Source organism: Rhipicephalus microplus, chromosome 5 (genome assembly GCF_043290135.1).
Source record: "Rhipicephalus microplus isolate Deutch F79 chromosome 5, USDA_Rmic, whole genome shotgun sequence".
Lineage (NCBI taxonomy): Eukaryota > Metazoa > Arthropoda > Arachnida > Ixodida > Ixodidae > Rhipicephalus > Rhipicephalus microplus.
In genome coordinates this window covers 123,754,147-123,898,325 of record NC_134704.1, presented here as the reverse complement: position 1 = coordinate 123,898,325, position 144,179 = coordinate 123,754,147, and the positions used below count along the sequence as shown (strand labels likewise).

The following is a 144,179-nucleotide window of genomic DNA, read 5'->3' as shown; positions in this document are numbered from 1 at the left end:
CTACATGTGTCTCGAATGAGATGGGAAGAAAAAGGTAGAACAAGACTGGCATGGCGAATGCCGGGGGGTCAGCCACAAAAACGTTGTTTGTGCCACAATACATTTGTTGTGGGGAAATATACAGGTAAATAGACGATGAGAGTGAGGGTTTTAAGCGCACAACTAGCCATGCTGAAAAACTACAATCAGTCAAAGGCCGGAGTTTCTCTGAAGTACGCAACTTTAGCTCGTTGAGATTACGCTGAAAAAATCACGTCCGTTTCGACTTCAGTATGAAAGGTGGGTAGTGGGTGAGCCATGGTTAACACTGAAGAACACGAAAGGTATTACTGTGTAGATTAAAAATGTGCAGTGATCGCAGAGCCCTTCGGCATGTTGAACAATGGACAGTTCACTTGTGAGCGTGCGTATGCCATTTTTTGCTAACAGACCGAAGCCTCTTAACAGTGTCTTATCTTCCTAAGAAATAGGGCTTGAAACCAGTGTCGAGTTTGAGTCTGTCAAATTATGTTGCTCTTCTTGAAAGCTTTCGGTGCACCGTTAATTGTTCTTCTGGCTGTTGTAGCTTCTGAGCACAACTGGGTACAAATATGTCTGTGTTTTCTTGGACAGTGTATTTGTTGTATGTAAACACAAGCAGTAATTATATATGGCTTCAATAATGCGATATGTCTCCAAATACCCGACCTTAATGAATGTTTCACATTTTTTCATGGATACTTAACAACAGCCGATCTGCTTGATTGATCAAGAACGATGTCAGAAGATGGGACGAGTATGCGGGTAACTTTCTTTGCATTTTTACTATCATTCATGCTTAGTTTAAGCCAATGAGATTGGTATATTGGCCATATACTGACAATTTTGGGCTCAAGTCCAACAATTTTTTAGTTGTGTGTGCTTTCGTGTGTCGCTTCAAGACTGCCTTTACTAAACCGGAGAGCAACGTAAAGAAGATGAGTCACTGATGCCCTCGCTTGCACGTTTGAAGGGATCACTGTTTCAAGAGAGTTCATACCTTCCTACTCATTCTGCGAATAATTGTGCATTAGAGGGGGAAAAACACTGTCCTCGGTACTCGCTACATTAAACAGTTGATGTGAATGTGCTATCAATACGCTAGCATTCCAGCTTTAAAATAAACCATTAACATAAAGTTAACGTAAAAAATCAAAACAGGCAAGAAACTGATTATGAATAAACTTTATTTTCGTATCCGGCATGTTTGTGGTCCGGCCTAGACCGCACAAGGAGGTGCCGGGAGACCTTGTCTCTGTACAGCCTCCCTGGCCTGCTTGTTAGCACATTTTTGGTCCTGAACCTCTGAGCTGAGCAGCACAAGTTGGCACTGCTCCCGGAGGACCTCAGGAGAACTTGTTGATAAGCTGGGGCATTCCCATAATATATGTTTGTAAGACGCCTTTTCTGATACGCATAGTTTACACTTATTGTCCGGGTATAAGTTTGGGTAGCTCCTGTGGAGGTGCACAGGGTTCGGGTAGCAGTTCGTCTGTATCTGTCGTTATTTTGGTGCTCCTTGCCTGTTTAGACTCGGATGAGGTGCGGGAATGACGCGCCTTGCTTCTCTGCGGTGTTGCATGTATTCTGTGTAGCTTGTAAATCGGTCTTTGTGTGGTACGATGGTGGCGCCAGGGATGATCATCGAGCGGTGTGGTTGGGTTGCACGGCGGGTTAATTCTCGCGACAACTCATGAGCCAGCTCGTTAGGATTGGGTGTATCAGTCTCTGTGTGCGCCGGAAACCATACGAGGTATTTGGGTTCATCTACTTTGTGTAGTTCTTGGCTATTAACGAGGATCCTGAAGGCTTGCTTTGAAATCTGTCCTTGCGTAAAATTTCTGATTGCTACTTGCGAATCGCTCAGTATGAATGAGTGTCCGAGGTGATAGCCATGGCTATGGCTACCTCCTCAGCCTCCTCTATATTGTTTGTTATGACAGAGCACGCATTAATACAAATGCCGGACGTGTCAATCACGACAGCAGTGTGAGCTTTCCGTTCAGGGTATGGGCTAGCATCTACAAAAAGAGATTTACTGTTCCTGCCGTGTGCTTTGAGCAGTGCTTTTGCTCGGTGTTTTCTGTGGTCCGTGTTGATAATGGTGTTCATGTTTTCGGTATCTTGTTAGAAACGATCTGAGCTCTGATTGTATTGGGGATTTTATGTTTGACACCATGTTGCGCATGGTACATGATCCCTAATCTACTCATTATATTTCTTCCCGTTTTAGTTTAAGTGAGCCTTTCATGCTGGGATATCCGCTGAGCTTCTATGATCTCTTCAAGCGTATTGTGTAGTCTTAGCTGAAGAATAAGGTCTGTGCTAGCATACTCAGGTATTCCTATCGCTTGTTTGTAGACCTTCCGGATGAGTGCATTTATTTTGTTAGTTTCAGCTTTTTGCCAGTTGTGGTATGCTGCTACATACGTTATGTGACATAAGACGAAGGTCAGGATTAGACGAATTACGTGGGCTTCTTTCATACCTCGGTGTTTATTCGTGACCCTGCGAATCAGTCTCATCGAATTCGTGACTTTGGTGTTTAGTCTGCGTATAGTCTCGCCGTTGGCACCGTTAGCCTCGATGACTAATCCCAGTACCCATATTTTTGGAACTGTTGGTATAGCTGTGCCCTCCTGTGTATAAATCCTACTTTACTCATATTGCCGCTTGTTTTCCTCGAACTCGGGTGGTCTGCCTCTGATTCCTGACCTGTAGAGAAGAAGTTCTGATTTCTCCAGGGAGCATGTGAGTCCTGTGCTTTCAAAGTATCGCTCAACTGTTCCTATTGCTTCTTGGAGTCTCTGTTCTATGTAGCCGTCGCTGCCATCACTGACCCATATTGCGATGTCATCCGCGTAGATAGAGTGATATATTCCCGGGATTTTATTTAACTCTTTCGGTAGTCCAATCATGATTAGATTAAAGAGCAGTGGCGATATTACGGAGCCCTGTGGAGTGCCTCTGCAGCCCAATTTTTGGAGATCAAATGTAAGGCCTCCTAAGCTGAGCCTTGTTTTCCTGTTGGTCAAGAAGTTTGTGACGTAATTACACGCTCGCTCACCCATGTTTAAGTTCGAAATGCGGCTGAGAATTGTTTCATGAGCTGCATTGTCAAATGCTTTCTTGAGATCCAGACCGAGTATGGCTCGTGTGGATCTTGTGGGGTAGTCTATGATTTGGTGTTTAATCTGTAGCATGGCGTCTTGGGTGGCTAGGTGACGACGAAAGCCTATCGTCGTATGTGGGTAGTACTCACCGTCCTCAAGATAGTTGTTGGCTCTATTTAGAAACGCATGTTCTATTCCTTTTGCTACGCATGACGTTAATGAGATGGGTCGGAGATTTACTTTGTTGATTGGCTTTCCAGGTTTTGGTATAAGGATTGTTCTAGCCTCTTTCCATGCGCCGGGTATTGCCCCTTCTGTCCAACATTTGTTTATATATCCAGATAAAAATTCTATGGATTCACTGTCCAGGTTACGTAATGCTCGGTTGGTGACTCCATCGGGTCCCGGTGCTGATTTTACATTTAATTTGTGGAGCACTGCTCTAATCTCTGCTACCTCAAAGTTTTTGTCCATGTTGGGGTTGGCTTCGCCTGTATAGTTTTTATGTTGTAGTGGCGGCGATTTTGGCATGTAGATGTTTTGTAGATCTGTCATTAGCTGTTCTTCGTTTCCTTCGTATTCGCGTTTGAGACGACGCATAGTGTGTCTCTGTACAGTTTTGGTATTGGTGGTATCTAAAAGAAACCTTAGCAACTTCCACGTTTGTGATGTTTCAATATGGATGACTATGTCCTTACATATCTCCACCCATTGTTGCTCACACAGCTCCTCGCAGTGATTTTCAATGTCTTTGTTGAGCTGTGCTATCTTTTTCTGGATTGTTCTGTTGTGTCTTTGCCTCCGCCATTTGTGTTGTAACGCTTCTTTAGTTCGCCACATGTGGAATAATCTGTTATCAATGCGCTCAACTGGGATATTTGTTTCTACTTCCTGTGGGGCTATCCTGACGGTGTCTATTATGCTCTCGCACCATTGCTTGATATCGTCAGGATGTTCAGTAATCGTTTTTCTGATATCCCGAAATTTTTCCCAGTCAACTGGACGTCTCGTGTTACACATGGTCGTAATCGTGTCGTTATCGGTGAGTGGTACGTATGTTTCGAGTATGCGATGGCCACTTCCTAAATCATCGAATGTGTTGTGCCATGTAGCCCCCGGGGCATTTTTGGTTATTGTAAGACCCGATGTTGTGTAATGCTGGGTGCTTGTACCTATGCGTGTGTGTGCATGCAAGTCTGTTATCAGAGTAAGCTGTTCATCTTGTATGCTCTGCCATAACCGTTTCCCTTGGGGGGTGGTGTAACCAAACCCCCATGCCTCGTGTGCGGCGTTGAAGTCCCCTGCTATGATGAGCGGGGCGCTGCCAGCTAATATCAGGGCCTGCCTAAATAGAGAGTGAAATTGCTGTCTGTGATTTGACGAACTGCAATATACGTTAAGAATAAATGTGCTGCTCCCTTTTGTTTTCCTAGATAGAAGTTCTGTCATTATATGGTTGTATCCATATTCTAGATTATGGGTTCTGACCGTAATCTCTTTCCTTACTAGTGTAGTGAGAGCTTTATTTCCTTCTTCACGCTCGGGACTTACTGACTGGTATCCTGGTAGTGTGGCGAGGCCATGCGTTTCTTGAAGTAAAATAACATCTGGCTTGTTACCTTGTCGGATGTACTGCTGGATGATAGATTTCTTAGCCTCTACAGTTACATTGCCATATGCGGAGTTTTCCTTTACCACGCCTCACCATCGCTGTTCGTTATTTGTGTGGGAGGCGTGAAAATAGGTGGGTGGATGAGAGGTGTTGGTGGTTTTGTGGGAGTTGCCTGCAGGGGATATAGTGCCTGCGGTTGTTGGTGAACATTCGCGACTACACCCTGAAGATCTGCGGATGTTTGTGGGTTGCATTCTCGTTCCAGCATTTCTACCCTGGCTGCTAGGGCCGTCAGACCAACAGACGTCTTAATGGTGGTTTCCAGGATAGATTGGAACGCGGTTATTAGCTGGTCTACATTTTTCTCAATGTTATCCATCCTTGTTTGTTGCGATATGCTTTCTTGTTTAGTGCTTGGGGGATCTGTAGTTTTCTGCGTTTTGGCCTTTCGTTTTAACAGAAGGGTATACTTATCTCCATGCGATCGTCGGCTACAGGTGTTTCCTCCTGTATTACAGTATTAGTTATATTAGGGCTTCTGGGTTTGCCGCATTCGCGTTCCATAGTGAGTTCCATTTGAGCTTGCATCTTTTCTATCATTTCTTTCATTCGTCTGTTTTCATCTTTAAGCCACTCCAACTCTTGACTGTTGTTGTTATTGCTACCGTTATTATTTTTAACCTCCTGAGGTCCCTCCGGTCGCAAGCCGCGTACTCTATCTACTCAGCTCACCTTGTTTGTTGGTTCCTTAGACGCAGATCCCGACCTGGAACTGGGGTGGGAGCTTGTAGGGCTGCGGTTCCTTGAACCGGAGCGGGATCTTGTTTGCTGTCGTTTTCCGGCTCTTGATGTCGAGCGCTCTCGTGGACGTCCTCTTGGTGGAGATGAGCTTTGCCTTTGATGTTCTTGTAGTCTGGCCCATTGTCTCGGTTTTACAATGTAAGGTTTCTTGGACCTGGCCTTGCAGCTTTTATCGGCTGTAACGTGGTCTTTTCCACAGGTTTGACAACTAGGGTCGCATCGGTGGTCGTCTTTGGGGTTGTGAATGCCACAACCAGCACAAAGTTTATCTCGGGGGTTGGGTCACACGTCACTTCTATGTCCTAGTATGTTGCACTGCTTGCAGTAGTCAATTTTCTTGCGGTATAGCGTGCATGGTATTATTACTCCGTCATAGCACACACTGGAGGGTACCTTGTTTCCATTGAAGAGCACAATGACCGTTGTAGTATTCCCCAGTCGTTTCGCCGTGATGATGCTATGGTTTCTTTCAGTGACAAGGGCCACCCTAATGCTACCAGGAGTTTCTTCCAGTGGGGTTCCTTTAATCATACCCTTGGCTGTATCTTCTGGTGCTGTTTCATATGGTGCCACTTCATATTCTTTGCCTCGTATGAGTATTTTCTTAATTTTTCTGTACTGGTCAGCTTGGTCGGGGTCTGGTGTGCTCACTAACATGATGCTCTGTGTCTTGTTGGGGCATATTACGTCGAAGTGCCGGACTTCTGGCGGTGTAGCCGTGGCTTCATGTATGTCTCTGGTTATATCGGTTGGGCCGAGCGCGGCTACGTGTAGGCCTCCTCTCGGTCGGATGACAATTTTGTAGTCTCCCGCCGGCAGCTTGGCCATTCTGCTCGCTTTTTCGATGCGGCTCATCCGTCTTTCCTGCGTTTTGGCTTGCGTGTTACCAGAGCCGGGTTCTACCCTGTTGTTAGCACCATGGACGCCATTAGCGTCCCTGACCGATTCATGCCCGGGCTTTCGACGACGTCCGTAGTAGACGGTGTGCCAGCCTTCTTCACTCTCGGTAGTGGCTGGCGATTCATCATCATCGTGTTGTAAGTCCATCGTCCTCGAATCAGCATCAGTGTCTTGCGCGTCGCCTGCCGACGCGGTGGATTCCATTGGGTTTACAACGCCGGCTCCCTGAGGAAACCGGCCTGTTTCGCGAGGCTTAACAGCGTCTCGTGTGGTGTGCACCGAGAAAAGGCCGTAAAACGACGAAAAACCTTGTCTTTGGTATCCTGAGAATATGAATGACGAGGCGAATCTTCTGATATCACTCTGAGAAACGCACGTGGTGATTTTCACTGCGAAGTTGTTCATGAAAGCAGGAGCCGACGTGAAGCGCGTCTGCACTCGTCGGCGCTCGCAGCGTCTTAGCAAGAAACTGACGAAAAATTAGTTTAGAAGACATGGATGTCTTATCGAAGTGTTTAGAAATAGTGCCTGCTGGAAGGAGTTTGTTGATGTAAATCTAGGTTTTTTTAAGAGGGTAGGTAAATGTTATTAGAGAATTTTCGAATAGGGGCCCAAAAGTTTGATGTCCCAAAGCCCTCAGCGTATGAGCGTTATGGGTCAAGCAAGAGCGAAGATATTTCGAGGGTCTGCGGCACCTTGGATACTCACCCAATTCTTGGTCATGCCACTTCAGTGGGTGCCGTTACGTTAGTCTGACCCAATACCTTAGGGGAAGGCCTCAGGGCTTCCGCTGAACTTCAGAAGTAGCGTCCCCAACCCAAAACCCAAACATGGTCTGGGGTTTGCGCATGCGCAGTGGCCTTGATGCTATTTATTTGGGGCCCCGAACTTTTGGGGCCCCTATTCGAAAACTCCCTGTTATTTTATGCTTATGTTCCGTGTAATGACCTGCATGACTGAATTTTTTTTTCACATGCCATAAACATTAAAACATTAAAAAGACTTTGTACATCTTAGAACCTGCACCCTTGCTTATATACTCATGTTTTAAAGTATGCTTGGCTCGATTTCAAAGCATTGTGTTCCACTAACTGTTTGTGGTGTCACATAATGTGCCATGTTTTACGAGAAGGTATGTTTTTTCTAAATCTTTTTCCTTCAATCTGCATACGCTCCTCTACAATTGGAAGACCACAAAGTGTCACTTAATGAGGCGAATCAGCTATTTCATGATGTCAGTAAAAGTAATCGCCGCAAAGGGAATGTAACAGTCAGTCATGACTCATACACTCACCGCGAACTCGACAGATTGAATGAGGAGAGACAGGTAATCACCAATATACATAGAGAATGGGCTGTTTATAGAAGTTAGGCTGCAATTATACAGCTCCACGTTTTCAGATAAATATAAAAATTTATTAAACACTCACCAATAAATTTACTGGTATTTCGGGTTTATCATTTGAACTCCGATTGAAAAAAATGACATCGTTGACGTTCAGGGGGCTTTTTTAAAGCTGAAAATTACGAAGAAAAAAGAGCGCACCTCCATCGTGGACACTAACTTCGTTGAGCGTAGATAAGTATACATATACGTTAAGAATACGTTAGGTATAGGTTAAGCATTGAAATATTTGTGCTTGTGTGTATACATGTTAGTGCAGTCAAGCCTTCCAGACAACTGATATACGCTTACTCGGAAGGCATATTTTTGTGAATGGTCAGATATAATTTCCGCTATAATTTCGGAGTATTGAGGATAATAATAATAATAATAATAATAATAATAATAATAATAATAATAATAATAGTAATAATAATAATAATAATAATAATAATAATAATAATAATAATAATAATAATAATAATAATAATAATAATAATAATAATAATAATAATAATAATAATAATAAGAATAATAATAATAATAATTAATGAAGTACTATATTTTTGAAAATTAGGGAGGCTGGGGAAAAGCTGAGCAGCAGCTTGAGTAACTCAAAAGTACGCGTTAGGATTAAATAGCAGTGCACACAAATAGCCCTATTAGCCCGGGAAGTGAGAAAAAAAAGAAAGACTGAAGAAGCATAATTATTAGTAACTATTCAATGCAATTCTATTAGAAATATCTTTTCATAAGATGAAATTGCAGCAGCTTATAATGCAAAAATTAAAACTGAATTACGAAGAATTGGGGATTCATAAACTGCAAAAAACGCCTGCATTTTCAAACAATAAAAATAAACGAGTAAATAACATAATAAACTCCGGTCACGCGAAGACCTGAATACAATAAAGGAAACTACATCACAAGGATGTCAACGTCAGGCAGAAGTCAACCGTCATCTTGCTTTCGTTCGATTGTTGTGAACTTGTGAATGAAAGGTTTCCCAGAAGAAATGACAGCTTTCAATACCTTTCACATCATATTTATAACACTTCCACTGAGTTTTCAGAAGTCAAATATGAAGTATTGCTGAGCTGAACGTTGTTTACGACAGAGGAAAGTAAGCTTTCAAAGTTGTTTTTTAGCTTGTCTGGACACGTGGCTCATCATTTTGAGGAGCATTACCGGGTGACAGCGTAATGTTGGCATATCCGCGAGAGGTAGGGATGAGATGTGAGAGCATCCTTTTTCTCACGACAACAGTTTAGGCGCGAATCCTGTACGTAGCAGCGTTGCGCCAATATGCGGGCTCACTTGCGTTGTTGCAATGATGTTTGGTTGGGAGAGCTGAATAGTGCGGCCCTTAACCACTTCCGCCGATGAATTGCAGTATTTACGAAGGAGGGAAGCCAACGCTGATGGTGACGGATCCAGACCTGCTGAAGCAGGTTCTGGTCAAGGAATTTCCATCACTGCCAAATAGACGGGTAAGATTAGCCTGTTTTTGTTTGCTCGCAGTGTATTAGTCTTTTTTTTCTACATGACGCATTCAACTGGAGTAGGCCGAAGTCCAAAATAAAATAAAAACATAGGTTCTTTGGTGCAATTAGGAGTTACGGTAGCACACCACTTTTACGTTTCCGGGTTCTGCATTTTGCATGCTGTTCAACCGTTTTCGGCTGACACTGCCATAGCTCCCATAAAACCCTATGCATTCAGAACCCCATAGTTCTGTCGCAAATGTGGTCCCATTCCTGCATTGTACGTAAACAACCACCCCTTCTAGACGACCAAGACGGCTATGTTGACTTTTAACATGGCTTGGCTTGGTCCGATTCATGTCCTGATTGTTAAATAGGCCATTGGAACCGATGAAGGTGACGTATATAATTCACTTTGAAGCCAGTTAATGTGTAAGCAATTTTTAAGCGGATTTCATCAAGCAAAATGGTCGTGTTGAAATTGCAACGAAAATTTTCATTTTTTCCTGTTTCTCGGCGTCTAAGTTTTACTTTCGCGGTTGCTTGAAGAACGCATCACTACTCTACTGTACATATAGGTTTCTAATGATATTTCCGAACGACAGGACATCGATAAAAGATAGCACAGTATTACGATGCTGAGCAAACAGTGCAACAAAGTGCGACATGTTGCAGCACCGAGACTGCTAGTAGAAACAGAGGAACTTATAACGCTTAAAGTTGTGCGCAGATGAACACACTCAACTGTAACATGCATAAAATACTATTTACTATTGAAAACCAAGTTGCAACGAAATTATGTTAGCGATTAGATCCTAAATTAATTTTCAAATAACAGTGTATACGAGCTCGTACCTTCACCCACATTTATACGCTCGTACAGCAATCGGTGTGCTATCACGCATAAATCAAGCAGTTATTCTTCGGTTTCTCAATTTTCTATTTAATGTTGAAGGGAGCTGCAATCATTTTTCCTCTCCTCAAAGCTTACAGCAGAATATATTACTGGAATGAATGCAGGTTGACAATATAGAATGCCAACCGCACTCGTTTCCGGCACTGAATTTTTCTGACGTGCAATGCCGGTCGCACTTTCTTCCATCATCTAAATTGTTTCAGGTGTATTGCACCTGAAGTAAATACACTGCTGAAAACTTGTACGGTAGGCGTTCTTCTATTTCATCCACCTACCATCACCCCATTACACCTATATTCACCCAACTCTTGACGAGAGAACTCACCCAACCTCCCTGATTTATCACAGGCAGAGCCCATATCCTGGCGTAAAAGTTGGACCCGAGTTTGAAGGCAGTAATAAAAATGAGGGGCAACTTTCCATTAGGTGCGAGTTTTGAGAAACTAAAGAAAAATTAAAGCAAGAACCCAAATGAGGTTTAACTGATATTTGACGTTTTGAAAGCGAAATTGTCGCTATTATGACAGTAATCGGTTTATTTTTGGAAGACAGAATAGAATTTGCTGTCTCTCAATCAATGCTTCAGTATAATGCCAGAAAGTATCGATGTGGCTCACAGGAGCGACAGATATATAAAGATAATTCGCTGATTCTTGAGCCATCTTGTCTTTCTAAAAGCTCCAATATACGTGTTGTTAAATTAAAGGCTTTTTACTCTTTCACTGTTCGTACTAGACGGTAAACCTGTATCAATAAAGAACTTATAAATAAAAGAAAAGAAAAATAATAAAATAAATACTAAGTAAATAAATAAATAAAATGGCAGATCCCATCCACGTACTGTGGGAATCGATGGTATGCGAAGCACAAATAAGAAATGTTGATATGTCATTTTAAAATCAACACAACGTTATGAGGTAGAGGGCAATGATGCCGTACATGCCTTCTGTGTCATGATTATCATGTTTGAATGTGTCGCCTACCTTCGTCATCAATTCACGTCACGTGATACCAAATTTAGTATATGTGGAGCTAGCGAAATGGCCGCGAGCACGCTATGAGCGTGGTATGTTGTCATGTTCTGGCATGACACGCAGGTCGGGATTATCATATTTGCACCAGTCGTATACTTTCGTCATTCATTGACGTCACTTAACACGGTATATGTGGAGCTAGCGACATGGCCACGAGCGCATCATGAAGTGCCCAAGATACTCGAATCTGGTTTTGACGCCCGCGCATGCTGGGAACAGCAACGCCACGTTAGCAAAACGCGAGCACTCTATAGTATGACGCCAGGCGCGACCACGCGACAGCGTCCGTCACCGCGGCCCGACGCCAACGGGTCTAAAATGCGATATGGTGCGTTTCGCGCCGATGCGTTACCCAGACAACACTGCGTCTCCCTGTTTTCGTGATGGAGGTACGCCGGACGCGCTAAAGCATGCATGCGTCAAAGGAACACAGCGCGGCGCGGGCCTGCAAGTCTAATGCAGGACCAGCACCTGGCGTCGCAACGCCTGCTTGACGCGACGAAATGAACGCCGGCGAGCTCGCGCACCGCGTCACGTCGAAATGTATTGCTGCCTTGACGGCGGCATGTAGTCATGTTCTCACATGACAGACACCTCATGATTATTAAGTCTGAAAGTCTGAGTCAGTCACATGCATTCGTCATCCATCGACGTCACGTAATACCAAATTTGACATGTGTGAAGCTAGCGAAACGGCCGCGAGTGCATCATGAGTGTGGCATGTAGTCATGATGTTACATGACACATATGTCTCGATTATCATGTTTGTATATGTCGTTTACCTACGTCGTCCGTTTGCATCGCGTAATACCGAGTTTGGTACATGTGAAGCTAGCGAAACGGCCGTGAGCGCATCATGAGCGTCGCGTGTAGCCATGTTGTTACATGACACGCATGTCGTTATTATCATGTTTGCACCAGTATCGTACCTCCGTCATCCATTGACGTCCCGTAATACCACATTTGGTGTATGTGACGCTAGTGAGACGACCGCGAGCGCATTATGAGCGCGGCATGTAGTCATGTTGTTACACGACACGAATATAAGGTTCTCATGTTAGGGTTTGTCGATTGTGTTGGGCATGCAATCGTATCATACCTTACAGGTTTTGCAACATGCCATGTGAACGAAACCACTGCAGGAGCTGCAGGACCATGAAATGTAAATCATTACATATATGACATACACGTCATAATTTTCATGTTATGACTTGTCAAGTATGTTCTTCATACAGTCATGTTTTGTCATACCAAATTTGGTACTGATACCATAACCGAAACGGCCCGGAGAGCTAAAAGTCGTAGGCGGCTAAATAGATAGATAGATAGATAGATAGATAGATAGATAGATAGATAGATAGATAGATAGATAGATAGATAGATAGATAGATAGATAGATAGATAGATAGATAGATAGATAGATAGATAGATAGATACGCTCAAAGTCACCGAAGTTCGCTAAGAAATGCTTCGTATTTGATTGATATGTGGGGTTTAACGTCCCAAAACCACCATATTATTATGAGAGACGCCGTAGGGGAGGGCTCCGGAAATTTCGGCCAAATGCTTCGTATTCAATAAATTGGTAAACAGCGTCCAATTTCATTGCGGCACGGTGAGCTAGCGCATGAGCCTAGAGGTGGCACACCACTTCTCTTTTTTTTTTTCTTGACCCTACACGGGACCTATCCTTAGCGAGCTCCTAATAAAAAAACAATATCTGGTGCTTTTCATCCCAAAAACACGATATGAGCGATGCCGTGGTGGAGGGCTCCGGAAACTTTGACCACCTGGTGCTCTTTAATGTGCAAATACATCGCACAGTGTACGGGCCTCTACCATTTCGCTACCACTGAAATGCGCACGCCGCGGCCGGGGTCGATCATCGGGCAAGCAGCCAAGCTCGTTAGCCACTGATGCACCATGACTTACTCAGCATGCTGGTATTCAGCACGATGTTCTTACTGGATAAAAGAGAGAGATAGAAACGGAGAGGAAAGGCAGGGAGGTTAACCAAGCTTTGACTCGGTTGGCTACTCTACTCTTGGGGTGGGGGAAAGGGGTAATAATATAAGGGGAAAAATAGAGAGAAAAGAAGAACAGTAAGAAAGAGATGGATAACTAGTCAGATTGCAACTGCACAGGACGCTCTCTTTGCGCGTGTGCGAGACCATCAGCCAAGATCCCAGAATCTTCTCTGCGAGTGCTCTTGAATCCAGGTGATGGAGCTTGGCTTCCATCCTACGTCATGAGTCCGGTATAATGGGCACTGGTAGAGAATGTCCTCAAGCACTTCCTCACAGGCGCGGATGCTGCATGCCGCACTGCTGGCCGTTCCAATGAGACACGAACGCTCATTCGTAAAGCCCACGCCCAACCACATGCGACACATTAAAGCTTCACCGCGTCGTCAGAGCCCGGATGGTAAACGAATTTAGAAATTTGGGTCAATTGAATACAGACGCGCGTTGGAGAAATCCTGCGCATTTCATTGTAAACATTGTAAAAGTGGGATACGGAGAGCAAGTGATTGCAGTCGCCGCGCAGCGTCCATTCTGAAGAGCGGTAAGGGCGTCCGCAGATCTTGGTCACGAGCCGATCGAGCAGCTTCATCGGTGCGGTCGTTGCCGACAATTCCAAAATAACGTGGCAAGCATTGAAATACAATATCACGTCCGTCCTCAAGCGCTTGCTAGTAGTCCTGCCTTATCCCATACACTGACCATTCTTGTAATCCGTGCCGTCAAGCAAACCGTAGTGATTGTACGGCTGACCTCGAGTCGCAAAAAAAAAATGGCCCATTGATTAAGTGGCTGCTGAAGAATGTAATGATGATGATTGATATGAGGGGTTTTAACGCCGCAAAACCACCATATGATTATTAGAGACGCCATAGTGGTGGGCTCCGGAAATTTCGACCACCTGGGGTTCTTTAACGTGCACTCAAATCAGAACACATGGGCCTACAGCATTTCCGCCTCCATCAGAAGTGCAGCCGCCACAGCCGAGACTCGATCCCGTGACCTGCGGCAGCAGCCTAGTACCTTAGCTACTAGACCACCGCGGTGGGGCAATGCTGAAGAATGTACTTGACCGCACCTTGAAGCGCTGCGAGTTCCACTTCTGTCGACGTCGTGATGTGAGAGAACATGTATTGTAGCAGTACGTTGCCAGATGGAACAAACGCTGCTCCTGTAGAAACGTTGCTGGAATTGTTGGGGCCATCGGTTTAATATGCGTGCGGTCAAAGTAAGTTTCGTCCAACAAACAGACACAAAGGTAACTAACTGCTTCCGGGCTAGTGGTGACATGCGTGCCTTGTTGAGGATCCCAGGAACCGATAGGCGCATGTCAGGTTGACGGAGACTCTACGATGCAGATACCGGACGCATTGCAGGTTTAGAGCCAGGCGGTAATATGTCACGGTGTTTCGTCACAATATCGTAGATAACACAGATCGTGTACCAAGAATATGGCACTGAAAGTTCCGGGTGTGTCATGTGTTTTTCTAAACAAACATGCAACAGTGTACCAAAGAGTTAAGCTATAAAATTCATATCAAATAAGAGGTTGTTTTCATGAAGCTTTTGCCTTCAATGAATAATACACTTCACCAGTTATTTATCGAAAAGAATCGAAACTCACTCAAGCAGGTTCTAAAAGGCGAATTGAAAAGTCACTTGTTGCGCTTTCACTTAGCCGACTATACAAAAAAGGACCGGGCATTTTGTTTTTCTACAAATATTTTTGACAAGCACTAGTTTTAAAAAAGTATAGTTATTCAAAACTCACGATTTCAATCAGGGCCAACTTGCAGTACTTTTCACGTACTATTTCGATCTGATTGTTATCACAAATGTCAAAGGTACTGATTATACAAGTACCTATATAGGCATAACCTCATCGGTTGTTGCCGTATTAGAAGCTAATGCGTCGGAATGTCTGACAGAAATGTCTGAAGATGCTTGAAGCTAGCCAAATATTTAGGTAGCGCCTTATCGTGTTGAATTTCTAGTCCATTGTAATTTTACAATGTAATCTTGCATGAACAGTGACATATGTTTTGTGCAAAACATTTTGCAGGATCACCAAATTGAAGATCCGTTTCTCACTAACATAATGACCCTTGCACCTGTTGAACGCTGGAGGAAGATACGCCAGCTTTCTACGCCTGCATTTTCAACTGCTAAGTTGAAAAAGGTCAGTTCAGCGCTGAAGTGATGTAACTTTGTTTCATTAATTAACAAGTGCACTGCTTCTCTTGTTCTCGGGCACGGTTGTTTAACATACTACTCAGGAGGGTTTTGAGTCGTTTCCTTGGTTCACTTACTAAATTTCTCATCTGTTCTCAACAGTTGCAGTTCAGAAACACACACAATTACGCACACACATACACACACGAACGCACCAGCATTCGCAGGCTTGTAGAATCAAACAAGTTATAACGTCAAAAACTATCCACATATACTAAAAAAATATTACAAATAAACTATAACAAAGGTAAACAGAATACAATGATCAAAGTGAATACAATAACAAAGTAACACATGTCATCGGGTGAATAGCTTGATACCATGTCATTACGTCATACAGTTATGTGAAGTTACGAAAATGAGTACAAGATAGAATTACGTGAATGTTATGAGCTTAGGAATGAAATTCTTGCACAAAAAATATCTCCTCGCAGACACAAAATTTACACAATTTACGAACATTTATTTCATAATAATTGATATGTGGGGTTTAACGTCCCAAAACCACGATATGATTATGAGAGACGCCCTAGTGGGAAGCTCCGGAAATTTCGACCACCTGGGGTTCTTTAACGTGCACCCAAATCTGAGCACACGGGCCTACAACATTTCCGCCTCCATCGGAAATGCAGCCGCCGCATCCGGGATTCAAACCCGCGACCGGCGGGTCAGCAGCCGAGTACCTTAGATACTAGACCACCGTGACGGGGCATTTATTTTATAATATTACACTTAATAAAGTACGTGTGGTTTCACTACACCGTTGATCAGCATAGAGGGGTCACATAAGATCACCTGCTATTACATGCGGCAAATATAATCTCGTATGTCCACCCACAAATATATTCTCTGAGACATCTGACAACTCATCACGAACATGAAGCCGCGTAAAACACGGGAGTTTAAAGAAGTGTACCTTCGCTCTATAAAACGCTGTGCTCACGATGTCTGGCATTTCCAGATGAACGACCTAATTCAAGACTGCGCAAGAGTTAGTGCTAAGCACCTCGCAAACGTAGCAGAAGAAGAAAAGGAACTAGACGTCAAACAGTGAGTGATGCGCAATATTTTTTTTTCTTTCCTAGTCGTATATAGCATTTCTTTCCCGTGCTGGCAGTTCTCAGTACGAATTAAGCAAAACATTAAACATAAAGATGTTCATTAAGGAGGTGAACAAATGCTACATTTGATTGTTAGTGTTAAAATGTTTCTCGAGCACACTCCCTGCGCGGAGTACATTCGGCTGGCGAAGATGGAAAGCTATAAACACACCCGAGTGCCTCATTCAGAGTGCCACACTCTCACCACAAAGTATTTGGAGGTTATCTCACCTACTAAGGGACGTAAAAGGCCAATAATAACTTTGTTTTTATAAAAGCGAAGGTTAAATGTTTTAGAACCCCTGAAACGTCATATTTCATTCAGAAGCGCTACAGTAATCGACAAAGATAGCAAACACCAATAGAGGAGGTAGGGAGGTTAACCTGAAAGACTCTTCGTTGGCTGCCCTGCAATGAAGGATTGTGGAAATTGAATAGAAAGATGAGAAAGGTAGAGGTCGCAAGGAAAAAAAAAAGGTCGGAGGCAGTGAATTATCTGCAACGTGAGGAAAAGCACCACGAGTAACAGGCGTCCACACAAGCTTGTGTCCCTTAAAAAGCAGAGATTAGTTTTTAATGCGGGCTATCCAGAGGTGTGAACCGTGTTGTTGTAGCAAATGCGCAGAAAGTGGCCCATCATCTAGTGGCCGCAACGCGCCTGCAAGTATTTGTCTGTCCGAAGCAAAACGATGGCACCAGCACAGCAGATTTTCGACGTCTTCGTTGGTTCCGCAAACATCACACGCCACACTGTCAGTCACTTTGATTAACGTTGCATATTCTTTTGTGAAAGCACTCCCAACCAAAGGCGGCTGAAAAGCGAACCTTCACGTCGATGAAGGCCGGATGGAGGTTGGAGTCGCGGTAAAGGGCCAAGTTGATGCTGGCTGGGGTTATGTTTGTCGCGTTCCACTCAGTCAAGAATCGATGAGTTCCAGCGCATGGTGCAGAGGGACGAGTTCTGCCGCCGTAGATGACGTCGAATGTCAAGTCTTAATTAAAGGAGAGTGACCTCTTTTGATGATATAACCACCGTTGCACCAGAACTGAATGATGTAGTCGAGACATATGTATACATAAATATGCGAGAGGTTACTGTAGTTGTTGTACAGTACGAGTGTTCGTTTAGGGTATGCGTCAGAGGATCGGATATTCTTCATGTTCCTGAGCTTGTGCGTTTCAGGTTAATTAACGGAAAAGAAGAGCTACCTGATGTAAACCTTGCGAGGGCGCAATTTCCTATTTCTGTGGCCCGTGCTTCGCTAAGCCAGCTGCCGAGCAGAAAGGCGAATGCCGCGCCTGAAAGCCGTTCTTGTAGGCGGACTCTTTGAAGTGCTGCCGATGTTTAGTGTGCCTAAAGCATGATTTTGTTCAAAAAGAAGCGTTCTTTTGGCCCGAAATGAGCCCTACAAGGATTCTGCAACGCAATCTCTGCCATTCAAGCCATCTTAATATTTGCCTGTGGTGTTTCTTTCCCCTAGAAGCACGGCACGTCAATGGCCAAGTACAGTCATGGTCAAAGTAGTCATGACTGCTCCAATTTTCCTGGAGAGCGGCTGAATGTACAGCTACGATGGGGGATTTTCGGACTCCAACCGTGAGCGCGCTGCGCGTTGTCACAATGTGAGTTCGAGTTCGGTAAAGAACCAGTCGAACGTATCAGCACGAAAACACAGGATGTTACAATAAAGGCTTTCAGACGAGGTGATAGACGATGAAAGTATGCAGAATTACATCAATGTTTTCTAAAAATGTGGGGAGCCATAAAATATCCGCGTTCCCATTTCACCTGACCGGATTCTTAATGTAATAAATCTCCAAGATATGTATTACATTAAGAGATAAGTTTATTAGTGGTTTAGGCAAAGAGTGATAAAAGGCCTCTATAAGTAGCGTGGTGCGGCTGAGAAAGGAGAGGAATTGCTGAAGCTACGTGTAAAATTACATTTTATTTTTATTTTATTCATGTGTTTTGTACATGACACACCCAGACTACTGCACGCGATCATTGATTTGATTACTGATATGTGGGGTTTAACGTCCCCAAACCCCCATATGAAGATGAGAGACGACGTAATCCACCAGTGTAGGGTAGCTAACCGGATGTCTTTCTGGATAACCTCCCTGCCTTCTCCCTTTTGTTGCTTTCTCCTCCTCCTCCTTCTCCTCCGTATAGTGGAGGGCTCCTGAAACTTGGACCACCTGGGGATCTTTAACATGCACCCAAATCTGAGCACACGGGCCTACAACATTCCTGCCTTTATCAGAAATGCAGCCACCGCAGCCGGGATTCGATCCCGCGACCTGCGGGACGTCAGCCGAATACCTTAACCACTAGACCACCGCGTCAATGCACGCGAGCATGCCTACGCTGTTACGATTGAAAAATTTCTCTCGCCTTTCAATGCATACTGCAGTGAATGATTTTCATAATACGCGAATTTTTTAAAAAAATAACCGTTGTCTGCACATTGTTGCATTCTTCATAGAGAGATTACATTGCGCCCTGTTTTCCAGTACAACCTGCGTTATAACGCCTTTTGACAAAGCAATAAGAAAAGCGAGAAAAGCTAGTAGAAATATTATTTGTGCCATTTTTTTGTAGGTGGAAGGAAATTATGATAACGACCAGTGTGAAGATAGCGCTTGTTTAGGACACTCACTCGCAAACATTCTGTAAAATTACATTTCTTGGTAAGTCGGCCCGAGGTTACACAACCCGAAAACAAGATCTGGACTCCACTCAGTGACTTCCGGCCTTGATAATTGAAGTGAACGTTCTCGTACGCTTCCTAACAGGTTTTACGGACACTTCGCCCTGGACATGATCGCGAGATGCGCGTTCGGCACGACGCTCGACTCCTACACGGACGCCACGAACGAGTTTGTTACGCAAGCGAGGATAGCCTTCGCCGCCAACATCACTCCACTGCACATGATCAATGGTGAGAGCATTCGCTCAGTTCTTGCAAGTTCTGCACGTACATCAAAAAGCAAACATTTCATAGGCGCGAAATATTCGAGAAAGCTGTATTCTTGCAGTGCTGTCGCGGAACAGAACCTGAGAAGAAACGTTCCTGTCTGTAGTTGGTAGTGCAACGTTTACAGTGCATGAAGGAAAGAAGTGAGAATATCAGGCCTTGTTTCCTTCGATTGGCGCACTTTTTAATGAGAACTAACAGACAACTATGCCAAGGAAAGTATAGGTGATGTTTTAAGTAGTTATAAGTAAAAATTTACAATGACTGGTCACATACAAAACTTTATGGGAGGCTTCACATAAAGTTTCAGAGCATAATAACATTTTCTACACTTTCTTCGGAATCATTGTCTTTTAGTTGTCATCTTTATAGTGCATGCAACGTATACACCAGTGTGAGGAGGAAAAAGAGCACATTCTATGCCCCTACCCTTCCTACCAGACTCAACGATGTGTTCTAGGAGCCAAACTGGATCGTCTTAAAGTAAGACTTAGAAAGAATGAGCTCGGATCTTGGCCCATGGTTTCACGCACGCTTAAGGCCACGAAAGCCCATACGGAGCCGTTTGAAGGCGAACGAAACGGCTAACGTCTGTGAAGGCTAATGTCTGTGAACCACAAGCGCACTATTGTGATGATGACGATGATGATGATGATGGTGATGATATCTCACATATGGCTCATACCGACTCAGAAGGATCGGCCAAGAAAGTATTACTTGAGTTATAGATATTTTTATTATCAATACTTATGAAAAGTAATTATGACATTGTGTTGTGTGCATTCTGACCAATTTCCGGTTTCTTCTTTATCTTTCTGTTATTATTTCTCCTCTATTATATATCATTCCCCCTTACTTCACCCCACGTGTAAGGTAGCCTAATGAGCCAAGGCTTAGTTAACAACCCAGCGTTTCCCCTTCATCTCTTTCTCTCTCTCTCTCTCTCTCTCTCTCGATTTGCAGATACCAGGAACATTGCAAACATTACGCCTTAATAGAAAAAAAATTCACACATTTTTTTTGAGACAGCGTCTCGTTAATGTTTGGTGTTTTGTGCGCTCTTATTTTCTGTGAGGACGAGTTTTCTATGACCAAACTTCTGACGGCAAACTTCCAGGCACATAAAGCACTTCTCCGGTAATAAGAAAACGATCCTTGCAATGTGAATCGTCAAAACAAAATGACGTGTATTGAGCAGTTTTATCCACCATTGATAAGTTTCCGCTACCACCGTACACATGTTGACTTTTCATTGCACTAAATGGCTGCCATACAACATTGTCTATTATTTTCTGTATGCGTGTTATTCATTTAAAAATGTCGAGCTGCACCGATTCCCTAATTAAAGGTTAAAATTATTTAGGAAAGGATTCTAGATGGTTCCCAGTTTTTTTAGGTGACAAACAACCATCACCAACAAGAGAAAAACACGGCTGACATCAACCTCAAATTCGCCACTAGCCTACATCGTTTTTTTTTTGTGCTGAAGGGAATGCTACTGGGGCGGAGCTTATGCCCATGTAGCACTACGCGAAGCAGTAAGATTTGGCGCACGTCTCGTGAAGCTGTAGAAAGTGACAGGGGCGCACCACCAGCGTTTATTGTAGACGCAGACACCGCATAGCGTTTGAGATACTCGTAAAAAGGCGCCACTTTCTCGCGTGTTCCAAGACGCAAAGCGACGAAGAGTAAGTTACATGAAATACGAATATCTTAATGGTTTGAACAGCGTCATGTCTCAAAGAGCCCCAATTTGAAAATGAAAAAAAAAGAAATGTTTATATTTCACGTTGAAAACACGGGAGCTGTTGTGGAACTACATTCACTGGCGGTAGGATGCACGTGATTTGGCTCCGTAACCTTCGCTCGATTGCCAGAAGAAGTTGTCGCCGAGTATAGAGAGTTTTTCTAGCTGTGCGTAGCGGAATTCTCTTAGTCGGACTCATATTTCTTTTTTTTTTTCAGTGCTGCTAGCCAACTTTTTCAAGAGTAGAAAACCGAAAACTTTCAACGAAGGGGCTTTTCTCTACTTCAAGAGCATCTGCCAACGCATCATGAAACAAAGAGCAGAAACAAATGAGGTTGGTTTCTGCCCAGCATTAAAACCACAGCGAAATAAAACTGCGGGCAATCGCTCGCAAAAGTTTGCGGTCTGCGCTCCACCCGTGTCACCTGACAGTAACTGCACCGTATTGCTGAGCATAGATTTTTCTATAAGCGCACTAGAGAGAACTACGGCGCTAGTGTCTATGGGTGTGGCGACGCGCGGCGCTTCAGCCAATATAGGAGGGATAGTAGTACACAAATTTGTCCACTCTTGCCTATGGGCAAGTTTGTTTACTAGGCGAATTTGTGTACTACGATTGACTCTTAAACTGCTTTGCCATAATACACACTTCAGCACTTCAGCAAAGGTTTAGCAGTTACACTTCATCACCTTTTTCAGGCTCACGAATTCCAATCGGCTCGCAAAGATCACAATGGTTCATTCTTTCATACGAAACATAACGAAAACACAACAACAAACAGAGCCAGAAGTGCGTTCTACAAATCGTTCCCACGATGACTGAATGATCACTGTGGCGGAGTCTGTTCTGGTTCAGTTTAGAAACCTCGAAATTGCTAAGAACCAAAAAGTGGCTCACCATGAAAGGCATATGAGACACCTCTGTTTTATGAGGGAAGACTGCGAGCTTGTGCTCACCCCACTGTATGTATGCTTGTTCACTACTGAAATCAACATGTGCGTTATTGCGCAGATATGTAATCCACAGTTATTCAATCATACTAATAGCCAAACGCAGATTTTATGCTTTAAAAACCGCATACGACGATGATTCAAATTGTGGAGGTCTGCTTATTCTGGCGTCAGCTTGCGTCAAATTATGTCCAATAATTTTCTGCCTGTCACTGTATCCATGTTCACAATCTGGCTATCATTCACATTAACAAATATAAAATGGCCTCGATTCGAATGAAAATGAGCTGGTACTCGACTATCTTACAAAGGTGACCATAATGCACCCCGGGGTTGTGGTATTGGGGATGGCTTGTATTTTAACACAAACGCCTTTAATGGGGCCCTGCAAACCTTTTTGAGCATGGTCAGAAAACGGTGCAGATCAGTCATAGAAGCTCCCGACAACACGCGAGCCAAATATTATAGCGCAGCCTGCCGTCTGGAATGCACAATAAATTATCAATGTCAGTTAAAAAATTGCCTTCTATCCTCTTGACAAATGACAGAAAACGCTGTAAAATAACTCGTAGAAAGCCCATATGTCAGTCATTGGCCAATTTGAACATGGCGTGCTCGGTCGTTTCAAAGATCGCCACGGGAGGCCGTGACTTGTCCATGAGTGTACAAGCGATCACACTGAAAAAGCCACACATTCGAAGAACAAAAAAGTCTCAAGGTCACGAGGCGCGCGAAACGTAATCTCTTTGCCCCTGCTTTCCCTCACTACTTACCTTCGAGCGCTTTTGTTCGGACGAGAGGACAGAAATTTGCTAAGGCACGTGCTAGTTGGTGGGGGGTTCATCATTTATATGGGTATAGTGCACCACGACAGACACAAAAAGATGTAGACACACACATAGTGCTGTGTGTGTGTGTGTGTGTGTGTGTGTGTGTCTTTTAAAGACGATAGTCTTTCTTGGGGACCTTCCACTAAAAAAAAATTGGTCTGTCTGTCTGTCTGTCTGTACATTTGTCTCTTTGTCTACCCTAACGATACCTCAAACGGCCCCAAACGGCCAACCCCATCCGCAGCGCCCACCAATATTGCTCAAGGTTTAGCGTTCATAGCTGGGCGATTGTCAAATAAAAAGCAGTTATCGGGCATTTCTGAGGTGCCACAACAACGCTTTGATGTTTTGCATGTCTGCCTTTATACTAGAAGAGGCACACACAAGTAACTCAAATGAATGTAGCGTTTATCGCGCTGCGCTGACAGTGCAAAGCGATGCGCAAAAAGGTGTTTCCAACACTTTGCTATGACGTCACGGTGGTGGCACATGCCCGTCGCTTTGCGTTCTATACTTTATCACCTCCGAAACGGGTGTGCATATTTCTCCGCGGGCTGCACGCGTTCGTTTTCGAAGATAACTGCCGGATGGCGCTTGTGTCTAACGTGCCTCGATGCGCTCGTTCGCCTCCGCTACACGCTCGAGGCACTCTAACGCAGCGCCTCCAGAATACCATTCACCGATTTTCTTGCGCAGAACATCAAATAAACGTTTTGTTCACTCTCTCCAGACGCAAGACTACCGTCTTTCGACAAAATTTGCGGTGTAACATGAAGATTTGGAACCAATTTTTTTTTTGTGTCCTTGTCGTGGTGCGCTATACCCATGTAAGAAAAGAGAGACTGCAATTGTACTTTGCGACAAATCTTCATAACACTACCTGCACTGGAGTGATTCTAAAAATGTTTGTGGCGTTGAACTCATGAGGCAATAATCTTTCCAGTGAATTAATTTCATGGTTACTTCAAAAAGTGTTTCAGGGCTCCTTTAATGTCTCGTACTCACGTCCAACCGTCTGTGCCCTGCAACGGTGACAGCTGCGGAATCTCCCCCTCACACTCTGTCAACAACCTTGTGATGACACATTGTCTTACAGCAATAGTCTCGCCGCCGTGGCTGAAACGGGCAAGAGGAATTTATTCTTCAAGTGGCGAAGGTGGCAGTGGTGACGGCACGCACAGCAGTCAGATCAAATGTGGGCGTGTTCTAAACCCTCGAAACGGTTTCCTGGTGGTTGTGGTGCTGTCGCTGCACTTTTCCTTCTAAAGTGTGACTTTTAGATAGCTATGTTAATCAAGAGAGCTAAGCAAAACGAAAAATGTTTCACTATTGCTTGATTCATTTCGCAGAGAAAAGAAGACTTCCTCCAACTAATGATTGAAGCACGCGAGGGCCGCCTATCTCAATGCGGTGACTGCACAGATGAACCTGGGAACGGCTTGAATGACGATGGTGCAGAAATCATGTTGAAGGGCATGACGAATGACAAAGGTCAGTCGGATAGTGTGCCTCGCTTCATATTGTAATACGTGGACTACCGTTTAACTGAGTGGGAAGTTTTCAAAAAGATGACGTTTCAGTAGGCTGTCCGAATTTCGTTACCTTGTGGTTATACAGGTGGAGGACTGGGGCCTGTATTGTTAAAACAAAAGTTATCCTTCCTTCGCGTCTTCCTTATCGTTCTTGCGCCGTTCGTGTCTTTCTTAAAAAAAGTAGGCTACTATAAAGAAACCAATGCTGCAGTTATATAAAAACCTGTTACCATTTCTGTGTCCTTATAACATATGCAGATTGTGCAGGAGCATAAAGAGAACGAAGTAAGGTTAAGGTTGGTTTGTGAATACGGCTCTTAGTCTTCCATAATAACTGATGCATTTACTGTATCTATGAACTACAAACACTCGCAACTTAGTGATCCATTGCGTTCTATAATGAGGTAGAAAAGAAGCCAGGATCAAACTCTTTCTTCAACGACAACAAAAGAAAGCGTTAAATTTGGCCAAGGCTGGAAGAGAAAAATGTCATAATTTGGTTGATACTTCGCAATACCTTTTAAAATAATTTAGTTTGACCATAGTGTTATGGAATACATCCTGCTTACGTGTATTTTGTTCATATCGAAGTTTCAGACCGCTTACATATTCGGGCATCTGCATTAGAGCGCCGCGGGGAAAAAAAGAAGCCAACAGCCCTTTATAATCGCTGTGTCTCCAAATTCTTTGGTATTCCATGCTGTTATCGACATTTCGACAATACAAAAGTTGTTGCAACAGCTTGATAGAATTTGTAATTTCGTCATTTTTGACAACCTTGTATGTCGCAGTTGAGTAAAACACTTAGATCATTAGTCAAGGCGTGTGTGTTTTTCGTACGCATCGTGCCTCGCTTTAAAAGAAATTGGTTTTCGTTCTACACTCGGAAGAAACAATTCGTATAAGCAGTTTTGAGAATACATTCCGAGAGAGTTTTGTGTGAACTAAAACCGTGGTTTAAGCGCTTCCCTGGCTGGTTCTTATCTCCGTGAAGTGATGGCCCCCAGTTTACTGGAAATACACGTAATTAAGTGTATTAATTTTTTTCATCCAGGTAGACATAAGAATGATATAGTGAGCATGTGCATTGTACAGTGAATAAAACAAGCAGAATATAATAACTCCCCCCCCCCTTCTCCCTCTATATGAACTGCTGTTCTGAAGGTAAACTCTTATAAATAGCCATTGCCGCATGTACATTCACCTGCAGACAAGCTGTGCTGTTATAGCTTTGCTCTTTCGACGAGAAACGTCATACAATGCCAACATTAAAATATTGATAATCTTTATGGTAACATCGCAGTTATTGCCTAACAGTTTGTGAAGTGCGTTCCAAGAGCAGCAGCGAATTAAGGTTGCACGGCGGGCTTGTTGCTTATACATAGCGCTGGCTGTGTGTGTGTGTGTGTGTGTGTGTGTGTGTGTGTGTGTGTGTGCGTGCGTGCGCGCGCGCCTGCGTGTGTGTGCGTGTGCGTGTGTGTGTATGTGTGTGTGCGTGTGCGTGTGTGTGCGTGTGCGTGTGTGTGTATGTGTGTGTGCGTGTGTGTGTATGTGTGTGTGCGTGTGTGTGTGTGTAAGTGCGTGCGTGTGTGTGTGTGTGTGTGTGTGTGTGCGTGTGTGTGTGTGTGTGTGTGTGTGTGTGTGTGTGTGTGTGTGTGTGTGTGTGTGTGTGTGTGTGTGTGTGTGTGTGTGTGTGTGTTTCTTGCTCTGTCCAGTCCTAGTGTCCCTTTACACCCGTAGCAGTGAACTTTAAATATCCTCCTGTTGACACGGTGATTTTAAACTTATGTTCTCTAGTGGCAGCTCCTCCCTGTACACAATGACTACTAATCGCACACCGATATAATAAAACTAGATATTACAAATTATTTTGCAGACACTGAAATTATGCGGACGACACTGAACGATGTTCATTTGAAATTACAGAGATTAATTGTTTACTGGTACATGTGAAATAACCGTATAAGAGCAGTCTGTAGCATTCGCACTAATGCATTGCCGATGCAACAGTGGCCGTGAAGTGAACAGCGTAGAGAGGGTATACCACTCGCGATTATATGCAGCCACGTTAAATAACCGCAGGTGGGCAAAACTTCCGAAGCTATCCCCATCGGCGTCTCTTCCAATCTTATTCTGGTTTTTAGACGTTGAACCCGAGATATCGTTTTTATTACTACTTATGCAGGGCGGCCCAAATATATCCATTTAGAGTCGAAAACCATAACGACGCACTTTAAGTCGACTTGATGAAATACATGCTGCCATCTATCCCATGAAATAAGTCACGGTATTTGTTGCGTTCTGCTTAAATGGCACATCAGTCAATAATAGTAAAATGAGTTACGAAGCAAGGCCACTTGGCCCAAAGTTTCACTTGGAAAGTCGTAGAGCGGCTTGCAAAACATGTGATTAGAAAGTTTGTATCTTTCTATCGAATGGATGACGGCGAAGTGGGTGCCTAACGGTACGCTGTTCGAGTGTCTCTTGACTTTTTCCGCAATAACACGTACACCTCGTGAATTCATCAGCGATGTACAAGAATCAGTTCGAATATCTGCCAGGTCTTGCGGCCTCCACGGCAGCCCCATCCAGGAAGCGCGCAGGCCCTTACTGTGACAGGGAGGGCAATGATGTCTACTCACAGACAGTGGCAGGTGAGGTGTCATCTGACGATGACTTCAGACTTGTAACGAGCCGAAAGGCGAAGAGACGTGACGCTAAGGCCTCGTCCCCGAACACGAAGAATGAACGTGCGCTGAAGCCAACACCATCATTTTCGTTCCTGCTGAGTCCAACGGCAACATGAAGCGCCTCAGCAGGCAATCTGTCTCGGCACTGCTCGAGGGATTGTTGCAGCACAAAATAATTGCGTAAGGATGTCATGGCGATTGATGTTTCGCATGCTGCCGCAATGAACATCATACGCAACGTCACAGAGCTGCAGATGGAATTGACATCCGCTCCTATGGGCTCTAACGTCGTCACTTGAATCCTTTACGACGTTGCCATTCTCTGCTCGGACTTAAGTGACCTCGTCAGGCCAGCTAATAAAGCTAGTGTCGCCATCAAGGTTGCTCGTTTGGGTACCTCACGCTGCGTGAAGATATATTTTAGAGGCAGCTCTCTACCTTCGCACGTAAAGTTGCCCACGGTCTTACAGAGTGTCAGAAGTAGCCCACGTAAAGTTGGGTCACTTACAACACCCTGTGAGACGTTTTGAACCACAGCCACTGCAATTTCACAACTGCATGAAGCTTGGTCGCGTGAGCGACGTGTGAGATTACAAGCCAGTATGTTATCGCTGCGTTGGAACCCAGTCCGCGGACCAACGTTCCCGAGTGTGCAAATTGCATTGGACCCTACGAAGCATCCTCGAAAAATTGCCCAAAAATGAAAAGAGAGATATATGTACGGAGACAAATGGCAAGAGACCTTACGTCGCATCGCGAGGCTGCAGCAACCGTCAGGAAGTGGCGACTGCGTTCGTCAAAAAGCTCATCAAAAAAAGCGAATGCCTCCCCATCCGCAGCGCCCATTCGGCTCCCTGCTTCAGCGTCTCCCTTTCCACCCGGATTGTAATCAGCTAGTATGAATCAGAATACAATAAAATGCAAATTCCAATTTTTCTGAAAATTGCAATTGGCCTATATTGGCAAAGCCGCAGCCACATGGATCAGCGACAGTCGGTACTGAAAACAACACTATGGACCCTACTGACGCTGTTTGTATTCCGTGGCCGAAGTCACGGCGACATGCGTACTCACAGCTCCCCCGGCCACAGTAAACCCCTAGTGTCCGACTGACGAACTTCTACAAGATGACAAATGAACCCTAATAGTTCATCAATTATTGGTAGACACACTTCGAGTGTTCATTGGCAGGCTGAAGTCACCACGCACTTAGGCCGTGTAACAGGTACTGGGTGTTCTACGTCCAGTGCTTGCAAGCCTTCAGTAGGCATCACGAACCACAATCTACAGTGGGACGTGATAAGCCTGGAGTCCTGCGTTCCCTACTACCGAACGGGGCTGTCTAGTTTAAGCTCACGTATTTTAGGGGCGAAGCTCCTTATGGCGTGGCTTGTGCGTTCCTCGTAGTACGTAACCACCAGTGGCACATACCCGAAATAGGTATAACATTTGACCTCCAAGCTGGTGCCGGTGAGAGATTTCTTCTGTCCGTTGTTTAACAATAAAAAATAGTGCTCAATGTACATGCCAATGGCTGCTAATGGGGAATGAGAGACAGGAGCATTCGGCTTTTAGTCAACGCGCACGCTGCGATCCCCATTAGCAGCCATTGGCATGTACATTGAGCACTATCGGACAAGAAAGGGTTGCTACATTATACTCGCTGGGTGTAACCTCCTTAGTTTTAGAAAGGTTTAGCGAGCGTTGAGCCGCAGGGCCATGAATACAATGAACTAGTATATACCATGAATGAATTCGAGGTGGTTAAAGGGGGGAAGCAGATACGAAGCGCAAGCCGTAAGAAATTAAAAGCTGAATCCTCCTGTCTCTCATTTCGTATTAGCAGCCACTGGCATGTACATTGAGCACTATCTGACAGAAAAAGGTTGCTACGTTATACTCGCTGGGTGTAGCCTCCTCGGTTTTAAAAAGGTTTAGCGAGCATTGGGCCGCAGTGCCATGAATGCAGTGAACTAATATACACCATGAACTCAAGGTGGTTGAAGGTGGGAAGTAGACCCGAAGCGCAAGCCGTAAGAAAGTGTGCGTGTTCCACCTCTCGTTTAGTCCTTGGAATGTCCACTGAATGGCGGTGCTTCTATATGGGGAATATATGATAAAAAGATGCGAGATGGTGGAACTTGGAGTGTTGAATAGATGGACGAACGGACACACAGATGCATGAATGGACGCATGAACGGACGCAGGGGCGGATGCATGAACGAACGCAGGGACGGGCGCACGAACAGACGCATGGACGGTCACACAGACGGACGCATGGACGGATGAATTTTTCGCCCCACTCTCCATCATTCACTCCGTGGATATGCTGCCATTTTTTTATGTTTTCTTCCTTCTATCTCTTTTCATCCTTTAATCTGCTTCCCCCAGTGTAGGTTAGCAAACCGAACACTCATATGTATAGCTTTACTGCCTTTCCTTCCTCTACCTCCTCCTCCATCTATTGAATGGGTACTGGTATTTTTTTATGCCTACTGGTACAGCTCCGCGTGACATGCCCGCGTATCATGCTCATTTGCCCGTCTACGCGCGCATTGACTGCAGGGCTTCCTAACGTTCCACGTCCAAACAACCTAACATTGGGTTGGGCGAGCCGTCATTTAAACAGTTTACTGACATGCTTTGGCCGCAAATAACCCACACACACAAAGTAAAGAAACCGCTTGTGCTTGTCGATGAGTGTTTCTTTACTTTGTGCTTGTGTTATTTGCGGCCAAAGCATGTCAGTAAGCAAGAACCAAGTAGGCCAACAATCAGTATTGTCACTTAAAGAGTGCAGTGACAATGATGGTGGTCGCGCCATGACACACGCATTGCTTGCGGCAGCACAAGAAATAACGTCTTCGCATGCTTAACGCTTCCATAAATCGAGGTGAGGGAAGAATACAGTTTGTATGTGGAACGTAATGAGCACTGCAATCACATCGCATTGGAGGGTTTGTCACGTGGTGTAATTTTCTGCGTCGCGGGTACCTGCAGTAAGTAGAAAAAATACTGATACTTGAAGGAAATAACAAACTGCCTAGTCGGACGCTTTTCGAGCCAACCTAAAGTTGCGTCATTTTTTTTTTGCGTCAGTTCTTTTGCACAGCTTTGCTGCTTCCAGAGCTGGTTAAGTAACCTTGCCTAATTAACCGCGGAAACTTCTGCAACGCCTTTGTCGCCTTCTGGTTGGAAGCTCGAACGTCTCAGCCCTCAAACATTGATATGTGGAAACATCCCAAAACCACCATTTGTTCATGAGGGACGACATTGTGGAGGGCTCCGGAAATTTCGACTACCTGAGGTTTTTTAACTTGTACCCAAATCTGAGCAAACGGGCCTACAGCATTTTCGCCTCCTTCGAAAACGCAGCTGCCGCAGCCGGCGTTAGAGTTCGCGACCTGCGAGTCAGCAGCCGAGTACCCCAGCCACTAGGCCAGCGTGGCGGGGCGATTGTTCCGTAAGCGGCTGACCGTCGAGGCGTACTAAGGTTGCTTAGAGCTCTTCTCTCTAGCAGTCCTGGGCTTAAGTGTGTGGCGATGCGTGTTTCTTAAAAAAATCTTCTCCTGTAGATTTTTTATGCACTTTCTCATTTTCTTTCTTTCCTTACCTTTCTGTTCCCCCTAACCCCTTCCCTATTGCAGCGTATCACACCAAATATTTTCTTCAGGTTAACCTTCCTGCCTTTTACTTAACCTTTCTCTCTCTCTTGAGTAAATAAGCAATCAGGCAGAAATAAAAATTCAGTGAGTTACTACGTGCAATAGTCAGTAACACGCAGCTCTTATAATAGTCACAAAGTCCGTTAACTTGTCTTTCAATTATGGCTAGCATTACAGCTGTGATAACGTGCACATAGATACTCAACGACAACAACCACACTAAAGGTGCAGCTTATTTTGGCGTCATATAACAGGAGCAACCAATTGCACTGGTTACTTCATTACGACAAGCGTTGAATACACGGAGCTGTTTCCATAGAAAAGAGCTAAAAAATAATCCGTGGCAAAGTCCAAAGACGTTAGCCGAAAACGGTAATAGAGGCGTATCACTGAAAAGCCTAAATAAGTAAAAGAAAAACGTTTCAGGGCCTGGGCGTAAAAACATTCCAAGAAAACGAAGGCAGAGTTCTGCACTTCGAGCTATTATACGTCCCTCAGTTGCATTAACTGACCCTGTTTCTGCTTGGCAGTTTGAGAACTGGGACTCTGACATTTTTTTTTTTTGTGTGAATGAATCACCTTAAATTACTCCTACATTAACTCGATCCTTAAAGAGCCAGTCGAGAAATATCCCTTGCTGTTGGGTAAAGTATAGCGAGCGCTGCAAATCTTACCCACAAATGCCTTTTATTGTCTTTTGGAAGGAAGCTCACGCGTTTGATTCGAGCCTATCATTCAGCCATGTTTCCCACGTTAGTTTCGTTATAGACGTGCATTAGGGCACATCTCCCTGGCTCTGTCAGAAGCGAAATTGCACGTTTGGTTCAAGCTCATTCTTCGTTTTCTTTATATGCAACCTCGTTATGTGAAAGCCCATTAGGGCTTTACGACAGCCCTTTGCGACAGAGCATTGCGACAGGCTGTTATTGAACATCGGATCGCATTAAGGCTCTATTGCATTACGTCCATTAGGTTACAACCAGCAGTGCCTCCCCTGACGTGCTGTGACAAGGCCTGGTTTTCTTCGAGCGGTATTAGAGCTGTCTGGAGCAGATGCATGCACAGAGCCAGAGTGTTGCTCCTGCTCTTACTCGATCGCTTGCACGATGCCGTGTTTATGGAGCGAGGAGTTCAATGTTAGGGCCCTTTTCATGTAGAGAGCAGTGGCGTAGCCAGGAACGGCACCGCCAACACTTGACCCCCCCTCCCCCTTTTTATTTTTTTTCTGCCATACCAAAAAAATGGCGGAACAGGGTAAATAAACAATAGCCATTCAAGCACTCCGCGTGGAGGAGGACAAAACGTGCCGTTCCTCGTTTAATTCCAAGCCAGGATCTCTCTAATTGCGTTGTGTTGTATCTTGGTGGGGTACGTTTGCGTTGTACGGGTGCCATTCTTTCACGATCAAGGTAGAGTCCATTATAATAAGGGTTGCAGCATAGTTTGCGACATGGTTCCCCCGGAACTGTGTCACGTTTCTCGCGTTTTCTTGTTAAACGATTTTGCTTGCTTGTATATATTAACATGTGTGCCACGAAAAATAATGTCAATTGGTAGTCAGCGCTCGTGTCGCCCCTCTTTGCCTTCCGTTCGCTTTTCTTCCAGCACTTTCGTGCTTACGCTGCAAACCTTATTATATTGGAATTTAACCAACTAGCCCAAATAGCCGTTCTTCATCAAGGTAGAGCCGGGTCTAACTTCTTGATATTGGTCAACAATAATCACTGCTATACCAAACTAATTCGTATCGAGTTTGTCGCAAACATCTATAAAATCGTTATCTGGAAGCAGGATTGTGGTGCGCTGATCACGATCGCCTTGATACTTATGGGGCCTGGTCAGGAATAAAACGTAAAAATAAAGCAGCACCTGATATAGACCGAACCTAATTAGGATCGTCCCTGATTGCGTCAACACTGACCGTGTAACACCAGTATTAGAAATGCACGTTTAATACTTTGCATTTGGTGAAGTTAGCTTTAAATAACTGCTAAAAGGTTTTAAGGGTAACAATTCATGATGCAGTTTATACTGTATGTAGACGTGAAGAGTAACTAGTCTGAGTGTGCGTGTACTCAGAGTTGGCGATTGCTTCGTCAGTTTTAGTTTCTGAACACTCGTGTGTTCATAGACCACCATATTATTTTCACATTACCTCGCCTTATGCAGCTTCACTGCAAGAACTTCAACTTAAGAACGAGATATATGCACGTATAGCGTAAAGGGGACGCTACATGAGCTTTCACAGAGGTGAGAACGCGACGTCTATTGCATGACAACGTTGGAAGTGCATTTCGACACATTAACAGATCGGCCTAGTGAGTGGTATCCCATCAGTTTTGTTAGAAATCAACCGCGACTTGGAGGACGTGACCCGCAGCAAGTGTTGTGACATGTACAGCTTCTGTAGTTCTCGTTTTGTGTCTTTTAATAACGTTACAAGATTTGTTGATCTGCTCATATAAACATTTGCCATCGAAGGTTTCAAGTATGTCGCCATAAGCTCCCCTGGGCTGTAGCAGATGTGCGTGACTTGCCAAAATGCACTGCCGAGGTGGTGAGCGTGCGTCAGCCTCTGCGCCACCGTCCAGAAAGGAAGTAGTTACCATGACTATGCGAAAAGTTTATAAAGAAGCACTGAAATGTCGTAGTCATAGTTATATTTGCTTGAAAGTGTTTTCACTAGTTTTTCGTCGATATATTACAAACTGTACAGGCCTTAGAGGAATATAGTTTACGTTTGGCGTCTGGTCACTTTATCCCGCTTAGTGCAACATATAAGCGTGTTCATCACTTCCCATGTATTTTGTACTCCATGAATAGAAGCAGGCCGAATGCGTGTTTAGCGCGTGCCCCGTTCGGCCAAGAAGTCTCGGTAGATCGACTTGTTCTGTCACATAAAGCTTGCGCATAAAAAAAGACACACGTGTCGTACCAGAGGTTGAAGTTTCGTACTCTGGTCATAAAATGAGTAATCAGCGGAAAAGAAATATGGAGGCTTTACAAGGACAAAACATTTTCTGCAAGAACTTGTATTGTGGAGTTTTCAGACGATGGCTAAATGTTACTTAGAATTTGATTATGCAACTAATATATTGCACCACTAGATGGCATTCGTCACAACAGCCGCCATTAACCAAAATTAGCTATTATTTGGTCCACTCTAATCAACATTAGCTACCGCTAAGCCACCACTGACCGTCATTTGATCTAGTTTCACCAGTATTAGCCAGTATAGCCAGTGGTAACCGACATTAGTCGCGACTTAGCCAACGTTAGACAACACGTGCCTCTATTGTACGATTCCTCGTCGCGGCAACTGCACACACTGCCCTGATTTTTTCTACTGCAACAGGGCATTGCCTCGTTTATACGTATACGTAGGTTGGAATTTATTCCTGCGTACCAAAACGCACTCCGTCGGGGACGCACGGTTATTCAAGGTGAGAATTATGACGCGTCGGAAGGGTCTACAAGTGTTACAGCCTATCTAACATGACAACTTCGGCGATGCGTGCAGCTTTGACCGAGGACGAAGCCCTTGCCCAGTGCGTGCTGTTCTTCGTGGGCGGCCAGGAGACCACCGCGTCGATGGTGGCATTCGCTGCGCACCTGCTCGCCGTGCACCCAGAGGTGCAAGACAAACTGAGGCGAGAAGTGGACGCATGCATTGCGGCGAACGTAAGTGGAAGTTCGCGTGCGAGCACCGCAGTTGTTCTCCTTGGAACCTGGCTAAATATTGAATGCTCCTATTACAGCTTTGAATAGTTCTTTATCGTTACTGTCTTGCGGAAAATGCAGGCATAAGATGCTTATTCTCGGGGGCCCCATAGCACGGGGCTGAAGTGCGACCACCTGTTCGAAATAGGACGCGCATAAATTGCTTAACAGGAATAACGTGTAAAAAAAAAAAAAAGCTCTGCGAGAAACAGTTTTACGCAGATGGTTCTAGCAGAAGTCTGCGTCACGAAAAATCAACGCCAATTTATCCAAACCGAATGTTGTACGAACTGTGAAGCATTGATTGATTCACCCGTGTATCTCATGTGTTTGTATAGAGTTTGTTTGCTCTTTTGTGTCTCTTTTTGTTTCACCTGTATTTTCTTCTCCTTTCAGTTTATTTCTTGCGAGTTTCCTATTTATTTACGAATATTTTCTGTTTTACAGCTTCCTTTTTCACTGTTTCTCCACTGATCGCTGCTCCGAGCGCGATGCGTGGAACTCCCGGCGCCAGCGCTGCGATGTGTAGTTTGTGTGTCATCTTAAAACAAGGCTACACCACTGTAGCAATGAGTTGCAGTGTTTGTATTTCTCAAATCTCAAGTTCCCGCAGTACATAGAAGCTGCATACTGCAGTGCCCGTGTGACTTAGGAAGGAAAATGCGGCTTTTAACCGAGATATAGCTTGTCTAGTCTACTCTTTATGAGATACTCGCGAAAAGTGGGCAGCGCTGGAATCGCCAAGACAAAACAGCTGAATATATTTTAAGAGGACACTAACGTCAAATATAAACTTACGTCAGAGTGAAAGCTCAATGTACAAAACGTGTAAAACCACACTTTTATCGACAGCAGTGCCCTACTTACTGAGAAATCAAGGTAAATGCACGAAAACACATGCCCTAATGATCTATTATGAGGTACAGTGTGGCCAATCCCACATGTGGGTATGAGCCAAGATCTCCTAGGAGACAAGACAAGACAAGACAAGACATTCCCTACGCGTAGGACGTTTGCAAAATGATTCCAATAACATGAGAGGTACCCCCTACAATTAATCTAGTAATCGAACTAGCTGCATTAAGTAAAGGAGCTTCCGTGCATCAACAGACGTAATAAAATGCTGCTGGTTCGTTTTTGCTTGATTCATAAAAAAAACTGTACATTATTAGGGGGAATGGTACGAGTGGTTAAAAAGTTCAATTTTCGCCTGGTTAAACTGGACAGGTCGTTCCATCTAGCGGGAACCTGTTGAACCAAGCACGTCTCCCATCTCGCAGCCCATGGCAGTAAATAGTTCAATGGTTGTTGTTGCTAGTGTGGCTCCCTATACTTTCATTCTACTGTTACTAGTGTCGTCGGCAGCGCAGTGAATCCGGGCAACATTGTGCACGCCGATGGTGACGTGAGACGTTCCGCTTGAGGTGGGTAATTCGAAGTGCGCTTCTCGATGTGGACCCCTGAAATGTGTTTTTATTTCAAAATAAGCATTTCCTCAGCACAAAAATAACACTAAAAGCTTTCTGGGCCCCTATTTCAAAAAAATCAACGTTGACCTAATAGTTGCCTTTGGTGTATCTTAAAGTGTATCCCACTTGTGAGAATGCTGTGCGTAATGCGACCTGACTTCTTGCAGGGAAGTGAGCCCAGCATGGACGCGGTGGCGAAGCTCAAGTACCTACATTGCGTCGTCTCCGAGACGCTGCGACTCTACCCAACAGCCCCAAGGTATATTGCAGCTTTTACGACCACAAGGACGTTTGAAAACTAATAACTATACCCCATTTTTCGACCATTACCAAATGTCTCCATCTCAGATTCGCGTAATGCCCGATCCCTTACGCTGGTTATTGGAGTACCTGACTTTTTCACCTTAGTTGACTTTCTTTGGATGTAACTAAAAGCGTGCTCATATTGAGGCATCTGTCGGCATGTTATACCGCCAAGTCACATGAGCTGCCACAAAGTTGTCACTAGCTGTTAAAAAAATACAAGTATCATCACACAGATTATTCTGAAACTCTAGGATGATCACTGCATGTCTTGGTGAGCTACTTGTATCATTCGTGATGAACGTTAATGGATTTGTGAGTGGACGTTGCTTGGGGACGTTAAACCTCGTCAAATAATATTATTAGTGGTGTGTTACGGCTTTTGTTAACAACGACAGGATCATATCTCGTAAATAAAGGGGTGTATTTGTTGTGTACGCAGGCCTTCCTTCAAAACCCCTCTGGAGATAGACCAGACAATTACTATTCTTGTTTTGTTTGTTTTTAATTTTTAAGGTATCTTCGGTATTACCAATACCTAATCCATCTCTTCTTACTTCTTGTTTGTACTATACGTTGTATTACAGCGAAAGATGTGACATCGCTTTCCGGGTCACGCGCAGTTGTTGTGGTCCACCACCGCCGCCACTGTCGGTGTCCATAACTACATCACGCGAATTTGGAAAAAGAAAACCTTGCATCAATGACACAGTGGCGCTTGAACCCGCATCCGATTAGTGCCAGCCCGGTATTTTACCACTGAGCTACGTTGGTGCATGTGACTTGTTCGCAAACTTACTTTAGGCAGGCTTGACGTCAGGAAGACAATAGCGTTATTACGACTTATAAAGCGTTTTACAACAGCGAAAGAACAACGAGTCGTCGCGAAATGCAAATAGCGTAACGAGTGGCCCGTCCAATGCTTCAAACCATCACAAAAGCTTGCTCTTGTTGACCTAATAACTCTGGCGCATGCCCATTTCAGCCATAATTCCTCATCGTCGTCAGCCACTGCAATTGGCACAAAATTTCTAGCGAGTGTTTAGCGGATACCACGCTTCTCAGAAGGATGACTAAAAATAGCATACCAAATGCCGTCCTACTACCCAAAGTTTATTATTAATGCCCTAGTGAATGCCAAACAAGTGTGCTTGCAGTAGTTACCCGATTAGTGTTTTGGAAATGCTCTGAAATCCCGCTCTTCTAGCTTTTGCTGTGACTGTGCTGCGCCTATACTGCGTAGGCCCGGTGTTGTTGTTTTTTTACGATCTGGAACTAATGCCAAGCTACACACCGTATAATTTGCTCACTGTCTGTTATCCCTTCACATACAGAACACACACACACACACAGACACACACACACACACACACACACACACACATATATATATATATATATATATATATATATATATATATATATATATTTATTTATTTATTTATTTATATATATATATATAGGGTAGAATGCTATTCTAACTATATATGAAAAAGAAACCTCTGCTTGAACATGATATTGCCAATAATTGTGTTATTAGTAAATTCAGGAGATACCTTTTAATTTTTATCAGTCTAGTCGTCAACGTGATTCTGGCTGCTCGGAACAAAATGTGATTACACTCAGACAGCGCCTATAACGAAGTGAAATTCATTACTGCGGCTGACACAGAAATTACATTCTTCTTGCATCGAGATAAAAACACAAAAAACAAAAAGATGCGGCTGCTACGCACTGCACGTATACGAACACCAGGGAAACGGTAGAGCTTGTGTCCCTCCTCTCCCCCGGCTTTCTCTACTCCTTGACATCAATTTCCTGTCCCACCCACTTGACATGCATTATTGGAATTTCGGACATTTTGGTTACAACGCAGTTATGCAATGTTGTGATTATCGATGTGCTAACACTATTGATTGCGCGCAGCGTAGGAAACTGTGCTTTGAAAAATTAAGTCTCACAAGCAGTGGACATCAATAAAATTCGAACGGAACCTTTCAGAAAACAGAACATGAACAAACACAAAAATTCGTTACAAAAAAAAAATCACAGCGTATCACTCCGTGGATACGCTGTGATTTTTTTTAATAATGATGAGTGGGGCGAAGCTTCGAAGGTTTTATCGGCAAACCGTGAATAATCTGCTGGCCGCGTCTGTTCGTGCGTCCGTGCGTACCTGCATCTATCCGTCCATCTGTCCGTATGTATGTATGTATGTATGTATGTATGTATGTATGTATGTATGTATGTATGTATGTATGTATGTATGTATGTATGTATGTATGTATGTATGTATGTATGTATGTATGTATGTATGTATGTATGTATGTATGTATGTATGTCCATCCATCCATCCATCTGTCTGTCTGTCGTCCATTTGTCCACATGTCTGTCTGTCTGTAGTTTTTCGTACATCCGTCCATCTAGTAAACACTCCAGCTACCGCCGTCTCGCATATTTTCATCATATAATCATCATGCACGAGTAACGGCATCCAGCGCACATTCTAAGCACTATAACGAGAGGCGGCTACTACATGCAGCAGACGCATGAACCACGCCGTAAAGGGGCCCTGCAACACCTTTAGAGCATGGTCAGAAAGCGCTGCCGATCGGTAGTAGAGGCTTGCGACAACATGCAAGCCAAATAATATAGTGAAGCACGCGGCCTGGAATTCACAATAAATTATCAACTGAAAATAGCTTTCTCTTCTCTCGACAAATCACGGAAAGTGAGCCCAGTAAGCCCATCTATCGACCATTGGCTGATTTTAACATGGCGTGCTCGGTTGTTACACAGGTCACCGCAAAAGGTCATCACTTGTCCACGCACGCGCGTGCGATGGCACTGAGAAAGCCGCGCATTCGAAGAAAAAAAAATACTCAAGGTCACAAGGCGCGAGTGACGTTTTTGTTTGCTCCTCCTACCCCTCCCTGCTCAGCTTCCAGCGCTTTTATCGGGACGAGAAAAGAGAAAATGTGATTGCAGCGTGTGACATATCTTTGTAACTCCTCTCGTACTGAAAGAATTCTTAACATTTTTGTGGCGTTAAACTTGAGGTAGTACGCTTTTCCAGTGAATTAACTCCATGGTTACTCAAAAAAGTGTTTCAGGGCCCCTTCAAGAGAACTGCGATGTTTTTCGATTTTTCGGTATTCAGTGATATCAATAAAGCTTTAAACATGTGCTCTCATCGGTACTCTGCTAAGTTGTGTCAAATTATACAACCGTAAGTCATTTAGTTTGTTTAGAAAACAAGTTTTAAAATTGGTAGCTGATTTTGGAATCACACCTATAAACGCGGGCCACCCTGTGCAGGTGACGCAAAGGACTGCTTTTTTTTTTTTTCAAAAACCCCGCCTCTACCAGCAGACGGATGCAGTACATGCTTTCTTCTACGACGCGATGACAACGCGAAAACAGTTCAGCTTTGTAAGCTGCATGGATGCAGCGTGTTAGTCTTCGTTAACGTCCAGTCTTACAATTGGCCGTGAGCAGCGCTGTGATTATATTGACGTCACAGATAGGGCAGCAGTTCTGGAATACGGTAGCATTGCTTTCGCGAGATAGCAGCTGCAATCATCGTTAAACTTGTCATTCATAAGTTCAGACGAGCTATCAATGCTTCATTGCGCGTCGGATTACATCGCCGACTTGCTTTTCGCGCTATGTTTACACCCTGGCCAGCCGTGGCGGGCTGTAGCAGATCTCGTGAAGTCATCCGCGACGGATTCTCGTGACATCATCTCATACCCCCCACGGAGGTCGGAGCAGCTCCCAGTTTCGATTTTAGATCTGACTTGCTGTTTATTGCCTCATTAAAGTGTTTGATGAGCGCCTTGACAAAGCGAACCACCCTAGCTTTTAGAGAGAACTGTCAATACTAGTTGAAAGCAGCATTATCTCAGCATGATCGAAAATGCACTGGTGTTCCCATTTAAAGAGCGTCGCCCCTAAACTATTCGTATGCGCTTCGGATAAATTGTGAATGCTTTCGAGCGCTATACATGACTACTATGGGAGAACCAGAAGCTGTCCCGTTAACGTGAAGTATGAACTGTATTTATAAAAAAAATTGTACACGACTCACAGCACTCCATACTATACAATGAGAGGGCTGTAAGCAGCTCTCTCTCAGACACGGTAAAGACGCACGCCAGCACAACTTATGACTCGATGTTCAGAAAAAAATGTTTAATGATTGAGAGTGCTTCGTACTCCGCTATGGGAGAGCACAAATTCGTCGCATGGGCCTCACATGATGAGGACAACAAAGATGGACCAGCAGGGAATCCTAGTGGATTGGTGATGTGTTAAGAAAAAAATGTTTGATGACTCAAAGTGCGAGGTACTCTAATATGGGAGAGCATTGAGATGTCTCAGTAAAATGGTATACGCACAAAATATCTGTGTATTTCAAAAAAGTGTGTATATTATAGAAAAATGTGTAGTAATATAGACGTATTTAAGGGCTTTACCATTTCAAGCAACGCTGCATGCTCCCTCTCGTCAGTGTGAGGCGCCTATACGCAATAAACTTAAGCAGCTGTGTTCCCTCCTTAATGTGTAGGAGAAATCTGTGATGCGATTTACTGCTGAAAGTAAGGTGGTCTGGTGTGATGACGTCCCGCAAGCTGCGCAAATGGCGTCAATGAACCACTTGTAGCCCAGAGCATGCCCGTAAAATGTGCTTTAGGTATGCTTACACTACGCCGCCTGTGTTGCCATTGACCACATGTTGTGCCTCTCGAAAAAAAAAAATGTTTGACACCAGTACCGCCAGTCCCGTCTGAGTAGCTCCTCTGCGCACAGCCTTAATAATTGAAATGGGCAAGAAAATAATGTAAATGCCAATTTAGGAAAGTCACGAAAGTTTATTCCATCTAAATGCACAGGCCACGCGTTCAAGATCTCGGGTCCACAAGAACCTCCCAATGAATTAAATGAAATAATGGAAAACCCGCTTAACTAATCGAAATCAACAGAGCACTAAGCATCCTGTTTACCTCATCGACAACATCGAGGGAATCCTAAAGAAATTAATCGGACTTTCCCCTAGTCCGCCTCTTGACACATTTTTCTTTCGAGGCAGGCATTGCATGAAAGCTTATTCTTTAGAAGCACAGAGCAACATATACACGTACACCATTTATAGAATAAGAGTGTGTTAAACGTTGATTGTTGACCTCTCTTGCGCCACTGTCTTCAGGCTAGAGCGGTCGGCGGTGGAAGACTGCGTGCTCGGCGAGACGGGAATCAAGATTCGCAAGGGCGGAATGGTCACCGTGCCTCTCTACGCACTGCATCGAGACCCAGAGTTCTTCCCGGAGCCGGACTCTTTTAAGCCCGAGAGGTAATCACGCATCATTTTACTGGCTGTTTCAAATACATAGAGCAACGTTCTGTGTCGGCAAGGACAAAGACGAGTAGCAAAAGGTTACATTATGATACATTTTGGGAAGAATTTACTGCCACGCAACAGACGGGGACTTATGAAAAAGACAAACGGGCGCAGCCTTGCAGTGGCAGTTTATTGGTGAACCTTCTATGAGCTGTCACTTTCTGCTGGATGTTGTAGATATCTCGCTGGCAAATTACTGTCGTGAAGTGTGTGAAAGTTCTGGTTGATCTCGCCCATGCGCTCCTCAACTGGCCTGGGTTTGTATTTGTAGTTCCTTTTCCCCAAGAAACTGATTTGTGAGGTCACGTTTGCTTTTCTTCTTTCCTGAAATCATCGAGCGTTGTTTGCGTTCTGAATTCTTGCCAAAATTTACTCAGATAAACTCGCTGAACTCTCTATACTCTTATGCGACATTAAGGATGTACGTGGCCTCATTAAGGAAACACTAACCACTTCCCTTATGCTTCGCCTAAGTCGACTTGAAGGCGATGGCCTCCTTTTTCTTCTTTTTTTGTTTTTTTCTGATTATTCTGGGGTGATTGAATTAAGGCAAGCTTAAAGTTTCCTAAATATACCGTGGATGGAACTCTGGCGCTACTGTCCATGGTGGCTGCAATGCAAGGCGCTTCAGCGTGCATGGGAGTGATGATTAGTACATGGATTTGCCTATATAGTCTTCGTACTTCACGATCCTTATTGCTTCGCGTGGCTTCAAGCTGCTTTGTTACGGAACAACATTCAGGAGTTCAGCCTCACCACCTTAATCACTTAGTTTTACCATTTCAAATCGGGTCACGAAGTGCAAAAGGGCAAACCAGCAATCAACGAAGTCACAAGTGTGATTCGCCGATGTGATTACTAATACCAGGCAAATCCGTGTACTACAAATCATTGCCATGGTCGCTGAATAATAGCAGCGTCAGAGTCCCCTCTGGTTCATTTTAGAAAACTCTATGGATGCAACCACCATTTTCTCTCCACCCAACATGCTTCTGCGTAGCCTCCGGGATCAGTTGCACCAGAAGCTTCCCGCATCTCATTAAGCTTTGCATTGCCTCCGGGATGGCCCACCAATAACAAAATGGCGGTGCCCTGCGAACAAGCCATTTCCCGGTGACGTCACAAACTTTGGAAGCCTAACACATCACAAACCGTCTTGGGGGTGGCGTCATCACACGATATACAGATTGCTTTCATTATTCGTGTATGCTGACCGACAGGCAAGGATTGGTGGTGCTGCCGACGATACTTACACGTTTGATGAGGCATCTAAAGCATTCGCATTGACAAACACAATAGCTAAACCTTATTCAAAATGAAATGTCGTTCGTTCGGCTTACATCTGCCGTGCTTACGTCTCTTTTGTATACGAAATGTTCGATGAGAGATGTTCTCATGTTCGTATTGTAATAGAGGAACACTAAAGGGAAAAGACGTTTTTCTCGTAGTAGTAAATTACCTTTTCCCAGTGCTCAAAGTACCCCTCACCACCTAAATGTCTGGTAGGCAAGTAATACCGCGAAAAAAATAACGGTGGCTATACGCCGCCCTGTAGTTCTCACGCCGAAATGCCAGGATGTTGCAAACTTTGACGGCGCCTAGTAGGGTGTACTTAGCTCGTACTCTTTAAAAATTAACTACAATGTCCTAGGAGAGGGCTAGATGCCTTAGATGCCAAGTTTCAAGCAGTATCAATTCCCAACTTGCAAAAATAATTAAAGAAAGACCACTCCGACCTTTGTAATGTGAAGGTGATGTTCATGAGCTATTTCCGAGCGTAATTTACACAAGAACAAGGTAACCAGTTACTTTAGCATTGTCACCAACACTATAATAGTTACATTGATGACAGTAGAGCTTTCAAAGAATAATTTATCTGTTATAAACTGATGTACTGTTTCTATTTTGTGTCTCTCACGTAAAAACCCCAGGTGGTTGAAATATCTGGAGCACTCCACTGCGGCGCCTCCCGTAACAATAATGTGGTTTTTGGACTGTCTGTACGCGAGATAAACTATAAATCCGAGCTATTGTTATATCTTGTGTCTCATTGGAGAGAAAGTGGTGCTGTGTGAGGAAAATAAAGGCGGAGTTTACCGTACTGCACTAGGTTTGAATACCCGACACGAAGGGGGAGGAGAGAAGTAATAGAAAAATGATGAATGAAGGAAGTATAAAGGACGGCAAGCTAATACACACGCAAACGCAGCAGAGTTGACCACGCATACCCACGAGCTCACCCACTTCGAACTGTTGCAAAGCGTGGTTTGAATGGGAGTTTGTTTTTATGATTATTTGTTATAGACACGCAAAAAAACACGAAAACACATGATGAAAAATAAGAAAAAGAAACGAAATAGGACATTGCTGGTATTTCGTCATGCATTTCGATTTCTTGGTGTGGTAATTGTTTCAGCACCATGATAATATGACCCTCGAACACTTACCATCTCTTGGAATCCATTCTGCCACTCTTATTTACCAACGGTTATTTTGCCTTCCCACTACTTGCCTTCGCCATTCCCAGTTCTTCTGTCGTTGCTTTAGCACGCATTGGTCTCCAGACCTTGTTTTCTTCTTGTGCCATAAGGTTACGTGTACAATTTTTTTCTTTCAATGTCTCACAGCGTCGGCCTAAAATCGTTTAACGGAAACCTCCAGGTCGCCACTCTGGAGGAGAAGCTGGATATAGGAAGCTAGGTGGGCAGATGAGATTAAGAAGTAGGCAGATATAACGGGGTCACATTGCAAGCACAACACTTGAATGATTGACAAAACTCGGAGGAGGTATTTGCCCTGAACTGGGCGTATTCAGGCTGCAGATCATTTTGGCCATTTGATTACTAATTTATACTGACTTTTTGTTTTGACAGGTTCAGCGAAGAAAACGTAGCCTCCATCATGCCTTACACGTACCTTCCTTTCGGAGCTGGACCCAGAAACTGCATCGGGATGCGACTCGGGCTCCACGCGATCAAGGTCGCCTTGCTGCACTCCGTTCACAAAGTGCGGTTTGTTCGGGCGGAGAAAACACAGGTGAAAATATCGACAGTGCGAGTAACTTGCTTATTATGTGCAATGCCCCAATAATGAACCGCGACTGTTTGTTGTTCGTGTTGTCGTTTTGGTTGTGTACGATTGAGTATATGAAGCTTGGTGACCAAATGAGCAAGGAGTGTTAATACGGGGCAGGGGGGTGGCAGGGAATAGGCCACTTTTTTTCCAGCCAACAAAAACGTGGTGGTAGATACTAGGGAGTGGGGATTGCAAAAGTCAGCCCCTCAGATTGACATAATACAAAGGGAGGGTGCTGCGACTAAACGTGGTCTCTGCTATAGGGGAACACCTATGCCATGAGTGTCACCGAGCCGCCACATAAGGGGGCCTTTACACAATGTTTCGCGTAAAGTTTTTAGCACTGTACACATTCGAATGGCTAAGCGATCAGGTCTGCTGATATGAAACAGTTACTCTCAGCTATCTCGACCACCATCATAATCGCAATGTGCAAACTATGAGAGCTACTTCGACACTTGTACGAAGTGTTTTGGTTTATGCTTTGACGGGGAGAAATACGTAATGCGGCACCGTACGTTGGGTTAAATTATTTCAATCGGGCCGAGATTCGGTACGAATGCCGCGAAGACTTTAAAGCCTATATAATTCAGAAGAATTAGTGACTCGTATGCCAGTCATGCATGTGTTTACGATCAGAGGAAGAATGCGTACAGGGGTCTCCATTGTCTCTATCTAGGCCCTGAACATGTATTTTATTGTTTGTTTAATTCTGCGATAGCGAATATATGAACAATTTTGACTAGTTTTGCCCATCACCGTGACACTCCGCATAAAGGTAAAATTGATAAAATTCTTCAGAACATCGTACGTTCTACCTGCGGGTAATGGCGTGCCAACGGGGGCGACGAGCCCGAACGAAGAAGACATCAAACGAGCCGGCCCATCTCATTTGCTCGCAGGACGCATGCGATCAGATCGTCTGCCTGTTTGAACAGTCGTTGAATGCTCAAGCAGACAGGAAACGCCGCGGCCGTCTTTGAAGGGCCAGTAAAGAACCGTGAGGTCCAAAAATTGTTATCAAAAGCTATATGTGCACTTTTGCTTTGTGAACATACTGCCGCAATAATTTTTCAAATACGTGCTATATTAACCTTTTCGGCCCTGGCGATGTGAATCGATACCACCGCACAACATTTCCCGTAATATCTCGGAAACGTAACCAATACTACTCATTTTTGGGGGTACAGTTCTTCAATAATCCCAACTGCGATTGACACCAATATTGCGGTACGTTCGTGGAGGTAGCAGCCACAATGAAGAAGAAGCGCGACCGAGGTCTTCCGTGAAGCCGAGGCGTGTAAGTTAAGGCGGGTAAGCGTCATTTTCGGGACGACGTACCGAGGCTGTTTCAGTGAGTATTAGGCTGAAAAGTAAGACGTTGGTTTCCATTTTGCGTGCACCATTGATTGGCAGGAAAGAAGAAGCCATTTTTTTATTTTCCAATCACTGTGCCTTAATTATTTAATTTCTTGCCACATTAATTAATCCAAAAATGCTTGTACCAGTGGCTCAATTTTTCGTTTTTGGTCTTCTGAGGTCATAACTGCAAGAAAAACGCGCACAAAAAGTGTATCCGACCAAGATAAAAAATCCAGGGCTGAAAGGGTTAAGAAAGTTACCGAGCTTAGAACATTGGTTTCAGCTGGTTTTAAACTTTCGCGTGGCCTTGCCACCCTTTTCCCTCGCAGGGAAGGGAAGGCGTGGCCCGTCGTCGGGACTGGTTTAGGCCAATCGACAAGCTGCGTGCAACGTCAAGTCGCCGATCGGCGAATTTCCATCACTGCGCGTGAAAGGAGGATCGGTCAGGCGTCGAGAAGGAGTCCGGGAATGGTTTTTCGAAATGGAAGGTCTGCGCCGCACGCAGCGCTGTATTATTCGGAAAACGTGATCGCCGCGGTGCGCTATACGAATTGCCAATGTTCTTTGGGGGGAGTGAAAACAAAATGGCCCCATATCTCCATGTTCTACTGCAAATGTCGTTGTATTTTTTTTTTCTGGAGAGAATGAACAAAACGTTTATTTGATGTTCTGCGCGAGAAAAACGGTGAATGGGATTCTGGAGGCATGCGCGCAGCGGAGGCGAACGAGTCCATCGAGGCACTCTACGGTGTGATACATGAGCGCCATCTGGCAGAAACCTTGAAAAACTGAGAGATGGCCTCCGATATGGCAAGCGCACGGCGTGAGTGCTCATCTCGAAAGCCCTAATTTTTAGAATACAAGGCGACGGGTAGGTGCCACCACCGTGTCGTCTTCGCAAGGCGTAGGAAACACTTCCTTTGCATGCATAGAGTTGCATTGCAAGCGCAGCATGATAACCGTTACGGTCGTTAGAATTACTTATGCATGCTTTCTCTGGTATGAAGGAAAATACCCCATAGTATTGGCGTATTGATATTGTGCCTCAGATATTATGTTTCAGATCGATTTATTCGACAATCGCACAACTATGAAGACAGAAACCAGAGCAATATTGGTGGGCGCTGTGGGTGCATGGTTGCATTTTAGCCATTGCGGGTATTGTTTCCGCGAACAAGCAGACAGACAAGAATTCTTCCGTAGAAGTACCCCAAGAAAGACTATAGTCTTTAAAAACAGTCATTAAAAGACGCGAGGGGGCGGCTCGCACAACAACTGAGACCTTTGACTTTATCGGCGTGGCCGCCACCACCGGCGCGCGCGCTATCACGTTATCTCAGCAGCCATTTGCGGGCGGCTGTTATACCCTTCAACGTTCTGCGCTCTCAGCGCAAAGAGACAGTGAAACGTCCCTGGAGGGGTCATATTCTCTTGCCTCACAGTCTTGTAGAGTTTTGTGAGATCGGATCTAAATGAGTTAGATACCAGCCTCATTTCGTACGATATTAGAATTTGTTGCTATCGCATTCATTGATTCACCGTTGCAGTAAAATTGAGACTATTTATTTATTTATTTATTTATTTATTTATTTATTTATTTATTTATTTATTTATTTATTTATTTATTTATTCATTTCTTTATTTCCTATTTATTTATTTGTTCGTTTATTTATCTCAAAAACTTCTATTTTCATCTGAGAGCATAGCAGGTAAAGGGCAATAAACGCGTTCCATGCTCTAGCAGAGTGTTACTTGGCTACTGATCTTACAAAAAAAAAAAATCAGAAACTTTTGAAACAAAGATCAAAGACCCAAAAAGAAAAGAACTCCACACAATCCAAAAGGCAATACTGTGCACCCACCAGCGAATAACATAGAATTAAATCATACTACTAGCTACAATGATTCGCAGCTTGACAGAGGTTTCGAAGCATATAATATGGATCCTTATACAAGGTTGACTTCAATTCATCAACATACTCTGGTGTTACTAGTCTAGAATTAGGTTCCACTTTCGAGAAGTTACTCTGTTGTGCAAAACGCTGTCAGTTGACATAAAGACAAGGTGCGGCAGCGAACATTTTTTGTTAAGCGTTTCAATGCTTTCGCAAACAACGTAACACTTTCTTGTTTTTTCGTAAGCTTCCTAACTTTCTTTGTGCTTTTATGCAGGTCCCACTGAAAATGGCAACCGTGTTCGGAGCCGTCACTGCCGAAGACATGACTGTAGCAATACGAAAGAGGACGCCATCAATTGCATACTGACGAGAAAGCGAAAATCGTGAAGCCATGATGTCAGAAAAGATCTGTGTCCCGCTCTATTTTCTGTGTGCTCGAAGACCACTAAAACTATGTTATCGCGCTTTCTATTTTGCCGTACAGATGCGCGGGGCTTGTACGACACACTTGTTCCTTTAAAAGAGAAAGTGTGGTGCACATGCGCTTTTCCGAATTTGAATGAAAAGTTTATTCAAACTTCCAATGGTATTCTTTGCATAGAAATACACATGATCATTTAGTGTAGATTACCTTTAGTAACCAAAGAGTTATTATTCCGAAATTGCCGCGGCACTTGTACAATACCGAAGGAGGAGCGAGGCGTTCAAAGCCGCAAACATTGAAAAAGTCGAAGTAGTCAATAAGCGCAAATATGGTATAGTTCTCCCTTGGTCAACCAGCTGTACCCAGTGCAGGCAGCAGTTGTTCCTGCATTTATTTGCCTGGGGCACTTCGGTGGAACAAGCACGTTCACAATAAAATACTCTATACATGAAAATTGAAAATAAACGCGGTCGCCGCACGATTGACGCTTGCTTGCCGTGTTTTCACGCAGGCGTCTACAATGCACGCACTTCTGGTAAGCTTTTCTGCTTCTACATCGCCCTTACTATGGCTACGCCCTGCCCGCAGAACCATATTTCACATGCTTCATCTTTTTCGTCGCATCGACTGGCGAAGTGACAGAGCCCGAACTCGTATCACGTCCTGCTTCTAGTTCACTGCCGCTTACTAATAGGCGAACGGAATAGGCACTGCAGAAAGGCGGCGACGTCGATAAGCGAATGCCGTGCAAATGAATCCTTCGGTGCCGAGACACGCCAGTGGGAAGAGGAAAGCGTTCACGCGTTCGCGGCTCAAGCTAGAAACCCTGCCTCTTGGTTTCCAGAAGTGCTCTGCTGTGGTGTAAGAATGACCACGGGCGTATAGGTTACCGTAATACAAAGGCACTGTTTCTGCCCTTAAATGATCACGCTTGAAAAGAGTGAATAAAGAGTACCAGTGTTTATTATGGACATGTTGATGCTGTTGTAGTTCTGCGCTCCTCTTGTGCAGCTGCCCGCACAAGGGTAAAGCGGAGCCTCGCGGCTCGGCCAGTCTGACAGAACACTCTGGCCTTTGGCCTCGCTGGACACATCAGCCGCAATCCTCTCAGCCTCTCAACTCGCCAGCCGCCGTCACTCTATACTTCCTTTGCCTACAACATTTTAAACACGAAGCATTTCTTAGCGAACTTCGGTGACTTTGAGCGTATCTATCTATCTATCTATCTATCTATCTATCTATCTATCTATCTATCTATCTATCTATCTATCTATCTATCTATCTATCTATCTATCTATCTATCTATCTATCTATCTATCTATCTATCTATCTATCTATCTATCTATCTATCTATCTATCTATCTATCTATCTATCTATCTATCTATCTATCTATCTATCTATCTATCTATCTAGCCGCCTATGACTTATAGCTCTCCTGGCCGTTTCGATAATGGTATCGATATCAAACTTGCTATGTTATAACATGACTTCATGAAGAATATATTTGACTAGTCATAACATGAAAATCATGGCATGTATGTCATCAGTGTCATGATTTACATTTCATGGTCCTGCCGGTCTTGCGGTGGTTTCGTTCAAATGGCATGTTGCAAAACTGGTATGGTATGAAATGATTCCATGGCGAACACAAGCGACATACTCTAAAATGAAAATCTTGACATGCGTGTCATGTAACAACATGATTACATGGCAAGCTTGTGATGCGCTAGCAACCGTTTCGATAGATAGCGTCACTTGTATCAAACTCGGTATTACGCGAAGCGAACGGACGACATGGGTAAATGGCACATAAAACATGATAATCATGACATGCGTGTCATGTAACAACAAGACTACATGCAACACTCATGATGTGCTCGCGGCCGTTTGGCTAGCTTCACTTATACCAAATTTGGTATTACGGGACGTGCATGGATGACGAAGGTATGATACTGGTGCAAATATGATAAACATAAGACGCGTGTTATGTGAGAACATGACTACATGCCACAGTCAAGGCGCCAATAAATTTCGACGTCACGTGGTGCGCGTGCTCAGCGGCGTTCATTTCGTCGAGTCACGCCGGCGTTGCCACGCCAGGCACCGGTCCTGCCATATACTCACAGGCGCTGTCTGCAATGACGCAGGCGCGTTTCAGGGCGTCCGGCGTCCCTCCGTCACGAAAAGAGGGAGACGCAGTGTTGTCTGGGTAACGTATCGGTGCGAATTGCAGCATGTTGCACTTCGCGGCGGTTGCCGTCGGTTGCGCCGACGGACGGTGGTCGCGCCTGTCGCGCCTGGCGTAAGACTATAGAGTGCTCGTGTTTTGTTAACGTAGCATCGCTGTGCACATTGTGCGCGCGCCTCAACGTTACATTGGAGTATATTGGGCCCTTCATGATGCGCTCGCGGCTGTTTCGCAAGCTCCACATATACCAAATTTAGTGTTACGTGATGTCAATGGATGACGAAAGTATATGACTGGTGCAAACATGATAATCCTGACACGCGTGCCATGTTAAGAACATGACAACATACGACGTTCATAGCGTGCTCGCGGTCGTTTCGCTACCTTCACATATACTTAATATGGTATCACGGGATATGAATAGATGACGAAGGTAAACGACACATCCAAACATGATAATCATGGCACGGAAGTCATGCACAACATCACTTACCTCCACCTCGTAACGTCGTACTGATTTTAAAGTGACATTTCAACATTTCTCATTGGTGCTTCGCATATCATCGATTCCTACTGTATGTGGGATCTGCCAACTTTTTGTAAAGATTACCCATATGCTTTGTCAACGTGTATGTTAACTAATAGAGCTACAACCACAGGTGTGCGCGAAGGGGGAGAGGGGGGCGAACGAGGGGCGCAAACCCGCTCCATACATTTACATTACAGGGAGGGGGGCACGAGGTCAGCCCCATACACATGATATGATAGGGAGAGAATGGGGTTGCGACAAACCGGGTAGTCTGAACGAGAATGATCGATTGAATGTGTCGGATAATATACCAATGCCGGATGTTTCTTCAGACTGTGGGACATCTGTAGCTATGCTATTTGTTAGATTTATCTCTTCTGAATGCCCCTATAGAAGTCCGTTTAGGTTTAATATGTGGTAAGACACATGTTTTGCATAAGTCGAATATATGTGGTCAAAAACGATTTCAAGGTTCTGTTTTTCATTATACCAATAGAAGGGACTTCACTTAGTTTAACATTTAATGGTCCAACAAGTTGATTGGTCTTTATTTGTTTCTCAGTGCCTTGGCGCAACCCACCACGGGGGCCGGCCATGAAACAGACAGTGCCTTATCTTTGAAATGAAATTGTTTTACCAGCCGAATACGTTTAGATAGGGGTGTTTTAACAAAAAACAGATGGGTAAAACCTGGAATAAAAATAGAATAAATGAACGAAAGGAAAAAAAAAAAACCAAGAATCTAATGTGGTTGGAAATGAAGTGAATTCGTGAGTTTAATATTCTGTTCTTTCTGCTTCCCTTAGAACATCGCATGCAGCTTTTGCAACAGTTCCAGTGGCTAAAGCCCCTTTCAGTTGCTCCAAAGGCAAGAACCACCGGAAGGGATAAACCTAAAGCCTGAGGGGTTCTTCTAACAGTCTTTTCTTTTGATTCTTAAGTAACCTACATGTTACCCAGAATTATGCAGGAATTCATTCTCGTTGCAGAGGAGGCATAGGGAAGACTGTGCCAGACCAGACCTGTGTATAGGTAAAATTACAGTGGAGGGACATGGCATCGTAGTCTTGTAAATGATATATCTGCCCTTCTATAGGAGTGGCATCAATTTTCTAAGCGTACTTAAGATTACAAAACTCAGCTGTTGACAAGCGAAACTTTTCAAAATTATCTGATGTGAGAATTTTTTCAAATCGCGCGATTGCGATAAATTCTACGCCGACAATATAGAAATTGTGAGGCCATTATGTGAAGCCACTGCAAGCGCATCTGCATATTTGTTGAGGGTTAAGCCTTTATGTCCTGGTACCCATACTTAGTGACAGAGGTGTAAATGTCTTGGGGAAAGGGCATAAAACAATAAAAGCGTTTGACAGATTAGGTGCCGTTAATGAAGTACACACAGGCATGCACTCTGTAAGTTAATGGAGTACACACAGGCAAACATCTGTTGTGGATAGAGACAATTTCCTTAATGCTAAGATAACTGCAAGTAATTCCCCGTGATAAATAGGTGCGAAATCAGGTAAACGAATAAAAAACACAAGTGCAACACAGAACATGCAACTCCAACTCCTGCATTTGCACCTCAAACTAAACAAGTGCTCATACGCTATGCCATTCTTCGTCATTCTTTGAAGCGTGGTACTCGCTACACATTTGCAAAGAACTTGGGCATTTTTTCAATGTTGTGGCTGATGACGATGAAGAATTACGCCTGAGGTTTTTGTAATGAGTTGGCGCATTCTATCACCCACTTGTTACGAAATTCGCGTTGTGTCACGTCTGCTAGTTGTTTTGTTGTTAGAAAACACATTATTGCTCAACTTATAACGCGATTCCCCGACATGAAGCCTGCCTATAGGGTCCGTTTGCAACTAAGTTTTAAAAACAGGCGTGGCTCAGTGGTGGAATACTGAACTGACACAAAGAAGACTGAGGCTCAGGTCCTATTGCTTCCTCGTTGTTGTTTATTTACGCAGTTTTTTATTTTGCTCGACAATGGTAACAGACAACAGTGGCGGCCATGGACAACTACGACGCTAGAAATTACCCTTGTTGTGATCTCATAACAGCTTTCGCAGTAAAAAGTTTGTACTCGTTTGCAACCACTCATGCCTCGTATTTTACGGCGCTATATCAAAATGTGCCGAGAAGAAAACTAATTACGTCAGACATTGGTGTTAAAAAGAATTGATGCAATGATTGAACAATGTAATACTAAAGCTAACACACTCATGACTCGACTAACTCGGACAGACTCAGTGTGGGCCATGAGTTTGAGTGTGAGTGAGTCCGGGCGGGCAATATTTTGGTGAGTGCGAGTCCAAGTCAGCATTAAGCACAAAATATTTTTCATGAGTGAGTCTGTGTGTGTGAAGTCAACAAATTTTGCTGACCTATGCTCCAGGCATATTATTAAAATGAAGTTCCTGAGCCTCAGTTCATTTTTTTAGCGTTTGTTGAGTGACACGTGTGGAAGACGTGAAGTACGTTGTATAGCTTTTGGTAATCTTCAGCTGCTCCACTAACCTCGTTCCAGTGGCACGCAATAAAGCGTCTCCGAAGTCGCGAGGAAAGATGACGCAGCTGCTGCAGGGTTCACGCAAAAGAACCTTTATTTCGATTGCTACCGAAGTGTATACGCGCACGCCATTCCCTCGTGTTCGCATCACCAGACCATGTCCAGTCACTGTTTGAACGTCGCTTCCCTTCGCGACGCTGCTGGCACTGTTTTCAGAGAGCGGCAGCGTTAGCAACGGGACTTGTATTATCGAAAGAACAACTGACTGACGTGAAGTCCCTTTTAATCTGGCTCCGCACTGACAGGAGTCGCACGCACGCCGTAAGAACCGTAAATGTTGCCACTCAAGACGTCGATGGTGCCTGCGACAGTAGCCCTCTCGATCACGCTATTTATTTCGCAAGTTTTCGTAGCAGGTCAAGCGAAGTCACCGCCAAAGTCAATCAAAGATGCGTGCGCTCAGGAGAAGCCTATAGTCTGGAAAAATGGACTACGATATGTGGAACGTAAGTATGGGTTCTGAACATTGTATTTGCGAATGGGTTTCGTCAATAGGCAGACAAAAAAAAACAGATCATTTTTTTACGTTTCTGGATAAAGGAAAGCTGCTGCGTAGTGCTCATTCCCACAGTAAAATAACTTTCAAAATGGAAGTTCACAGGAACAGCTCGGAAAACGTCACTACAGTTTGTTTTATAATACTTTATGTACGGCCTTTTTTAAGTTATTGCGAGCGTTGAAACCCCTTTAAAAACCAATTGTACTAGCTTACGCCGCTGAATACACCTCATACGTTGCTTCTTCATTGAGTTTGCCTCTGTAGCTTCTAGTGATGCGCGTATGCTGCATTCATAAATTTACCGGGTGCTGAAGCTATGCATTGTCTCCCAGTGAGATTTTCGGATTAGATATTCATGACGAGTAGATTTGTTTTCTTTAAGCAGCTGATGTGTGGTGATTCCGCGACAAAGCTATATTTAGCTAAATTATTATCAATAAAGTTTCATTAGTTTACTTATTATACTAATATCTTTCAACAGCAAGAAAATATCACAAGTCTGGTTTTTCGTAAGCGTAGGTTTAACGAGAAAAAATACCGAATATATTCAGAGCACAGGCGTTTGTTTTCAACACACGGTGGAGTGAACATGAAAATCACTTTATGATAGAGCAGGGGCTTTCCGCTATTAATGTTTCGGGGACGCCTTGTGGGCTGGTGTGAGTGAAGAGGGATTTTTCGCAGTGATAAAAACAAGGGGGGGGGGGGGGGGGCATACCTTAAGACATCATAAGGCGTGAAATAGATATCTTTTATTTCTCCCTGGCAAATAATGGTCAAACCAATGTGCCATGCCAATTAGATCTCACCAGCTTGTCAATATGTTGTGCAGTCTGGAGCCCCATTGAACCTGTTTCTAGGTACGCTTGCCCTTCAAATGTACAAGCCCATGAAACGTATGCTGGCGTGCATGTGTAGTAGAAAACAGCGACAAAATCTTTACAGCCATATCACGGCGAAGTGGTACGTAAGTCAGCTCCACCGCAAGGTTGAGAATGTTATGCGAGAAAGCGCAACAAAAATAAAAATGACATAAAGTAGAGAAAACATAAATGAGCTGCGCCGCAATGCAGGAATATTATGCGACGGGTGTGTGCCTACAAAAAAGGTGTCTTTCGTAGTGTTAGCTACACCGGCTGCGAAAACGACAGCGAAATTGCTGCTCAGCGGCGCAGAAGAGGGTAGAAGCTTAACTCATCGGATCCCGAAATAGTCACCTGGCGATTAGTGGTTGAGCGCAGGAAAAATGAACAGAAGACTGCTGAACGTGCTGTGGAGACACCGGAACAAAGGGAGGAACATATAGCAAAGCGGCGTCACCAGGAGGCAGACTGACCGACTACATGGTCAAACTTGTGCGATTCGGACCTTCGAGACCGACTTTGTGTGTGTGTGACGTGCGTGGCAGACGTGTCCCGTGAAACACTTGACGCCGGTGATTAGTGCCACGCGTGAAACGCTGAGTTTAGCGGGGCCACCTTAGCTCACGCTACGTATATTTTGGCAATACTGACATGTTACATGTGACAAGACTCACCTGTTACACGTTGCTGCACTTGGCGCCCGCACCGAAGAGGATGCGGTGCTCGCTGTTCTTGGAACAATGTGCTCAAGGGTTGATTGCCGGCTGAGAGTCATTCAAGCACGCGCATTGCTTGTTCGAGCCGAGCTGTGAGGTGCCCATCGTTCGACTCGACAAGGTGATACCGGGTGACCACGATGGCTTGCGGTAGCCACATGATTGTTCTGGAGCCAATGGTGTCAGTACAGATGACAACGCGCTCCCACTAGCCGAATGGTACTTCGGGACGGAGAGGCGTTTTCGAAAAAGAACCCTCATTGTGCCACAAGAAAGAGTGTGTGGCTACGACACCTTTGGGTACGTTGACCTTGATAGGGGTGGGTGGCACTTTTGAAGCGGGTGTATGTGATTGGACTGACAATTTCGGAGCAATAACCATGTCTAGAGGTCTGGGGTAAAGTGACCCTTCAGTATGAGCCAGAATACTGACTCGGAACTAAATATTCATCATGTAAATTATGTAAGTAAACCACCATTAGGTTTCCGTTTTGCCCCCTCATCGGCCTCTGTATCTTTTTGCTGGGTTCCGCTGATTGCATAGGTTGGTCAAAACAACGCATAAAAAATAGTGGCTCTGGTCAAGCCTGTCGTAGACAATGGCGACCAGCCACCCGCGGCGTGTACAGGTGCGAGAAGTGTCAGCCGAGGCCACGGTCGAGATATATATGAATGTATAGGTTACACCGTGGTCGAGCCCGGGCTTTCATGAAGCAAAAGCTTTCTTTTCTTTATCGTTTGCCTGCTCGTCCTCAATGAGGGCTCCAGTCGACTTCTGATCCCGTGCCTACGACGTGTAGGAAGGCCAACATATGTATCTAAGCCTCGAGAGTTATCCAAGTTCTGCATTACTGTGTACCGTATTACCCAAAACAATGTAGTCAGATAGTAATCTAGTCATAAAGCTGTTGACGTCATCTTATTTTCAAACTTTACAGAGTTTCCGAGCACTGCACGAGAAAACATACTCAAGTGCCTATTGACGACTGCGGCAGCAGCGAAGCAGGTGAGTCTACAAGGAGAATTGTACCGTAATCGACTTGGAAATATTGCAACAAAGAACGGCCGTATGCAAAATGGTGTCGCTTTCTCGAAGAACGAAGTCATATATACCACAAAAACAATTTAGAATGTTGTACAAACTAAGGCTAACAGCTAACTTGCTTACGATATGATGTGGCTTAACTCCACGTAAAGCTGGACACAAAAGAATAAGGCTGCTTCATGGAGCAAAAGCATTTTCGTGTAGTCTACAACTTTAACGCGAAGAAGTGGCAAGAGCACAACACCAACAAGGGTAGGAGGGCTGCGTGGAGCGATCGTCAGCGTGCGCGAACACGCCCTTTTGGTCAAAGCCCACCGCTGATGCTCAAGCAGCGCAGCTCCTGTTCCCTTTACTACACAACTAGTCGCACTCTGTTCTGAAAACAGCGAAAGATCGCACAAAGTATGCATTATATAGACACAAACAAAAAAACTGAAATAGTTCATCCTCTCGCCATACGATTTGGTATACACTAAAGTAAAACGTGCCCTTACAGAGGTAATTGAATTGGCCGCGACGCATGGATAGCGTTCTCGGCATATGTTACTACGGAGTGAGAGGTAGGTGGTTCGACCGTTTGTTTGATGCCCATTGAAGGAAATTTTATTCTTTGACTTCTGATCGTTTACATTTTTTGACGTCATTTCCATCACGGAGACACAACACTGAGTTCGTGGTGCAAGGAGGCAGAAAACACTTTGGTGTTAAAAATAAAACAACGCTTTATTACTGGTGATGTTTCCGTGCGTGTGTAATGATCGTTGGGCGATGCAATGAACCCTTCTTTTTGTTGTTTAACAACTCAAAGATGTGCAGCAGAAGTTGTACGTTATCTTTAATCGTCGCTCAGTTATGTCATTGTAATCGGATGTATTAACGTTTTCTGATATTTTACAACACCATCGGTTATTTCGCAAAACAACTATGAGGAAGCTTTTATATGTAGCATGTTCGCCTTTATGAACAAGTTCAACTTTTACTTGAAATAAGACGAGAGGCTGTATAATTTTGTACTTTTGAATTGATACATCATGATGCGCAATTACTTGTACAAAAATCAGTTTTCTCTGCCCATTTGAAGCTGGCAAATTACCCAAAACAACGTTTAAAAAGCATCGTGCTCTAATATGCTTCTACCAAACAAGGGCCAAAGGTAAGCCACTCTTACACAGTAGCATTGAATAATTACTATTCCATCAGAACTTCCCTGAAACAATAGCAGCTTGGTTGAGTTTTGAATACGGGACCAAGGCTTTTGAATCTCATAGTTGCTATGAATGCAACTTTGCATTTATCACTCAATCACTAATAAGAACACGTTCAAGGTTTACTGTGTTTTAAAGGGACGTGAGCCCGAAGCAAAATGCAAGACCAAGCATGCTTTTATTATTGCCAGAAGTTTGTGAGCACTTGCTTAAGAATGTGCTTTGCAATATAAGTCATTTATTGAATTATTAAGGCGAAAGCTTTTGATGTCTCATGCTCGCGTTCATTCGTCCTAGCTCTGAAACAGTGTTACGAGTGGCATCTTCTCCTCACACTCTTTCTGCTGTCCCATTACGGTACAGCGGCGCATAGCAACACTCGCGCTGTCACAGCTGTGATCTAGATCTCCCCCTTACACTCTCTCACCGATCACGAGATTGCTAAGGGTGGATGCTGAATAAAGGAGAAAAAGACATCGCATCTCCAGTCGAATGACGACAGGCTTACGCCAAAAACATTTCGGAATTTACAAAGTGTCCCACAAATTTGTTTCTTTGTAGTGTTCTACAGGTGCTAAAAGGCGAGTTCTACGCAAAATTTTAAACAGAAGAGTCTGTTGAGTTAGTTCATCTCGCACAGTAACTACTACATTAAGCGCGAATTGTTTAACGTGGACACAAGGACAAAACACGGTGGTTGAGTACGAGCGCTAGATATTGAAGGGACCCTGCGACACTTTTTAAGCATGGTCAGCAAGTTCTGCCAAGCGGTGATCGGGGCTCCTGAGAACACGTTAGCCAAACGTTGTAGTGGGGCGCACGGCCTACAGCTTACAGCTAGGAATGGTCCCACTCCTTTGGCAAGTGATGCCATACGTCAAAGTGACCCCGCCTTGAACCCAAACTCCATGGTAGTTGCTTGACTTGACCACCGTGAGCCGCAGAGTCACGGATGCCAAATGACGAATGCCGCCAAGTGTGCACACGTTCTCTCGGCATCACACTGAAAGTAAGCTGAGTGTTGGAAGAAAACGAAAAAATGACAGCGTATCCAAGAGGTGAATGATGGAGAGTGGAGCGAAGCTGGGTCGGCACGCCGCGGCCGCACCGCTTCAGCCTCCCGTTCTCGTACGCCGGGATATTGTTGGTGACGCCGCTCGCGCAGCTTTACCGCACACTTCTGCTTTGCGCCAGACCACTAGGGGGCGTCGAGAAGAGCGGACGTCTACGCATCGGCTCCGCCTTCTGCTATACTTCTTGCTGGCCTGCTGAGTTCAATCTTCCCTAATTTTTCACCAACGTTTTCGCTAAATTTAGGGAAACATCCGGATGCCAATTTTGGCCCGGGCCACCCCACTTTTCTCCCTTTCCAACCAACGTTTCGCCTTCACTCGCTAAGCCTCGAGTAGGCCCAACATCGACTACGGACCCCTGTGCCGGCGCGTCCCGCCCCTGCGCCGTCATCATGTCCGAAGCCATGGTGGATGGAGAAACGGTCACTGAAGAGGAAGCCAATGCGCCTGGCTGGATCGACGCAATCCGACGTCGAACAAAGTCTTCAACTACTACCATCGGCAAGCCAGCCGGCGCCCGCATTGGCACCCGCCGAACTGGAGCTGTGACGAGGGTTGCAGCCGCCAGCCGACTCCCCCCGCTCCCAACGGATCACCACCGTGTCATAGTCCGCCCCGGAGGTGGCCTGGATGTACGTAGGTGCAACAAGTTTAAGTTCTTGCAAGCTCTACTACTCGCTGCACGACTCCTGCCAATGGCGGCAGAGGAAGATATTGTTTGCACTAACGACACACAGAATATCTTTGTGATCAGCACGCTGAACCTACAAACGGCCGAAGCATACGCCAAAGTGCGAGGAATTGTTCTCATGGAGCGAGAACACCCAGTATCCGCTTACGTAGCGGCGTCTGGCACCACCAGCCGAGGCGTAGTCCGAGGGGTCGACGCTGACCTCCCAGACTCGGAGCTACAACGCCTGTTCGTCTCATCACATAACCCCACGTTAATGGGGGTACGACGAATAAAGGATACAACCACCATCATCCTTCTCTTCGATGGACTTAAGTCCTCAACTATGTGCGCTGCGGCATGCTCCTGCTGCGTTGCACGCTCTACAAGCGACAGATCGACACCTGTGGCAACTGCGGCCGCGTCGGGCATCGACAAGACGTCTGCCCTAGCCCATCTGAGAAAGTCTGTGAGCACTGTGGTATCAAACCCACCGGACCTGACCATCAGTGTGTGACACCCGAGTGCGGGTTGTGCGGTCAGGCCCACATTACGGGCGACCACACATGCCCAAATCGCTATCAAGTCCCCTACGTCGGTGACGTTGACGCCGTCGCAGACGCCGGCGTAACAACAACCAACAGACCCAAGGAGACTCGGCGACGCAACAGCCGACGCCCAAGCAACTATCCCCGGCTCCACCGACGAAGCACCTGCCTACCACCACTAAGAACCCGACTGCAACGCCTACTTGGGCTGATCGAGTCACCGGTAAAGGTGAGACTCGCGGTTACGCGTGGTCGGGTAACTTGCCACAGCATGAAAACGATGAGATTCGTGAGCTCAAACGCGAGCTAGCGTTGCTGCGCAAAGAAAACGAAGAATTCAAAGCACTCATTAGAAACATGCAGCAGCCGAGTGAACGCGCTGTCGAGACGCCGACGCCCGCCGCTCCGGCCGTTGAATGCGCTTCCACTAACTCGTCGAATGCTAATCGCGCTACGAAGCGTCGCGTGGCCGAGGATCCCTAGGACGAGCCCGTTACTATGTCCAATTTCATGGAGGCACTTGCCCGCCTACGCGCAGACATTGCAGCAGACCGCGTTGCCGATATGACCCCACACACCCTCTAGCTCACCGAACATCACGTGCGTTTACAAATACTAGAACAGCACGCGGTGGTTCGTGCGACAACCCCGATGCAGTAATCATGGCTAACACAAGCAATCTTGTAATTTGGCAGTGGAATTGCTATAGCTTTCCCAAGCGGAAGGCAGCCTTGCAACAATTCATTCAATCTAGTGCCAATCGGCCTGCCGTAATTCTATTACAAGAAACACTGACTGCCGATCCCGTTTTGCGTACCTATCACACCGAAGCGGACCATCGAGCGGGGACGCGTGGGATAGCGACGCTCATCTCCAAAAAGTACGCATATGTTCGCCATGAGCTCCGCCCTGCTCTCAAAGACGAACACATTATGATAGAGTTAATTCCAAACTCAATGCTTAAACAGTCAATCTTTATTCTCAACGTATATAGTACACCCAAAAACAAACAAACTACATTTCAGGGCCTCTTTCAGCGAACGAGCAAAATTACAGGAGACCATATGTTGATAATCGCTGGAGACTTTAATGCCACGCATCCCGACTATGGGTACCCCAGCTCTTCCCGTAAGGGAAATGCCCTGATAGCGCAAATGCACGCATATAGACTCACTCTCTTAACCGATCCCATTTCCGCTACACGGGTAGGTAACTCGGTTACGCGTGATAGCACCCCGGACCTCACTATGGTTAGGTGCGCGGGACAACCCACGTGGACTAACCTGGTAGAGAATCTGGGAAGTGACCATTATATTATACAGACGATCATAAACGTATCTATACACAAACTGCGGCAGTTTCGCATAACAGACCGGGATCGCTTTCGAGAGCTTAGGAAACGCGACGACACTCAGTACGAAACCCTATCAGAACTCCTTGTACAAATAAAAGAGGACGTTGTAAGTTCGACTAAAGACGTTGAAACCGAACTGGAGGTCGAGTGCATGGATGGCCGGCTAGCTCACCTACTCGAAGCTAAAAAATCACTATACGCAAAATGGCGCACGCAAAACCTCAATCGCAACCTTCGGAAAAAGATGGCGGAGCTTAATCGTCCAATCGAGAAACATTGCCGTAACCTAGAGCGTCAGCAATGGGACGAAGTGTGTAACTCGGTTGATAATCAAATACGAAACGGGACCAAATGGAACCTGTTCAAACACCTACTAGCTGACAAACCGTCGAAAGCGTCTCAACAATTCACGATAGACAGACTAATACACAGACTCAAAGTCTCGGGTAAGACCGACACTCAAATCACCGACGAGCTAGCTACGCGTTACCTATGTACCGAACCCAGCTCTCCATCCGATTACCCGCCTGCCCCGCATAATACGGAGGAGGATCCCTTTGCATTCCCCTTCACTTGCGCCGAGGTTCGGGCTGTCATCTCCGAACTCAACTGCTGCTCAGCCCCTGGCCCGGATGGCATAAAGAATAAGCTTCTCAAAAATTTTGCCGAGGAGGACATAAAAGTTCTCACAGAGCACATTAACATAATGTGGGAGACTGGCAACGTTCCGCCTGAATGGCGCGAGGCAACCGTCATACTTATCCCTAAGCCGGGTAAACCTTTAGCGCTAGGTTCACTTCGTCTTATCTCGCTCACGTCCTGCGTGGGTAAGCTGGCCGAACACGTAATACTCAATAGAGACAGAAAATTTGTTGAGGAGCGCCAGATTCTACCGATCAACCAAATTGGCTTTCGTTCGTCCTTCTCCACGCAAGATGTTATGCTGCTGATGCTCAACTATGAGCTCATAAATAAGATCACCAAAGACACTAGAGCCATTCTAGCGCTCGACCTCAAGAAGGCATTCGACCGCGTCAAGCACTCTCATATCCTCGACTCGATTCGCGAAGCAGGATTAGGTACGCGTTTCTACAACTATGTTAGATCGTTCTTGTGCGACCGGACGGCTAGAATCCAACTCGGCTCGATGGGCTTGAAAAAATTCAACCTGGGACCGAGGGGCACACCCCAAGGGGCCGTGATCTCTCCGCTCCTGTTCAACCTCTCCATGCGCGCTCTGTCGCAACAACTCTCACAGATCGACGGCATCAGTCACGCCTTCTACGCAGACGAAATCACCGTCTGGTGTACGAGCGGCAGTGACGGCCATATCGAGGAGCGACTGCAAGACGCGGTAAACACGATACAAATATTCTTATGGCAGGCCAGTCTTTCGCCATCAGCAGAGAAATCAGAATTACTTCTATACCGCCGGAAATACAAGGCGCACAGAGACGCATACGCGGGGATCAATGTCCTGACGGCGGATGGTACACCCATCCCCACGGTGGACCAAGTTCGCATACTAGGCATGGTAATTCAGGCCAACGGCCATAATGACTTCATTATTTCTCATATTTCCAGGAAGGCCGAAGCAATGGCTGAATTAATTAACAGAGTAGCTAACAGGCGTGGTGGACTATCTGAGGAGAATCTCCGCAGACTGTTTCAAGCTTTCCTCACGAGCCCCATCAACTATGTGGCTCCCGCCCACCTGTGGCAAAAAGGAGACATACGCCGTCTCGACGTGATCATCCACTGACCGGTCCGTTAAACAGGTACTCGGGTTACCTGGCAGCACCCGTACGGTCAAGCTCAATGAGCTAGGCATTCATAACCCATTCAACGAAATCGTAGAAGCTCAAAAAGTATCTCAAATCTTAAGGCTGTCTTCCACTGCATCTGGGCGACGGTTACTAGCGCACCTCGGGCTCAAATCTCCCGTATCCCAAGAATGTCCGCAGCAGCTCCCCGAAGACCTGCGCGCAAAATAACAGTGTCCCCGATACCCCGTAACATGCATCCCACACATAACCTTGGGAGACGTTAGGGACGGGCGCGAGCCCTACTCAGTACCACAGCCGCTATAGAGGGTAACGTGGCCTTCGTAGACGCAGCGAAGTACAGCTCTATGGACAACTTTGTCTCGGTGGTTACAACACTCAAAGGCGAACACTTGTCGTCTATGACTTTAATAAATTCAAACGCTGATCGCACCGAGCAGGTCGCTGTGGCACTAGCTCTCACTGGCACCGATAGCTCCGCCATTTACATGGATTTGCGCGCAGCCGGACGGGCCTTCATGACGGGCTCAATTTGTCGAGAAGCCGCGCGCGTTCTCTTTGCTGCCAATTGGTCAGGCAAAAAACACATAATTTGGTTCCCGGCACTCGTTGGCCGACACGCACACGGAACCATCCTTAATGCCAACGAGTTGGCTTACTCCCGGGTTCGAGGTCTCACATTCCACGCCGGGGAGAACCTCTCGAAGGCTGAGGGCGTCACTTGTTTCTTCAGAGACCCGTTGCTAACTTTTAATGAAATTTGCAAGCACTACCAGTTGCAGCGGCGGAAATACCCACTCCTGTACCCACACTTAACAAGACCTCAGTCCATTAACTCTACGACTCTTACAGACGGAGGCGTATGCATCGCCTCTAACTTGCTCTAAATACATAGATGGCATAGATCCGGGGTTCCCGCGCTGTGGTCATCCCAAATGTACTCTCCTACACATGCTGTGTCAATGCCCTGCGTTGCGCGAGAGCAGCGAGTCTCCTTCTACGGAGGCGGACTGGACCTGTCTCCTCCCAAGCCACGACAAAGGAGACCAGCTTAGGGCCATCCAGATGGGCCACGACATAGCCGTGGAGTTTAACCTCAACGTCCCGTCGTGGGAGTGGCCCACCGGTGTTGCCCCCTAAGGGGGATTGAGCGCCGCCTCCGGATATTAATAAAGTTCTTTGCCTGCCTGCCTGTCTGCCTTGCGCACACGGACATCGGGGTTCCATCTTCGAGTGCGAACCGCCGCCGCCTTGCGTGCACGCCGCTCTGCAGCCTTGTTCATCCGCCGACCTACTGAACGTGCGCGCGCGCGCCAAAACAGCTTTCAATTTATTCCACCGCACCCCCAAGCGTACGGCGCTTCCGCCGAACACGTGAGCGCTAACGTCTTCGTGTGACGTCATTCCTATTTTCTCGAGCGTTCGCACATCGGGGTTCCGTCTTCGAGCGCGAGCCGCCGCCGCCTTGCGCATATCATACTTTTTATTGGCAAACCGGGAATCATCCGCTGGCCGCGTAAGTCTGTCGGCTGTTGTCTGACGCATGGATGGCCGGACGCTGGGACAGTCGGACAGACGTGCACATGGACGGATGCACGAACGTACGGATGGACGCACGAATGAATGGATGAACGCACTGACGGATGGACGGATGAACGCATGGACGAACGCATGGACGGACGGATGGACCCAGAGATGGACGCACGAGAGGACGAATGGACGCATGGGCGGATGCACGAACGGACGGACGGACAGATGAACACACGGATGGGCGCACGAGAGGACGGACGAACGGACGCACGGATGAACAATGGAAGCACGGACGGACGGGCGGACGCACGAATCAACGGAAGCAAGAACAAACGGACGGAATGACAGACGCTTTGCCCCTCTCATGATCATTCAATCAATAGATATGCTGTTATTTTTATTATTTATCATACTTCAAGTAACGTCATCTAGCATCGTACCATTTGCATTGCAGCGTATATGCATTTCGTTATATGTACAATTACCACCCGAAGTAACGCTCGGCTCACGCCTTAAGGAGCTTTCTCAAAACTAACAGCATATCCACGGAGTACATGATGAGTGGGCGAAGCATCCGTCAGCCCGTCCGTCCGTCTGTGCGACTGTCCGTCCGTCCACATGTCCGTGCGTCCGTACGTCTGCCCATCCTTCCGTGCACCCGTCCGTATGTCCGTATATCCACGCATTCATCCATGCGTCCATCCGTGCATCTGTCACTACATGCGTCGTCTGTGCGTCCATCCATTCATCTGTTCGTGCATCTGTCTGTCTGGCCATCCGTGCGTCTGTCCATTCATCCATCAATCAAGTGTACACTCCAAGTACCGCCATCTCGCATATTTTCATCATATATTCATCATATAGAAGTACCATCATCCAGCGAACATTCCAAGGACTAAACGAGAGGTGGCACGGCCGGACTAGAGGAGCGGCACGCGCATACTTTCTTATGGCTTGCTTGATTGATTGATTTGTGGGGTTTAACGTCCCAAAACCACCATATGGTTATGAGAGACGCCGTAGTGGAGGGCTCCGGAAATTTAGACCACCTGGGGTTCTTTAACGTGCACCGCTTCGTGTCTAGTTCCCACCTTATACCGCCTCTCATACATGGTCCTGCAGCCAAACCCTCGCTAAACCTTGCTAAGAGAAAGGAGCCTATGCCCAGCGAGTTTAACGTGGCAACTGTTTCTGGTCACATAGTGCTCAAAGTCCGTCCTTGCCATACTAGTTTTTTTAGTAATCATCAAGTTCAAGTCAAATTTTATTGGAGATTAAGTCACGGATACTCGTCTCTGTAGGTTATTTCAACAGAAACAACCATCTTTTTATATATGATTAATGTGCGCGGTTTCCTCCTCATGACGTAGCGTCACCTACGTCATGCACCAAAACTTGTGAAGTTGCTGGCATATCAGTCCCTCATCAGATCGAAACTCGAATGTTTGGGGCGGGTTCCAAATGCCTCCCCCATTTGGAACCCGCCCCAAACATACCTCATTAACGACCTCGAATCTGTCCAAAATCGCGCCGTTCGATTCATTCACTCCCAGTACTCTTACGACATCAGCATTTCATCCTTGAAAGCACAATCCGGTTTATCACCTCTCTTTGTTCACCGCCGTATCACCACCCTTTCTCTCTTTCATAATTTTTTTCAATCTTCTCTTAATGCACCTCCTTACATCCTCCCCCCGACATACATTTCACACCGCACGAGCCATCCACTTCAAGTGTCCCGTTATCGCAACAGAACTGCCACTTTTTTCGCTTCTTTTTTTCCCCGCGCCGTCAAGGATTGGAACGACCTTCCCTGCTCCATTGCTTCAACCACCTGCCCATCATCCTTCGCGACAAATGTTACAAATCACCTGTGCTGCGAAAACTAACGTGTTCAAATATTCTCTTTTCCTGTATATCCACCCCTTATGTAATACCCCCCAGTGGGGTCCTTAAGGAAATAAAAATGAATGAATGAATGAATGAATGAAATTCAAATAAGTGCGCGCGTGCCGCTCTTCTAGTCTGGTCATGGAGGTGGCTACCTACTACTATGACGACGACGACTACTACTACCACATACATCGTGGACGCAAAATCCAAGGCATAAGGAGATTCGCCCCAAAAATGAATGTCATCAAGGTCATGCTGCGAGCTGACGAACGGACACATCCTTTGGAACCCATTTCTTCACATCCCTGCGTAGATTTTTTTTTATTAAGGTGCTTGACGGTATACGAAAGCAGAGCGAAAGCGCTTGAAGCGTGTATGACAAATCCATGCAACTTTAGCCGTACTTCGTAGATTCCCAATGTTCTAGGGCAGTTTATTCGTGATGCAATGAGCTCTCCTGATGGAGCCACTTGATTACTTAGATAGGTATTGTATGGCCTTTAACTGTTTTACAGCGAAGTACTTTGCCTCTATTTTATGACGGCCATGCTGAAGGTGCCACCACTTTGTAAGTCAACAAGAAACCAGGTAGGCAACTGGAAAGTCGTGTAAATTGTATAAATTTACTTAATTTCTGGCTTTTTGTTATGAGCCGGGTGATGGCAACCAATTTTTTATCAACTAAAAAGCTTTCATTCAGGGAAGGTTTTATCGATTTTCTTTATAGCTTCTTGCTTTAACGGGTGCGTTTTTCTACCTCTAACTTTTAAAACCTGTAACAAAAAAATGTACAGCCTTATAGGCACTTCTGTGGCTGCCTTCCGAACAAGGTTTCGATAAAACTAGCAACTAGCTTTCTCTGTCAAATAAATTAGTCGCTGCCAATAATTGATAAGTTATGCCTTCCAGGCACAGCCTATGAATAAAATTCTGTAAATGCGTCAAACTAACGTAACAGCATTTGAAGACACTCGGGATTCTATTTTATTACAACCAAAAATATTGTCTCATGTGTTAATGTGTGTGTGTTATAGTAGCTAATCCTTGTTAAGTTTTAATTAAACACCTCTTCGTCCGGAAGTCAGTAATGCTTTAGTTCGGCGTAAGAAGAATGAAATCTTGGGCTAGAAGTATAGTGGCAATTCATTTTTCTTTATGTTCATTTTGAGCAGAAGAAAATAACTCTTTTCACGTGGATTCGCAGGAACCGGCAGATTGAACGGTTCGTCGAACGTGGTAGTGCCTTCACCGGAGTGTTCATACAAAAAGAAGTTAAATGAACACAAATTTATTATGCAGGAGGTTCAATCCATCCGTGGTTTGATATATATATTGATGTTCATTCGCCCCCAGTGGACACAAACAGCAAAACAAGTAGTGTACACAATTCGTGTACACGGTGTCACTCAATAAGTACATTTCAATTCGCAGCAAGACACCCAGATGGACGCCTACCGACTGGAAGCCCTGGCGGCGATTCTGCCAAAAGGAACGCCTCCAAACAAGCTCGGCCCAAGTGCTTGCGAAATCACCATGCTGCCTCTGGACGGCACCAACGACGTCGTCAAGAGAAAAGCGATCGTAAGTACAGCGCGGCATGTGCGACATGCGCGGCTGTTGTGGTCGCACTTGTATTGGCGTGGCCGTAAATCTCCCGAAAAACATCCTCAACAAGTGCGCGATAACAAAATCATAATATGGAATTATGTATATGACATTTTTTGTCGCCTATCTATCGCGTGAAATTTTTTGTAGCCCACCTACCAACTAGCCCAAACCGCCACAATTCTAAGCTACCTATCGCGTCAAAGTGCTTCTTTCGTTGTCTTGGCACTCCGGTGTCATGCAAAAAAATTGGCAGCATATCCACGGAGCGAATGATGGAGAGTGGGGCGAAGCATTCGTCGGTCCATTCGTTCTTGCTTCCGACCGTCCATGCGTCCGTCTGTGGGACCGTCCATGAGTCCATCCGCCCGTCCGTGCGTGCGTCTGTTTGTGCGTCCGTCCCTGCATTCGTCCATGCATCCGCCCCTGCGTCCGTCCATACGTCCATCCATGCATCTGTCTATGTGTCCGTTCGTCCATCCATTCAACACTCCAAGTACCACCATCTCGCATCATTTCATCATATATTCCCCATATAGAAGCACCGCCATCCAGCGGACATTCCAAGGACTAAATGAGAGGTGGCGCATGAACACTTTCTTACGGCGTGCGCTTCGGGTCTACTTCCCATCTTTAACCACCTCGAGTTCATGGTATATACTAATTCACTGTATTCATGGCACTGCGGCCCAACGCTCGCTAAACCTTTCTACAACCAAAGAGGTTACACCCTGCGAGTATAACGTATAGCAACCTTTTCCTGTCAGATAGGGCTCAATGTACATGCCAATGGCTGCTAAGGGGAAATGAAAGACAGGAGAATTCGGCTTTTACTTTCTTACGGCTTGCGCTTCGCATCTACTTCCCACCTTTAACCACATCGAGTTCATTCATGGTATACACTAGTTCATTGTATTCATGGCACTGCGGCTCAACGCTCGCTAACCCTTTCTAAAACTAAGGAGGTTACAACCAGCGAGTATAACGTAGCAACCCTTTCTTGTCAGATAGTGCTCAATGTACATGGCAATGGCTGCTAATGGAGATTGCAGCGTGCGCGTTAACTAAAAGCCGAATTCTCTTGTGTCACATTCCCCATTAACAGCCATTGGCACGAACATTGAGCACTATTTTTTTATTGTTCAACAACGCACAGAAGAAATTTCTCACCGGCACCACCTTGGAGGTCAAAATGTTATACTTGTTACACACTACAACGGCTACGAGGGACGAATGGGTGTCGCTATAAAGAGTTTCGCTCCTAAAAATATATACTAAAATTTGCAAAGGATTACTGCTGTCGTGGGTCACAACACACCGGGTTCATTATTAAACACATGCGTACGGGCAGTATGTTTGTGATCGCTGATATGATTGCCAGGATCGAAAAACTCCACTGACAGTTATCCAGAGTTTTGTGACGTAGCTATGGCCCCGAAAAACAATAAATGAAGTTGTACGCCAGCTTTCATTTGTTGCATGCTGAACGTTTCCATACTTTCTGGTGGCACGAATTTCGAATTATGCCAACATTTTTTTTTGATGGTCTCGTAAGATTCGTATCACCAAGGTTTCATTGTAGTTATCTCTCAATATCTTTTTTTTTCATTTGTCATCACAAGCAAACCACATTTACCAGCAACACCATATTACAATCATATTGGGAAGCATTCATGTGTTGTTTTATTATTGTGTTTATGTCCACTCCTTCAGTTAAATCTTTTGTTACCTCGCAAAATTTGTTCATTTTTCATATAGAATAGTTTTTGGAAGTTGGAAAATCACCCCAGCACGGATAAATAACAGCGTAGCAAGTTTTGCAGAGAGAAATGCTCTTTTCAAAAATATATATAAATCTTGTCGAGCAACAATATTCAAAAATGAATAAAAAGTTAAAAGAGGGCAATTTCTTGTTACCAGCTGGTAAACAGTCTAATCAAAACACAGTATATGGAAAAATATTAAAAAAAGAAATTTAGAATAGACACTTTGAAGATGAATGACCCAGGAGGACTATAAAAATAATAAATGTTTAAGCAAATGTTTTAAATGCAAAGCATTTCTTAGCAAACTTCGGCGACGTTGCGCGTATCTATCTATCTATCTATCTATCTATCTATCTATCTATCTATCTATCTATCTATCTATCTATCTATCTATCTATCTATCTATCTATCTATCTATCTATCTATCTATCTATCTATCTATCTATCTGCGTACGACTTTTAGCTCTCGTGGCCGTTTCGTTAATGGTGATAGTGGTATCGACACTGAAATTGGTATGGCGCAACATGACTGTATGACGAAGAAAAGTGACTAGTGATAACATGAAAAGTATGACACGTGTGTCATGAATGCAGTGATTTACGCTTCATGATATTGCAGCTCTTGCGGTGGTTTCGTTCACATGACATGTTGCTAAACTGGTATGGCATGACACGACTGCAGTTCGAACACAAGTGACAAACCCTAACGTGGAAATAATGACATGCGTGTCATGTAATAACATGACTACGCGCTACGGTCACGGTGCGCTCGTGAACGTTTCGCTGGCATCGCATATAACAAATTCGGTGTTACGGAACATGAATGGATGACGAAGGTATATGACTGGTGAAAACATGATAATCATGAGATGCGTGTCATGCAAGAAAATGACAACATACCACGCTCATGATGCCCTCGCAGCCGTATCGCTAGATTTTCATATTCCAAATTTGGTGTCATGGTACGTAAATGGATGACGAAGGTATTTGACTGGTGCAAACGTTATAATGATGAGATGCGTGCCTTGTAACAACTTGACTACATGCCACACTCATGATGCGCGCACGGCCATATCGGTAGCTTTACATATAGCAAAGTTGGTATCCCGAGACGTGTATGCACGACAAAGGTAAATGACATGTCCAAACATGACAATCATGACATGCGTGTCGTGTAAAACATGACTACATGCTACGCTCATAGTTTGCTCGCGGTCGTTTCGCTAACTCCACGTATACCAAATTTGGTATCACATGACATAAATAGACGACAGTGCTAAATGGCACGTCCAAACATGATAATCATGGTATGCGTGCCATGTAAAACATGACTACATGCTATGCTCATAGCATCTCGTGGTCGGTTCAGTAGTTTCACATATATCAAATTTGGTATTACGTGACGTGAATGGACGACGAAAGCAAATGATACGTCCAAACATGCTAATTTTAAATATGCGTGCCTTGTAAAACATGACTACATGCTGCACTCATAGCACACTCACGGCCGTTTCGCTAGCTCAACATAAACCAAATTTGGTATCTCGGGATGGTAATAGACGACGAAGGTAAATCCACGTCCAAACGTGATAGTCATGACAAGGAAGTAATGTATGGCATGAAGTACGTCGGCCTCATACCGTGTTGCTCATTTTAATGTGACATATCAACCTTCTCCATTTGTGCTTCGCCTATCACTTATTCACACTGTACGTGGTATCTGCCGAATATCTTTAATATAGACAAAAAAAATTGGAACTGAGGTGCGGCTTCATTGCTCGTATCATGCGGTGCGCATTACTTGGTTTTTGTGAAGCACTTTGTACACTGTCCTCGGTAATTTCTTTTTGGGATAAAAGACTCCAGGTGTTCCAATGGAGATGTATGCCCATGATGTAACTGAACTCTCTATAAAGCAGATGTCCAATGAGCTTCGCTATTTCGTCTAGCGTCCCCTTTTTGTATCGTGCCACCTCGCTCCGCATACAGGTTTGACTTCCGATCATATGCATGCAAGCATATTTCTGTGAATTTCTTCATACCATGACAAATAAAAAAGAACAATATGGCGTGTGCTTCCAGAACGTTTCACGCGGCTCCATAGTCAGGGCCAAGATCTGCACCGGTGACCTGCTTGTCGCAAGGACAAGCTCTGCAGCTAGTGCCAGGACACCGCACCTCAGCAATGTGTGGACTTCGCACGTAACCAGATTAGCTATACGATTGTGCACAATGGTCAGCAGCTACGCACTTGATAGAAGGAGACACCAAAACAAACCTATGAGTGGCTGCAGATATCTCCGGCCGTCACAATACATAATCGCCATAAAACTTAAAGCGGAGGTGCTGTCCTCCTTGCACTTTAAGCTGATCCTCACTCAATTCAGGTACGGTCGCAAGACAGTAGCTGAGCGTGTTTCTTGCAGTGCAGGTGTGCACCCATGTGCGCTGATGACGACGCCATAGGAGTGACGAGTGACACTAAATGCGGCTCTGTGTCTGATATAACGATACGAGCTAAACGAATGCTGCTGTAAACTGGCTGAGAAGACAACCTCCACACTTTATACATGCGGGGAACGTTCGGAAATATATTTTCGTAGAATAAATCTTTCCTGACTCCCTGCAGCAGCTCCGTAGTGAAAGGCTGGCATAAATTTCCAAAAATTATTACTCCTCAACACTGTCAGATTGAGAAGCTTATACCGTTATTTGCTATTTGACTTGCAGAGGCTCCTTACATTACAGAACTGTCATGGTGCTATGGTATAAGCATGAAGGGCACGCACTTCTGTCAAGTTTGCCAGCCAAGTGTATTTATAGAACAATACATGCACATTAGTGCGCACAAAATTCTGTAAGAAGTCACAGTAAAATTCAGGTTCTTTTCGACGTTGGGAATCTAACTCTCTCTACTCTGCGCCCGAGACGCATCAGCCGAAGTGCAAAGCAGGAGAACGTAACGGGCTTCTGCTATGGAAATAGCGGCGAGCTGACTTGCTGGTCACTTGAAAATGAAGTAAAAATGCTTAACAAGTTCTGGTAAGGCTTAGAAAAGCTTATATTTACAGACTGTACAGAATTTACATAAGTACAAAAATAAATGTTTACAAAAAATCTTTCGAAATGCACAGTCTTTTGTAGGGCGACGCTACGGAATTCGGCAGAGCCGATGGTGCCTAACACGTTAAGCCCGATTCAGAAACGCCTAACGAAACTCCGGGGCTTCTTCCTATTCTCTCGGTACTCGGTACTCCGCCCTTACAGAACTCTTCGACGAATCGTCACCTGTTTGCCCTCTGATAGTACGGTACACTGGGTCTATCAAAGACCCCCACATGGGCGCCACCTTTGTGCACGTGGGGAGAGGGCTCATGCCCTCTTCCCAAATACCACAACAACAAGAATGTAAATAAAACCAAACTAGACAAAGTCTTGGAGTCCTGGGCATGCTCAGCGGCGCACAATTATCGAGACTTAGAGCAACACGTACCGGGGTTTGCGGCCATAGGAGCGGCTTCCATGGTAACACGTAAACTTTTTGATGACGGGGCAATATTCTGCATCATGTTCCTTGTGAGCTGTAAGAAGAACCACTCGCTGACTCCTCGTGGTTCTACTTACGAGCTCATTTGCAAAGATAAACGCAGAAGCAGTCAAAGACATGCCAATGCGACAACACTCACCAAAGGCGCCAACCAAGCGCTCGTTCATCGCGACGTAGTCTACGCTTTCACGTGTCGCAAGACCGCCCGCTTCCGAGAGCCACCAGAAGTAAGCCGGACCATGGCGAAAGATCGATGGTGATCTCACGCTATGACAACGCATGCCGCCGAGTTGCAGGCGCGCGAACTGTACACGGCCGAACCGATGCGAGAGGTCACTTCGCCGCACTGAGTCCTGGAAGGGACCCATTCATGCGCAGGCCGACAGTGCCGTGAGGTAATTAGAGGGTCGACACTTGGGTGTTTCTAATCCCACCCCTTTTGTTGCCCACGTGGGGGTTATTTTCTTTCTCCTGAGTTTACAGGAACTCGAAACGCTCGGTAGTCTGAGGTGCTGCTGCACTTCGTGGGGTGCCATGTGGGCGCTGTATAGTGTCTGTGTGGTCAGGGCTAATCCAGTCAGACAGGCTTCGATTAAGTGCTATCAAATTAATACTGCGAGCTGCGGTAAATCCAGCGCAACGGCTGGCATGCTTCCACATGCAACCACTTTTTACCGCGGTCCTACAGTCACTGTGTTGACAAAACGGGCAAATTCAAGTTTATTCTGAAAGTAGAGGGCCTGGACTAACTACTAGAAAGTGCTAGGTGCACGAAAAACTAATTCAACTTGCCGAAATCGATGATGCAAAGCCTCAATCACCGGTGCTCGATTTGAATAGGCGTGGTAAGGAAAGAGTTATTCTTCAGCTTTTTTTTTTTGTAATCTTCGATGTCACCTTCAGTAAGAGTTCCAAATATGCCTGTAAAGTTTGTTAAAACGACCTTAGGAATTGTAGCTGTTCGCCACACGCAGAACAACTCTGATGCTGTCACTGCGCGCTGCACAAAAATGAACTTTCTCGTGCTCGTTGAAATAAACGCCGGTAAGATAAGCGATTACGCAGGGTGAAGTCGACGACAATGACCCTTAAAAAGAGCTAGCTTAGCTGAGTCTGAATAATGCGAAATGCATAAAAACGCAGAAAGAAAGAAGAAAGAAAGCAAAAAAGAAAAACTCGGGCAGATGAGCATGCTAAAAGCTTGTGCGCATCTATTAGTGTAATAAGTACAATCTTACAATGTTGCTTTGGAAATCCAAAATCAACATGGGAGCCGTCAGGTGAAAACACGTAGTAGAATAATCAGGGTGAACAGAAGTGCCTGAGACAGGCTGGCCGACACTTCGATAGGATGACCTATCTTTGTCAAAGGCGCCTTGTCATCCTTGGGGAGTTATTTTTATGGGAGTTTGTAGTAACGTCATCTCCTGGTGGTGGCGTGTATCCGTGCTGGTAATCTCCGTCTGAAGAAAAAAAAAGTCTATAAAGCAGAAGAGTGCAGCCCTCGCATCATTTCAAGTTAGGTTGCAATGATAGCAGTGTTCTCTTCTCGAAGGTTGGGCGAAGGGGAAGCAAAAAAAAATAGAAAAAATGGCCCTGGATCTGCATGTTACACGGCAAATGTAGTCGAAAGACGATAGTCTTGCGTCCGGAGAGAGTGAACAAAACATTTGTTTGATGTTCTGCGCAAGAAAATTGGTCAATGGTATTCTGGCAGCGCTGCGTTGGAGTGCCTCGAGCGTGCATCAGAGGCGAACGAGCGCATCGAGGCACGGTATACACGAGTGTCATCTGGCATTTATCTTGGAAAACGAAGGAAGGCATGCGCACCTGCTGAGAAATATGCGTGCCATTCTTGGAGGCGATAAGGTGTAGAACGCAAAGCGATGGACAGGTGCGACCACCGTGTCATTTTAGCAAAGCGTTGGTAACACTAGCCTTTTTGAGCATCGCAATGCACAGCCAGCGCAGCGTGTTTAACGCTATGGTCCTTAGAAGTGATTGTGTGTGCCTTCTGTAGTATAAAGGCACACATAAAAATCACCGACGTGTTGTTTTGGTACCTCAGATATGCGCAATAATTGCTTTTTATTTGACAATCGCACAAGTATGAACGCTAAACCTTGAGCATTTTTGGTGGGCGCTGTGGATGGGGTCGGCCGTTTGAGGTATCGTTAAGAGTGGAAAAACCGACAAATGTACACACAGACAGACAGACAGACAGACAGACAGACAGACAGACAGACAGACAGACAGACAGACAGACCAAAATCACAAATGTACACACAGATAGACAGACAGACAGACCAAAATCACGCTGTGCTAACCATGCAACGCTCCCACGAAAAAGCAACTCTTTCCAACGCTTTGCTAAGATGACACGGTGGTGGCACCTATCCGTCGCCTTGCGTCCTACACCTTATCACGTCAGAGACAGGCGCGCACGCCGCAGGCTTCGTTTTCCAAGATAACTGCAAGATAACGCTCATGTATCATCACGTGTGACGTGGTTCGATGCGCTCGTTCACCTCCGCTACATGCTCTAGGCACTAACACAGCGCCTCCAGAATACCATTCACTAATGTTCTTGCGCAGAGCATCAAATGAACGTTTTGTTCACTTTCTCCAGACGCAATACTATCATCTTTCGATGACATTGGCAGTGTAACATGCAGATACTGGGCCAAGGTTTTAAATGACAATCACACAAGTATGAACTCTGAAACTTGAGCATTATTGGTGGACGCTGGGGATATGGTTGACCATTTGGGATATTGCTGGGTGCCGTTTAGAGTAACGTTACGGCGAACAAACAAACAAATGTACAGACAGAAAGACAAAAATGTTTGCGTCGATGTACCCCAAGAAAAACTATCGTCTTCGATAATGCTATCTGCGCATCTTGGCGTTCCTGCTTTTTGAGATGAAATTATATAAGGCTAAATTCAGCGGACATAACGTCTATATTACTAAGCCGGGATCAAAACGCTCATTGTGTTGATGTCGACAGTTCTTGTTTTGAGATTTCTTCATCTTTTAGCAGAACCAAACCAAATTCTTTATCTTGAATACGTGATATGATCAGAGGTAGGCACTTTTTCTTTCAATTCGCGGAATCTCTCTGGATCGACTGGCGCGAACATATTCCGGAACTTGAGCTTCGTTGTAAACGAACGTACCGCGATGTAGGCGGTGTCATTTTCGTCCCGTGAGAGGCGAAGAAGGATCAAACAAAAGCAGAGAGGTTTCCCATACTATAGCTGCTCGTTGGATGAATATCAAACAAGTTCCTAAATCAAGGTTGCCTACGCTTCCGACCTTAATCTGCATAATTATTCTATTATACTTTATGTACAACACATTACTGTTTTTACCACTCTTTGATTCTCGTTTTACTTATGGTATAATAAGTTGAATAAATACTTACCAAACTCGTATTTCGTCTCTACAGGTTGTCTATAATCATGCTATTAGATTATATGCATCTCGCTCACGTCTTACCAATGCTAAAATTTTACTACTCGAAAATAACGTCCTCACTCTTGCTGAACTCACTAAATAGATTCTGGATATCTTTTTTTTACAGACATATTCATAACGAGCTTCCCCCAAAATGTTTCCGTCTTCTAATCTCATGATTTATAGTAATACTCAATTCATATTAAAAACAACGTTGTTTTACCCAGTATTTATACTAATTATGGCCCACAAACTGTAACAATAATGTCCATGTTAATATGAAACAGTCTGTCATTTAACATGAAAACTACAGGCTCATTTCACTAATAAAAAAAACTCCTGAAACTGCGTTTGCTTCGCACGGACTAACCATGAGAGATATGGTTTGTTTTATTCAATGTGTGCTTATTATGAGTATATCTTTTGTTTTTGAATGAAGATTATTAAAGTATTGCATCGCCTTTTTTCTGTTTTCTTGTACTTTTTGCTTTGAGTTTATATGTTTAGTTTATAGTTTTTTATGCTAGCATTCATACATTTTTCTAAAATATCTTTTTTTAACCGATACCTTTCGCTACTGTTGCTATCAGGTGTTCACTAACACGTTCTTTTACAGCGAAATCTGCTATGAGATCACAACACGGGTCTCGCACATCGCCGTAGTTGTCCGCCGGCGGTGTCTATAACCACATTGTGCGAAATTAGACCAATGGCACAGTGAGGCTCAAACCCGGGTCCACTGGGTACCAGCCCAGTAATCTGCCGCTGAGCCACGCCGGTGCTTGGGACTTGTTGGCAAACTTGCCTCAGGAAAGCTTGATGTCGGGAAAGCAACCGCGTTAATACGACTTATAAATCATTTTAAAACAGCGAAAGAACAAGCAATCGTCGCACAATGCGAGTAGCGTAACCAGTAGGTAGTCAAGTGCTGCAACTCATTACAAAAGGTTGTTTTTGTTCAGCTATTAGCTGTGGCACATACCCACGGCAGGTAAAATTCTTCATCGTCGTCAGCCCCTGCAAGGACAATCGGCAGAAAACTCCTCGCAATCATGTTTAGCGGACACCACGCTTTTCAGAAGAATGACGAAAAATAGCATAGTGAATGACAGCTTACTAGCTAAAGTTTTATTATTAATCCCGTAGTGGGCATCAAGCAAGTATGCTTGCAGTGAGTGTTTAGAAAAGGCTCTGAAAGGCCGCTCTTCTATAGCTTTCGCTGTGACTGTTCTGCGCCATCCGTGTAGGCCTAGCGTTTTTTTTTTTTACAGGAGGTTCCGATATATTCTCTCGACTATGGGACTTATTTTTGTGTACTAAATACCGGTTATTTTACCCAATTTTTAAAATAAAGTTCTAATTATGATTTTCAGGTCACGACGTGCATGGAGAAAGAACTGGAGACGCGGGGCTTTGACACGGTGAGTTTTTCTTTCACGCTTTTCGCGTCTAATCTACTCGCCGCTTTTTCACTTCTCACTATGAAGTGTGGCCGCAAACATAATATCAAGTTGGTCTATATCGTAATCTGTTTATATCTGTTTTCTTGTTTTATTGTCTCATGCAATGTGTCACGGACGGCTATTTTTGGCGACATCGTGTCACGGCAATTAACGGGCGCCGTACTCCCCGACTGACCGTGAGAAACGGCGGCGCATGTAAGGGAGCCGAGAAGGGCAGAATGGGGTGCTCTTCTTAGAACGTCGCCGCCGACGGTTAATCCTTTTGTAACTGTGGCGGCGTCTGCAAGGTCGTAGAAGGCCGCGGTATACCCCGAACAAGGATTAGACTACAAGACGCACCTGCTGAGAGCCAAACGTTTGACCGTTCCCACGGGGAAAAGCGTGGGAAACGCTCTGGTGGCCAAGCCGTATGACAACAACCCGACAGGTTGTCACTCTCGCTAGCTGTGGGCCCTCTCCCAATTAAAAAAGGGGTGGGGTCAAAATATTTTTGGGGCGGAGTTTCCCCTCAATTAAACGCGCCTGATTGGACCCCGGTAGAGGCCTCTTGTCCCCAAGGAAGAGAGCGAGGAGACACGAGGGGGATTTAAGCGCAGGAACTTGCCCTGCTAGGCAGACTAGTCGCTGACCAACATGGTGTAGAAACAGATCAACAAGCATCTCTTCTAGAAGTTTTTAGTGTGGCTCTGTATCGGCTGGCCACCTAAATTTAGCCGTTCGTCTAGTTGTGACGCGATATTAACGTCTGCAACGTAGACATCGGGAGTTCACCTCGAGTTAGCTCAACCTGCTCGAAGTCACCTGCAAGCACTAGCCTCCCGGAGCCACCAGCGTTGCAACACCGCCGACATCGCAGTCGTGCCAGAACTCTCTTCGACTTCTCGCATCCGATCGTCGGGGACACAACGCTGCCGGTCATCACACGTATGCCTTCACCTGTTTATAACTTCGAACTTTCTCCTCTGTAGTTCTGTTGTGTTAGTTTGTGTAGTTTGTAATAGTTCTCTCTTGTAAGCTGATTTATTGTTCTGTTATATATTTCTTTAGTTGTATCAAGTGTCGATGTATTTTGTTAGTTGTATTGAAGTGTTGTATTAGATCCCGTGTGCTGCAATATCACTAGAGTAAAGTTGTTTTGTTTTCTCACGTCTCTGATCTCTTCACTGTCTCTGCTTGCGTACGGAACGGACCAACCTGCTGTCATTCCCGTCGCCGACTTCACGCTGGCGACGCTAGAGTGGCAGCTTGTAACAAAACTGGCGTCCGCGACAGGACGTTCCGTACAAGAGTAAGACGGTGAGGGGTGAGCGAGAACCGTGCGGACAGCGTGGTGATAGAGCCGCATAGTGGAAGTGGTTGCACCCTGCATAAGATTGCGCTGGTTTTATAGGGCATTATAGTGACAATTTGCAGTATGGAGTGTATGGATTTTGATAAGTGGATCGCGTACGGTAAACAGTTAGGCCTCGAGGGCGCCGACTGAGACAATGGATTAAGGAGCAGCAGGAACAGGCGTCAGCCAGAGAAGAGCGGGCACTGGCCCGGGAGGAAAAAGAAAGGGAGAGAGAACGCAAAGAAAGGGCGAAAGAACGAGAAGCGGCAAGGGAAGCCGGAGAACGGGAAGTGCAGTTACTGCAATTAAAGATTCGCCTCAGTGAGGGTAGCAGGGTGAGCCGATCCAGCAGTGAGCACGGCGATGTCGGAGAGGAACTGTCATTTGAGCGAGACACGTGGTGTCAAGGGCTACTCACGGTTCTGCCTTGCGAGGCAAATCAAGCTGTTGCGCGACTCAGTCAGCAGAACGCGAACAACTACGAGGTGGTTAAGGCAGAGATCTTCCGGACATTCGGAACTTCTGTCTGGACAAAAGAAGAGCAGCTCAGACAAGAGTCTGAAAGAAAGCGCGAAACAGAAAGACAGCAGTCTGAAAGTGAGGTGCGTCGGAAAGCGCTGGACGTTAAAGTGTGTCAGGAAGCGCTAGAACCGGAGATCGCGCCAGAAAAGGCCCCGCGTATTCTAGAATGCATCAAGGTAGAGTATGCTGAGAACGATGCCTTGGCCGGTCTGGAGGTAGAGACGATGTCGAAAGACGCTCCTTGCGTGGATGAGGAGAGTGCCAGCAGCCCTAATGGGCCCAGTAAGATTCTGGAAACCTCCTTCGTGCCTCAAGAGTACGTTTCGACATCGTCAAATGTGGACATGGGTAGTGCAGTGGATAATCAGAGCAAGAACGCGATGCTTCCGGAGTGCAGCGATGCCATCGCAGAGGGCCCAGTTAATGATTATATCAGCGTTAACAAAGATAATTTGGTCCGGCAGTCCGTCATGACACCGAGTTCAAAATGTTTGAGCGTGGAGAAAAATGTAGCACAAGCTCCAACGAGCTCCCCAACCCCTCAGTTCCCGACGCGACTTGATGATGGCATCGAGAGAAAGGGGGCAAGCAAACATCACCGAAAACGAAAGAAGCGGAAGCGCACTGCACTGCGTAAGCCTAGGGCAGATCCCACTCCATCTCGAGAAAGCCGAAAGGCTAGGCCATTCATCCGTTTCAAAAAACGTCAATGGTGGCGTTCATGGAGGCACAGGCGGCGAGCCAGGTGTAGAGGGGGAAAAGGAGGTGCGTCACCCGAACGAAACGCGCGGGTCATTTCGACGACTTCGGGAAAGCGGCCTTGCCCGAAGGTTCAAAGTCGAAAAGGCACAACGGCTAAGTACTGCGGGGGGGCGACCACAAAGACACTATTACCCAGGCCTCCCCTCCCTGTTTCTGGCGTCCCTTGCACATTCCTGAGGGGAGCCGACCGAAATGCGGAATGAGGCGTGACAGCAGGACACAGCCTGGCGTTCTTGGTTTTTGTAACCTCTGGCGTGCTCGAAAGCCGCCGGGAACGCGACCCCATCGTGTGCGATTCAAGCGAACCTAATTGAGAAAAAGAGGGGCGGTCAGTTTGAAGAATGGTTGCACGTGCGTGCTAAGTATGGTTACTCAGTGTTACTTTGCAGATGCAGACTTCAGTAGTAGACAAATATTTGGCGGCCGTAAACAAAGACAGACCACCAGCCTCTGAGTTATATCCAACGGGCAAAACAGCTGAACGCTCGAGTACTTCGATGGAGTTTACTACTCCAAGAGTACCAGTTCACGATTACGCATATTAAGGGTAGCGAAAACGTGGGAGCCGATTACTTGAGCCGGATATAGTTCTTGAGGTCTATGAGCATGTTTTTTTTTCCTTCCGTCGGTTGTTTTCTGTTTGTATGTACGTATTTCATTGTATAAGAAGTGTATTTTGAGTTATTTTCTTGTTGCTTGGTGCAGTGGTTGTTTTACTTGCTGTAATGCACATTGAAGGATTGCACTACAGTAGAGGAGCGCACCTGTTCCGTTTCGTTTCGTAGTATACATTCGTGCAGTGTATTCTGTATTGATGGCTGCCGTACACGGCTATTTCCTCTTCTTGTTTGTATGGCGCATTGATATTGTTGCGTGTAAATGAAGCTGGTACTCTAACAGTTGTTTGTTTTTCCTTTTGTTATTACTTTGATGCACTCTGCCTACTTATGTTGTGTATGAGAGGGACAGTCCTCATGTCTCCCTTGTTGGTGGTGTTTTGTTCCTTGTTATCGAAAAATTCCCCTCCGTGTGAACAAATATTATGAATAACATTCTGAAAGTAGGGGGCAATGTCACGGACGGCTATTTTTGGCGACATCGTGTCACGGCAATTAACGGGCGCCGTACTCCCCGACTGACCGTGAGAAACGGCGGCGCATGTAAGGGAGCCGAGAAGGGCAGAATGGGGTGCTCTTCTTAGAACGTCGCCGCCGACGGTTAATCCTTTTGTAACTGTGGCGGCGTCTGCAAGGTCGTAGAAGGCCGCGGTATACCCCGAACAAGGATTAGACTACAAGACGCACCTGCTGAGAGCCAAACGTTTGACCGTTCCCACGGGGAAAAGCGTGGGAAACGCTCTGGTGGCCAAGCCGTATGACAACAACCCGACAGGTTGTCACTCTCGCTAGCTGTGGGCCCTCTCCCAATTAAAAAAGGGGTGGGGTCAAAATATTTTTGGGGCGGAGTTTCCCCTCAATTAAACGCGCCTGATTGGACCCAGGTAGAGGCCTCTTGTCCTCAAGGAAGAGAGCGAGGAGACACGAGGGGGATTTAAGCGCAAGATCTTGCCCTGCTAGGCAGACTAGTCGCTGACCAACATGGTGTAGAAACAGATCAACAAGCATCTCTTCTAGAAGTTTTTAGTGTGGCTCTGTATCGGCTGGCCACCTAAACTTAGCCGTTCGTCTAGTTGTGACGCTATATTAACGTCTGCAACGTAGACATCGGGACTTCGCCTCGAGTTAGCTCAACCTGCTCGAAGTCACCTGCAAGCACTAGCCTCCCGGAGCCACCAGCCTTGCAACACCGCCGACATCGCAGTCGTGCCAGAACTCTCTTCGACTTCTCGCATCCGATCGTCGGGGACACAACGCTGCCAGTCATCACACGTATACCTTCACCTGTTTATATCTTCGAACTTTCTCCTCTGTAGTTCTGTTGTGTTAGTTTGTGTAGTTTGTAATAGTTCTCTCTCGTAAGCTGATTTATTGTTCTGTTATATATTTCTTTAGTTGTATCAAGTGTCGATGTATTTTGTTAGTTGTATTGAAGTGTTGTATTAGATCCCATGTGCTGCAATATCACCAGAGTAAAGTTTGTTTTGTTTTCTCACGTCTCTGATCTCTTCACTGTCTCTGCTTGCGTACGGAACGGACCAACCTGCTGTCATTCCCGTCGCCGACTTCGCGCTGGCGACGCTAGAGTGGCAGCTTGTAACACAATGGTTCTCTCTAACTCACAGGCTTACATCTCCCTCTTTCTCTTCTGCCATCAAAACTTATTCGATGAATGTAGCTAGCTGCTTTCTCCTTGATTTGCAAAAGTACGAATACTTATAAAAAACACAGTGATCGTTTCCATTATTCGAGTACACTTGACAGTGCACAAATGTCAAAATAAAATTATATTATTATTTAAGTTGATGGGAAGGAAAGGAATAGACACACCTTGACGCGTAAATAATCAATGTCATTGACATCATTTAGTAGGAAAATGAGCTGCTTTGAGCCCATTTAGTCGAAATAATTCTGACGAGTACTGCTGAAGTTGTTTTCGCAAGCGTTGGTTATTCTTTGATGAACATCACAGAGTTTACTGCCTGATCGTTTGGTTTTGATGGGCTGCCCATTGTATTACCTCAAGAAAATTGAGTGCTGCATACAAGGGCAAGCTTCAGGAGACGAATAATACACTATGTTTTCTGTAACTAGAAATATTAACGAAAGTATTGATTGCCGTAACGTTTGGCAAAACAAAGTACACCATTCTGGATGACACTACAGCGCCCCCCCCCCCCCCCTTCCCCGACACACTTCCCTATCATGTCAATTCACGGGGCTTGTTCTTTTCGCTGACATTAGCGCAACTACGAAAACTTGGAGGTTGTCCGGGCATTTCGGCGCATCGCAGCGCAACATCAGCAAATTTCTTGGTTTGGGTGCAGGGAAATGTATCAATTTGGCGCAATTAGCGCAGGTGTTGCACCACTGGGGATGACTTTGCGCCTTCTCTCAACCCCTCCGTATCATCTCAATGTACGGGCATGCTTTGTGCATGCTAGCTTATGCACGGGGCTAGCTCATGCGCGCCCATGTATGTGGGTGTCTCGTCATATTGGCGACGCCTCTTAAGAGCCATAACTGTTCATCATCACGCTCCCAATTTTATTGGTCCCCGCTAACAGCGGTCAAGGTGACCCTAAGTGAATCAGAAACTGGTGTATCGTACAAACGAAAATATGAGGAAAACGAATGCTGTTGCCTCAAATTGATTTTGTTTACTCCAAGTGCCCGGAAAGAATGTTTTTTTTCATAACATAACATGGAAAATTCAATGTTTTCCATCCGCACCACAAAATAATCTACACCTCCTTCTGAGTAATGATGCTCACCACGTGGTTTTATTTGTTTCAATTATTCGAACTCTGTGTAACGCCAGGCTGGCAGCTCGCTTTGATTTCATGCTCGTGGCCAGCGAGGGTACCTTATGCCTCCTTCCCCTCTTCCACCTCCCCCGACGCTCTCACGAAGGGAAGGGGAATTTTCACCAGAAATAAGTAATGAAAATAGAATTTTATTAAAGACAAAGTAATCATCAAAGGTTTCTCCCCCCCCCCCCTCCAAAAAATGCCAGCATATACACGGAGGGAATAATCGAGAGTGGGGCGAAGCATCCGTCCGTCCTTTCGTTCTTGCTTCCATCCTTCCATGCGTGCGTCTGTGTGGCTGCCCGTGCGTCCATCCGCTCGTCCGTGCGTGCGTCTGTTGGTGCGTCCGCACGTCCATCTGTGCGTCCGTCCCTGCGTTCGTCCATGCATCCATCCGTCCGTGCAGCCATCCGTGCATCCGTACATGCATCTATCTGTCTGTGTGTCCGTTCGTCCACCTATTCAACACTGCAAGTACCCCCATCTCTCATCTTGTCATCATATATTCCTCATATAGAAGCACCGCCATCCAGCGGACATTCCAAGGACTGAACGAGAGGAGGCACACGCACACTTTCTTACGGCTTGCGCTTCGTGTCTACTTCCCAACTTGAACCACTTCTAGTTCATGGTATATACTAGTTCACTGTATTCATGGCACTGCTGCCCAACGCTCGCTAAACCTTTCTAAAACCAAGGAGGTTACGCCAAGTGAGTATAACGTAGCAACCCTTTCTTGTCAGATAGGGCTCAATGTACAGGCCAATGGCTGCTAAGGGGGAACGAGAGGCAGGAGAATTCGGCTTTTCCTTAACGCGCACGCTGCGATTTTTTTTTTATTTTTGAACAACGCACAGAAGAAATCTCTCACCGGCACCACCTTGGAGGTCAAAGCGTAAGACTGGTTACACACTACGACTACGACTACGAGGGACGGACGGGTGCCGCTATAAGGAGCTCCGCCCCTAAAAAACAAAATTTCTTGCTAAGGGTCTTTGGGATTCCCTGTGGTCACTGAAGCCTAGACACATTTTCGCATTTGCGTCTTGTTGTAGCACGTGCACACTTGCTATAGCATAAACTGCCAACAACATTTATATCAACATGGTCTGCATTTGGCCAAAAAATTGTTGTGGAGTATAGCACACAAGAGGATACTATATAACTGTGCCGTGTGGGTTTGTGTTCAAACCTATGCGGGGTCATTTGACTTAATTGCATGAGGCGACAATGTGGCTGCGCTTACGTCTGCGCGATTGCGCCCGCGATCAAATGACATAAATGATGTTTTCGGCGTATCTCAGCGTGTGGTGTACCTCCGTGTATACATTCAACACTCACTAAATGACATGCGCTTGCTGTAGCTTCGAGTAAGCGTCATATGGACTGACCACATACGTTGCATCATTAAGAAAGCAAATGCAAGTTCCTTCTGGAAACAAGAGCTCTACCATGCTTTGGTTCCCAAGTTCATTGATTGCTTCACCGTGACCTTGAACTACCGTAGTGCGAGCCTTTAGAGTGCAAGCGTAGCAGACGTGAAGTCATGTCATGTTATATGCTGCCGATATACGCGTCACAGCTTCGCTCACTAGCAACATCGCCGCTGTGGTAGCGAACTTTAATGAAACGTTATTTCGATAGCCTTTGCAAAACCAAGCCAAAGATACCATACGCTTGTGAAAACTAGATTTACAACAAAGAGTTCTCACAATTTTTGTATTTTATTTTCTTCGCACAGCCAGGACTTGACATCAAGGCCATTCAGGCCAAGTGTCTCAAGTGTGCTTTTCCGAAGCTGTCTGAAGCCGACGCGGTGGCGCAGTACAAGGGCGTGGTGAAGAACTTCGAGGGTTACGAGGAAAACGCCTTGCGTGTCACTTCCGAGGTAAGCCATGTTTCACAGGTTCGACATTTTTTCACTCGCGAGTAAGTGCCTGGCTGTCTGCACCTGAGGTCAGCAGACCTCAAGCAATACTGGTTGTGAAGTCAAGAAACAAAGAACTTTTACAGAACAAGATAAATGCTATCTTCTGTAGCAATAGTTCACTAAATGCTACAACATCGATTGGAAAGTCAGAACGGCCTATTTTGTATTAAGTACATAGTGCGTACAGTAGGAGCTGACGCAACCGCAGCAGTGTGTACACAAAGGCTGAGTGTGATTTTCTTTTTAATGTCAGTAGTGGTGACATAACAGCAACAGTTAAGATTTTAGTTTGAAGATATGAGTGCTGTTCTAAGTCTGAACAATAATGCCCGAAAAATGTATTGTTGCCTTGCAAATAAATCAGCCATGTCAATCAATCGAATTATGTCAAAAACATAAACCGGTATCGTCGGGTGCCGGCTGGTTTTCTTGCATCATCCAGATATCGGTGTCACGTTGTCCGAGTCATTCTTTTCTTTTTGCATTTGTTGCATGAAATATAAATTTTTATAACCATAAACTAATTCAGCAGCCGTGGCACTGTGTAAACAAACCTTCATACCAGGTACCAAATATTTAGCATTGTAAAGTAATCAGCATAGGGGTCACTTGAAAAAGTGAAGCCAGGGCGGGGCAGCTGTGTTTGACGTATCTCTGCAAGGAAGATGCAAATAGTATCAGGAAACGAAAACATATATAGCGGCTGGCGCTAAAAGCACCTGCCGATGATAGCTCTGCAAGTTTCTCCCCCAGCAAACTTGGGAGATGACGACAACCGGATATTCTTGCGGGACCCAGTCCATAATTAGTGGTCTCAGAGTAGGGTATAATATTTCCGTTGACCAAGACAGTACACTTCTGATATATGATAGCTCTACGTTAAAATTGAGATGGCCTGCTGAAGTCTAGAAAGATGCGGGCAACATCTCAGCGTTTTCTGCAGCTCAATAGCAACGAATTGTTTACTTTTGAAAAAAGAAATTTTGACGATGAAAAATCACTAACTTCTATATTTAAACACCGTCGTACTCTCTGATGGACGGAAGTATTATGAAAAGTCAAGACGCATGCTGTAGTGGAGTAATTCTGATTAATTTTAACCACTAGGGGTAGCCTAGTAGGTGCCAAAACCTCAATACACTTGTTGGTGCCGTCGAAATTTGGCTGCCATGAACGGAAAGTGAACGGAAAGCGAACCCACGTCCTCGAGTTTAGCAGCATAGCACCTTTCCCGCTATGATATACCACATCACTAGACCGCTATACAACACTACACCAGAACACCACTCTACAACGCCGCTATATTACCACAACGGCTAACATACATCTTAGAAATAGTGCGATAACTTTAGGAAAAGGGCAGAAACAATAAACACTCCACATTTGAACTTCGTGTCAAAGGATTGATATAAAAGCGAGGGGTCTGTGCAAGGCGATTTATACGAGGTTCTGTTAAAATTATGAGGCAGCTGGCTGGTGGTTACAACGGTTCGCACGCCATTATAGGTCATACCTCCAGGGCGTAAGATGGCGGCGACGATACCAAAATTGGCTCATCTGCATCAGCGAACCGTTGCACTATATTGGATGCGAGTCGCATTTTCAGTGGCCGTGACATCTCTAACACAATAGCGACGACCGTGATGGCCTAGTTCGTCGGCTCATAAGGTTTTATGATAAAATAGCCTACGTGTTTGAGTGCCTTATCTCGGCGACCTTCAACGTGATGGCGATTATGAATACCACCCACAGCGCGTTAGATTGCACAAGGGTGAGAGAACAGAATAACAAAAAAGCACGTCGTTTTTTTTTTCATGTGTTGTCATTATGTACACGGGCACGCACTGTATATTAAAATGTAAACAGTAACAGAAAGCACCAGCATGGCACGAAATATGATGCGCAGGTTTCGAAAGCCATAGGTCGTGTTCCACTGTGGCAGTGTAGCAGACAACGCTTTTATTTGGGGTAGTTATTACACTTTTGCAGCGTGCTATATAATAATAAAATGGGTACTCGCAGAATTTAGCTTTCGTATAAGAGATAGCCTGACATGTAACAAAATGGCAGTGTTGGTTTTTGTCTAAACGCTTGAGTCGTAATCACACCGATTTTGCACAAACTGAAGATGTTGCAAACAGAATGACGCGCATTAAATGGGCTAGCCCTAAATTGTTCTGTTTCAATCCATGAGTACCATACATGTTCTGTACTGTTTGTCATCAACTCTGAGAATCGTCATGAGTCTTAGGAAAGGCGTCATAGTGTAAAGCTTGCGGTGTTCTTTTTCTCACAGCTCAAGGCTGCCATGCGGTTTATGTTGGACGAAGGGCCAGTAAGTGATCAATATTTGCATTCACTTATAAGAAATTTTCTCAGCATATAGGTATTGAAAACGAAAACGTAATTCTGGTTTTAGTTTTCTCTGTGAAAATGCCAATATATACCAGCCACGTCATTCTGGCACTGTTGTGTTGACACTGGTCTCATTCACGAATGTCACCGAATGTTTCGATACAAAACTAAAAAAATGTCTATTGGTACAAAGTTATTTTAATTCACTACGCTGTGTGTAGTTTTTGAAAGATGGCGAACATTATAAACGCATAATCGAAATTTGGGTCCACGTCGTAAGGCTTAAAGCGACACTGAAAGCAAATATTGAGTTGATGTTGATTGCTGATATAGCGGTACAGAAGCATCGTAGAGCTACTTTTTTGCCAAGGAAGTGCTCATTTTGAAATAAAACACGTTTTAGTGGCCAGCATTGTGTTAGTACACTTCGAATCCCCCGTTTTAGTGTCTTTCTCACGTCACTGTTGCCACGCACAGCGTTGCCTACCTTCACTTCACTTCGCACAGCGTTGCCCAGCTTCACCGCCGACACTAGTAGTAGCAGATCGAAAGTATAGTAGTGGAAGTCACAGCGGCAACAACGGCCATTGAACAGTTTCCCGCCATGGCCTCCGAGATGGCAGGCATGCTTGGTTCAGCTGGGCCCCGCTAGATGGCCCAACCTGTCCAGTTTAACCAGGTGTAAATTGAATTTTTGAACCACTCACGCATTCACCATAGTAACGTCCAGCGGTCCTTTTTTCCATGAATCAAACAGACATGAACAAGTAGCATTTTATTAGATCTTGTGATGCACAGAAGGTTCTTTATTTAGTGCAGCCAGTTCGATTACTTGTGAATAATTGTAGTCGGTACCTCTCATCAACATTTCTTTTGGGCCTAGTTGGTTTATGATCATAGAGGTACCTCTCAGGTCATCTCTGTATAATTTTGCGAATGTCTTACGAGTAGCGCATGTGTTCACGTGCGTTTGCATTAATTTATTCGTAAGCAGGACAGTGTTGTTGATAATATTGTCGTTTTAGACGTTGTCGTACATTGAGCTATGGCTCTGCTATAATGTTTTTTTTTTCTTTTGTGTCATTTCAAGTCCTTGATATCGCACATTTATCGTCATATCTCATTATCGTTTGATCTACGAGTAGGGGAGGAGGGGATAAACAACAAGAGGGAAGGCAGGGAGGTTAACCAGGCACATGCCCGGTTTGCTACCCTACGCTGGGGGAATGGCAAGGGGGCATAAAGATGAGAGAGAAAGGAAAGAGAAGAGAAAGAGAAAGAGAAAAAAAAGGAGGATTGTCAGTCAATCGGCTGGCGCGTATGCAGCGGTGGCACTACACAAAAGTTAAAGGAGGCCACGTAGGCCTGTAGTCCTCAAAAAGCACAAGACAGCTTTGACTGCTTTTTGAGCCGAGTAAATACGAAGGAATCAAACACTGAAGCGCATTTATCGGGGAATACCTCAAGCGACAAACCATCCAGCGGCTTGAGGAGGCCCTGGCAAAGCAGACGAGAAAGGGAACCGACGCCCCGGACAACGGGAGCGGAGGAGCCCGAGTATCCAATGCCTAGCCAGGGCACAACGTCCTCAAGATCTAGAGCCTGGGACTATAGGACTATTAGCTATAGTCCTTAGATAGGGAATAACCGCGCCCTGCGCAGCCGGTGACTTCTCGCACGCCGGATGCACGAAAAATGTTGTTTCTCTCTCTCTCTCTCAAGCGACAAATGTAGCAATGAGCACGTAAAAAAGTTACAATGGCGTGATCTACGTTTTAATAGAGGGATTTATAAGTGGCGCACTAAGAAGCTTGGAGCCAAACAAATCTGTCAACAGCTTGAGCGCATGAACAAAACCTGAGCTACTCTTGTGCTGTTGCACAGCCTAGGTATATCCATTGCTCAAAAATTGAAGACAGGCGTGTGCCCCCAAGACACCTTGGGTCACAGCGAGATGACACAGACTAAACGCGGGGCGGCACCATATGACACGCGTATCGCATGATTTTAAGTTTGCCGTAAGGGGCAACACATGCGTCTGACCCAACTCTCAAACTCTGCTCTCTGCTGCCCATCCGAACACACACACACACACACACACACACACACGCGCGCGCGCGCCCGCGCACGCGCACACACAAAAACATCCTATATCCAGCCTGGTTTGGGAACCCAGTCTCTTGAGTTCCCAATCCAGAAAGGCCCTGATTACTCTTCGTAGAAAGAAGTCACCAAAACGATATCTAGGCGTTGGGAAGGATCATTGTTTGTAAAATTTCCCAGTATTTGTGTTTTAGCGAGAACAGCACCCTCACCCTCCCCCCCCGCCCCCCTGAGTGGGGTTACAAATAAACTGAAAACGTTACTTACCAGTTCATTAAGACAAATACGGAATTGTAAAGAACAGCACGAGCAGTCATTGTCCCAGGTAAGCCTCTTGAACAACAAGTTATATGCAGCACCTAAAGGAAGCCCAGATGTTCTATTTAAATCTCAAGCCCACTATCACCGCGTACCTCATGAGGACTTTGGCGCATGGAATTATTCATGATTGATCGCTGGAGCAAGTAAACTGGTAAAAATGATTCTGCCTAGCTAAGTTAACTTAGACCCGCTGTTTTCGGGTAGCTGGAGCGCTTCACGTGTGTAGTGGAGAACGTGGAGCGCAAAAATTGCGACGTACCCACAGCGATTTGTATCGCCACAGGTGGCGATACAAATGAAATGAAGTGTGTCGCCACCTTTAGCAACAAGTTGCCTGAATCCAAACAAAAAGAACTCAAGTTAGCACTTTTGCACTCTAATTCTTTCTCAGAGTCACACTGTTCTGTTTCTCGTGTTTTTATGTGCAAAACGTACTGCACAAGTAGATTTTGGACAACAAGCATGCACACTTTTTTTTGCATGGTAAAAAAAAAAAACAAGTAGGCCAGGGACTTATTTTCATTTAGCATTGTTTCTATCCTTTATTATGGCATTTGCACGTGGCCTATTTTCTCATTTTTGTATGAATCCGTCGTGTTTGCTTAACTAGAGTAAATTATTCTGTCATTGCACATGGTTGCTTGCATTGAGTAATAGCTTTAGTTCTGAAGTGCTTAAGTTTGATGGCTTTCATTCTGCTTTGCATCATACTTAGTGCATGCCCATTTCCACGCAGACTAAACAAATGAACAATGCCGCCCGCACCGTGTGTCTTAAAACTATGGCCCCTGGAGTCACTTCCGACAAGTACATGTCTCACGCCATTGGCATGTTCAAGAAAGGAGACCTGGAGGCCAAGAAAAAGGTACGTCTAACAGTCCCCTATCTCTGAAGGTGCATTGGTGGATTTGCTTTTCTGAGCTGTGTTAGGCTTGGATAGAGCAATGTCGATTGACATGGTGTGGTAAACCTAGGCGTAAAAGCTCATTTCATGATGAACCACAGTGAAACTTCAGAGACGGGCCTGTAAGAAGGATCATCCTCGTCTTTGTAGTCACGCAGTGGCTCATGACGTATTACCTACGCAACCAAGTTTTCACGCAACTGAAGTTCGCTTAGTTTACGAGGAAGCCTTGTCAGAAAAAGTTCGCGCTATGTGTTCTAAGCTGATTTGAATGATGCGCAATCTATTTTTAGCAATTGTTCTCTCATTTACACCTCATTCATTTTTTATGCATGCAAGTTTGCTTTTTATTCAGAGCTACCAAATGATGAGGCTTCTTACCCTTCGTATATAGAGCTTTGAATGATAGTTAAGAAGCTCACAAGAGGCCTCAAGTTCCACATACAGGCGTGCATGGCGTAATATAATTGCAATGAATCGCGCGGCAAGTCACTTACTTTCTGCGTTCTACTTTACTTCACGATTGTGTGAATCACGTGATACACGTCGGTGGACCTAAGTCTGTCGCGTGAGTACTTCTCAAGCCACGCTCCTACACTTATGACTTATCGTGTGACCTGGTGATTGCAGCTTTGAAAGAAGGGAACTATGCGAAAAAAATGCACTATAAGACATTGCCAAGCTGTATAAACATGCATTTCAAGACTTTCATAAACAGACAAACACAGGAGTTTCAGAGGGAGTCATTCATTTGTGCAAGCCTCTAACCAATCGGCAAGTTTTGTTGTGTTCTGACTGAACACCGCAATACTTTTTTTTACAAAAGGCCCCTCAAATATTAGTGTAAGTCACATATTGTCCGAACAATAAATTTCGTGAGGCAAGATGCTCTGAGGTGAAGCAACTCACTACTTCCCTTTATAATAAAGTTCATGGCAGCTAGGTAGGCTCCCCACAGTAGGACGAATTACGTGCAGTTTCATACCAATGTTTTCATCAGATCTTTATCACGTGCATCGCGAGAAAGTGAAGGAAAATATTCTTCGGCTAGTTTTTCTGTTCCAGAAGTACAAGGGATGGCTTTGTGAAAAGCAATACAGCCTTCTGTACTTTTATGTGCGTATGGTCCCGCGAAGGTTTGTGAGTGAAGGTAGATGTCGTGAAGACCCAGCAGATTACTGGAAGGTCGCACCTGAAGTCATCGTTTTTCGCTTTCACTTTGCAGATTGACGCCTGTACGTACAAGAATTCACTGAAAGGAAAGGTGCGTACCACAATGAGTTATACCCCTGTCACACGGCCACCACCTTTTTTTACTCCCCTAAATAAATTCGTTCAAATGCATTGTTCGCAACTTGAGGTCCACGAGAAAGCCGCGAAGACACGATGAATTTTCTGTTTATTAGCCCGTGAACTCTGACACACCTGCACACCTGCATCACGTACCACAATTTCGAGACGAAGAACAAATTGCAAACCGCAGCTCTGGAGAACTTTGATAGGTGATCCTCCTGTGACCTACTCGCCTTCAACTGAATTTATCTTGCCTGTTCTTGCCAATAGTCATCATTGTCTTTGTAGTGTTCTATAGCTTCCCCTAGATATTTGACAGGTGTCGTCCCCCACTTCACATTGGCGGAAAATTCCGGTCTGAATGACCACTCTCCGTACGAAAAACCCAAGCACTTTCCCTAGTTCACCCGACTACTAGTGGCATTGCTGAAACTCTTCATTGCAGTGATAATCTCTGCCACACTTTCTTTGTGCAACAAACTGCGCCAACATCCGCAAATGCCCGAATTTTGAACTTCTGATGCCTGCAACCTAAAATCGTTAATGCTGCTGTTTTCCATTTTTGCTTAGCACAACGTTTCTATATAGATGCTGAACAAGATAGGGCTGAGTGGGCATCCCATATGGACAGAACCCCTATAGTTAACGGGGGCACCTAATGAATTATAAACTACTGAACAAGTCTTGCAGTTGCGATATGCCAAAGCGATGCCATCTCTGATTACGGAACCAACATTCACATGGTATAGTATGGCAACCAAGAAGACGTGAGAGACACAGTCAAATGCCTTTTCGAGATCGAACTGCAGTATCGCCACATGCACGACCGTTAGTGGCGCCGCAACACTCGAGGACACATCGCAGTTTATTTATATTGGTCACAATAGAACGTCCCATATTACCGCAAGATTCGTGAGACCAAACCACTTCCTTCAAGACACCCTGTAGTCGCTGCGCTAGTACTTTCATCAGAACTTTGTAGTCACAGTCAGGTAATGATATAGGCCGATATGACGGAACTAGCTTCTATGACGGAACTATGATGGAACACGTCTGTCTCTTTGGTCTTGGGTATCAAAATAGTATGAGCTTCACTAAAAGACCGTGGCAGACTATCTAGTTTATATGAGTCGTTAAAGACTTCTGTAAGCCGTCCAGATAATTCACATTTAAATGTCGTGTAAAACACAGCACTCAGACCGTCAGTCCAGTGATTTACCAGGATTGAGCTTATCTGCGACATTTTATACTTCGGTTTGTGATACAGGCTGTTGTAACACTGCTTTTGTGTCATCAGACAAACGTGGCATTCTTATGAGAAACAACTCTTTAAACACCTTCACATGAAATGATGTAGTCATGCCTCGTAGTGTTTAAGAAAAAAATGGCAGCATATCCACGAGGTGAATGATGGAGATTGGGGCGAAGCATCCGTCCGTCCATTCGTTCTTGCTTCCATCTTTCCTTGCGTCCGTCTGTGTAACCATCCGTGCGTCCATCCACCCGTCCGTGCGTGCATCTGTTTGTGCGTCCGCACGTCCATCTGTGCGTCCGTCCCTGCGTTCGTCCATGCATCCATCCGTCCGTGCAGCCATCCGTGCATACGTACATGCATCTATCTGTCTGTGTGTCCGTACGTCCACCTATTCAACACTGCAAGTACCCCCATCTCTCATCTTGTCATCATATATTCCTCATATAGAAGCACCGCCATCCAGCGGACATTCCAAGGACTAAACGAGAGGGGGCACACGCACACTTTCGTACGGCTTGCGCTTCGTGTCTACTTTCCTCCTTTAACCACCTCGAGTTCATGGTATATACTAGTTCACTGTATTCATGGCGCTGCGGCCCAACGCTCGCTAAACCTTTTTTAAAACCAAGGAGGTTACTCCCAGCGAGTATAACGTAGCAGCCCTTTCTTGTCAGATAGTGCTCAATGTACATGTAAATGGCTGCTAATTGGGAATGCGAGACAGGAGAATTCGGCTTTCAGTTAACGCGCACGCTGCGAAATTTTTATTGTTCAACAGCGCACAGGAGAAATCTCCCACCAGCACCACCTTGAAGGTCCAAGCGTAAGACACGTTACGTACTACGACGTGGGACGAACGGGTGCCGCTTTAAGGAGCTTTGCCCCTAAAATCCCGCACAATGCTATCATTGTCTGTCATCTATACAACATTGCATTCGATAGTTTCTATATGATTCCACTTGGGGCGACTTTTCTCGATTCCAAGTGCCCGTTTGCTGAAATTTGATACGGTAATTCTATTGCCGATTCAGAAGGCAATGCACTTCATTTTTACCGATCACGAACTACGTAAGGCCAAGTGGACACCGTCTAAATCTGTAGCGTCATTGTGTTAGTTGCGGGAACCTCAAGGTGGCGTTGCTACCAACACGTTTTTTATTTATATTTTTCCGCATCTTTCCACGTCAAGCGGCGTGATTTTGATATCATGATTGCGTAAGTTGGTAGTACGCGAAAAGACGTCTTAGATGTGAAGCAGCTTTTGCTCGGGGCTGTGTCCGTCCTTCCCTCATGTGTCCGCTCCCCAACTGCTTATGCGCATCCCAACCCCCTTTTACGCTTTCCCTCTTCCGTGTCGGTGGCGAAGGCAACGTTTTCGTGAGACAAAGTGCATCTGCTTTGTTCGTAGGCGTTGATCGTTGGTCTTGCGGCGTTCCATGTTTCCATGAGACTGAGCCTGTCTGTTTTAGTTATCGCGTTCGATGTATGTGGTGTATGCATTGAGAGACCGACTATTTAGCAGTGCTACAGTCATGATCACTGCCAGTGTTGGGGACCGGCAGCATTAGTCAGTGAGAGGCTCTGAATGGTGGGGCATCTGCTTAATGTGACGTAGATGAGTTTCTGTTGTTGCCGTTCAGCATGTCCCCGCTACTACGATTCCACACATGGTTTCCTTTAGCGGAAGATGATGTAAATTTGTTTCTCTTTAGTGCACCTTTCAAGTCGCCGTACAATCTTGTTCTTATGCTCCTGATATAAGCGCTACTTTTGTGATTCCCCCAGCCTGCCCACCCCCTCAGACATTGCTCCAATGTTGGTGCCTTTCAAGCAATTTCAATAAGTGAATAAATACATAAATAAGTAAATAAATGACGCCAAAGCGCCTACTACTGAAGTGTTACCGCTGAAAGAGCACGTGACCTGGATTTTCGTATGTCGTTCTATTCACAGTGGGTGCGTGCCAGACAGACAATGATTCGCGAGTGTGCGCTCGAAACCCAGAAGAAGCTGCCCGCGAACCTCAGGGGCGACCTGCAGTTCCTCTACGCCCTGCATCTCAACTCAACTGCCCTGGAAATTGTGAGTCGAACATACGATTCTTTTCAAATACTCACTTCATTACACTTAGGGGACATCACGTTGCTCTATATCGTGAAAGCACTAGACTTTTTTTAAAGAAATATTTTTGGTATAGCTTAGGATAAGAATTTGCCTCAGTTGTTATTCAAAAAATGAGAGTTTTCCTCAATAATTGTAGCACATCGTATTTTTGAGATTGATAAAACTTTTACGCATTTGAAAGGAAAAAACTGGTGCCTCGTAAGTGTACGAGTTGACTTGTTATTCTATGTCTTCAATTAATTTTATTATAACTTGAAACTCGGCCATAAAGAACTACAAACTTATGCAAGCGGCACCTACTGGTACATTTAAATAGCACCGGAGTTGTGCGACACAAGAGAGAAAACCTTTATAGGAACGAATTATTTATGGATGCGGCTTTAGTCCAGGTTCCCACTGGTTCTAACCCCTTTATAAAACTTAAGCACAATCATCAGCCAACAAGCAGCCGCTGTGCTCAATTTACGCCGTGAAGAAGGCTAAACGCGCACGCAGCTTCACATCTGCACACACGGAGCGTAGGTATCAGCGTGTCACGGCTCATGGTAACGCCAATTCCGATATGTTTTCATGTGTCGGATTACACAGATTAAAGAAATTGAGATGCTGAAAAAGGTATGCAGGAAATTAACCTTTGGGTAATTAGATTTGCTCGTGGCTCTCTAGAAGCAGGTGCTCTACCTAATGCTTACGACTAGCGCAGCCTTTTTGTTTGGCGTTTTTAATAAATGCGGCATGTGACAGCATCGCTACTCATCAGAGCACAGGTGTCACGCTGAGACGAGAATTTTTTCGCGCCATGTGCTTGCAGGAACCGGAAAAAATAACTTCGTGTATACGAGCTGCATCGTGTGTACTCGTGCATGTCTGTGCTACTTTTGAAAACCATACTTAGGATAGCAAATAAATGTTAGACAGGCAGCCAGTGTGTGTCATTGATTATCAGCGGACAAACTTATTTGGTTGGAACATGCTTTATGCAGTTTCCTTCGACAGTGGAATTTTAGATGGTAGCGTTTGGTGACATGCCTAGCGCACGTAATGCTTCATTTTTCAAGAATTTGATGTGCTATCATTACCGAATTCAAAGAGCCGGTCCGGATGTACTGAATAACCGCCTCTCCTGCATTTGTGCCCTAGGAGCACATATCAGTTTGCCCCAAACTTGATCCTCCTCGGAAAAATCCGGTATTCACCTCTCTGTTCGAAGAAAATAGTAACGGAGGCTTCAAGAGCCAGGCGCTTTTCTTCTGAAACAGGGAAAAACTGCTGTTGCGGTATATGTGTTAAATTCAAACGAGGCTGTGCTACCATTGGTTGCGCTTTGACGTGGTTAACAGTACTTTCTTAGTGTCATTGCTGTGCCTAGCCGCGATGCATTGAAAACAGACATACAAAATTTATAACAAGCGTAAAGCTTCATTCTTGAAAATGGCAAGCTCTCACGTGACTCGGTGACACACTTATACTTTTTCACGATTTTGAGGCAGTTCTCTACCCGTAATAGCTGTCAAAGTCGCAACTAGGAAACACCGCTAACGAATACAGGCCCTTACGCACTTGTCTGACTTTTTTGTGACTTGATTGCCCATTAACAAAGCAGATAAAAACAAGAAACTATAGGAACTGCAGCAGTACATATCAGATGCAAGCCGCTAACATGGCGCCTAATTGGTAGCTTCGTCAAACCTTCGACAGGTGGCAGCCATTTTGCATGGCAGTCAATTAGACACCTTCTCACCTTGCCGATCAGCCTTTTCTTTTTCGCCAGGTCAGAGCTGGACAAGTCGCTCCTTTCACTGCTGCAACGTCTGTTTTAACGCCATTTCTGTTTCTATCAGGTTTTGGCAGGCTTGAGCAGCCCCTGTGACCAAGCGAAGGGCAGAAACCATTAAGGACGTGAGTTTTGTGACATGTAATCAAGAAGGTTTCAAAAAAATCACAGCATATCCGCGGAGGGAACGATGATGAGTGGGGCAAAGAGTCCATCCGTCTGTCCATCTGTCCGTGTGTCTGTACGTCCATGCCTGCGTCCGACCACGTTCGACAATGCAGACGGCATACGGGTAACACCGATGACACGTGAGCCAAGGAACCCGAGTGCAAGCGTCTTCAACGCGCCCGCCGCTCAGCTTTGTCCGTGCCACAGCAACGATTCGTTCACGTACGGCGACGATACATGAAACAGGTACTCGTTCTCTACGCACTCAGCCAAAGTGTTTGCCGCAGCCAATCGGAGAGTAGCGGCACTTCGGATAGTAGAAGAAGAGTAACGCCATCTGTGAAATGAGACGAGAAATGGTCACATATTTCTTTTGTTTCTTTTTCTTTCTCGTCTCTTCTCTCGGTGGCGCGTGACCAGTGACAAGGTTAGACTAAGAGGAGCTTTGCCCGAAATCTCGAGAAACATCACCTGATTCGGCAAATCGATGCAATTATAGTGGCTCCGACATGGAAATGAGCCAGCTAATTTCAACTATGGGTCAAAACAACGCACATCCCTAGGCGCATGTTCGTTTCATAAATGAAAGGTCGCTCGTTTGAATCCCACAAATCAGGCCGACAGCAGTATTCGAACCAGTGGCCTCCTGGTTATGAAACAAACGTGTGACTAGGGCAATGCATCTTTTCTTGCCTATTCTTCAAATTAAACTTTTAGTTCCCATGTCGGAGCCAATAAAATGCATCAATATGCCGATTCAGACAAACTTTTTCGAGATTTTTTGAAAGTCATATGCGCTTATAACTTTCGAAAAATACAAAAAAGGAAGATCCCGAGCCTGACATTGCAGGTTGAGAATCATGGCATGATATCGGCTGATAGGCCAAGTGTTCGTTTTATAACCGGGAGATCCGTGGGTCAAGTGCAGCTTTCTGCTTTGTTGCCAACAGAATTTTTTTATGAAATTTTTTACACGCTCATAATCGCGGCAACTTAGCGGCATGGAACCGTGAAGCCTGGGGATTTTCGTGCCACCAAGTTCCACAAGGTGGACTGTCATGAAACATAAAAAAAATGAAACTTGAACGCTTTGGCGAATTTTAGTTGGAAGTCACACCGACAGCAGGATCCGAACCACTCACCTACGGATTATGATTCGAACATTCAACCTCTCAGCCGACGTCACGCCGTGGCACTTGTACTGCAATGTTGGGCTCGGCAACTTCGTCTTTTAGGTCTTTCGAAACTGATAACTGCATCTGACCTTCAAAAATCGCAGAATATTATTAGAGTGAATGATGATGATGAGCAGGCCGAAGCTTGCCGTCATTCATTCATTCGTTCGTTCGTTCGTCCATCCGTCCGTCCGTCCAGTCGGTCCGTCGGTGGGTCGTTGGTCGGTCGTTGGTCGGTCGTTGGTCGGTCGTTGGTTCGTTGGTTTGTCTTTGTGTCCGTAAGCCTGTGCATGCGCCCATGCGCCCGATCACCTTCGAAAATGCAGACGGTGCACGGGTGACGTCAATGAGACGCGAGCCAAGGAAGCTGAATACAAGCTTCTTCAGCGGGCCCGCCACTCTGCTTCGTCCATTCCCCACCAACGATCCGTCCCGAGCAGTGACTATCCAGGAGACAGAGAGGCACTCGTTCTCCATGCACTCTGGCAAAGCGCGGACAGCAGCTAATTGGAGAGTAGCGGCACTTCGGAGCCCTTCGCGCCCACAGCTTCGTTTCGTCCATGCCCCACCAACGATCCGACACGTACGGCGACGATTCAGAGATTGCGAGAGGCACTCGTTCTCCATGCACTAAGGCAAAGCGCGCACAGCAGCCAATCGGAGAGTAGTGGCATAGTAACGCCATCTAGTAAATGAGACGAAAAATGGCCTTCTATTTATTTTGCCTTCTTTTCTTTCTCGTCTCTTCTTCTCTCGGTTACGCGTGACCAGTGACAAGGTTAGACTAAGAGAAGCTTTGCCCCTAAAATTGCGTAATATAAGTGATGATGATAAATTCTGGTTTGAATACATCACCACCTCAGGACCTTATCTCCTGTTAGGCTTGTGTGTAGGTTTGTATAGAGCTGTTTCATGTTCGTAAGAAATGGTTAAGGCATCGTCGACATGGTTAGGTGGTTGTAGCGATATTAAAAATGGCACAGCATCTGCAAATCTGCCTCCGAGAACAGCGCGTAGAACAGACTCCCATCTGTTCATGCGATATCTGCTTTAATCTAGAGGGGCAGTATGCTAAGCACAATGGCTTACTTCCAAAATATTTTCTGGCAAGATCTGTAGAAAATTTTAGGACATAAATAAAAAATATGCGTTCCTGACAAACTAAATTTGGACATTTTAGCTTGATTTTGATATCTAGCTAGTTAATAAATTTACAATGTTGCTAATGAGAAGCTCTTGGCGTTTTGTATACAATTGATGTGTGTAAATTTTGTTTCAGCGCGTGCTATGACTGCCCTAAACGACAAACATAAAAACTGTGGTAGAAGCTTCCTGTTGAGAGTGGTGGTGCATACCTTGGAAAACATATTGTGGAGAGATATATGGGTGTAGTGGTAAACTTGCATCATTTTCTTAGAATAATATAGTTTTATATAATTATGGGGCGGGTATATTACATTGTTATACTCCTACATTGTCACAGGGTGCTCAACTTCACCTGCTATAATCACACATCGTCATAAGATGACTAGCCTACATTGCCTTAACTTCGCTTAAATTATTACAACAATGCATCGTTACAGCGTGAGTAGCGAACGCTAATCAACGTCGAATATTTAGCCAACTTTAAAAATATAGAATTCGTGCGAGCAAATGCTCAGTTCACTTCACATACCACGCTTCGTACAAGCTCGGAGATCGCATATTTCGTCCTAGTTATAGGTTTATATCAAAGTTTCAACCTCCTCAGTCCCAAGAATGCACCAACTGGAAGAGCTTTAGCAAAACTGAATTATTTGGCTTCCTGTGCTGTGTGTTAAGAAAAAGTGGGTAACGATTCAGGAGGAAGCAACAAAAGAGAGAAGGCAGGGAGGTTAACCAGAAAGACATCCGGCTAGCTACCCTACACCGGGGGATTAGGGAAGGGCACAAGAAAGATGAGAAAGAGGGAAGATAGGGAAAATAAAAAAAGAGAAAGACTGACAGTAATTTCACTGCAGCGTGTAGAGCTCCACGGCATGTTAGAGGCGTTCACCCAAGCCTGTCTTTCTCAGGGAACACAAAAGGGCTTTCACTGCCTTGTGGGCTGTCGAGGCATGTGGACGTTGCTGTAATAGCACCTGCACAGAAAGAGACCGATCATCAAGTCGTCGCATTGCGTTGGCAAGTACTTGTCTGTCTGAGGCAAATCGAGGACAGTGGCACAGCAGGTGTTCGATATTTTCGTCGGTGCCGCAAAAATCGCACACCGCACTGTCAGTCATTCCGATTAACGTGGCATAAGCTTTCGTGAAAGCAACTCCCAGCCAAAGGCGATAGATAAGTGAAGCTTCACGCCGATGTAGGCCGGATGGAGGCCGGAGTTGTAGTGAAGGGTCAAGCTCGTGCAGTCTTGTACGTCGTATGCTTGGTGTGTTCCACTCAGCCAGTGTGAGACTGCGGGCCAGTTGACGAATCTGCCTCGCCGCGTCCACTCTTGAAAGCGGGATTGGAACGGTTTGCTTCTTCATGTGGCGTGCAAGCACCACGATTTGCAGAATCATTCCCGCCTATACCACAATGGTCAGGTAACCACTGAAAGACGATGTCGTGGCCTTGTTGTATTAAAAGGTGGTGAAGTTTCATGGTTTGGTAGGTTCAGAGTACCAGGTACTCTACTATGGGAGAGCTGAAAGCCATTCCGTGGACCTCACACACGTCCTACTGAATCCCTGAGTAAGTCAGTGTTTAGAAAAAAAATGTTTAACGAATTCAAATGCTTCATACCCAACTTTGGGAGAGCACAGAGCCGTCCCGCTAAACTCATAGCAAAAAAGCTTCAGAGGATTCAAAGGTGGCTGCATCAACAAAAAGTAAAAAAAGTTATGAACTCGAGAAATTAAACAGTTGTCTCAAAGTGTGGTGGTATCCATTTGTGTACTCTTCAACTTGGAAAGAGATGATTTCTGAGCACATCACCCTATTCGACTGAGTCCACCATGTGATCTTCGCGGAATACCGAGGTATTAACCATCCTTTTCATGTCAGTTCTAGCTACTGACAACATGAGACGCCTTAACCGGCAAGCCGTGTCTGTACAGATAGAGGCACTGGTGTCGAATGAAGTAAAGGAAGTAAGAGTGAATAGCCGCTAAAACATCCTAGTGATTGACGTCAATCATGTGACTACGCTTGACAGATTGCGTGAAGTAACGGAACGTAATGGAATGAAAGTGCACTCTCGTATACCGCTGGGCAAAGAAGTGAGCACTGGGGTGATATATGATGTTGCCGAAGCCATTACCAACTCCCACCTACCAGTCTTGATTAGGCCGGCTTCGGAAGATGGCAAGATTACAAGTGTACGTCATCGGGACATCACGATGCGTAATAATTACATTTAAGGGCGAATCACTTTCATCACACGTAAAAATGGGTTACTTCTGACACGAAGTTCGCCCGTTTATACCAAAGCCACTTCAGTGCTGGAGGTGTATGAAGCTAAGTCACGTAATGGTGTGTGCATGAACTGTACTATCTGTTCCCTATGCACTGGGCACCACAACAAGGACACATGCCAGATCACGACTATAAAGTGCTCAAACTGCAATGAAGTGCTCCTCCGATGAGGCCACATGATGTTTCATCGAAGGACTGTCCTTTTATTTGAAAGGAGCTAACAATACTGAAGAAAAGGGCCCGAGATGACATCTAATACCGAGAAGCAGCTGCATCTATTACGCGACGACGGTCCCGTCGCCGGCGCTGCACCAAAGCCATCAAAACCTCGTCACCTCGCGAAGCACGTTCAAAAGCACTCCCACCTCCCCCACTCTGGCCAAGTGCTGTCGGTTTCAAGAACAAAGGCACCTCTGCGAGCAGTGGAGCTGACGCTTCATCCTTATCCCCCAGTCAGAACGCAGCCGTTTTAATGTAAAATGATGTCCCTACCAGAAATGCAGGTGACGCTTGGCCTGAACTCCCAAAGATACAAGCGCCTGATGAGAGGCACCAGATTTCGACAGGGAAAGACTCTTCATTGGTACCTCATAATTTGACGGACAAAGGACAACTTATCGGCATGGTTAGCGCCCTGGTCAGTGCTATGCGCGTGCTACTAAGAAAGATGCAGACACCGACAGCTCGCAGCGTGTTGCAACTGCTTGACACCATTACTCCAGTTCTCGCAAGCCTTCAGAAGTCTGCTGCTTGAGAACGCAAGCGGCACCATCATGGCTTCACTATCGGCAAGATTTTAGGTGCATGGAACCGCGCATACAAATAAATGCAACGAATGGGCTTAATTGTTTAAGACACGGATGTGACTCACTGTCTGTAGTGTTAAGCATATAACTGCCGTTTTGTCAACGGCATGAGTGACCTTTCGCTCCTCTCTCTCTCTAACTTTTGTTCCCCTTACCCTCTCCCCAGTGCAAGGTAGCCTACTGTGCTCAGCCATGGTTGACCTCCCTGCCTTTCTTTCAACCTTATTCTCTCTCTCTCTCAATTTCTGAAGTCTCTATGATTGCATGCAACAAAAATATCAGACAGAAATAACTTTATACATGATCTTCGGGGCGTCCACAGTTAAAAGAATGGACTACAGACAATGTTCTTTATGCTACAACTAAGGAAAAAAGGGTTTAATTTTACGTCAAGACACCGTCGAATACTCGTGCACGGCTCAACCATTTTCGTTCACTCGTTTTTCGAATATGACTAGACACATGGCACCGCTTCTCTGGGCTTAGGGAAATCAACTCATGCTTATGGCGGCAAGGCATTTTTGGACGCGAGGATATCTAATTGTGTTGAACAGTACACTTTAAAAAAAACGGTAGCCATTTGGTTACCCTGGACCGAGGAAGTCAATGCCTACGTAGAAACCAAGCCTCGTAAGTGCGTTTTTTATGAGCTCAGAGTGAAAGTTATTCCTGTATTAACTGCTAAAAATTATCATTCGTTAAATGGTACTTTCGACGCAAAACAACATTGCCTGTTTCTTTGTTCTCTCCTTCCAGTACCTATCGTGTGCGGAACACGAGGAAGACACTATAGTGGATGGGGTAAGCGATATGTTTTTCTTTTAATATGGTATAGGCTTTCTTGGGATACATCGTTTGGGATACTTCGAAACAAAAATTTTTATTTGTCTGTCTGTCGACTTGTCTGTTTTTCACCTTTAACGGCTTGTCTTCTTACCTTTTAGTTTGTTGCTCTTTAGTTCCAAAATCCAACCATGCACAATCGCAGCGGCCACTAATATTGCTCTGGGTTCTGCGTTCAAACATGTGCATAATATCGACTAAAAATCAAATGCTGCCCATACACGTGGCAGAACACCAACACCTCTATATAATGTGGCGCGTTTCTTTGCACTATAAAAGCGATATATAAGCAATGGTAAGGAACGTAGCGTTTATTACGCTAAGCTGACAATGCAAAGCTTTGCACGAAAAGGCGGGTGTTCTCTGCGTTTTTCTAAGACGATAAGGTGTTGGCACCTACACGCTGTGCGCATCCAGGCAACTATACACAGCGCCTCTAAAATCACATTCATCGACTTTCTCGCACAGAACATCAAATACATGCTTTATTCACCCTCTTCAAAAAGAAGACTATTTTCAATCGATGACATTTGCAGTGAGACATGCAGATACGGGGCCAAGTTTTCATATATGAAATATTTGGCGCAGCTTAGCCTGACTTGTTCTTGCGCCAATAAACCCAATATAACTAGCTACATATTAAATATAGGAATTTAAAACAAAATGTGCGCATTGTTTTCATGGTCAAACAAAACTCGCCGGTATTATACCCGCCGACATATGCGTCTCATTCACTCTCGACTTGAAGCACTAAAAACTTGAGCTGTAAAAACGGCCAAATGAATTTCGCCGGGCGAACTTTAGCTGAGTTAACTTTAGCAGTGCGAGCTTTACCAGTGGGAATGGTCATCTGCACAGCCAATGTTGTTCTCACATTCTAAAATTTTGTCTCAGTTCTCGACAGTTGATGAATGCAACGCATTACCGTGTTCAATATAGGATGTAACACGCCATCTGCGATCAGAGCAACGCTGTCGATGAGCACACGAATAAAAATCCAGTACTCCAACAATACTCGTGCTCTTGGGCTGTCTTGTTGGAGCTATAATACTTTGACCCACAGTTTTGGTAAGTATACAGCGTTCTTCGTCATGGCGCAACACTGCCTTCACTTCGGGCACGTGCTGCGCGGGGAACGGCAAAGCCCTGCCAGCTTTTTAGAGCACAGCCCTACATGGCTGAGGTGTTTGTCGGTTTCTTCGTTCCGGTGCAGACAATCCTAGAGCAGGTGTGCGTCATAGGAATCGGGCAAACACCAGGGTCGCCACTGAATATGAATAAGGAAGCACGCGCGCAGAAAACACGAACGTATGTGCCGAACGCTTTCGGCAAGCCTCACTACTCAATGCGGGAGGTCAGACAAGGCGGCTCATGACAAAGAAGAGGACGACGAAGTGATAGAAGAACGTTCTTTGCTTTCTGTGCTCCTGCAAATTAGGTTTTTCCAGCCGTGAAAAGCTATTTACTGTGTTGAGGACAACATCAGCTGTGACGCCTCACAGCAGAAAGTGGCGTGACGGTACTAAACGCCGACGTTTCACCGTCACCGTGGCGGACGGAACCAGCCAGGATGTGCAATCGTGGCAAGGGCCACCTTTACCACAGCGTGGCTTCGGAACCGACGACCGTGTGAGTCAACCTGGTGCTACCATGGTTTCTTACATCAGGGCACCAACACTCGTTTTGGAGGCGATGAGGAAACCTGAGGACATGTCGAACGAAGGAAGCTCTGCGAAAAAGGTGAGAGTGGAAGAGCATACGGACAACATGCAGGAGGGGACATCGACCAACTCTTTTATTGATGAAGATATTGAATCTGATGAGGAAGCAGATCCTTTCACTTAAGTGACATATAAAAAGAGTAGATTTGAGGGAATTCCTGTAGTGTTCCGACCAATAGATGAAACGAGAACCATCTGAAAAGTAAATCCAAACGTTGTAGCCTCGGAACTTGTTGCACTTGCTAAAGAGAAATTGCGTTCTTTCCGAGTGAACAAAGATGGAAGTTTCTCAGTCACCGTGAGCTCTCTTGCTTTAGCCAAAAGCTTGTTGTCTTGTGCGCAGGTGGCTGGCTTGCTCGTGAAGCCATTCGTTCCGGAGTCTTACATGCGAAAATTAGGCAAAATCAGACTTGTGCCTCTAGAGTACACAGAAGAAAAATTTACAGAATATTTATAACAGGCAGGAGTGATGTCGGCTAGACGCCAGATTCGTTACATACGACAAGAAGGTGGCACTGTAGCATCGCACCCACTGAGAAGTGTGATTTTACAATTCAGATATTACAGACCTCTTCCAGAGAAAGTATTCCTTGGACTTACAAGCCATACAGTTGAGGAATATCTGGGCCCAGCAAGACGCTGGTATAATTGTCAGAGGTTCGGACATTTGGCAAAAGATTGCCGAGGAACAAGGCGCTGCAAAATATGCGCTGAAGACCACCATCACAAGGGCTGCAAATCGATAACACAACCTAACTGTGCCAATTGCAAGGAGCCCCACGCTGCGTCGTTCTCTGGATGCCCGCAGAACAAGGCGGCTTCTCTTCCATATCAACATAACATCATCTACGGTCGCACGCAACAGCATGACGCGCCTGAGCCCAACATGAACACCATGAACCTAGCACGGCCTCCTCGACCGCAAGCACCTAAACGCCAGGACCATGTAATGACGTACGCGCAAGCTGCAAGAGGACAATGAAAGCCTGAGAAAAGTGCGGGGACATCAACAAGCCAGCAGCAAGCTCGACAAGAGTCTCAGGAGGGACTTCAAGAGAAAAGTAACCACGTGGTTAACATACGAAAAAGCACTAGCACATCGCATCCAGTAAGTGTAACGCAACCAGAAAACTCCTCTGTGTCGATAGCTCATATTGTCATACCAATTTTATTCTCGGCTTTAAAAGCCATACTAGCCGCGATCCCACAGGCTAACAACCTTCCTGAGGTCAAAGCCATCTTGTCGATGGAACAGGCAGTGTTACAATTAGCCACAACAGTCACTGCGCAGGCAAAACATGAATAATTGTTATCAAAATGTCGTGATCTTCCAATGGAATGCGAATAGTATTCGCCCTAAGTGTGCAGACTTCCGAAAATTTGTGGCTCAGAGCTCCTTTCTAGTGTTATGTATTACAGAGGCCGGGGTAAACATCACTTTTCGGTTATCGAACTACGTTGTGTATATGTCCTCTAGATCTACAGGACCAACCAGAGCGATGATGTATGTGAGAAAAGATCTGCCATCAGTACAGTTTAATGCTACATCACCGGATTAACCAGAATATGTTGCATGTGAGGTTAGATTTGGTCGAGTAAATATAACAGTAGTCAGTGTTTATCTCCAGCCTTCCACAAATATCTCGCTTTCTGCATTGACAGCACTTTTGCGGACGTACACGAAAGCTGTGATATATTGCGGAGATTTCAATGCTCACAATGTCATGTGGGGAAGTGCGTACTGCGATCGTCGCGGAAAGGACCTACAAAAAGCAAGTCAGGATAGTTGATTATGCTTGTTAAATGACGGTTCAGGGACGTTCCTACAAGGTTTCAATTACTAGAGTTGCCTAGACCTCACGCTCTGCTCACATGATATTGCATCTGGGGCGTCATGGCAAACAGACATTGAAACAAGGGGTAGTGATCATTTACCTATCCTAATACAGCATCCAAAACTACGCTTTACTAAATATAGGCCCTCAGCAAAGATAACTAACTGGTAAGCATTTCGTTATCACATATCACATTAAGCTGATACTGTTACTGACACTGACAGCTTAGTCTCACTCATAGAAAAAAAATTAAATCAGTGTTCCAAGTTCGTTAAAATTCCTGAAGGCTACGTTGGAGTAAACGCTGAATACGAAAGATTTAGGGCCATTCGCCGCAGAGCTGAAAGAAAATACAGACGCATGGGTCTACTTGAAGATTACCGCGACTGTCATAGAACGCATGACCGCATGAGACGACAACTGGATAGACTAGGCAAAAAGCGCTGGCGGGATTTCCGCACTTCGCTAACGCCATTTACACCCGAGTCAAAATTATGGAATGTTCTACGCTCTTCAAGTGGGACAGTAACACATCAACAACCATTTAGAGCCTTACCTTTAGTGAAGAATGTACCGAAAACAACCGTTGCGGACGAATTTTGTCAGCATATTACACGACCTAGTGCAGCCGGGCACACGCCTGAATACATTAAGTCTGTAGGGGATATTAAAGAATTGATTACTTTTTCTCTCAATACACATCATGATGACTTAGATCATCCATTTTCACTGCAAGAATTAAATAATGCTCTTGCAGTATGCCTACAGAGGACAGCCGCTGGTCCTGATAGGATAACATATGCAGCATTAAAAAACCTGGGTTCTGTGGCCACATATACTTTTTTGAAGATATTTAATAATGCATCGACCACAGAGAACCTTCCACCCTGCTGGAAAGTTGCGAGAGTGGTCCCAATTCTTAAACCCGGAAAAACGTCTTTATCCATAGATTCTTTCTGCCCTGTAAGCCTGACTAGCTGTCTTTGTAAACTCATGGAAAAGATGATAGACGCTAGACTTCAGTGCTGGGTGGAATGTACGAACGTGCTTCCAAAAAATGTGGCAGGTTTTCGTAAACGCCGCTGCACCATGGATGCCGTTCTAGACATTGTAACTTATGTAGATCATGAAAAGAGCGGTGGAAGAATCGCCGTTGCAGTATTTTTAGATATAAAGCGAGCAGTTGACACAATCAGCCACGCTCATGTACTACACGGTTTAATTCAGTTGGGAATAGTAGACAGGACACTAAGATGGATTGCAGAATTTCTAAGAAACAGGAAAATCTTCATTGACACGACTTACGGTAAAAGTAAAGAGCATGAAGTTAGTCAAGGAGTCCCACAGGGTAGCGTACTAAGCCCATTTTTATTTAATTGCTTTATGGCTGAAATATCCCATATCTTACCTACTAGTTTGAAATACTCCATATATGCAGACGATCTGTGCATTTGGGCATCAGACACGAGCATTCAAGCAGTTCAGCAAAAGCTTCAGGATGGGCTGACAATAATCAATGGCTTTTTTAAGAGCAGAGGCATGATTCTTTCCCTTGAGAAAACATCTGTACTTCCGTTCACAAGGAAATGCCTTAAGAAATTCAAACTTCAGTTAGACTCTCAGCGGTTACAACTTGTGCGGCAGCACAAATTTTTAGGGGTTATTTTAGGCAGACGTCTGTCTTGGGCACTACAGATAAAATCATTAGAGGACAAAGTCAACTCCCTAAACAATATATTACGGCGACTGACCGGAGTGAGATGGGGTAGTTCATGTTCTTCTTCATTGCGTGTACACTCAGCAATATTTCGACAAAAAATGGCTTACTCCGCCCCGGTTTTACATGGGATATCACGTAACTTAGAGGAGAGGATTCAAAGATTGTTGGCCAGAAGCCTTCGTATATGTCTTGGTGTACCGCGAGCGTCTGCCAGTGCTTTAGTAATTGCGGAGTCTCGTCAACCGACTTTCCATGCTATGAAATCTATGGAAACTTGCCAGCATTATCTTCGGTTGGCAACTCAACACGCTAATCATCCCCTATACCGAGCTATTCAGGAGAGATCAGCTGCAAGAATGCATAAAAATATACTAGAATTCAAGAGTTTACTGCCTATGCACGAATACTGGCCCCCATGTGCATCCCACCCACCATGGCGACTCTCTATCCCAGATATTACAACTTCGATTCCGGGAATAAATTGTAAGAATGATCTGCCCATAATCGTAATAAAGCAATTAACTCTAACAAACCTTTAAACGAACTATGAAGACTATATTCACGTGTACACCGACGGATCATGCCTGAATCAAAGCTCTACGTCGGCATTCTTTGTACCTGCATACCAAGCGAGAAAAGCTTTTAAACTCAGCCATTTCACAACATCCACAACGGCAGAACTCTATGCAATACTCTGTGATTTACGCTTCATATGTTTACAACCAGGTCCACTTCGGTGGGTAGTTATCAATGACTCACAGTCCTCATTAGTTTCTTAAGGAATCATCTTGGGAAAGAAAGCTAGTGAGCTCGCATATGAAATACAGAGGACGTACGCTATAGCAAAAGATTCAAACCACACTCTAATGTTCCAGTGGGTGCCAAGCCACTGTGGAATTACAGGAAACGACATATATGATCACATTGCACGTGCAGCACATGAAGAAAATAATATATCACTGCTACCTCTATCGATGAGCGATGCACGTTGTCTTATAAATAAGATGAGCTGTCAACTTTCTAAGGAAACTTGGTTCGAAAATGGTGCGCAAAGCTCTCTGTTGTATAACATTGATTCCGGTATAGAATTGAATATTCCGTTAAAGGTTAGCCGATCGGTAGAAACAGTCATCCATAGGCTTTGACTTGGTACAGCCTACACGAAGGTCTTCCTGTATAGAATGAGGAAAGCTGGCAGTTCTACCTGCTCATGTGGAGAAGCTCAAGAAGACGTGGAGCACATTCTTCTGCATTGTAAAAATCATGACGTACCTCGAAAGAACCTTTTTCAAAAACTCAATTCTTTGGATAAGCGACCTCCATCAATTGCAAAAATCTTGGGTCCATGGTCAAAAGGAAAGCTACAAGCCACTGCAGCACGTGCAGTCGTTCACTTTCTGGAGGAATCGGAAATAGCTCTAAACTACTAAGCAAAAAACAAATGTTAACCGCGATATGTTTCAAAACAGTGTTTTCCTGCTTCACTACGATATTTTTGGGAAAACCTTTCTGAAAACATGTCAGTATTTAAGCGACAAGATCACCTTACACGTTTTATCGAACTTTCACGTTTTTGTGTGAACACCTAAATAGGCGTGATTGCTTGTGTAGATTTCTTTTATTTTTTTTTTTACAAACTCAGTGTGGTGCGGACACAGTTCTACGCAGTGTGGACTCATTTCTGTGTAGTGTGGACACTCAGTGTGAAAAAACGTGAACTCATTGTATAAGTGTTGTGCTATGTACATATGTACAGCCTTGTGTTTGCTACTGAATGTGCGATGTTGACTTTTGTGCGAGAGAAGAGGAGTAGCCGGCGCCACGCATCAGCACCAACCTCTCCTTACATACATTTAATTAAAAAAAAAGGCGGCTCATGTCATGGCAAGAAGGCGCCTGCAACTGAAATGGAAAATTTTGAAGGAGCATTCACTGAATTCACAAGGGTCTTTTAGAAAAAGCATTGCAGATTTGGTTGCTGGTTGTCTAATTGATGGTGGCTCTTAATACTGATTGAGAAGCTTCCACGTCATTTCCGAAACAGCTTCGCTGGTCCCACAAAGAAAAATAGCTGTTAGAATTTTTTTTTCATGAACGCGTAGCTTCGCGATCTTTCAAGTATTCGTTAAGCGAACTTGCGAAGCGCGTATACTAAGGGAAGCCAACGAAGAATGCTGGTGTGCTATTGCGCAGATGGCTACTATAGTGCTAATGTCAGGACAACGCCCTTCGAATGGAGCTACAGGTTTATATATCGCCAATCGTCATTGGCGGCTTTCGAGTTCATTCAACCAGTGCGTGTTCAAACACTTCCCAATAGACTTTCTTCCAGAGAACACACACACTCTCTCTCACACATGCGTGAACGCAAGTACACGCACACATACGGAGACAGACTGACAGACAGACAGAGCCTACACTTTGGTATTTTCAGTATCCTCACTCTCCGTACTTAGTTTTACATCTGCGCCCCCACAAGACCGATTCATCACGCGGTAAAAACTAGAAGAAAGCAATAAAATGCCATGCCGTGGGTCACGTATTCATCAGCTACAACACAGTAATCTCAGTAAGACCGCTTAAGCTGGACCTCTTTTATGCGCCTCTGGGATGCGCTTCTGAGCTCAAAAAATATTCGCGACTTTTCTTCTCTTGAAAACTTTCCAAAACCAACATTTGAAAGCGCAGTTTGCAGCTATTGCTACCTTACTGTCACTATTGACTGGCAATGTGAACAGACATTAAAAATAAAGAAGAAGTCTCCCGCACTAATAGATTAAGCAAGGCTATACATTAGGAGAGTCCGTAGAGTTTCGTATCCAAGTGCCAAGTTAACAGGAATTAGGAGTAATTAGGAGACCACCAGACGCGTAATCCAAAAGTTGTGAGCTTGGTCCCTGCCAGCGGCAAGTTATCATTTCGGCCATTTTTCTTCTTGCCCATTTACATTACAATTACTGCTAACAACACGCCATATGTTTTACTTGGTGGTGTTGTCGGTAAGTTCTCATTAACACTTCCGGGTGATGTGTTTTGGTTTCCTGTGAGGGACGCATGCCCTTTCTTCATCTGTTCCTTTCGTCTTTTCTTGCGTAAAAGGAGGCACGACCATATCTGAATGACAGTGTCACGTTCCATTCTGTTGACTCGACGTGTTGGTATGGCGCCAGCCTGAGCATTGCAGCCTGGTGTAAGCAGCGTGCGGCGCCGTACCGCAAGCGTTGTTTCTTACGAGACACGCCAAAGCGCAGATGCGCCTGTCGGATGTTACCGCCACCAATGTAGGGCGTCAGTTACTGCCCACGTGAGGTGATTGCTTCAAGTCTGCAATGCCCCACGCGGTAATGTTATGTCTAATTAAGCAGAGCTAGCCCTTAAATTTTTACTTCTTTGAGTGATATACCCGTAACTTTCTTGTCACGGCTTGGTGAAGTCATGAGCGTACAAAGGAGCATTCCTAACTATAGCGTGTCCCACCTGATGACGCCAATATTTCCTAACTGTAGCGTATCAACACACTGCAAGCAAAACCGAATTCCCGCAACTTACCCATCACGTTCTCCGTCTGCTGTCGCTTCGGGGGAAACCACATTTTCATCAGCCATAGGTGAGATCAGCATATCTAAGGTCTTACGAAGGTCGAAAAAGTTAATTTGGAAACCTACGAACTCACTTAATAAACTGTATCCATTTCGAGGGTAAATCACAACCTACGACATTCCTAGTTTAGAGCTGAACTTTGAGTACAGTGCGTGTCGTACAGGGAACCTGCAGCAACCATAGCGGCGGCTCACACTGTTGCATCAAGGCCGACACACTGCCATCACACCGTTCCGTACCTGTTTTTGCAGTATTCTATAGATGTGCAGCTACGATGGCATCCTATCACCACCGCCTTTCTTTTTTCGCTGGTCGCTATGGCATGACACAGCACTTTGCCGGCTATCTCACTGTGACTGGCATACAACCAGAGTTGCTGCTTCATCCTAGCGTGTGCACGGAAAATTATTGCTTGGTTTCAGTGCGGAAGAGCACTCGCGTGGAAAGTTCAACTGATGAAGGCCTCTCGACTGTCTCGACGTTCCAATTTCGATCACATAGAGCCAGCAAGCGTAAAGATTGCTGGCCCTATGTGGCCCTATGATTGAACTTCGCTGCCACTGAAAATGGGTGTCGCAGGAAGCCGGGGACGCTGAAGACAAAATTAAATTCTTTTCTTATTACCATTCGGATAACGTCATTGCGCCAGGCGTGCACGCACCATTGGAGAAAGCTGAAAAATATGCGAGTGCTGCGCAGCTTGACTGATCAAAAGTAACGTAGTTTGTCGTCATTGGAAGCAAGACTGGCCATACCTTGCACTTGGCTGAATCGCGGATATAGGTAAAAATAATAAGCTATATATCAGCTTTGTAAGCGTTTAAATTTAAAAAGAAAGTATCAGCAAAAAGCGTTGACAACTTCGTACACATTACCCTGTGTATAGTTTTTTGGTGTGCTCTTTGAATAGCACACGAAGCATTTTAACCGGGCCTGGAATAAAGTCCGCGCAATCAATGGGAGGTAAATAGGCCGCGAGACGATATGCTGACGTTTTACAGCCTCTGCGCAATCAAGATATTCAAGCAAGTGACCACAAAAACGAAACTCCGCATATCGTTAGGCTTTTTATGGTTTCACGTGCGCGTACATCGCTGTCCGCTGGGCGCGCACAAATATAATATCAATGAGTAAAACCATGCCTTGCGCAGCGTAACGCCAACTCTGTTTTTTTTTCTGTTTCGAAAACTGTAATCGGCATTCATCTCTTTCCCCCTGCCTCTGCTTTCATTTCACTGCCGAAAATTTGTCTCTTCGACAATTCTCCAGTGAACTTTCAACTTGTCTTAAACTTTTGCTGCTGGCGAGTGAGTGAGTGTGTGAGTGAGTGAGTGAGTGAGTGAGTGAGTGAGTTATTGTAGTAGTTAGCCCGTTAGGGTTTTGACGTAAGAACAACAGTTGCTATGATGCGCCAGCCAGAAAGTAATCTTGAATAAAAAGTGAACTTGAAGCGACTAAAGGGCCTCACCGCAGTGGTCTAACGACTACGGTACTCGGCTGCAGTCCCTCAGGTCACGGGCTCGAATCCCGGCTGTGGCGGCTGCATTTTAGATGGAAGCGAAAATACTGTCGGCCCGTGTGCTCAGATTTGGGTGCACGTTATGGAACCACAGGTGGTCAAAATTTCCGGAGCCCCCCACTACGGCGTCTCTCATAATCATACTGCAGTTTTGGGACGTTAAACTCCTCATATCAATCAAGTGACTAAAGGTAGAAAATCAATAAGATATAACAGGTGGAGAGCCGTTCTTTACGGCTGCTTTAAAACACTCGTGGTCAAAGGTGTCTCTTTTGAAGCTACGATGCGGAAAGATCACAACACTATAGCCACCACTCTTACAACGCACATCTCCATCTATAACGCATTGGTTCCAGGCATCAATATATCAAACTAACTAAAGCTTTCATCACATGCACGACGCGTCGTATGGTGTCATTCAAGAGCTTGGACTAATTCCGCTACTCTAATTGAAAGCAAGCGCCACAGGCGTCTCATTCTGGACATTGTAGCAGGAATATTATCTAAAAAAAAGAGTAAAATAGTGTTGGAAGACACGTACTTGGCACTGAACTAATAACTAAGGTTTATTGAAAACCAACTGCAATATATAGAAAAGATGTATCTGTGCAGAAAATGACACATCAGTAGAAGTGCGCATACAAGTGATAAAAGCCGTACATCAAACATTATTAACAAACTGCCTCATTAGAGGACCCCAGATATTAATTTCACAGCCGCGAAGCAAAATTGATTGATTTGTGGTGTCTAGCGTCCCAACGCGAAGCGAAATTGAGAGCAAGTTAAGACAAAAGACATCATGCTGTTGTATGCGGCAGGTGTCTCTAATATCGTGTTCGTGCTGCTCATATCGTGTGCGCTTGGGTTCGTGCAATGCAGCCCACGGGTGCCGGCGGGGTCGTGGACGTGTACTGCACCAACAATGGCAAAGCTCCTCGAAAGTGCCCCCAGTGCGCCTCCGAGGTGTACACAACCGTTGACGCAGCTAAGGTGGAGGCCACGGTAAGGAGCGCGAGGTTGCTTGCACAATACCACTTCTCGAATGTACCCGGGAAGGTGACAAGTCGGATGAGAGGGGAAGAGGTCGAGATGGTGTTCAGTATGTGGACATATTTGATTGTATTCCATGTGTGTGTGTACTTCGTAAGCCCCATTTCCACGTGATGAAGATACATTAGGAGGCTTAAAAATGTACGCCTGAGAGATTGCAGTACGCCTTCTGAAACAGCAAAATGCAGGCTCGTTTTCAAGAAGAACGTGATCACCAGAAAGACTGGTATAATCAAGCGGTGTGTTTGATAAAAAGCGAATTCACTTTTCTTCATTTTCTCATGTAAACGCAGGCTGCGGGTTCGAATCCCGGCTGCGGCGGCTGCATTTCCGATGGAGGTGGAAATGCTGTAGACCCGTGTGCTCAGATTTGGGTGCACGCTGAAGAACCCTAGGTGGTCGAAATTTCCAGAGCCCTCCACTTCGGCGTCTCTCATAATCATATGGGGGTTTTTGGGCGTTAAACCCCACATATCAATCAATCAATCAATCAATCAATTTCTCATGAAAATAGTGTTGCCTCTTGGTAGTGCCACAGTGTTTATTTTTTACTTGGGAGACGTGTTGTTTTTTTTGTTTAGGATGAGGAGGAGGAAAGTTTAAGTGGAAGGACAGGGATTTTTTTTTGTTTAGATTTTTCAAACAGCCAAATATGGTGAACGTGTTATGTAAGGTACCTTACATTACGTGTTCGCCATATTGGGCTTGTCTAAATTGTCAGTTTTCAGCTTTATCTTTGGTGTGGTGTTTTTTTTTTCGCATATTATTTGTCTTTCGAACTGCGTGTACTTGGTGTTCTTATGGTGGTATACTATGCCAGAATAATATATGCTCTCTCTGTGCTTATACTTATGTGCGCCACTTTCTGTATACCATCACTGATTGTTTAACTGTAACCGGCTGGGAAGCTCAGTCAAGTTCACAAGAACGCTTCCTTCCCCGTGCCCTCCACTACCTAAAGTAGTAAATAAAATGATTGTTCGAAAAGCAGAAAATGTAGCCCTGACGTACACAAATCGCCCATTTGCTACTCTGCTTGGGGAAGGGGAGTGGAGATGGGAAGAAGGAAAGGAGACATAAAAATTAACATACAGTATCTTACAATAGAATTTAATAAATAACTAAACACTGTAGTGCGTTTTCGGTTTTCTGGGCGGGTACTTGCACTGATAGAGTATCTAGTTGTGTGCCGTCAAGGTGCAACTGAAGTCTGTCGAGCTGACCGATCTATCCATATTTTAAAATAGAAGTTTCATTACACACCTCCATTGCATGAGGCGGAATAGATCGGTATACACTTTGGCCAAGTGGCAAGGCCGTACCGCAACAACTGAAGATCAATCTAAACTGTAGAACATAATTTGTTTGATTGTCGAAGGTATGCCGACGAGCGTGCGTTCAATGTCAAAGAGATCGTTCCGACTAAGTCATTCGAATAAGATCACCCGTGGAAGGTGCGAATGGCTTGTAATTGACTTTATTGCTTTTTTTCTTTGTGCCACACTAATATTTTGTTCCATGAAAGTGCACGACTCTTGCGGTGGTGCAATTGGCAACCGCTCCTCTCACGTATTCTTGATGGAGTTTTTTGTGCTAACAAATAGGACTTGTATGCACGGCGCAACAAGAAATGCCGGTGGAAAGTATACGTTAGAGTGGACGAGGATACGTGTATACCTGTTGAAATATTGGCTTAGGCAGCATAACTTGTTCGGTAATTGCCGATTATTTCAAAAGCTCATAGAAATTGCATTCTGCAAAAGAACAACATGGGCAGGATGGGAAAACAAGTGCCGAATGAGTTAATGTGCGATACTTCCGAGATGAGTTGTAAGAAAAACAAGCAACATAATATTAACTTGGCCGGTACTTTATCAGAACTGTATTAGCACTCGTAATTATAGTCTTTTCTGCAAACTAATGCACCTTTCTCTCAAGCTGAGGGACGTGTCACTAGCGCACTCATGTATACGCTTTGATTCGTTAAAAAGGAGGAAGGAAAAATTTATGTTACCTCATCTCACACACTTTATGTTTGTACCCACGAATTGTATGTTTCAGAAGAAGGCGGAAAACAAACGGGAATGGGGGAGGGGTGAATTCAGCTGAGCCTGAACGGCTCCCTTTCAGTAGATGAGGGGAGCTGAAATACAAGACGGAGGGTAAACTCGTATAATTCTCTCGACGTTTATTTTGTGTTTTTCTTTTATTTTCAGGTAGACGCCTGCTACAGCAAAAAAGAAGCGGCACATCCGGTAAGTGACCTTCTTTATGTTCCACACTTGAATCGCGATAAAGGAAACCGGTGAATGTTTGGGAAGTAAGACTTCGTAACATCACGATCTTGGTTTTATTAGGTTGTGGTACATCACCAGCGCTAATGAAGTCACGCATTCCTGAAGGACTCCAATTTTAGCTGCATTTTACTTTGTGCATTTTTGTTAGAATTCACCTTATAGAAAAATGTTGACCGAATTGCCGAGGGCAACCCAAGTTGCTTGATAATCGGGGAATGAAAACTGCCACTGAAAAGTTTCACGAGTTCCACACGTTGCTCTATCGAATAGCACGTAGCGGACGCTTTCACCGAAAATTAATGCAAAATCAGCTGCTGCAGTCTGTTAATCGTGGCAACGCAAGCATGTGAATTGTCACTTGATTCTCAAAGTCGATGGCGGGATTATAGCGTGGCTGCTTCTGATAAGGCGGGTGGGTTATCTTAAACGTCCCCACTACGGTAATAGACTACTCACTCGCAGGTCGCAGGGTCGAATCCCAGCCGCGGCGACCGCATTTTCGACAGAGGCGAAGATGCTCGAGCCCCGTGCACTTCGATTCAGCTGCGCGCTCAGGTGCCCCAGGTAGTCCACATTTCCGGAGCACTCCCTTACGATGTCTCTAAAAATCATACCGCAGCTTTTAGGCGTTAAACCCCATCAATTATGATAATTATTATTTTTGAAGTGCTTTTCCAAACAGATTATATTAGAAGCGTATGCATACAAATGAGTGTTTTCCCAAGTGAAACGAAAATATCGCGTTGTCGTAATACCACGCAATCGTGTATAAAAAATATATGTCTGCCATGCTAGATCAGTACATACGGTGCTCTGCTGCTGACCCGAAGGTCGTGAGTTCGATTCCGGCCGTGGCGGTCACATTTCGCAGAATAGTAAATGAGAGAGGCTTGCACTCTGTCAAGTCGGCGCACGGTAAAGGACGCAAGTTTTGGGACACAAGACCACAGCTATATTAGTATATGTACAGCAAATATAGTTCATGTGTGGCATCGGTCCTGTGCGTCATTTTTATCGGCATATAACGAGTGTTTAAATGGAGTAAGAAGATTGATCTCGCAGTTCAGTGGCACGCACACCGACATGTGTTGCTGAAAGAAGCTAAATCTGCCCGAAAAACTTGTAGAATTTCGTTTTCAGCCATGCCCTAAGTCCGCTCGATCGGAACTGGGGCGCAATTACGTGCATGTAGATCAAATGAAGATTAGAGAGAGTGATGTGACCCGAAGAGGGCTTAAAGTGACACCCGTGATCCCGCGTGCAAGAACTTTTGCGAGGCTTCTTGCAAAAAGAACACACAAATAATTTACATACATGTTTAGAAACAGTGTGTATTGACTTAAACCACGTATTACTCTACTATGAGATGGCATAGCCGTACCAGTTTCCATCAAACCAATGCATCTGTGTTTAGAAAAAGTGTTTAACGATTTAAAATACTTTGTATTCTATTACGAGACAGTGTTGAGCCGTGTGCGTAAAAAAAAGTTTAACGATTTAGAGTACTTTGTACACTACTACACTACTATAGGAGAGCAGAAAGCCGTCCCTGTTTCGATCAAGAAAAAAGACGAATTCGTGTGCTTAGGAAAAGTGCTTACCGATTACGAGTAGTTTGTAATTGACTGCAGCGAGCACTATATAAAGTTGGCTTGTTTAGAAAAAAGTGTTGAACGATTTAGAGTGCTTCGTACTTAACTAAGGGGGAGTTAGAAGCCGTCCCAGAACTTAGGTGGCCATTCAAAGCACAGTGGATAGCAGGGTTTAACGAAACATTAAAGATAACTTGATTCAATTTAGATTGACAGACTTCACTCTTAGAACTTTCGTTCCATACGTTACACTACAACAAGTTCGTTATTAGCAGAGAAAATCAATGTTAAGTTTAGATTTTTAAATTTCGTGCCGAAATCGCCATACTTGACGTCGAAAATTCAAAACGTATTTTTTTTATTCTCGCGACAATGACTCGAATATGCTTACTGAGACTGTATATACTAGGTATGGCCCACACAGGTGACAATGTATTTCGTTTTTATTAACTGTAACTTATATACGTAGACAACCTGCAGACGCCTTAAAAATATAGGACGTCATCATGTTTGGTGCGGGAATCTCCAGGTGGCGCCTCCGCCAGCGTTTTCCCCTCGTTTTCTCGCTTACCAAGCGTCTTGTCGCAGTCAGAGTGGTGTTTTCGGGGTTGTTAAATCGTAGTTTAGTCACACACCAAAATTAGTTTGATCGATCATGTTTCTTCAAGAAACAAGGCACCAGGACATCACAGCAGCACAGAGTCATGAAGAACACACCAGAAGAAAAGGCCGCGAAGGGCAGCTAGAGCGCTATTTTTATGGCGGTCCAAGCAAGCGCTTCTTGTCAAGCATTTTCAGGGGCGAACCTCCTTATGGTTTAGCGCATTCCCACGTCCCTCCAGCGTAGCCAGCACGGCACGGTACCGACCGACCGACCGACCGACTTTTCGCCCCACTCATCATCATTCACTTCGAGAATATGCTGTAATTTTTTTCAGGTAGTGGTGGTGGTAAACATTTATTAAAAACAGAGAGGTTGCAAGGGAAACCAGCCAATGGTGGGTCAGCTTTCATACAGTACAAGTTGGAGTGCCTATGGGTTCCCATTGGTCGTGGCCACTGTCCTGGCAGCCGGACCATGGCTTTTTGGGCCGTAAGGTCCTGGCAGCCGAGCCGGCCCAACTCCCAGTCGTCTCTGGTTGGATTTGCGTTCGGGGGTGAAGAAGCATTGAGCTGGTACGCCCATACCATGTGGTAGGTGTCAGCCAGCTCCACAGAGTGGCTGTGCTCCAATTCTAAGAGAGCGTCGTAGACAGTCTACACAGACGTCTTAGAACACAGCATCGAACCCAAGTTGTTCGAGAAATAGAACACGTTTGAACGGTTTCCATGCGACGAGGTGCCATCTCGCGTCGAGAAGGAAAAGCTAAAATAAACCAACGTAACTGTTAATTTTTAGTTTATTTTGTTTACAAATATAAAAAATTAACATTATAGTCACATTGAGCATCTGGAGAAGCGTATGCTTGAGAGCAGACGACAACACGGGCGATATCCCAGCTTTTTGAGCAGCTCGCTGAGCTACCATGTTGTTTGGAGAGCAAAGTAGCCTGCATTGTATTTCTCTACAATGTGGCCTTCTGTGAAATGTCTATTAGCCTGCAAGCTGAGAATGGGAATTACACTTAAGATGGCCGCCGTCCACTTAGCTGCCTGTTTAGCCGTCTATACGGACCTATACGGACAATATTGGAACACACCCAGTATGGCGGAGACCGGAAAAGGAAAAGTCTAAATTTATAAGCGCTGCCGGACTTAGAGTTTTCTCAATATCATCATCCTTATCATCATCATCATCAGCCTGACTACGTACACTGCAGGACAAAGGCTTCTCCCATGTTCCGCCAGTTAACCCGGTCCTGTGCTTGCTGCTGCCAATTTACACTGGCAAACTTCTCAATCTCATCTGCCCACCTAACAATCTGTCTCCCCCTAACCCGCTTCCCTTCTCTAGGAATCCAGTTTGTTACCCTTAATGACCAGTGGTTATCCTGTTTACGCGCTACATGCCCGGCCCATGTCCATTTCCTCTTCTTTATTTAAAGTATGATATCCTTAACCCCCGTTCGTCCCCTAATCCGCTCTGCTCTTTTCATGTCTCTTAAGGTTACACCTACCATTTTTCTTTCCATTGCTCGCTGCGTCGTCCTCAATTTAAGCAGAACCCTCTTTGTAAGTCTCCAGGTTTCTGCTCCGTAGCTAAGTACCGGCAAGATACAGCTGTTATATACGTTCCTCTTGAGGGATAGGGGCAATCTACCTGTCATAATTTGAGAGTGCTTGCCGAATGTGCTCCACCCCATTCTTATTCTTCTAGTTACTTCAATCTCGTGGTTCGGCTCTGTGGTTATTACCTGCCCTAAGTAGACATTGTCTTTTACAAATTGAAGTGCACTATTACCTATCTCGAAGCGCTGCTCTTTTCTGAGATTGTTGTACATTACTTTCGTTTTCTGCAGATTAATTTTAAGACCCACCTTTCTGCTCTCCTTGTCTAACTCCATAATCATGAGTTGCAATTCGTCCCCTGAGTTACTCAGCAATGCAATGTCATCGGCGAAGCGCAGGTTACTAAGGTATTCTCCATTAACTCTTATCCCTAACTGTTATCATTCTAGGCTTCTGAAAACCTCCTGTAAGCACGCGGTAAATAGCATTGGGGAGATTGTGTCCCTCTGCCTTACACCCTTCTTGATTGGTATTCTGTTGCTTTCTTTATGAAGCAATATGGTAGCAGTTGATCCCCTGTAGATTTCTTCCAGAATTTTTATATATACTTCATCTACCCCCTGATTCCGCAGTGTCTGCATGACGGCTGATATTTCTATGGAATTAAACGCCTTCTCGTAATCTATGAAGGCTATGTATAGTTGTTGCAAGCTACTCTGAGCATTTCTCTATTACCTGATTGATAGTATGAATGTGGTCAATTGTTGAGTAGCCTGCTCGAAATCCTGCTTGTTCCTTTGCTTCATTGAATTCTAATGTTTTGTTTACTCTGCTAGCAGTTACCTTTGTAAATAGCTCGTATACTACAGAGAGCAAGCTGATTGGCCTGGAATTCTTCATCCTTGTCATCTCCTTTCTTATGTATTAAGATGATGTTAGTGTTCTTCCAAGACTCTGGTACTCTTCCTGTCAGGAGACACCTCGTAAACAGGGTGGCTAGTTTTTCTAACACAGTCTGTCCTCCATCTTTCAGCAGATCTGATGTTACCTGATCTTCACCAGCAGCTTTGCCTCTTTGCATGCTCTCCAAAGCTTTTCTGACTTCTATCATTACTGGTGAGGTATCATCTGGGTTACTACTAGTTCTTATTGGGGTCTTGGTTGTCGCGGATACTGTACAGATCTCTGTAAAACTCCTTCGCTATTTTATTTATCCTATTCATATTGGTAGTTATTTTGCCTTGTTTGTCCCTTAGTGCATACATCCGATTTTTGCCTATCCCAAGTTTTCTCTTCACTGCTTTGACGCTTCCTCCGTTTTTCAGAGCGTGTTCAATTCTCTCCATGTTATACCTTCTTACATCGCATACCTTACGCCTATTATTCAACTTCGAAAGCTCTGCCAGCTCTATTTTGTCTGTTGTACTTGAGACTTTCATGATGTGACGCTTCTTAATTAGATTCTTCGTTTCCTGGGAAAGCTTGCCAGTGTCCTGTCTAACTACCCTGCCTCCAACTTTCACTGCACACTCCGTAATGATACTCGTCAGATTATCATTCCTTGTATCTACGCTAAGGGTTGGTTTCTTCACTAAGAGCCAAGTACCTGTTCTGAAGCGACACTGAATTCCTGTACTTTCCCTCTCAGTGCTAGCTCATTTATTGGCTTCTTGCGTATCAGTTTCTGTCGTTCCTTCTTCAAGTCTAGGTGAATTCGAGACCGTACCCTTCTATGGTCACTGCATCGTACCTTGCCAACCACTTCCACATCCTGCACGATTCCTGGGTGTGCACTCATTATCAAGTCTATTTCGTTCTTATTTTCGCCATTAGGGCTCCTCCATGTCCACTTGCGGTTTCCTCGATTTCGGTTGAAGGTATTCAAAATCCGTAAATTATGGCGTTCTGCAAATTCTACTAGTAGTTTTCCTCTGGCGTTTCTAGTACCAATGCCATTATCTCCTACTGCCTGGTCTCCAGCCTCCTTCTTCCCTACTTTTGCATTAAAGTCGCCGACCACTGTAGTATACTGTGTTTTTACCTTACTCATTGCCGATTCTACGTCTTCATAGAAGCTTTCAACTGAAGCGTCATCATGACTGGATGTAGGCGCGTAAGCCTGTACCACCTTAATCTTGTATGTTTTATTCAGTTTAATTACAATACCTACCACCATTTCATTAATGCTATAGTATTCATCTATGTTGCCAGCTATGCTTCTGTGAATTAGGAACCCCACTCCCAGTTCTCTCCTGTCTGCCAAGCCTCGATAGCAAAGGACGTGCCCATTCTGTAGCACCGTATATGCCTCATCTGTCCTCCTAACCTCACTGAGCCCTATTATATCCCATTTAACACCCTCTAGCTTCTCGAATAGTACAGCTAGACTTCCCTCACTAGATAAGGTTCTAGCGTTAAACGTTGCCAAGTTCAGGTTCCAATGGCGGCCTGTCTGGATCCAGAGATTCTTAGCACCCTCTGCTGCGTTGCAGATCTGACTGCCGCCGTGGTCAGTTGCTTCGCAGCTGCTGCTGGGAACTTATGGCCATGAGTTATTTGACGTATGCATGTGGGTAGGGGCCTATCTGGCCACTACCTCCCACATGCTTACGTCAAATATGTGCACCAGGGCGGCCAATCTTTCTCTGGTGAGGGAGTGCGTTCCCGGCGGTGGTTACTGGTGAGGCCGCACACCAGGCTTCTTAATACAGTTCCACCATGCGGGGTTTTTTTTATCGGGTTTGGAGCTGCACGGCACCGGGATTTGAACGACGGACCTTTTGCATGCAAGGCGGATGCTCTAACCACTACGCAATCGCCGCACTCAATAGGCATACTAATATACATATACTCAATAGGCGTGAGGCAAACTAATATACATTTATTTGTTTATTGTGAATACTTCGAAAATATTTGATAATTTGAATTCGAATTGAAGCGAATTCGAATACTCAACTATTCCTTCGAATATTCAAAGCATTAGAATATTCGCACAAGCCTAGCTTGTCGGCATCATCATGTTTGCACCAGTCATATACTTTCGTCATCCATTGACGTTACGTAACATCAAATTTGGTATACGTGGAGTAAGCAAACGGCCGCGAGCACTTCATGAAGGGCCCAATATACTCTAATGTAGCGTTGACTAGCGCGCACGCTGGGCACGCCGACGATACGTTAGGAAAACGCGAGCACTCTATATAGACAAATTCCACCAGACTTACGTCGCGAAAAAGCGGTGGCGCCGTCTTGGTAGGCAAACGACACTCTGCCTATCGCAGTTTCTGCTGTGTTTCCAATGTAGCATGTGGTGTTCTCAGTAAAGCAACGAGAAAAAAAAAACGGTATGTCATTGAACTGCGACGCGGTTGGATGCGAGTCGCGTCTCACAACTTAGTTTTGTTGGCACACATCCCAGCCCTCGGCCCTTATGGCGGAAGTTACGTGTAGATGTCGCTATAATTTTACCCATAATGTCGACATCGGCCTACTTGTGTTTACAAACATGGAATGGGTTTATAGTCTGACGCCAGGCACGACCAGCGTCCGTCGGCGCGGCCAGATGGCAACCGGCGTGAAATTCGACATGCTGCATTTAGCGCTGATGCGTTAGCCAAACAACACTGCGTCTCCCTCTTTTCATGATGGAAGGACGCCGGACGCGCTGAAACGCACACTCATTAAAGCAACGCAGCGAGATGCGTGCTTGCTTGTATATGACAAGACGAGCGTCTGGCGTGCCAACGCCGGCGTGACGTGAAAAAGTGAACACCGGCGAGCACGCGCAGCGTGTCACGTCGAAATGTATTGGCGCCTTGACTGTAGTATGTAGTCATGTTTTCACATGACACGCACCTCATGATTATCATGTTTGGACTAGTCACATACCTTCGTTATCCATTGACGTCACGTAATACCAAATTTGGCATATGTGAACCTAGTGAAACAGCCGCGAGCGCATCATAAGTGTGGCATGTAGTCATGTTGTTACATGACACGCATGTCGGGATTATCATGTTTAGATGTGTCAATTACCTATGTCATCCGTTGGCGTCGCGTAATACCGAGTTTGGCATATGTGAAGCTAGCGAAACAGCCACGAGCGCATCATAGGTGTAGCATGTAGTCATGTTGTTACGTGACACTCATCTCATATTTATCATGTTTGCACCAGTATCATACCTTCGTCGTCCATTCACGTCCCGCAAACTGCAGAGGAAGCGCTATTGCCGCTTCCTCTGCAGTTTCCGAGGAGCGGGTTTTGACCGATCCAGAGGTGACCAAGCGTCCCCGCCTGTCCACCACCACAATCACAAAAGCGTCTTTGTCCTTATATTCCGCAACATCTGTATAGACTGCTGCTTTGTACTCGCCGTACTCAACGTGTAAAGCTCTAGCTCTTGCCTGCCTGCGCTGCGTATGGTGAATCGGATGCACATTTTTGGGCAAAGGTTTTATGTACAGGGCCTTATGTAACTATCACCGCACCTGAATTTTAGTGTCCCCAGTGGGAACCTCTGCTCCAATGCCAATCCTTTCCAATATGATCCTGCCCGCTTTGGTTGTCGAAAGCCTAGCGTGCTGCATCACCAGATGCGCCTCCCATAATTCATCCAGGGTGTTTTGTACCCCTAGTTTTAACAGCCTTTCTGTAGGCGCGTTGTTAGGCAACCCAAGCGCTGCCTTGTAAGCTTGCCGGATCATAGCCTCGACCTTACCTTTTTCTGCGGCATCCAACGTCATATAAGGTGTCGCGTAAGTAATCCTGCTGAGCACAAACGCCTGTACCAGCTTACAGAGTTTTTTTTCTTTAACCCAGCTCTTACGGTTAGCGATTCTTCTGATTAGCCTGACAGTAGCATGACCGTGGTCTTAAGTTTTTCAAGGGCCACCCTATTCTTCCTGTTAGTTTGCAGATATAGGCCAAGAATTCTGATCGTTTGAGCTTCAGCTACTTGCCTACCCCCTACCTTTACCTCTAACGGTGGTGGCGGAATATAGTGTCTTGCATGTAGCCCTCTGGGTTTGTGCCGAACCACAAAGAGCGCGGACTTCGGCTGAGAGCATGAAAGTCCCGCCTCCCCTGCCAACTCTTCGACAATATTAACTGCCTGTTGTAGTGTTTTTTCCAGATGCGCGTCACTACCGCTGGTTACCCATAGAGCAATATCATCTGCATAAAATGTGTGTTTAAGTCCCGGTATCTCCTCCAGCCTCGGCGGTATTTTAATTAAAGCTATGTTAAACAGGAACGGCGACAAAACTGAACCCTGCGGCGTTCTTTGCCTCCCAACGTGAATAGGTCCGATTTGATATCTCCTATTGAAATTTCTGCGGTTCAGCCCTCAAAGAATGATCTGATGTAGCGAAATGTGCTGACTCCTGGGCCAATTTCCGATAGGTTATTCAATATTGCCTCATGCGAAACATTGTCGAAAGCTTTATTCAGGTCAAGCCCGAATACAGCTTTGGTGCCCGTGCCATGCCCGGGATCGACTACATCATGTTTCATCATGTGGATACTTGTGCGCAAGTATCCGCAGTGCGAATGCAAAACTGAAGTATAGTTCGTTAAAATGAATTTCACAATGTTTTTGTCAATAAAATTACGGGAGGCGTAATATTTGTCCCTACTTTGAACCATATGATCTAAAGCATTGCCTCCGAGATGCGGTGCACAGCAATTCATTTGTAGAGCAGACGACGGATGACAACTTGCCCTATAGTGTGTTGTTCTTCAGTCTAATGCGGCAGTCTTCGTGCCCCAAATGATGAAAATTTATGAATCGTTTATGAACTCATTCAACATTCAATTCTCTTACCCAACGTGTTGCAAACACATGGCCGTCACAGCAGCTCTATCTGTGTGTCAGTAATGGAGAGGCACCACATATTAGAAGTCTCAGTGCTCTACGTATAAGAGTGAACTCAGATACTGCAGAATACCGTGTTCAAAATAGTTACTCTCATCTACTAAAACAACCTTTCTTCACCAAATGCGGTCACGTTTACTCGCGTTTGAAGCTTACTGCCGCTTTTCCGTTCCGATTTCTAGATTTCTCAACTTATCAGCGCATTCTCGAAAAGCTCTGATTCGTACCACGAATATTGTCGCGGAAAACAAAATAATACATGTTTTTCTATATTACTGTATGATGGTCTTCTGTTGTATATTTACGAGATTTTAAGAAAAATCGAAGATGTTTTTTTTATTATTCAAATTTCAGTAGAGTACGTTTTGCCAATATAAGAAATTTGAGGCAATATATAAAAATTTAAATTTTCCCTACGGCAGCAATAATTTATGGAGCTGATGAACACACTATATCCTTAAAACGTGTCAAGTTTGAAAACGCTGCTTTTATTACTTTCGGAAAAAAAAATGAGGAATACGTAACTTATTTTAAACCGTCGCGAAATTGGACATTTTTAAAAGCTATTATCTTAAGGTCTAAAAACTTGAAACCGTATGAATTCATTCTTCATTAGACATGCATTTCAGGTAAAAAATATCTTCCTTGAAACAAAAACATTTCGCTTTTTATAGCATCTGCAATTTTCGAAAATGACAGGTGACGAAATTGGTGCCTCCGTGTTAGTGAAGTTTGATTTTTTTTTTTTCTCGAAAGTTATTCCGTTAATCATGAAACGAAGTTGACTTTCGGGCTACCTGCTGAGAGCTGCACGAAACAAAAAATACTCAATGAAATCTAAAATATCAACTTTTGGACCCGTGTCGATCTCTCTTGGAATCGCCCAGGTCTCGACTAAATTTCTATATTGGATCACAGCGTACAGACAGTTCCAGTAAGTAATCAGCCGGGGTATGCGTTTTCCCCCGAACGTAATCTGAATCGCCTTTGACTTTCCCAGAGGTCTCGCGTCCAGAATGTCCATGCATTCATTCTTCTTCAGGAATCTCGCCCGAACTTCTTCCACTGGGCATCCATCATAAGCATTGTAAATCACTGCCCGCACGCAGTTCTCCAATGGCGCCACAAACGCCGAAACCGGCAGATCGTGATCACCCAGCTTGAGCGTCTTCACAGTCGCACATGCCCCACTGCGATTTATGCATGGTGTGCTCACTGTCAACGTGTTGTTTGTGCCATTAACCCGCACAATGTCTTCTTCCGCGGCAATCGCACTCGTTAGACGCGCTGCTGCTCTCAGTGCACATCCAAGTTCTCTCGCTGTCACAACACTCAAGTCCCAGTTCTGGGGCCTGTACACAATCTTGAAATCCGTGGCTGGCAACTTGAGAAACGGTCCGCGTTTCTTCCATACCGGCGCTTTCCCCCGCTTGACTTGCTGCGCTCCGTGCGTCTTGCGCCCGTCGCTGCCGGCCTGCGTCTCGCAAGGCTTACTCTTGGCGTTGTCGCCATGCTGAGTCTTCTTAAATCGGTCCTGTGCCTTCAGCACTGGAGCCCACTCCCCCGCTTCAAAATCTTCGGCCGTTATAGTCTCCCCTTCGACGTAGTATTCCATCTTCAGCCAAACAAGGCCTACGGTTACCAGGCGCAAGCCAGACGCCCGGCGACGCGGCCCAGGCTTGGCCTAGGAGATAGGCCTAGCCTTGCCACCGCGGGGTTGATAGGAAAATCTCAAAAATTCAGAAAACGGGGACAAACTTGCCTAAGCTAGTGGTGTCCGCAGCTACAGGGCAACCTCCTGCAGTCGAGCCCACTGACACCAAGTCCAGAACAAAGCGCGTCCACCGATAGTCGGTCACCGGGCCGGAGCTCGTGTGAAACACGTCCGCACAGCGTCTCACTCCAGCCGCGTCTCCCCTCAGCATATTCATTGAGTGAATAATGATGAGTGGGGTGAAGCGTCCGTGCCTCCGACCATCCGTGCGTCCGACAGTCCGTGCATATGTCCGTTCGTGTGTCCGTCCATGCGTCATCCATGTGTCCGTCCGTGTGTCTGCTCATCCGTCCATCCATCCAACTATCCATGTGTCCGTGTGTTTGTGTGCATGTTCGTCCGTTCATACGTTCATCCGTCTGTCTGTCTGTCTGTCTGTCTGTCTGTCTGTCTGTCTGTCTGTCTGTCTGTCTGTCTGTCCATCCGTTATTCCGGGCAGACATCTTTTCATGATATATTAAATGGATGGACGAATGGATGCTATGAGTGTCCCCTTTATATTGGGATGATGACATGTGTGCGAGCAAAAATACGAAAAATTTCTTTTAATGTAGGCCTAATGTATTACCTATTTTCATTAAATTGATCTTATTTTAAAAAAGTACATGTACGTTTCATCTCTGCCTCTTCAGGCAGAATGACGTCATTTCGCACTATGTCTGCTCTTTATCTCTAATTTTCTGCCACCTACACTATGACCATCTCTTACTCGGTTATATCAAAGACGTGTTAAGCTTTTCAAGTTTGTTCCTAAAGACTAAAGCCTCATGTAGGCTTGTACCCAAATGTATACTTCGGTGGATATTGTCGAATACAGTCAGAACATATTCCATTGTTTCCTTAGCTCCCCCACAGCATGCACATTGTTCTTGTTCTTTGTTGAATCTCGCTTTAGGACTACGCGTTCTAAGGCAACCCGGCCTCACTTCGAAAAGTAAAGCGCTTCCGCTAGAATTATCATAAAACCGCTCCCAATTATTTCGCTTTTGCCCTTTCGGTACAGTTACTGAAAGCCGGCTCAATTTTCATCTCTATCATCCAATAAGTTTTCTCCGTCTCCCTTACTTTTCGCCTAATGTTTTGCCATATCGCCCACACCGCCAGCCGCAAGTTTACTGGTGAGCCTCCTAGTTCTTTTTCTCCACTTTATGTTTACGCTCTTCCTATACAGATACCTCAACACTCTCCTGGCCCATCTAGTCTTCCTTCATTTTCCTAAGCTTCTCTTTAAATCTCATTTCGCTCTGATCTTCCCTTACTTCGAAGCCTGTCCATCCCACGTCCCCTTTCACAGCCTCATTCATCGTCTTCCCGTGAGCGCCCAACACGAGGCGTCCCACAGTCCTCTGGTTTACATCCAATCCTGATTGCACCTCTGACTTCATGCACACCACTGAGTTCCCAAGTGTAAGCCCTGGAACCATTACGCCTTTCCAGAGACTAGGAAGCACTTCGTGCCTATTGCATCCACATAACGCCCTGTGCTTCACTATTGAAACATTATTATCTCTCTTTGCTGCCGATGTTTTTTTTTCCTGTACCTCTATATATCTATCTCCCTCATTTATTCATACTCCGAGGTACTTGTACTCGCTTATCCTTGGTATTTCTTGGCCCTGTATTGAGACCACCTGACCTTCATGGTCATTCAATACCATCAATCCACATTTTGTTGCACTAAATCCTAGTCCTGAGCCTCACCTTCCCCTCCGCCAGCCGCTGTATATCGTCTGGACAGTCTGCAAATAGAACAATATCGCCTGCATAAAGTAGACTTGGAAGCTTCTGCTTTGTGTGACAGATTGAATTCATTGTTGCTACCTTATAGCGCTATTTCTAACCTCACCATTGTTGCGACTCCGGGTCCTGCGGGTCTCAGTTTGGTAGCGGGCCCTCGTCCTAGGACCCATCATCGAACAAGCGAGTTGAGGCGCTCGTAAATTTGAAAAGAGATGATCAAGTGATCAAGTAGAAGTCAAGAACTGTACATGAGAACTGTTGAACTGTAGAGCTCAGAATACACGAAAGTCTTCGGCTTATATAGCGCCTCGTTGCAAACCCTGGGCACATTATCCGCGGCTTCCGCCAATAGGGCGCTCCATGGTCTAGGTGCTCCACCCACAAAGCAGAGAAAAGACACCACACAATGCATGCGGAGAGGGCACAGTCCACACGATGCCCAAATATGGTCACCAAAGCACTGCACCGACGTTTTCGCACACGTTACCAAGTTTCGCGCACATCTGATGATTTTGGTTTCCAAGATCGTTCTGGCAGCTGGGTGAGGTTCTAAAAACCGGCTGCCAGTACACATGTCAAACTTGCCTGTCTGTTTGGGTAGGACAATGTAGTGGTGGGCCAGCATATCGTCAAAATATGCCACCCCATTCAGCCGATCCTATGGAGAAAGGGGGAGGGGGAGAAGGAGGAGTAGTCAACTAATCCCTCGTCGCCGATTCGGGCTCCGGCAAGGGCTGCAGCAGATAGTGCATTATGCTTTTCTTCACTCCCACATTCCATTCCTGGTTGTTTGCTAGAAGCTGTGGCTTAGCTGCACATAAACCGGGGCTCCGCTTCTCCTCACAAGATGCAGCCACAACCAGTTTGGCTTTAGCTTTCTGCCTGAACTGCAAATACCATGCTGGTTCCGAGACTTCCAGATTCTCGGTGACCTCGAAAATGGCCCAGCTGCCTCCTTCTCTGCCTCGAAAACCTTGCTCGCAGCAAACACAATAGCCTTTCTTAAGTCGAGCTCACAATGGCCTCTCTTGGCTCGTGCGTTTTCTTTGCGCGAACCAGTACCGAACCCCTCGTTCAGGTTTTGCCGAGAGGAAATCAACCCGTCTTGACGGCACACCCTTGCTTGGATTGTGTCGAAATATTTTCGACCCGTTCACAAAGGCCAAAAAACTTCAATAATTATGACGGTCGTCACACCATGTACAGTATGAATAACAGCGGGGACAAAGGACATCCCTGTCTCAGCCCCTTGTTAATTTCAACGCTATCGTTGCTACTTATTTCTTCTCATTCTACTTAAACTGTATTTTCTCGATATATTTTTCTCAAAAGATGTATGCAGCCCTTACCAATGCCCACTTCCTTCCATATGTCGCACAAAACTTCCCGATTAACGTTGTCATGTGCTCCAGTGATGTCCAGATATGCTACGTATAAGGGTCTGTTTTCTATTATAGATATTTCTATACACTGATCAAAAACAAACGTCATATACGAGTATACCGCCATCCAGAGGAATTCTAAGGGCTAAACGAGAGGTGACTACTACGACTACGGCACGGGACATCCGATCCACGGCGTAAGCAGCTTCACCCCTAAAATTTATTTGTGTTGGTACTGTACTATGGAAGAGCAGAAAGCCGTCCCGAGTAATGACTAAATAAGGACATATATTACCCTTTGTGAAAACTGTGGATCTACCTGGTCAATAATTGTCTCTTCAATAAAGTTCACCAGAGCAATTCCAAGAAATTTGGGACAATGACATCCCATTAACGAGGCGTACGTACCATTTTGTAGTGTTCCTAGTGTAGCCATCAAATCTTAAAGCAGCTACAAATGATCAGTTGCGCTAGGTGCGAACTTTCGAACGAAACTGACGTACGCGTGCTTCGTTACGTACATCTTCGAATCCTCATTTTCCTCTCTTTTTTCTCTTCGGTGGTGGTGTGGTGAAAGTTGCTTGGTAACGTCCCCAGTTTGGCTTCTGGTGGTTCCACGCTACAGTTAACAACAATAATGCAGCTTCAGCTAAGGCGGACTTCCCGGCCTTTCTATGAAGAAATTCTTTCTTTCTCTCTCTCCCTCTCTTAAGCCTTCTTCGCACTAGTGGCACCAAGCCTGAAGGAAGCGTGGGGCATGGAAGAATTCATTGTTTCTTTTCGGTTCTCTTTTTCTCTGCTCATATTTCTTTTCAATTTCCAATTCTGTGTCTTTTTTGTCCTTTTCTATTTCTATTTGGTACTGTTTTAACAATAATGCGTTTTTAGCCGGAGTCCACGAAGACTTTAGCGACGTATTTCTATCACTAAAGTGATGTTTAACAGAGTACACGATCAGATGGCAAAAAAAAAGAAAACATACACCATCTCCCCGAAGGGTATCATTGGTTAGGCGGAGCATCGAGAGTAACTTCAACGGTGTTTTTAACGGCGGTTTTTACCGGTACGTGGTGTTAGGTTTGGGTGGAACCCTGCATAGTATTACGTCGTTAACTTGGTTTGTTACCACGGTTCACGTGAGCGCTGTGTTAGAAACTCCCGCGATCGTCCTTATCACACCATGGTTCTCTTCAGGTAGATGGCGTAATGGTTTGGTTATGCACACGCTGAGAAATTTTTATTGTTTAACAACGCACAGAAGAAGTTTCCCAGCGGCAATACCTTCGGGGTCAAGATCCAGTGCGCATATATCCGGGTCGATTAGTGAACGGTTGTGCAGCGCGAGCACTTAGTGTTTTAAAAGCAAAGCAGCTCTTTGACAGGCCTGTGTAATGCTGTCCGTCCGTATCTCCGAGCCAACGCGCCGCACCGCGTTCCTCCCGCCGCAGCTGTTAGAACGATGCTAAGTAGTTCATGTCACATCTGCGCGTTGATGCCACTGATTCCCTAATCCGCAGCAGCTGCCGGCTCCTCCCAACACACCTAAATGGTGTTTCTCCTCCACCCACACCTAGCACACTGCACTCCCACTTCCCTCTCTCCACTGCCCACTGTGCTCGGCCGCACGTCGAGTGGAAACACTCTTTCGGTTCCTTGATCTGCGATGAAACTTACACAAAGCCCAACCCGCTTCCCGTGTTTTTTTTGCTTGCGTTTCAAAGAAACGTTCACTACAGTAAAGGCTGCACCGAGTTGCGCTTCAAACCGTTCTTCCAACACACGCGTCGACACCCTTTTCAGCCGTGTCGACAGCGTACACACCGCTGCTGCTTCGCATCCCATCATGGTTCCCTTCTGAAAGATGGTCCTTAATTTTATCAATAAAAAAACTCCGAACTGACGCTGCTTGCGTGTGCGTTGCGAGACGCCGCGGGAAGGATTGCCGAGGGGAGATGGAGGAGCGAGCATAGGTTAAGTAGGAAATTGGGCCAATTGGAACATACTCCTCAGAATCAGCACACGAAAATCACAATAAACACAATAAAGTGCATGGCACACCCGCTGGTTTAACTCAGCTGTGCATGCCCCGCCGCAGTGGTCTAGTGGGTAAGGTACTCGGCTGCTAACCCGCCGGTCGTCAGATTGAATCCCGGCGGCGGCGGCTGTATTTTCGATGGAGGTGACAATGCTGTAGGCCCGTGTGCTTAGATTTGGGTGCACGAGAACCCAAAGTGGTCGAAACTTGCGAAGTCGTCCACTACGGCGTCTCTCATAATCATAAGGTGGTTTGGGGATGTTAAACCCCACATATCAATCAACTCAGCTGTGCAGTCACGCTGTGCTTTTTTTGTGCGCTGATCGTGATACCCGTATCATCATCATCATCAGCAGCAGCAGCAGCAGCCTGACTACGTCCACTGCAGGACAAAGGCCTCTCCCATGTTCCGCCAGTTAACCCGGTCCTGTGCTTGCTGCTGCCAATTTACACCCGCAAACTTCTTAATCTCGTCTGCCCACCTAACCTCCTGTCTCCCCCTAACCCGCTTCCCTTCTCTGGTAATCCAGTTAGTTACCCTTAATGACCAGCGGTTATCCTGTCTACGCGCTACATGCCCGGCCCATGTCCATTTCCTCTTCTTTATTTCAACTATGATATCCTTAACCCCCGTTTGTCCCCTAATCCACTCTGCTCTCTTCTTGTCTCTTAAGGTTACACCTACCATTTTTCTTTCCATTGCTTGCTGCGTCGTCCTCAATTTAAGCTGAACCCTCTTTGTAAGTCTCCAGGTTTCTGCTCCGTAGCTAAGTACCGGCAAGATACAGCTGTTATATACGTTCCTCTTGAGGGATAGGGGCAATCTACCTGTCATAATTTGAGAGTGCTTGCCGAATGTGCTCCACCCCATTTTTATTCTTCTAGTTACTTCAATCTCGTGGTTCGGCTCTGCGGTTATTACCTGCCATAAGTAGACATTGTCTTTTACAACTTCAAGTGCACGATTACCTATCTCGATGCGCTGCTCTTTTCTGAGATTGTTGTACATTACTTTCGTTTTCTGCAGATTAATTTTAAGACCCACCTTTCTGCTCTCCTTGTCTAACTCCGTAATCATGAGTTGCAATTCGTCCCCTGAGTTATTCAGCAATGCAATGTCATCGGCGAAGCGCAGGTTACTGAGGTATTCTTCACTAACTCTTATCCCTAACTGTTCCCATTCTAGGCTTCTGAAAACCTCCTGTAAGCACGCGGTAAATAGCATTGGGGAGATTGTGTCCCCCTGCCTTACACCCTTCTTGATTGGTATTCTGTTGCTTTCTTTATGAAGCAATATGGTAGCAGTTGATCCCGTGTAGATTTCTTCCAGAATTTTTATATATACTTCATCTACCCCCTGATTCCGCAGTGTCTGCATGACGGCTGATATTTCTATGGAATTAAACGCCTTCTCGTATAATCTATGAAGGCTATGTATAGTTGTTGCAAGCTACTCTGAGCATTTCTCTATTACCTGATTGATAGTATGCATGTGGTCAATTGTTGAGTAGCCTGCTCGAAATCCTGCTTGTTCCTTTGCTTCATTGAATTCTAATGTTTTGTTTACTCTGCTAGCAGTTACCTTTGTAAATAGCTCGTATACTACAGAGAGCAAGCTGATTGGCCTGGAATTCTTCATCCTTGTCATCTCCTTTCTTATGTATTAAGATGATGTTAGTGTTCTTCCAAGACTCTGGTACTCTTCCTGTCAGGAGACACCTCGTAAACAGGGTGGCTAGTTTTTCTAACACAGTCTGTCCTCCATCTTTCAGCAGATCTGATGTTACCTGATCTTCACCAGCAGCTTTGCCTCTTTGCATGCTCTCCAAAGCTTTTCTGACTTCTATCATTACTGGTGACGTATCATCTGGGTTACTACTAGTTCTTATTGGGGTCTTGGTTGTCGCGGATACTGTACAGATCTCTGTAAAACTCCTTCGCTATTTTATTTATCCTATTCATATTGGTAGTTATTTTGCCTTGTTTGTCCCTTAGTGCATACATCCGATTTTTGCCTATCCCAAGTTTTCTCTTCACTGCTTTGACGCTTCCTCCGTTTTTCACGCTTTTTGACGCTTCCTCCGTATTTGCTAACAGAAAAACGGAGCTTCCTCCGTTTTTCTGTTAGCAAATACCTTTGTAAATAGCTTGTATACTACAGAGAGCAAGCTGATCGGCCTGTAATTCTTCAAGTCCTTGTCATCTCCTTTCTTATGTATATAGGTTAGCAGATGCTCCCTGCATCAGCATTGCGAGGAAGGAGAGGGGCATCATAGGAGAGGAGAGGGGAGAAGGGGCGAGCATGTGTGATGTGCGATAGGGGAGTGAGCGCAAGCATGTGTTGGGAGAGAAGTGGAAAGAGTAACGCGCAGCTATTAGAGAGGGGGAAGGAAGAGAGTCGAGCATGCGTAACGTGAGTGCGGACGCCACCTCACGCGTAATCAAGCAGGTCATACTTTTTTATTCCTTTTGAGCAGCAGCTGCGAATTCAAACACAAAAGGTGCGTAAGCTGTGGCACGCAATGGTCCATTGTTGAGATAAGTGTGCGACAGCGAATGCCATGGGCGTGTGCGATAACGTAGCCACGAGCGAAGCGTGGCGAAAACGGGATGCGAAGTGAGTGCATTTAACCCGATGGTCAAGCAGACTGGAAACTAAAATGTACTAGTGAAACCGACGCGCGCAACATCTATCCTTAACTGAAGCAAGCATATCATTTTGAACGCTTGGTGGCATTGACCTCAGTCCAAGCGAGCCGAGGCCACGCGTGGGAGCGTTCAAGATAAAGGTGCCGACGGCTGTACGTTTGCATCTCTTTTTGCCGAAGTGTATCTGCTTGTCCTTTATTTATTTGAGGGTGTAAAAGTGGGTTAACTCTGCACTCTAGTTTATGAGCTGTGCTGATCTCGTGAAACGTAAGCAACGGATCCTTCAAGTCCATTCATCCCCGTTCATACCCGTCTGAGAGGCCGATCACCGCCGCGGGGCGGGTAGCTAACAAAAGAGTTCGGTCTCGACAACACGCAGAGCCTTGACTCGTGCAGTGAACGCAGGTTGACGGGTTCCTGTTGTTCCGTTACTTCTACTGTTCTCTCTTTGTGAAAATGTTAGTTTTTGTGTTGTGGTGATATGGTGTACGATTGTGAAACTTTGAATGTATTCTTGAACAATGATTCGTCGCGCATAACTTACGTTCTGTAGACAGTGCAAATAATTTTTTTTCTAAACAAGAGAATGATAGTTTCTGGGTGATGCGCTGAAGAGTCAGGGGGCGACCTGGTTAGGTAGCTCGACGCACAGCTCAGGCACATTGCCTGACTGCTGTTCCTACGCTGCCTGTCACAACCGAACTTCACGGAAATTCGGGCAGAAACTCACCACTGAATGGCGGTGGTCTATAGTGGCCAAGGTACTTGGCCGCCGACCCGCAGGTCACGGGATTGAATCTCGGCGGTGGCGGCTGCATTTTCTATGGTAGCGAAAATGCTGTAGACCCGTTTGATCATATTTGGGTGCATTTTAAGAACCCCAGGTGGTAAAAATTTTCGGAGCCCTCCGCTACGGCGTCTGTCATAATCATATGGTTGTTTCGGTACGTTAAAACCCGCGTATCAATCAACTATGAGCACCTATCGCAAAAACCTGTGTACAAAGATATGAGAATATAGCATCAAAATTGGGTACTCTACACCGCAGTTTTGTGTTCCTAACGCAGCCCACCACCAGCATTTGACACTGGCGACAATTTAGAAAAAAAAGTGACGGTATTGTAAACATAACTTCAACGTATCAGCCTGACTATACATACGCAAGCTTACGACGCAGTTCAGAGCACATGGTACTACTGTGGAAAAGAGCGGCACTCGTGTGTTGTTGTTTTTTTCTTCCTTGGGGTAGCTCACTGACTCATCGCATGTTTCTTGCCTGCTTCGAAGTACGACACTGACTTTATCAACAACACTGGACTCTGAGCAGTAAAAGCCAAGAACAGGTATTGTTCCCACACGATGCACGTGCGTAACGTGGCCCATGCCAACACACGGCCAAAAGCAGGTGCCGATGCTTCTGTTCCTTACCAAATTTAATACCCACGGTTGAACCTATAATTTCTTTCAGTTTACAACAGTGAAATTAGGAACTGACATGCATCTTATACGTACCGGTTTATGTTTCCGACGCGGCTAGTTGGGACTCGCTATCCTGGGCAGCATCATTGGTGCTGGTCTCGTCGTAGGCGTTAGAACAGTGGCGACCGGCTCTGACATGTACGGATGTACAACAAGCTTGTTGCAACCTTGCAACTTCCACAGTTCGCCATACTAACATAAACTACCCGATTTCAACAGATAAACCCGGCATCGCGTGCAGGCGAGTGCAGTCAGCTGTCCTCGCTGTCTCGAACATGATGTCATGAAGCTTCGACCAATTGCAGATGGCGGCGAGGCTCGCGATAATGGCCGAGGCACTCGTTGCTAGTTTTCAGCAAAATAAAGTTATTTGCGTATGGCTAGGGAAATATCGGGCCTTATTTCCGAGTTCGCCGAAGAAAATTACGGACCATGACACCATAACCTCATTTTTATTTGGATTGTTTCAGTGCCTTTTTAAACGTGCGCCACACATAACAGTCGTGCAACGTCTCGTTGCGCGTCCATCGCAATTTTTTCAACGCCATAACATGCCACGAGGTGGCAACCTAAAGCTGTTTCACATGCCGAGATTTCAGCGCAAGAAATGTTCCGTTCGCTCTGTTCGCAACTGCCGCTGATGGCGGTTTTGTGTCACAGGGACTGCGAATGCTCAGCGATTTACACTGTGTGACTGGGGCGGCGAGCAACGTTTCTTGCACCGTCATTTATGGCCCCGCTACAGAATTTTCTTATATAATGTGATGATCTGCGCGTTATAATATTATCATTTCCCATAAACGACAACGAGGAGCACGCGTGTTTTGTCGTGTAAAGAACCCCTGACACCAAATTTGGAAACTCTAGATGCTTGTGTGTTTTTTCATAGTTCTTCATGCGAAGTCACCTCTGACCAATTATTAGTGGCAAGCGTTGCCTTGAAAATACCTATATTTGGTTTTAAAGTAATGGTGCATGCCCATCTGAGTAGTCAAGTGAAACCGACATTTTCTGTGGTTTCACGTAGACAGGATATACCTTTGTGACCTTGCAGAGGTCAAGAAAGTATCACAGGGGTCAGAGAATATTTGCCGGGCGTGCACAAAACCCTGACTGGCACCCGGTGAGGAGCGCTGTTCTCACCCCTCTCGCTCTGTTGTCGGGCTGCTCTTAACGTTGTCTAGGCTGCTTACGCCAGGAATGCTTTTCTTTTTCTAAGATAAGAACGCTCAAAGCACCCGCATCGTTTCATCCTTCACCACCCGTGGGTTCCCCTATTTGAATACAACGCTTTTCAGCGTCACCGAATTTTCAGCGTAGTCTCAGGCGCTGCTTTGACGTAGCTTGGACTTTTAACGTAGTCTCAGGCGCTGCTTTGCTGTGGGGCGCCAGTTTCTTATGGAATATAGGTGGGCGTTTCGAACTGACGCAAGATCGCTTTGAATTAACGACGCTATCATTCTTTATACGATGCGCTAGAGCATTAAGATATATATCCGGCATTGCGCAAAGGTACAAGTTGCGGTCAAAAACTCGCAAAAAAGAACTTTCGCTGTCAGGCGTCTTTAAGAAACAATTTGCAATGTATATCCATTTTAAAGTTTGCCACAGTGGCCATTACCGAAATAAACACGTCGACGAAATATCGACGACTAGGATGGCCTAGATCTGTTTCGACGGTTCATGACTGAAATTTACTTCGCCGCTGCGATAAGTGCGAAAATTTTCCATAATGTTGGTATAGCTCGCCGCAGACCGCTGCGACGGGAGCCTTTTTCCGCTGCGAGCGAATTCGCAGCCTGAAAGTCGCTACTGCTTGTGACTTGTGAAACAGCCTTTAGCCCACGCGTCGGCATCGCTGATAGCTACCAGACATACTAAACCTTGCGACCTGCTATACAAGTGCCTCGCCTAAGTGTACCATCCACGTTCCTTGATTACACTGAACTTGAGAGAACGTGGTCGGGAAAGATAGTAGACACGACGTGCGTTGCGTTTCCCTCTAGTCCGACCATGGTGTTCAAAAAATTTTCAGTATGCCGCGAGATGGCGTCCTTAACTCAAGTTTTGCGTCCAATCAATGGCGTTTTCCGGGCCTCCACACCAACTTCTGTGATTACGCTTTCACCATCAACTAATACAGCTACCACAAAGGCTTCTATAATTATTGCTCACGGACATTCATCGTGAAAATATGCCTCAAATCGTCAACGTGCATGCATCCAAAGGTGGTGCATCCTAGTGAAACGACGTAGCTGGCAAACGCTAATAGAAATCGTGCGAGCTTTCTTATATCAACGTACAGTAAACATTCAACTACTTACGTAAAAAAAGTTTTACTTTGTGTGTTACATGGCTTTCTATGACAAACAGATCAGTCGTGTGTTTTTAGATGCGAAGCGGGTTACGGCGGAGTTCAATCGGGTGTGCGGCGTGACCACCGTTAGTGAGCATGCGCGACAGCATGCCGAACAGCTGCCAGAACACCCTCGCGCGCTATCGCATTCCGGCCTGTCAAAGTGGCTGGGTAATACGCTGTGGCCTCTCCTCCTTACACTCTCTCATCGATCACGGGATGGCGTTGGGGAACGAGATTCTGCAGATGCTCGATAACCCTCGTGCTCCCGCATGGCGGTGCAATGAACCCGCGCGTTGTGCTCCATCGAGAATTCGGGACGAGAAACAGCAACAGAAACTACAGTGAATTTATGCAAGGACGCCTCCTCTTGCAAGGACGCGTCAACATCGGGCAAGGCTCCCGTGATGAACGGTCCATTCATGCACTGCATGCTTCGCGTGCTACTCAAGGTTCCATTTAGTGGAAGATGGCGTGATTCTTCCTTTTATTCTAACTCCAGTACAACGTGAGTATGAAACAAATGAAGATTTTCGTTCAATTCTACACGCAGTTATACAAGCAATACACTGCCTACTTGGGACAGACGAAGGGCATGATCGACGCAAGAACAGTAAGTTGTTCCATAAAGCTTACTATAGCATTGAATGTTCAGTAAAACTCGGGCCAGCAGAATCAAGGCCACTGCTGAATAAGTTCATGCAGTGAAACGAACTAATAATACACAATGCTCCCCTTGTTTAGATGAGGCGGTGCATTCCTCACGAATGTCTTGGGAATGTGGCCTGTTATAGATGCTTCCAAATGAATACCTTTAGAGCTATAAAGTGGGGATTCCAACTATGTGACCTTTTATTGGGTCACTTTTGGGGTCTGGCTGTCGCACGCTATCTCATGCCGCTGTTGCTATGCGTAACACTAGCGAAATCACGTATCAGAATAAAAAGAAAAAGAGAAATCGGGCGAAAAACAGAGAGTAATATAGAAAAAATAAGAACAATAAAAATGAATAGAAAACAACACTGAAACAAAAAAAGAGAAAAAAAGAGTGATGGGAGGAAACAAAATGAACCGAAGGGAAACAAAAAGGACTCCCCAGCTCCACCCTTTTTTTTTAATTCTTGGCACCACTACACCGAATCACCGAATGTACGTTAATTTTAGGGGAGGGGGAAGGGAGTGCCAGCATTACCTCGAACGGTGCTCCGTCACTGAAAGTTGAATTTGGTGTTCACTTCTCTTTCAGAGATGCATGCAACAAGTCTTGGGTGCCCAAGGCGCAGCGGCGGCAGAGAAGAGCGAGGGTGGAAGAAAGGCAGCACCGGTGAGAGGCTGAACCAGTACTGGATCGAGGAAATAAAATCGACACGCAACAGGTGCCACGTTGTGTCTGAACGCCTGCTTCATAGGCAAACCTCGAGTGCACAATGTGGCTAAGTGTTGTGGATACGAGAAGCGCTTGCTCTCTGCATAAACCAGACGCATGCAAGCAAGTCCAAGGGCCGTGACGCAAGCTTTCGTGTGGCGGCAGTAATGTATACATGAATGTTAATGCGAGATAGAACCTTTTCTTTTCGGAAGAGCCTTCCTGCTACGCCTCAAACAAAACTACAGAACTCCAACACAGTTCTTGGTAAGCTTTGTTCGAAAACGTGTCTAGGCATATGACGTCTTATTTGTAGTACCTGGTATAGTTTTGTATTCAAACATGGCACGGCCGACAGGGTGACGTCGTAGTAACTGTAAGTTACCAGAAGCTACTCGCGAAATTTTAAGTATAATATCAGATATAATATCCGAACTGGGGAACAATCTTTAGGTGTGGCGATTTGGGCAAGTTGGTGAAGCTGCATAGCTTCGGATGGGTATC

General features: G+C 45.2%; 2 protein-coding genes across 2 annotated transcripts in view; both read left to right on the top strand.

The window, feature by feature from the left end:
- LOC119173732 (cytochrome P450 3A24) overlaps positions 1-49,634 on the top strand; it is a 59,396-nt gene extending 9,762 nt beyond the window's left edge. The window contains exons 3-14 of the mRNA XM_075895898.1: positions 731-783; positions 9,222-9,318; positions 15,346-15,462; positions 16,477-16,565; positions 19,415-19,560; positions 21,562-21,677; positions 24,474-24,615; positions 34,532-34,692; positions 36,368-36,459; positions 41,713-41,856; positions 44,778-44,940; positions 48,514-49,634. Coding sequence (XP_075752013.1) covers positions 731-783; positions 9,222-9,318; positions 15,346-15,462; positions 16,477-16,565; positions 19,415-19,560; positions 21,562-21,677; positions 24,474-24,615; positions 34,532-34,692; positions 36,368-36,459; positions 41,713-41,856; positions 44,778-44,940; positions 48,514-48,606 — 1,413 coding nt within the window. The 3' untranslated portion in view covers positions 48,607-49,634. The remainder of the gene's footprint in view (positions 1-730; positions 784-9,221; positions 9,319-15,345; positions 15,463-16,476; positions 16,566-19,414; positions 19,561-21,561; positions 21,678-24,473; positions 24,616-34,531; positions 34,693-36,367; positions 36,460-41,712; positions 41,857-44,777; positions 44,941-48,513) is intronic.
- A 13,451-nt stretch (positions 49,635-63,085) lies between these two features.
- On the top strand, positions 63,086-143,670 carry LOC142817563 (uncharacterized). The gene is made up of 13 exons (XM_075894605.1): positions 63,086-63,292; positions 68,577-68,726; positions 78,896-78,943; positions 86,771-86,917; positions 89,256-89,294; positions 92,475-92,603; positions 93,868-93,906; positions 97,144-97,272; positions 105,432-105,476; positions 116,793-116,915; positions 119,180-119,218; positions 142,863-142,922; positions 143,556-143,670. The coding sequence occupies exons 1-13, from the start codon at positions 63,086-63,088 to the stop codon at positions 143,643-143,645; spliced, it is 1,245 nt and encodes a 414-aa protein (XP_075750720.1). The 3' UTR covers positions 143,646-143,670.
- Positions 143,671-144,179: the final 509 nt, after the last annotated feature.

Bases quoted from the DNA above. Each gene is read 5' to 3' on its own strand.
- LOC142817563 (XM_075894605.1), top strand. From the start codon at position 63,086: ATGGGCTTGAAAAAATTCAACCTGGGACCGAGGGGCACACCCCAAGGG. The intron at 97,273-105,431 runs GTGAGTCGAACA...CTCTCCTTCCAG, and splicing joins ACTCAACTGCCCTGGAAATT to TACCTATCGTGTGCGGAACA. The intron at 119,219-142,862 runs GTAAGTGACCTT...TTCTACACGCAG, and splicing joins AAAAAGAAGCGGCACATCCG to TTATACAAGCAATACACTGC.